The sequence below is a fragment of the Cricetulus griseus genome, chromosome 4, assembly GCF_003668045.3.
Source record: "Cricetulus griseus strain 17A/GY chromosome 4, alternate assembly CriGri-PICRH-1.0, whole genome shotgun sequence".
Classification (NCBI taxonomy): Eukaryota; Metazoa; Chordata; class Mammalia; order Rodentia; family Cricetidae; genus Cricetulus; species Cricetulus griseus.
In genome coordinates, this window is record NC_048597.1 from 52,866,189 (window position 1) to 52,988,084 (window position 121,896).

General features: G+C 39.0%; 2 protein-coding genes across 7 annotated transcripts in view; one reads left to right on the forward strand and one right to left on the reverse strand.

Moving 5' to 3' along the window:
* Stxbp5l (syntaxin binding protein 5 like) overlaps positions 1 to 21,639 on the forward strand; it is a 215,683-nt gene extending 194,044 nt beyond the window's left edge. For 2 of the 4 annotated variants that reach the window (XM_027412712.2, XM_027412713.2), the window contains 7 exons: positions 1,253 to 1,423; positions 3,598 to 3,837; positions 8,248 to 8,608; positions 12,032 to 12,197; positions 18,094 to 18,205; positions 19,919 to 20,139; positions 20,674 to 21,639. In XM_027412712.2, coding sequence (XP_027268513.1) covers positions 1,253 to 1,423; positions 3,598 to 3,837; positions 8,248 to 8,608; positions 12,032 to 12,197; positions 18,094 to 18,205; positions 19,919 to 20,139; positions 20,674 to 20,715 — 1,313 coding nt within the window. In that variant the 3' untranslated portion in view covers positions 20,716 to 21,639. The remainder of the gene's footprint in view (positions 1 to 1,252; positions 1,424 to 3,597; positions 3,838 to 8,247; positions 8,609 to 12,031; positions 12,198 to 18,093; positions 18,206 to 19,918; positions 20,140 to 20,673) is intronic. The other 2 variants (XM_035444255.1, XM_035444256.1) reach the window with 1 other exon arrangement.
* A 14,795-nt stretch (positions 21,640 to 36,434) lies between these two features.
* Polq (DNA polymerase theta) lies at positions 36,435 to 120,728 on the reverse strand. Of its 3 annotated transcripts, XM_027412714.1 has the most exons (30): positions 120,437 to 120,728; positions 118,809 to 118,988; positions 116,572 to 116,702; positions 115,033 to 115,189; positions 112,754 to 112,862; positions 109,772 to 109,991; positions 108,550 to 108,697; positions 105,210 to 105,356; positions 103,581 to 103,793; positions 93,367 to 93,500; positions 91,903 to 92,107; positions 91,584 to 91,726; positions 84,329 to 84,522; positions 83,244 to 83,368; positions 80,390 to 80,633; positions 68,819 to 71,880; positions 66,768 to 66,911; positions 65,580 to 65,776; positions 59,633 to 59,873; positions 57,058 to 57,251; positions 54,276 to 54,413; positions 52,978 to 53,152; positions 50,286 to 50,412; positions 49,616 to 49,737; positions 46,974 to 47,158; positions 44,815 to 44,926; positions 43,008 to 43,132; positions 40,593 to 40,746; positions 37,750 to 37,865; positions 36,435 to 37,359 (listed from the first exon to the last, which is right to left on the reverse strand). In XM_027412714.1, exons 1-30 carry the CDS (start codon positions 120,594 to 120,596, stop codon positions 37,246 to 37,248), a joined length of 7,716 nt encoding a protein of 2,571 aa, XP_027268515.1. In that variant the 5' UTR covers positions 120,597 to 120,728; the 3' UTR covers positions 36,435 to 37,245. The 3 variants fall into 3 exon arrangements, with proteins under 3 accessions (XP_027268515.1, XP_027268516.1, XP_027268517.1); XM_027412715.2 differs by lacking the exons at positions 116,572 to 116,702; positions 118,809 to 118,988; positions 120,437 to 120,728 and adding an exon at positions 115,666 to 115,760; XM_027412716.2 differs by lacking the exons at positions 36,435 to 37,359; positions 37,750 to 37,865; positions 40,593 to 40,746; positions 43,008 to 43,132; positions 44,815 to 44,926 and having other exon boundaries at positions 46,990 to 47,126.
* Positions 120,729 to 121,896: the final 1,168 nt, after the last annotated feature.

Consider the following 121,896-nt stretch of genomic DNA (forward strand, 5'->3'; position numbering starts at 1 on the left):
GAGAAAATCAGTTTAGACTCTTGCCTGATAGGAAATTTCATTTATTATGTTCTTCATTTTTCTGATTTATAATGTCAAAATAATAACAGATTATCTTACAGGATTATTTGAAAATTAAATGATATAATACACACACACACACACACACACACACACACACACACACACACAATGCCCACCATTTAAATATTGACAAATGTTAACTCTCATTTTAAAAATTAGTAGGAAGAATTCTACTAAAATGGTAAGAAATAATTCCTGTCCTTCAGTAGCTGCAAAGTAATCCAGAAAAATATACAGGCTTTAAATCCTGTGCAATACAGAAAGGCTATAATGGATTGTCAGTTCCACATATTCAACACTGCCAGTAGGCATTTCCATGTAGCTCTACCTCAAGGATGACCAGAGAAGAATGCTCCATAGTGCATTATTTATATTGCATAACTATGAATGATATTTCAAATGCAATTTATTAATTTTAAACAAAATATCTGTTTCCATGCTAAGTAAGTTTCCTACCATTGAGGTATACTCCTAGCCCCAAGTTTTTAAAGTGGTACCCAAACTTTCACAGACATTACATGAACATTTTATATGTAAGTAATTTTATACTTTGAAACAAGAGTGACAAAAATTTTATACACTGTCTATTGCAGCCCTCTGTGTAGGACATATATTCCAAACAAATTACAGAAACTGCAAGAAAATAGGTAATAATATTCTAAATATGCAGAAGAAACCAATGTGAAGACTTCAGTAGGACAGAACTAATTAGTTTCAGAACTGTAATGTACATAAAGGCATCTTGGCTTCAAATCAGTGTCCTTAAGTACCATTCTCAAGCACATAGTATGAGGCCATCATTTTACATCCTAAACTCCAAGTAAAGGAAGTACTTCCAAAACTTACATAAATTAGATCTGTTCAAATAATGTGACAAAAAGTACAATGTTAAAACTCATCTCATATTGCCATTCAACAATATATTAAATGCATAGCAGGTATATACAGCACATTTAAAGCAATGATAATTAAACAAATTATGAAAGTGTGTCCTATACATAATAAATATTTTGATTTTCTTATAATCTGAAATTGTAACTAAATCTTAAAATAGCAAGAAACTAGTCATATGCAAATGGGTTGGAAGATGAGGAATTCTTGTTCCTCCATTTTTTAACCTATGCCTTGGGATTTCCTCATCTGAAGACTTAATTATGATATTTATTCTGCCTTCTTCCTCTTGGTACAGACCATGTAAATGGACACTGCACAAGTCCAACTTCTCAGAGTTGCAGTTCTGGAAAACGTCTTTCCAGTGCTGATGTTTCAAAAGTAAATCGCTGGGGTCCTGGAAGACCACCATTTAGAAAGGCACAGTCAGCTGCTTGCATGGAGATTTCTTTACCAGTTACAACTGAAGGTAGGCTAAACATGTCAATTTTTGTGAGTACAGTTCAAAACTTGGTTTATCATGGTAACAGGTGCTGGGAGACAAGAAATGGAAGTTACATTTAAAAGATGATAAAAACTACATGACATTGAAAAAACTGAGATCCTGTTTGACTGTGGCCATAACTCCAATTCTATTGCCCACTCCACCTCCTTCCTTATCTCTAAAAAAAGAAAAAAATATTACACTGTAGGTAGACTATACAAAAGGAGATAATCTGTAACTGCAAACTTAATTTCCTCTACTGTCAAATGAATATAACCGAGTTTAAAAAGACACGTTTTTAAATTTTAACATTTAGAATCTTAGCTGGGTCTGGTGGCACAGGCCTGTAATCCCAGCTGCAGGGGAGACTGAGGCAGGAGGATTGCAAGACCTGCCTGGGTTACAGAGGGAGCTCAAGGCCAGTCTGTACCATTTACCAAGACCCTGACTTCAAAGAATGAAGTACAAAAGGTCTGGGGATGTAATTCAGAGGCTGACTCTTACCCAGTCTGCATGAGGTCCAGATATATCCCCAGTGCCACAAAATAAATCAATGATAAATAAATAATAATAAAGTTTATAATCTACTTAAAATTTTAAAGGAAAGATTGTTTCCTTATTTATAAAATAAGTATAAGGATGGGAAGTAAAATTCAAGAGGAGAGTCAAAACTGTTTAGCAAAGGAAAGAAAACAGTACCTTGTCATTTTGCTTTTACTTTTGGTAATAAAGATTTTAGGAGAAGATTGGGGGAAAATAATAGAAAGATTAGGCTATAGTAACCCTGTACAATCCTTTATATTCTCAAACAACAATCTATTATTGTTCTTCAAATAATTTTTAATGAATTCAGTGTTCAGTTTTTATTTAATATTATGTCATACTAAATCTGGTCCAGTTTACATGGAAATAACTGCATTACATTTCTAGCAGGTTTTTGTGAGTATCGGTGTTGCATGGTAATAATCATGAGTGAAATTTTGAAGACACAGATTAGCTACAAATGCTGCAATAGGAGCATCGGATAAGGATTACAAAAGAAAGAATAATCATTGGAATGAATGCTGCAGATTTTTGAGTTGTAGATATTTCTGCCTCTAGCTTGTGTTAGAAAACAATTTAGCTACAATTCTGTCTTTAAATTTGTAAAGTATGAAGATGATAATCTAACTTCTGTCACCTCTAAATTTTTTAAGCCATGTTTTATAAATTTGGTAAGATATAAGGGGAAATTAGGAATATTGCATTCTGTTCCTTCTAAATATATTTTGAAGAACGTATATTCCATCTGGTCCTATGAAAATTATCAGGACACACACAGATCTATCTAGAGGAAAAGGTGAGTGAAGAGAGTAGGAAGAGCTAACAAGAGCCTGTACTTGAGCAATTAAAGCCATTGTCACAGTATTACTGTTTGACAGATTTATGTTTATTGAAGGGTGCACATGTGCAGGTGTGGATAAAGCAAGAGCACCCAAAACCATGCTGATCTTGTTTCTTTCATAAGAAGGCTGAAGTCTTCCCAGGAAAGCCAGTGTTAATGGGATGGCAGTCTTTTGGGTCCTTGGCAAAATTAGACCTGGATTGCAAGAGGCAGCTCAAAACAAGTTTACATAAATCACATTCACATTTTTGGACTTAAGTTAAAACTTCAATTTTTATAGCTTCAATTGCATAGGGTATACAATATGTTTGTCACAGAACGTTTATGATCCAGATTGGTCCTTTCATGTGGGTCCTTTCATGTTGGTAAGTGTGATTTGCCAAAGAATCATCAGTATGGTTTCTATGATCAAAAGATGGGAAGGAAAAACAATTAAAATAGAAACAGAAAATATAATCTTGACTATTTAAATTTAAGGATTGTTTTCTTTCTCTGATTAGAATTTGAACTATCTTTCAGGAAATATAGAAAAGAAAAAATGTGTACTAGAACTCAGGAGACTGGGGTTTTGGTTTTAACTCTGCCCAAGTTTATTATAGCACATAGACCAGACTGTCCTCCTTCAGGATTAGCTGGTACCCTTGGTAAGATGCCATCCATGCCAGTAAACAAAGAATAAAACTTTTCTTTTTCTCATAATTATGGTTCTTAAGTATTAAATTCTATTGTTTTGTAGATTCATTAACACTTGATTTTGCTTTTTAAATGCTCATAGAAGCCAGAGAGAATTCCTATAACCGCTCCAGGAGCTCTAGCATCTCCAGTATTGACAAAGACTCCAAAGAAGCAGTTACAGCTTTATACTTCATGGAATCCTTCGCACGAAAGAATGACTCTACTGTTTCCCCTTGTCTGTTTGTTGGAACTAGTCTGGGAATGGTATTACTCATCTCCCTGAACCTACCATCATCAGATGAACAAAGGTTTACAGAGCCAGTGATGGTATTGCCAAGTGGTAAGAGTTTTTAATTCACTCATTCCCTTTTTGCTATGTACTCAACTTTAGATGTTAAGAATTGATAATGTTCATTGATTTCAGGCAAAGGTGAACAGTCTAAGACTCATATGTAATATTGACTATTGAGAATTTCATAACTCAAATATTCTCCCAACACTTACTGCACTGTCATGTACCAGTTCTCAGGGTGAGAGTACAGTTGAGTTGTTTCTATGATGGGAATCCAGAAAGGCCAGTCTGAGCTGTGCCTTTGGAAATAAGGGCCTCTAACGTGCTGAGATAAATGTTACTGCACAAGTTCAATTTATTTTTAATAACTTGAAGCATTTTCCAAAGTTCTATGCCAGGCCAGAAACTATGATGCTAGGTTCATGTTTGTTTTATAATTAACCATTGAGAGAAAATAAAGAGTAACTGGAAGCCAAATTTATAGCAGTAAAAAGAGAAAAGGGAGTAGAATTTCATAAGAAAAAGATGACAAAAAATTCCAAGTAAGAATGGAAGCTCTACTTTTCCTCCTCACAGCTCATTGATTGGCTCTGCGATTGTTGTCCTGGTTCTCATCTCTTTGCCATATCCATTCTCCATTCTACACCCACTGACCCTCATTCAATTCATGAAAACCCGCTGTGTTATTATCTGTACTACAGTACTGCACAGCACATCTCTTCAACTTACCTTCCATAATTTAAATGTTGTATTAGTTTGTTAGCAATTCCTCATTATCCCTTCTCCCATTCTTGGATACCATCAGTTTATTCTTAGCTCATATGAGTTTAACTGTTTTAAATGCCTCATATTAGTAAAATCATGCAACATTTGATCTTTTGTGATTGGCCTATTTCACTAAATGTAATACTCACAAGGTTCATCAATGTATTTGAGTATTAGAGAGCTGCTTTCTTTTCAGATTGAACAATATTGAAATTGCATCTATATATCACGATTTTATCCATTCATCTGCTGGAGACATAGGTTGTTTCCACATCATCACTATTGTAAATAGCACTGCACATGGTGCAACTCCAGAGCTGTGTTTCTTGGTTATATATTAGTTCCATTTTTAATTTTTTTGGTAAATCTCCACACCCTTTTCATGTCTGTTTACTGCTCTAATTGGCAGTGGAACCTGGGAGAATGAAGCCTAAAAATGAGGCAGACAAAAGTCTCATGCAATAGCCAACTTTATTCAGAGCATCAGACACTTTATACCCTGAGAGTTAAGAAAGGTCACCTGAGTAAAGTTCTCATGAGTCCAAGCTGTATATTATCACAAGAACAAATTGCATGTGGCAAATCATGTTTCTCCATAGAGGCACATAAACAAATAACAATGGTCACTTGTAATGAGTCACCTGAAGTACACTCACTCCTATCTATTATACTCAGGAGTGGCAAAAAAAAAAAAAAAAACTCCAAGAACAATTCCATGTTTTGAAGAAACTGAGGTCACAAGATTCTTGTCTTGTTTTCCCACAAGCACTCATAATTCTCCTCGCGTGACTCCATTCTTGAACAGTGTTCTGACACATGTCATTGCACTGTTTTGCATGTGTGGATATACCAACAGTGTAATGCTTTAGTTTCTCCACATCACGCCTTCATTGTTATCTTCTGATGATTTTAGAATGGTTATCCTAACAGATATGAAGTTGTACCTTATCATGGTTGTGTTATCCTGGCATTCCAACAGACCTAAAGGAAATGAATACCACACTGGAAATATACAGTGCACCAAAGCTTGAGTCAGTAGAAAGTTTGAACAGACCCAGAACTGGTAAGGATGTTGAATCAGTAACGAAAAGGGATATTAAAAATAAAATCCCATTTTCCTTTAATAGGGAATATTTTCACGTAGATAATCTTGCCAGTCCTAGCAGCATATTCTTACCAGTAATATGGAAGTTTGAAGTGCATTTGGCCATTGGAGAGTTGGAAAGCACATACATACTGTGTCTCTTCCATACTGTCACTTTTGTTTCTATCAGAATCATTTGTAGGTATCGCTGTGATAAGGATCAAAGGATCCCACCCCAGACGCTCTGGTTCAGGAGGTCTAAGGTAGTCTGAAGATTTGCACTTTAAGCAAGTGCCCATGTGATGCTAATCTATCAAATTGACTATCGTGTGTCCCAATTTTGTATTAATACATTGCAGTTTCCTTATTAATAATTAACAAAATGAAGACCAGAGAGAATAAACAACATGCTTCAAGCAAAGTAGAGAGAGGATTCGATCTGAAGCTGTTTCTTGATTCCCTACTCACCGCACTTTGCAATTGATCACATTATGTTTGTTCTTCAAACACATTGTGTTTGTTCTGATCTTATTAAGCTGAATTCCTGCTTCATTAGAAACTACCAGCTGGGGCTGACCTCCCAGTCCTGAGTCAGTAAGCTGACTTGTTAAATCGTATCTTAAAAGTCCATGGAAACTTAGGACTCTGCACTAAGGAAATTAATCAGACATGCAAAGACTAGGCAACCTAGCATAAAACTATGTTAATTAAATTGAATGGAATCACAGATCATTTATTATGAATTTTTAGTTAAATTAGAAACAATCTTATTCTACATATCAATCCCAGTTCCTTCTTCCTCCCATCCTCCTATGCCCCCCACCATCCCCCCATTCCATCCCTCAACCACACCCCAGGGAGGGTGAAGCCTTTCTTATGGGATCATCAAAGTCTGTCAAGTCATTTGGGGCAGGGCCTTTCTCCACCCACCCCTCCCCCAGTGTATCTAGGAAGAGAAAGTATCCTTCAGAACCTGAAACTTTAAAACCATCTTAAAAAAAAACCGTAGGGGAAACACTTCAAGATTTAATCACAAGAGATGATTCTCCAAGTAGGACCCAAATGATCAATAACAGTGGAGAAAATTGATGAGTTGAATTACATCAGATTCAAAGGATTCTTCACAGCAAACAAGGGAAGAGACAGAGTAAAGAATGGGAGAAAAATGTCGCTAGTTGTTCAACAAGGAATTAACCAAAATACATAAAGAACTAAAAAGAGAATATCAAAAGTAAATAATCCAGTCAGTAAGTGGATAAACAAATGGAACACTTTGCTCCTTCGATGTTATTTGCATATGTTAATTATACATAGTAACATATAATTACATATAGATAGCTATCTGCCATGGGCATTCAACCATGGGAAATATAGGTGAATAACCCTTTTACTGAATTAAGATACACAAACTTGCCTAAGAGTTGAAGGCAAAATTTTTAAATTATTTTATTAGAGGCCAAAAGTGACAAAGTTTTGAGTTTCACAAAACGGACTCTATCCCTAGTTATTTTTTAAAAGAACTTGTTTGTTGTACCATTAAAATTTACATTACACCAGGCATGGTGGTGCACACATTTAATCCCAGAACCCAGAGGCAGATCTCTGAATTCGAGGCCAGCCTGGTCTACAGAGCAAGTTCCAGGACAGCCAGAGCTACACAGAGAAACCCTGTCTTGAAAAATCAAAATAATAAATGAAATTGCCATCCCTTTTTGACCTTTTAGCTAAGATCAAAGATCAAAGCAAAAATTGGCAGCATGGAGTAGCTCTAAATGTTGAGATCACATAATATGTGTTAGGGGTTTAATTTCAGAAAAATCAAAGGGCATTTTCTAGTCAATAAGCATCAAAGAAGAAAGTAGAATCAGGTAGTATGTGTTTCGTTTTTATTTGAATAGTTGAACTCAACTTGAAAAACATGAAAGTTATACACAAATTAAAAATTTGCCTATTAAACTTTTATGGGTTTTATTGGAACTATATAGGATAATGAAAAAAATCCTGTGTTTGTGTTTTCAGAGGTGACCACTCTGCACTGAGCAACCAATAAGGGGCTCATCCCCTGGGAAGGTGAATTCTTCTCCCAGAAGTCATTAGCTGCCTGTGGGAAAGATGGAAGGGTTCACTGGAAGGGCTGGAGGAAGGAAAGGGAGGGAAAGTGAAACAATTCTATTTCAATTCAAAACATATCAAACAAAAATTAAAAACATATTAAATAAAAAGGTAATAAAAAAATTTAAATTTATAAAAAAAAAACAATTCTTGGGATTTGAATCAGGAAACCCGAGTTCTAATCAGGCTTAATATTAACTGTGCCTGAGGCTATAGTCCAAGGTGTATGGCCCATCCCTAATGTTACCATCCTTCTAGATCTGTTTCTCAGTAACAGTGAACAAGTTGGGCAAACTGATATTTTAGTTTCCTTTTAGACCTAAAATTTCATTAAGTCAACTTATTACAGCAGATTAACATACTGATTATAGTTGTACGGTTAGAATATTATAATATCCCTGTAAATTATCATGATGTGAAGCATTTAGTGCCCATCAGTAATAGTATATACTGCTTTAGAAAGGGCCTCACATGTGAGTGACGTGATTGTCTTTTAGGTACATTCCTCTCATTGAAAGGAGCTGTGCTAACATTTTCCTGCATGGACAGAACTGGCAGTTTAATGCAGCCTCCATATGAAGTATGGAGGGATCCAAACAACACAGATGAAAATGAAAAAACGTGGAAAAGGAAATTAGTTATGAACTACTCCACTTCATCCCAAGAAACAGGCGACCATCAGTATACAATAATCTGCTCAGAAAAGCAAGCCAAAATCTTCTCACTGCCGTCTCAGACCTGCCTTTACGTTCACAACATCACAGAGACCTCTTTCATTCTGCAAGCAGAGGTGGTGGTCATGTGTAACAGTGCCTGCTTGGCCTGCTTTTGTGCAAATGGGCATATCATGATAATGAGGTACTTGACATATTTATTGTTAACTGGTAGTCATAACATAGCAAGGTATAATGATGAAAAGTATATGCATACTGTTGAAGAGAAGCAACCTGATATGATGTTTCATTATGTTTGTGAATGTTCTGTTGTTCAACAACATAAAAAGAGGTTTGTGGCTTGGGTATAGAGAGGGCTGGTTCTGGTTTTGGTTTTGTTTTCTAAAAATACCATATATATATATATATATATATATAATATATATATATATATATATATATATATATCTGACAACAAAGAGTCCAAGGAAAGAATCATTTCCCAATAATTCATACATTAATTTAACAAGCAATTACTAGGAATACATTAGACACTGGATTCAGAAGCTATTTAGAAATAAAAATATCTGTTGCTTTCACTATCACATAAGAACTTTACACACAGAATTTCACTTTATTCTCACAGCTTTGTAAGGACATTGACAAGTATTATTTTCCAGTACCAGAAATTAAAGGAAAATAATTTGTCTGAAGGCATAAAGCATGGGAAAAAGTAAAGTCAGCACTCAATAGGGCACTAAAAGCCACATGAAAATAAGAGTTAATTCTACTCCATGAAATCATCTAAAGCTTGTGAGACATATAATATTACCTAATGAGTTTATGGATTCAACAATGCTATGGTAGTAGTCATCAGATGAATAAGCTACAAGAAAATGAAATCTGTTCAATATATTATAGAAGCGACTGTCATTCTTGCTAATGTCTCACCTTGTCCTAAAATCATTTAAACAATAAAATATTACACTAGATATGAAAAGGAGACAAAATTGGTAACATAAGATAATACACAAATAATTAGAAAACAGAGAAAATGAAAATGCCATTAGAGGAAATGTAAATTGAATTTTCCCCAAAGTTTAAAAGCACTGAATTACTAAATGTATACTAGAAAAAAAGTAAGTTGGAGAGGTAGTTGGCATAAATGTCTGAGGACCTTGAGTGACAGCTAAATATAAGATTTGTAAGAAGTGGGATTTTTAAAGCAAGTAGTTAGTCTTCTCTGGATAAGCACTAGGAAATACTCATGAGGAGACAGACTTTGAGATGGGCTCTTGAGCTGAAATGAAAGCTATCTACAAGGCAAGGAGGGAGCAGGACTGCAGGAAGAGGGTAACTTGCTGCATGCAAAGCTGATTTGTTATACAAGGTAAGGAAGATCACTAAGTCTCAGGATTGGGGGATTTGTATTATAATAATGCTATTAGCAGGTAAGAAAGTGAGAGGAAATTGAAAAGACTGAGAATAAGAAGATGGATTTTAGAAGTTTGACATTTGAGGTGTTCCCAAGTCATCCAGCAGAAGCTTACTGGCAATTTAAGGTCTGGTCTCTTGGGAAATACAGGTTTGAGCATCATCTAGGAAAACTGGTAACAGCCAAAAAGTCAACAAAAGGTCCTATTAAAAAATGAAACGTAGACTATGTCTAGGATAGGAGCTTGGGGCCAATCTCTGTATTTATGTACTGGAGAAAAGAAAATCCAAAGAAGGAGGTTGTGAAGGCATCAGAGAGACAAGAAAAGGACCAGAACAGCACATCCTTCTGCAATAGAAAGGAGAGTATCACAACTAAAGAGGTAGTCAAGAGTAGCAAATTTATCAGAAAGGTCGAAGAATTAGGTTACCAGGACCAAAACTGTAAACTAGTTATGTAGGAGCATGCTTAGAATCCTGGCAGTGAAGCCAGGAGGTTCCAAAATTCAAGGTAATCCTCTGCTACATAGTAAGTTGGAGGCCAGCCTGGGCTGTGTGAAACCCTTTAAGAAAGCAAGTGTTAGGAGCAATGGGAAGGTAAGGGCTAGCCCTCAGGAGGGCAAGAAAAGAGAGAGTAGTGCAGATACAAGGTTGGCAAATGATGCCAAAATCAGTCTCTGTCTGATTTCATAAAGCCTGCAAGCCAAGATTTAAATGGTTGAAAAAGTCAGAAAATACTGTTGGTGGGAATTATATGAATTCCAGTGTTTGAAAAGAAAGCATCTGGTAGCACAGCCACATCCATCATGCCTATGTTGACAATGGCTGTTTTTTCACTACACAGCAGAACTGAACAGTTGCGAAGGAGCTGCTAAACCTTTTCTGTCTGATCCCTTACCCCACTTTAGGTTATTCTTTCAGAAAATGTTGTGGTAACTAGAAGAAAAGTAGGAAGTCACTCAAGAGTAAGACCAGACTTTCATGGTATCTTGTTTCTTTGTTTCTAACTGGGAAGACATGAAGAGATCTATAACCAGTGAGGGAGAAATTGGGGAAAAGGCAATCATCATGGCTTGCTTATTCTCATATAGTTCTCATTTTTCCTCAAACTATTTTCAGAGATTTCCAGTGAAGATCACTCCATCTTGTTTGTAAATGATTTAACCCCTAGACATACTTCAGTTACAGGGAGCTCCTACTTATGTGTGTGTGTGTGTGTGTGTGTCCTTCCCTCCTCTAAGTTTGTTACTCAAAATTTATATTAAGCCATTGTTATATCTTCCATATTTCAGACAATTTTTATTACTAAGTCTTTTAAATCCAGTGTGTAATTTGCACTTTCAGCATATCTCAATTCTGACTACCCAAAAAGCATCCATTTACCTGCTCAATAGTCATACGACTAGTTGGTGGCTAAAATAGCAGGCAGCATGATGCTTGAACATCAATAAATACTTACTGAAATAATATAGATTTCAGTCCCAATATTATATAGTAAAATTTTGGGTCTCTGAATGTAGTTAAAAAGCATTTTTAAAAGTAAAATGGTAACTTTTTGGATGCTATCTGTAAAACCACTATACACAAAGAATTAGAGAGTTGCCATTTAAGGATTAAACCAAAGAAGTTCTCTCTGCCCTTGATGTTCAAGGAGTGATGAAAAAACTGTTTTCCAATAGTGGCTTATAAATTGGCTCTTACTACAGTATCCAAAAGGACATTCCTAGGACTATCTCATCAAAATTATAGCTGCAGGGTTACGTTAGGAAGGCACTACAAGATGTAGTCTTTCTTGAGTATAAACACTAATCTGTTACTTATTACATACTCATTCCCTTAAGATTTGGCCATGTTTATTTATTAGTCATGTTCAATATAGATGCCCCAAGAAACAGGAAGACTTCATTTCCTGTGAAGAGGGACTAAGGGACTGAGGAGTTGTGCTTAGAGAGACCATGGGCCTCTACATTAATCCTCTAAGGACACTTGCAAAGCATTTATATGGGCTAAGATAGAACTATGCTCATGTTTGTGTGTGTACATGTGATTATATATGAATGTCTATTTGTTACTAATCTTTAAAGATACTATAAAGCAAAAATGTAAAATAATGACTTAAAGGTTTTTTATTAAAGAAAATGTTTATATCAATGTAAATATGAAATGTAGATTTACTATTTTTTTTCCTATTCAGTTTACCTAGTCTCCGCCCAATGTTGGATGTAAATTATTTGCCACTGACAGACATGAGGATAGCACGGACATTTTGTTTTACTAATGAAGGACAGGCATTATACCTCGTCTCTCCTACTGAAATCCAGCGGTTAACATATAGCCAAGAAATGTGTGATAATATTCAGGTATGTAAAGTTCCTTCATAAAAATAAATAGATGTCAGAGATTGGTGGGAGAAACCAAGAGCAGAGGAGAGAGAGGAAAATGTAGCCAAGATGTAAAATAAATAAATGTATTTATTTTTAAAAATAGAAAAGACAATTAAAATATTTAATAAAAAAATAAATAGATGTAATTGTTAAGTGAGGTTAAGAATGAGAGAGACATGTATAAGCTAAAGTACCATAGAGTCAGACAATAAATACACCTTTCCTCGAAGATGTTTTAAATATATATTCTTCAATGGAATCCTGTCAACTTCTAGTATGGTTCTAGGTATACACAGAAGTAATAATAGGATCATAATCATTATAAGTGATCTTTATGATCATTTATAGTAGTAGGTGAACTAATTGTATTTTTTTTTTATTTTTCGAGAAAGGGTTTCTCTGTATTATTTTGGAGCCTGTCCTAGAACTCCCTCTGTAGACCAGGCTGGCCTTGAATTCAGAGATCTTCCTGCCTCTGCCTCCCAAGTGCTGGGATTAAAGGTGTGCACTACCAACGCAAAGCTACTGAAATGTATTTTATTCTAGGGAGTCTTGTTTTAATCATAGTAGTATAGGATCCTTAAACATACAGATGGTTTTCATAATGACAGGTTTATGCAAGTTTGTCATATGCTTTGATCATATTCATTCTTAGATCATTTCTCTTTCCCCCCTCTTACCCTTCCTATTATTCTAGTTCACCGGAGTCTAGGTTTTACATACATGGTGTGTATGTAATTTTATGTATTTGTATAAAATCTAAGACCCACAAATGAAAGAAAACATGTAATATTTGTTGTTCTGAATCTGATTTATTTACTTAACATAATAATCTCCAGTTGATACCATTTTCCTAAAAACAGAATTTCATTCTTTTTTAACTTTTTATGGCTTATTTATTGCTATTTCATGTGTAGGGATATTTTGCCTGCAGGTATATCTGAGCATCATGTGTGTGCCTGGTGCCCAAGGAGGCCAGAAAACAGTATCAGTCATGTGAATCAATTGTTATACACAGCTCTGAGGTGCTAGGAATCAAACCCAGGTCCTCTAAAAGGGAACCCAGCATTCTTAACTACTTATCCATTTCTCCATTTCCCCATTTATGACTGAATAAAATTCAACTGTGTAAACATACCACGTTTTCTTTATCCATTCTTTTAGTGGACACCTGTGTTTATTCTATAAATTGCCTGTTGCAAATAGTGCTACAAAAATGATAAAGATGTGCTGGTATCACTGTGGTATGTTAACTTAAAGTCCTTTGGGTCTATACTCAGGAGAGTGTAGCTGGATTATAGTATAGCTAGGTCATATGTCCTATTTTTTGTTTTGTTGAGGAATCTCCATGAGCATACTGATTTCCATATTAGACAGATTAATTTATATTCTTATATGTAGCAGTATACAAGATCCCCTTTCTCATCATCCTTGCCAGAATTGGCTATTTATTTTCCTAATGGTTGTCATTCTGACTAGGGTAACATGGCATCCTGATATAATTTTAATTTTCATTCCCTAATCGCTAACCATATTGAATATTTTTCCATATGAATATTGAGCATTTATCTCTATCATTTGATTGTTGTGTTTATTTAAATCATTAGCCCATTTCTCAACTGAATTGTTTGTCTTTCTGGAATTTTAGTTTGTTTGGGTTTTAGTTATCTATATATTCTCCATGTTAATCTTGAGTCTGCTATTAATTAGCAAATCTGTTTCCCATTCTGTAGTCTACCTACTCATTTGTTTTCTTTGTTGTTAAATACGCCAACTTAATGAATCTCATTTGCAAGTTCTTGATTTTACTTCTTAATTATTTGCATTCTTTTCAGAAAGTCCTTACAAATGCCTATAATTTGAAATGTTTTCTCCTAACAATTTCAAAGTTTCAGGTTTCACCTTAAGATTTGATAAGTTTTCATTGATTTTAGTCAGTGTGAGAGATAATGGACCTAGTTCCATTTTTCTATAAGAGGCCATCCAATGTTCCCAGCACCATTTGTTGAAGAAATTCTCTTCTCCAAGATGCTTTTGTCCTCTTTGTAAAAAGTCCTACCAGTGCAGATGAGTGGATTATTTCTGGCCCTCTGTTCTGTTCTGTTGATCCACATGTCTGTCCTTATGCTAGTGGAATTCTGGCTGTGTTCCTAGGACTCTATAGTATAACTGAACTCAGGGCTAGTGATACCTCCGGCATGGTTCCTTTCGCTCAGAATTGCTTTGGCTGTTTGGGTCTTTTGTGCTTCCTATGGATTTTGCATTTTTCCTTGTTCTATAGAGTGTCCTTAATGAAGAATGCACTAAGTCTATAGGCTGATGTTTTATGGGACTATTTCTGTAATATTCTGCTAATCCATGAGCATGTACAGTCTCTGTCATCTAGTGTCTTCTTCAATGTCTCTTTTCAATGATTTAAATGTTTCATTATAGAGATCTTTCATTTCCTTAGTTGGATTTATTCCAAGACTTTTTTAAACTATGTGAAAATGGTTGTTTTCTTTTTTCTTAGCATTTTTATTATTAACATTTAGGAAAGCTATTAATTTTTGTATCTTTATTTTGTATCTTGCTACTTGGCTGTAAAGGTTTGTTATTTCTAAAAGTGTTCTGGTAAAGCATTTAGATTTAGGTCTCCTGTAGCTAGGGCCATAGTATTGAAAATGGGAATGACTTTTCTTCCTTTCCTAGTCTATTCAACTTTTTTTTTATTCTCTTGTGGTTCTTACCAATACTCCAAGAACTAAATTGAGAAAGAGTAAAGAATTCAGAATCTCTTTCCTGATTTTAGAGTTTTTCCTCTATTTACCATTATGTCTATAGGTAGAATAAATGGAGTTTAAAGATGATTAAATCTATAGAAATTATAATTAATATGTCAAGAGAAGAGACTGAGGAAAGAAAAAATGAAATGATATTCAGGGATATTTATATGAGTTTCAAATAAAAAAAATAGTATGGAGAACTAAATGGAATAGGTGGAAAAGTAGAATAATTATACAATGTAAGGAATATACAAATTGAATAAAGCCATTAAAAATATGCCAGAATGAAGATTTTTAGCAATGAGACAATGTAAAATAAAAATGACATTACAGTATTAGTCAGTCTTCTTTATGGGGATAGATGTTCTTTTCCTCCTCTCCTTGATCTGTCTTAAGGATCTAACTCTACTGATGGGAGAGCACATGCATGCCTGTCTAGCTCAAATCTGTTAAAGCAGATTTGTCAACATGCAGTGGCTCAGTGGAGTTCAAGCACGTTCCCTGCTGGGTTGAATGTCTACCCTGGTGACATCAGGAGTCAGTCTTCCTTTAGGAGGATTCCACAGTATGGAGTCTAGTAAGATGTGTTCAGTGAAATCCCAGACAAAGAGTTCAAAAGAATAGCTTTTAAGAATTTTTAATTAAATCAGAAGACAAAATAAGTTCCTGATGAGTTCAAACAAAATAAAAATAAATGGCACCCCTAGACTTTGACATGGGATACCCCCTCAGAGTAATTTCCAGCTACTGTCTTCTTAGTGTGCAGGGTGCTCATATTCATCCTGTGTGGATTTCAATGTCAGAGACTCTGATGTGGCCACACCCATTTACAGTCCTGGCTGTGTATTCTCATCTTATTAGGGAAGTGTTGCCTTTCTGCCAGGGTTCACAGTCTTAGCCTGAGTATCTCCAATGAATTTCAGTTCATGGCAGATGATTTGTGGTTCTCCAGTCTTGTCTTAATCAGTGGTTAGTATTTGGAGATAGGTTGTGCAGGATTTTCTACTGTTCTCAACAGAGTGGTTGAGCACATAGTCTGCTGCCTCCTGTCCCCAGAGTAGTGACATGGGACAGTGGCATTAGGGGATTTCACATTTCTGCTCCATGCAGTATATGGTTGAGTTGTCTAAAGTTTTCCTTTTGTCTGACCCTCCCCCCTTTTAAAAATTTTCCTTTTCTCCTTTATTTAAGGACTCTGAGGAGCTAAGGTCAGGATTGTATACCAAACAAAAATCACACAGAAAGGTTGTCTTCATGATGTACTGTAACGTATCACAGTGTTACTTCCTCATCTATTAATTTCATCTTAGTTGCTCTAACACCCTTCTGTTTTCCCCATTTCTTATTAAAATTAGAAACAAAATTGTTTTGCATGTCAATACCAGTTCCCTCTCCCTCCCCTCCTCCCCTGCTCCCCACTAACACCCTACCTATCCCATAACATTTCTGCTCCCCAGGGAGAGTGATGTCTTCCATGGGGGGTATGGAGTCTGCCATAGCCTTTGGGATAGGGCCTAGACCTTTCCCCATGTTTCTAGGCTGAGGAAGTATCCCTCTATGTGAAATGGGCTCCCAAAGTCCATTCCTGTGCTAGGGGTAAGTACTGATCTACTCCAAGAGGCCCAGTAGATTTCTGAGGCCTCACTGACACCCACATTCATGGGGTCTGGATCAGTTCCATACTGGTTTCCCAGTGGTCAGTCTGGGGGCCAAGAGCTCCTCCTTGTTCAGATCAGCTGTTTCTGTGGGTTTCACCAGCCTGGTCTGGACCCCTTTGCTCATCACTCCTCCTTCTCTGCAACTGGATTCCAGTTCAGTTCAGTGATTAGCTGTGGGTATCTGCTTCTATTTCTATCAGCTGCTGGATAAAGGCTCTAGGATGGAATATAAGTTACTCATCAATCTCATTGTCAGGGGAGGGCATATAAGGTAGCCTCTCCACTGTTGCTTAGATGGTTAGTTGGTGTCATCCTTGTAGATCTCTGGAAATTTCCCTAGTGCCTGATTTCGCTTTAAATCTATGCTGGCTCCCTCTTTGATGTTCTCTCTTATTCTACTCTCCTCTATTTTTCTCCCTACACAACCTTCCTGCTCCCTTATGTCTTCCTCACCCCTCCTCTTCTCCCCTTCTCATTCTCTTAGCTTCTTCTCCCCCCCCCCATGCTCCCAATTTTCTCAGGAGATCTTGTCCCTTTCCCCTTCTCCAAAGGACCATGTATGTCTCTCTTAGAGTAGTCCTCCTTGTTGCCTAGCTTCTCTAGTGGTGTGGATTGTAGGCTGGTAATAGTCCTTTACTCTATCTCTAAAATCCGCATATGAGTGAGTTTACCATGTTTGTCTTTATGTGACTGGGTTACCTTGCTCAGAATGGTTTCTTCTAGTTCCATCCATTTACCTGCAAATTTCAAGATTCCATTGTTTTGTTTGTTTGTTTGTTTTTTTCTGATGATTAGTACTCCATTGTGTAAATGTACCACATTTTCTCCATCCATTCTTCAGTTGAGGGGCATCTAGGTTGCTTCCATGTTCTGGCTATTAAAAATAATGCTGTTATGAACATCGTAGAATAGATGTTCTTGTTGTATGAATGTGCTTCTTTTGGGTATATACCTAAGAGTGGAATTGCTGGATCTTGTGGTAGACTGATTCCCATTTTCCTGAGGAATTGCCATACCAATTTCCAAAGTGGCTGTACATGTTGGCACTCCCACCAGCAATGGAGGAGTGTTCCCCTTTCTCCACATCCTCTCCAGCATAAGTTATCATTGGTGTTTTTGATTTTAGCCATTCTGACAGGAGTAAGATGGTATCTTAGAATTGTTTTGGTTTGCATTTCCCTGATGGCTAAAGATGTTGAGCACTTTCTTATGTGTCTTTCAGCCATTTTTAGATCCTCTACTGAGAATTCTCTATTTAGTTCTGTACCCCACTTTTTAATTGGATTATTTGGTGTTTTGGAAACTAGCTTCTGTAAGGCAAAGGACACAGTCAGCAAGACAAAATGGCAGCCCACAGAATGGGAAAAGATATTCACCAACCCCATATCCAACAGAGGGCTGATCTCCAAAATTTACAAAGAACTAATACTCTTTTCTTAATTGGTACAGGACATGTTAGGCGATTTGTTTACTCCCATAGAAACACCAGAAGCTCAAAATAGAGGCTTTCTCAAGGGACTATTTGGTGGAAGTGGACAGACATTTGACAGAGAAGAGCTCTGTGAGTAAATTTCTTATTATAAAAATCCATCACAAAATAGAAGACCTGTTTGTGTATGTGTGTGTGTGTGATGTTTAATGTTCTATATCTCAAATTCTAGACAAAAGTGCTTTCGTTTCTATATTAAAGTTTATATATTATTTTTCTTGTATTTTGAAAATTATTATATTTATTAAACATAAATAAAAGTATTCATTATATTAGGAAATAATTAACCACAAGTTATATATGTTGATTTCAATATGCATATATATTATATATACAATATAATGTACAATTATATATGTATTTCAATATATATATTTCAAATAAAAAATGAGCAAGCTAATAAGCATTCCAGTTGTAGATAGGTCCTAACTCCATGGACTGTTGATAGTATTTGGCTTTTTAACTCTGAAAAAGCATTTTAGTCTGCTTTCTTATAACCACTGCTAAAAATGGATGCTTTATTCATAAAGCAAGTGTATTGGAGCCATAGGAAAAAAACTAGTTTGAAAATCTACCAGTGAGGCTCTGATGAGCAGTAATCAAAAAGAAATAGGAAATACTAAAAAACATTTTCAGAGGACACATAAAAATAAAATTTTCAGACAATGCTCCCAACCATGTGGTCTTGCATATCAAAATTCCCTTTCTCTTGAATCTGTAACTGTGCAAAAAGACATATGTACCACCCTATAGTTTATTATTATTTTAGCCAAAAAAGAGAATAATGTGTTACATGTGGCAATATAGAACTTCACAAATAGCATGCTAAATTAGAGAGACCAGACCAAAAAGGAGCCACATATTATATGATTCCCACTCATATAAATTGTCCAGAATAGGCAAACTCATGGTTACTAAAAGTTAGTGGGTGCCTGAGGCTGGGGTAAAGAGATAATAGGGAGTGGTTGTGAATGAGTTTGGGGTTTCATTTGGCATAATGAAAATATTATAAAATCAGGTAGTAGTTGAGTTATACAACTTTATGAGACATTAAAAACCAGTGACTTAATTACATGCTTTACTAATGGTATGTCAATTAGATATCAATCAGGATCTTATTTTCCAAAGCTTAGGTTCTTTCCCAATGTGACATTACCAAAAATATTCACTAAATTTCTGACTTAGTGTTAGGCCAAGTAAGAGACCCCATCTCAGAAAACATGATGCGGCCAGCAAGATGGCTCAGCCAGTGGAGGTACTTGTCACCAAACCTAATAATTTGAGTTCATGGCATGAACTAAGACCACTTCCATAACACACACACACACACACACACACACTAAGACCACTTCCATAACACACACACACACACACACACACACACACACACACACACACGTGCATGCCATAATCATTCAATCATTTTTTTTAAGAAAAAAATGAAGGTGGACAACACCTGAGGAACAGCACCTGAGATTAACCTCCACATACAGGGTCATACATGTGCATATACACAGACACTTGAACACATACACACATTGGAAGTTCAGTCTCATATACATACCACATATACACAAAGACACATGATAATCATATCTCCCAGTTTCACCCTTAGGCATTTTTCTTAAGTGCTCATATCTTTAACACATGCACATATATGTGACAAAACACATATTATGACAGTAGTAGAAATTTATCAAAGGGTTTTGTTTTGTTTTTTTGTCTTGGAGGACATCTTGACTATGAATTACTGACACTTTACATTTCTTTGGCTTAAATTCTCAGTTGGAGAAGCTACAGCAGGAAAAGCATCCCGAAGCCTTGCACAGCACATTCCTGGACCAGGAAGTATAGAAGGGATGAAAGGCGCTGCTGGAGGGGTGATGGGAGAGCTTACCCGAGCCCGAATTGCACTTGATGAGAGAGGGCAACGGCTGGGCGAGCTGGAAGAGAAGACTGCAGGGATGATGACCAGTGCAGAAGCATTTTCCAAACATGCACATGAGGTAAAGTGCCCAAGTAAATACAGGCGTCTTCATAATGTAGCTACTGGAAACACTTGAGTCCTGTATAATGAAGCCTAGGCAGAGGCACCATGTGACCTGAATCCCTGGAGTACTATAGTCTCCCTACTCAGGGAGATTAAGAAAATAAGCTGCATTAAGTTGAGACTCCTTTAACTTGGGGTATAATGTATTGATTCATTCTGATTCAGTAGGTCTGTAGTTTGTATCACCTGCTTGAAAGGTGCACAGGGAGATTTTATGAATCCTCCCCCCAAAAAAAAATCAGTAAAGGCTAGAATTCACATCTTTCATTTTGTCTGTCGTTAACATTTCCCATCAGCTAAGTTTGGACAGCTTAAGTATTTGTTTTTAAGCTTGTCTCACGTGCACTTTGTTCCACAAAGTAAGAGGCCATACAGTTTTATTACATTTTGATACTTAACCAAATATCCATGATTAACTCACTATTGATTTTCTGAATAGCACTTTTAAGATTTTTGTAGCATCTTTTGATTGCTATTTTTCTCTTTCCAGTTAATGCTGAAATACAAGGATAAGAAATGGTACCAGTTCTAACCATCTAAAGAAGCTGTGACTGCTTTGAGAAACCATTATTCAGGGAAACCAAATTTATTCCCAGCATCACTATTCAACTGCTAGAAACCAGTTTCTTCTACAAAATGTTTCATTAGAGCCCATCTGAAGTTATCCTAAGGAGGCGTACCCAAGGCAAAGCCGCTGTACACCATGCAAGCTGGAACCCCGGTTACAATCCCAAGATAATGGCTGAATTTGTCTTTTCCCCATGTGGAATGGACGTTATCATCTTGGCATATAATTTGCTAAGAATTTGTGTTTGGAAACTATTGGGGAGTCCTTTTGATTTGAAATTTCCTGTACAAAAAAAAAAGCATTAATGCACTTAATGAAAAAAATCTTTGCATGATAAATTAATATCTTAAGAGGAAAAGAAACAAAAGCATGTTATAACAGAAGAAAAAAGGATTTATGGTAAACTACTTTTATGAATTGGGCCACACCCAACAGTTTAAAAATCTGCATTAGAAGATAACAGTGCATTTCAAGTGTATCTGCCATACCCAACCAAAAAGGAATCAAAACAAACCCAGAATTTTTTTTTTTCATCTGAAACTTCCCTTAGTATACTAGGACATTACCTACCAAATTCTTCCTAGCAAAAATCTGATTAACATTTTTCTCTCTTCATAGGGTTTCACATCATTTACAGCTCTCACTCATAATCAAGTTCTGCCAGGATAGTGAAGTATTCACAACTCTTCTTTCTATTTCTGTCACCCTCAGGATGAACCTGTGGTTTTAGTCCTCAGCCGAACAGGGCTGAGTCACCTCCCAGCATTCCTTCAGCTTGGTTTGTAGTCTACAGAGGAGTTGGCGATAGGTTTGCAGGCACTAGATGACAGGAACAATGCAGTTAGTTTTGAGAACTGATTTCACAAGGAGTGGAATTTCACATACCCCCATTTCAGTTTCCAAATCAATATATTTTTAAAGCATCATTTGTATCCTTATCTGAAAGTTACACAGTATATTACTGTTCAAACCCAGTAGGGTCTACAACCCCAAGATGCTTTATGCAGCCTGACAGTCACAGACCAAACTGGTCGTTCTTGTCGATGTGATTCAGGAAAACCTCAGTTAATGTTCTGGGAAAGAGTTACTACATTCTGATTCATAAGGGCTTCATTAGAAAATACTTTGGGGTTCAACACTTACTAATGGGAACCTTTATGAAATCCAGTGGTGGTTTAGCTATGTTGGCCACAGTTATCATGAATAACACAAATCCATAGATAATTTAACAATACAAACTCGATAATTTTGTCACTAGATTGACTAATATAAGTCACAGGAATGTGGCAGTAAATACCAAACACCTTCTTAAAAACTCTCCGAGGTAAAGACCAGCTGTAGCATGATAAAATGATCTGCCATAACCCAATGGAGAGGCACTACAAGGAAGCATAGATGACAACTCCTACTCATGCTATTGAACATGCTTGGAAGTCAGAATCATAGGACTCACCTGACAGTGTGTCATTCCTATTTTTAAAATCTTAAATTATGTGATTGATTGATTGATTTACTGAATTTTGGTGATTTGAGATCTTGCTGGGTTTACATTTGGGTTTAAAACATCACCATTTCCTTGAATCCAGCTTCATAGGCAAAATTATTATTTTTCATTGGTTTCATATTTTTTATTTGAAATGGTGCTTCCTTTAAATTATTCTCAGTAACTTTGAAATGAGAGCAGAAGTGATTAAAAGAGCCAGAAAATACACACTAGAGTAGCATTTCTCAGAATCCTAGAATTTTGGTTTCTTAATAATATCTCTCTGTAAATCCACTTCCTGCTATAGTGTTAACATAAGATTAGTTGGCTTGGAAATACAGATAATCCACATATTTATATGGTAAAAATATTAATGGAATTTAAGGCCAGGACCTGGAAAACATTGGCAGCCAAATTGCAACACACAATTTATACTATATGTTTTAAGGGCCCAAGTCTCTGATTTTTTTGATACTTCAACATTTCTACATTTTAAAATGGCCTAAAAGAATGAGATAGTTCCTTTGTTTTGAAGTAGCAAAATTCATCCCAAAGTAGCATTGAATTCAATGACTATCTCTGAAACTCCCAGGAATATTTACTTGTTTTAGAGATATAGCTCAGGGTAGAGTGCTTGCCCACCATGTTCAAAACTCTGGGTTCAATCCTCAAGAACATACATACACAAACAAATTTACTTGTTCTATACCAAGAGCTCTCAATAGCAGCATCATTAGCACAGTTTTTTTTAGAGTATTGCGGTATGCTAATAGTACCCTTGGCTTCTGCCTTCTAGATGCCATTAGGAACCTCCTAGTAATGACAGTGAAAAAAAAAAAAAGACAAAATTGCTTCCAGTTGAGAGCTACTATTTTACATCATTTAAAGAGAAAGACTGTGAAATACATAATGTATGTTTTTACAGAAAACAGCATATAATAAGAGCACATTGTCTTAGCAAGAGAAGTCCCACCCAAAATTATATGTGTGATTCAGATACAATAGAGCTCAATTTTGAAGAATCAGTGAGATAACAGTTGCAGACTATTTCAAAGCACACAGAGAATATATCAAAAGGAGACAGCCACATTTTACAATAGACATGCTCAAAATTCTGGCTTCAGCAAATATATATATGTATAAATAGACATCATTTGGAGTAGGTGCTTCTGTGATGCTTGAAAAGAACAAGTTCTCATAAATGTTTAAAGCTTAAATGTGCTTACAAAATTGTTGCCAAGCCCTTTCTTAAGGGTAACTCATCCCACGAATCAATGGTTGGCAGAATCCAAATTAATGAGGTTCTACTGTATCAAAATTATTTTTATAATTCAAAGAGATAGCAATAACAATAATTTAACCATGGATGTGATTTTCCTCTTTGAGCATTTCTATTGTGTTGCATTAACCTTGCACGCACGCACACACACACACACACACACACACACACACACACACTCAGCACCACTACCACCACCGCCATTTTGCCATCATTGCTATCTTAGGGAAAAGAGTAGTGTTATACATGTAACCTTTTGCATTTTCTCATCTCTCTTCTGTCTTGGACCATAAGCAAAACCACTTCCAGAAACTTTAATAGTGCTGCAGAAGGTGGCCGAGTCTCAGTTACCATCAAATCACATTGTATCTCTGAGGTGGCATCAGAAGATAAGGCTTGCACCATCTGCACAAGGTGACTTTACCTCCTGGTTTTTTCCTCAACAGAGAAGCCCTTAGAGTTCCAGCAGAAAACAGACCTTCCATCCTGTTCATCAACCATATAAAGAAGATGTGTGTGTTTCCCTGGTTCTAACAGTAATGTAAGCAATGGTCTCACCACGAAACTGTCCATTTGTCCTGGAGTTTGGGTAGAGGGTGATTGACTTGTCACTTATTCAATCCACTGAAAGTACTATGTGTCGGACTTGCTTCTACACTTCACCATGGGGGCCATTGTGTGTTGTGTGATTTCAGCTTCAGTGACAAAACTGAGATGTTTCCCAGCAATTCCGTCATAGGAACATTTCTAAATCTTTTGGAATTGATTCTCAATAAAATCTAGGTCTCTGACTCTCAAAAATTTAAAGAGACTTTAAACTATAAGTTCCCTTTTATATGATCCACCAATACCATTTTAAAGGTATCATTTACCCATTGTCTGTGATAGTTTGAAAAAATAGAATAAGATGAGGTCCAAGATTGATTAAAGATTAAGCTGTTCTTTGAAATACTTAGCTATCAGACATTTGGACAGATGGAATGAAGCTAGCCTGGAAAGGGAAACTATTAGGATATTCTTTGTGTTTCAAACTTTCTTGGGTGAGAGTGCAAACCCTGTTCTCTGACCACTCTGGTTCATTGAGTGCAGTGACAAAAGCCAGCATGTCAGGTCAAGTCTTGCTGTCTGTGTTAGGAAAAACACCAGCTTCACTGCTTCTTCACCTGTCTCTCAGCCTCATCTTAGGTGGTAGCATTGTGTATGCACACACTGCTCAGAGTGCCTGAGATAATTGTCACCAACTTAGGTTGAGCATTGGCTCTCATATGCAAGATTGTAGAAAGCATCGTTGCTAAAAAGTTTAGTATTCTTATCTACAGACCACATAGCCCTGGATGTAAGAAATAGGGGAGGTCACATCTAGACACAGGGGAGAAGGTGAGCATGGTGGGGGAGTGGGGGTGTGGGAAGGGATATGAGAGTCTGAGGGAAGTGAGGTTTTGATGCAACCAGAGCACAGGGTAATGCCTGTGTTTGCATCTTTTTTTGGCTTGTATCTTTTTAAGTACAGCCTTGGCAGTACATAACAATCATTTGAGATTTTTAAATTCCCAATGATTTCAAGATGTCTTAACATCAGTATTTTTGAAAGCCCTAAAAGTGGGTCCGTGTCCAGCCAAAGTCGCTAAGCACTGCTTTATGACCAACTAAAAGATTCTTGTCTTCCTGGGCTGATATTTTAGCCCCTTCTAAGGGATCAGGAAAGGCAGACTGTAAGAGATTCAGCCTTGTCTTGCTTGGCATTTATTCTGTGCCTCTCACAGAACAAAAGTGAGTGCACATTTCTAATGAGGCAGCTTGACTAATTCTTTGAAACTCTATAATTTTATTCTGTGTGACTTGATCTTTAGTTATTTTAAGTCAAAGTGTAAGTTTTGACTGTCTTTTACATAAGGTACCAGAAATATCACCATAGTTCAGCAGTATATAAAGCTAAGTGGTAAAATTATTCTCAATATCTGGACAATGGAAATTCTCAAAATAATCACATACTAAATCAGCTCCAAGTTTATTACACACCCTTCCTCTGGAGCAGACACGGTGAGTGGCCCCTGCTCTGCTGTGGGTATCCTACTGGATCTGATTTCAGCAAACAGGGAGAATTGTTTGGTTATTGTCTCAATGGTTCCCAGGGTCACTTGAATTTGTTCTCTGATTTATTGGGTATGTGGGTAAAGGGAAAATCACCATTTGAACACCAGGGTCCTGAAAAAGTGCTCACACGTCCAGAAAGGAAGAATCCAGCCAATGGAAGGCAATATTCAGACTTCTGTCCCCTCATGCCACTTCCCCTCCTGTCTTGGCCCACCATTCTCAACTGCAAAGCCAGAAGATACACTAGGTGGTGGTTGTGGGTAGCTGTACACAGGATTAAAGTCTCTAATAACCTATAATTTTTAGTACTTAATTATGTGATGTTTTATTCTAGGAAATAAGAGACAGACAACGCCATTGATGTATCTTTCTTTCATCTTCAGAATTTTTGCATCTTTTCAAAAAAATGACAAATTACTATTTTTCTGTTGCATTCAGCAATTGTGACTATACCTAAAAATCTTGTAGTCTGTAGAGATATCAATAAAATTGTATATGTTTGTACATAGATGCTCTCTTATGTCATGATGTCATGTACTATTGATTTTTGCCAAGATTAAAATATAGAGGTAAAGACCTCATTTGCAAACTGTGAACTATGGTTTTACCAAGAATGAATGTTTTCAAAAGACATAGAAGGGATGGGAGAACATATTTATTTGAGCAAAAAAGAAAACAAAATCCATGTTCCCCAAAATGAATAGATTCTATTACAATGAATTGATTGAAAGTGTTAGAAATACCCATTCACATTTTCTATCAAATTGGGGACATGTGTAGCATTTTAGTGAAAAATTTAAAGACAGCTTGCAAGGCTATTGATTGAATTGTACTTGTGGTGGAATGAAAGTGAAAGAAAATTAACAGTACCCATAAGACACTGCTGCAGCTCAGCGGCCTAGAAACTCACAGGCCTTGACTTCTTTACATCTTTTACAACTCAAGCAGAAAAATGAATTTGTTGTGAGTTTATTCTACCATCTAGTGGTCATGGTCAGCATTTCTCAACCCCCAGATGAAATAGTCTGAATTGTTTACCTTTCATCAGCATGGTTAATTCAATTCCCTTTCTAGCACTTTCTTTAGATTTATACTGGAGGCCTAAGCCAGTTCACCTTATGCTTCCAAGTTCTAATTATCTTAGGAAAATTCATCCCCACCACAAGTTTTCTCCTACATTTGGATTTATATAAAATTGAAACAATAACAACTAGTCCTAGGATGAAAATAATTTTGAGTAAAAGAACAAATATATAGAGATCCTTTAAAATATAAATGCTAATCTCTATTTCAGATTTTTCTTAGGAAGATCAGTTTATCTCATCTTTAATTACAACTCAAACCCACAAACCTGCATTCAACTCTCTTCTACTTCCTCCCTCCTTCGTCGCTTATTCCTTCAGTCACTCTATTCCCACCTCCCTCCCTTTTTCAACCTGTTTGCTTCCTCAAGTCTCTCCTGCCGTTTGTTCTAGATAAATGACAACCACACCCCTGGAACAGGTTCACAGCAGAGCCTCATATACAGGCTGACCTCGCTGGATCAGGTGAGAGGAAAAGTCCACAGAAAACAGTGGGGGAGAGCTGGGGGCAGGTGAGACTTAGGTGGCCAGTGACCATGGGATTTGAGGTATTCTTTGGAGTGGGCAGAAGGCAACCCATTTGGCTCAGGAGAGTGGCTCAATTCAAGGAATTGAGCATTTAAATAAATTCACTGAGGATATGGGAGCCAAGCTTCTCACTTATGGAAATCATAGAAGGATATACAATTAAAAGAGAAAACTAGAAAAGCTATAAATTTTGGTGCATCTTTGTACAGGTAACTGAAGTTCATAACTTTTACAGTTCATAATAGGTAAAGGAGAGGGTTTTAAATGTTTTGCCACAGAGAATATTAGTTGAGGGGATGAACATGATAAATAGCCTGGTTCTATCTTTCTATGATGCATTTATATATAAAACTATCAAATTATTCCCTATCAATATATAATTATTATTTCTCAATTAAAAATAATAAAACTTCTTAAAGAAGGAAAGGTAGGATAAGCATGGCAATGTCAATTTGAATTGGAGTTATCAGTGTGAACTTTATGTTTGTGCATATATATAATTGTATCTATATAAATAGTTATATACATAGATACACTTAAATATGCATCATATATATATATATTGAAAGGTATGTGCATGTTGTATATAAATATTTCCTGATTCTGAACACTGGAAAGACAATAAAGATGCACACATAGCAAGTAACACAGCTAGCATTGGATTTGGATTTCCAAATATTCTTCCCTGCTAAATGTGCTGGAGCATCTTGAAGAGAATGGCTTATTTCAATTCTGGAATACACTCTATCAGAAAATAAAGTATTCAAAGAAAGATGGCTCCATGTCAAAAAGCACTCAGAAACAGCTTGAGGATATACACAGGCCAAGCGGGGATAATTTAACCATGAAACATAATAATTGAATAAAATAGGAACCCATGAATTCATACTGATATAAATAAATATGGAGGACAGAATATTATTCCTTGCAATAGAATGCCAGCCATTAAATGTAAATGGAACTTAAAATTGCTGTTAGATAACTATTATTCTAATATGTTGGACAATAAATGTCAGTCAATGCTCAAACTAATGGGGTCAAGTAGGATGTCAGTACAGGATGATTTACATCACCTCCAACTGTCTTCAAAAAATTGTCCAACATTAAAAATAATTTACACTCAAAAACATGGCAGATAAAATATTTGTTATTGAGGGACCAAGGTCCTGCCACCAGTAAGGGGACAAATCAATGTATTGCCTTTGAAAAGAACATAGCATTCCTGCCAAATGCACAATCTGAGTTTTGTCCTATGGAAATGTTAAACAAAGCTAAACCAAGTGACATTCTATAAATGGTTTCCCCATAAGAACTTTTCTTTTATGTAATGAAAGACAAGGAAAAGCGGATGCTCTGGATCTAGGAAGCCAAAAACCATGACCACTGCATGCAATACATGATCTTAGACTGAGACATTTGGCCATAAATGTCATGACATAAATGGAGCAATTATCAAAACTTGAGTGTGGTTCCCACTTGACTACAATTCTTTGTACCATTCTTGAAACTTTTATTTAGACTTGAGCTTATTTCAAAATAAAATTATAAAAGTAAAAGTGTTTTCAATTTTGTTGTATTATTTGTACTTCAGTATTATTATCTTGCATATTTCAGGGCAAATAGATACCTGCTTGTGGCTGGAAGAGAGATCTTTATGAGTTGTTTGGGAATCCAGTCATTTAAATATTTTCAATGTTTCTTTTTTCTTTTACTTTCCATTGTGCCTCTGCCTCTCCATTGCTGGGAGTAAAGCCACTACCATGTTGCTGGTTTCTTAATGACTGCAGGTCTGAGGAGGAGATGTAGTTTAGTTTGTTCTAAATTGCCATTTCTCTAATGTCTAGTGAGGGTGAACATTTTCATATGATTATTGGCTATGTGTATGTACTTTTTGGGGAACTTCCTATTCACTTCAGTAGAACATTTGATGGTGGAGCTGATTGACTTCTGGTTTAACTATTTGAGTTCTTTCAATACTCCAGACATTAAGCCTCTGTCGGGTGATGCTGTGCACAATATCTCTGAATTGAAGGTTTGCCTCCCCAAGGAGCTCGAAAGGCTTATAACACTCAGGATGTAAATACAATTTCCCAGCTTCAGGAAGCTTCTGAGGCTGTCCGATTCAAGAGACTCCTCCCGGTGCCCCAGGGTTGTAGGAGCTGTAACTGTTGCTGAGGAGGAGCAAATTGTTTGGGTAACTCCAGGACTTCAATCTCCATGATGATCACTGTCCTGGTCTTGTCATGATACCGCTCCCTTTGAGTCATTCATGCTATGGTAAGTGATCCCCCTGCTGATCACTAAGCTGGACATGAGTACAGTCATTCCTCTTGGTGTGCCATCAGTACTCTATCTGGGGTAAACAGATATTTGTTCCCCAGAAAGTCACACAGTGGGTGTTGCGGTGGTTTGAATGAAAATCTCTCCTATAATCTCAGGCATTTGGTTCCCAGCTAGTGGCACTGTTTGGGGGCAGTTTAGAGGTGTGTCTAGGTGGAGGAAATATGTCTGTGGGGATGTGGGGACTTAGGTTTCAAAATGTCATTCCATTCCCAGGTTTTGCTCTATGTGTCCTGCATAGATGTGAGCTCTTAACTGTTCTGCCACATGCTGCTGTCTCACAGCCATGGCGGACTCTGTGGTCCTCTGGAAGCGTTAAGTGGAAATAAATCCTTTCTTCTATAAGTTACCTGGTTATGGTATTTTATCATGACAATAGAAAAGTGACTAAGAGGGTGTGTGATGGTTTGAATAAGAATGGCCCAAATAGCCTCATATATATGAGACCTTAGTCACCAGGGAGTGGAACTATTTGGAAGAATTAAGAGGTGGGGCCTTGTTAGAGGAGGTATGTCACAGGGGTGGCCTTTGAGGTTTCCAAGGCCTGTGCCAGGCCCAGTCTCTCTCCCTTTGTCTGTCTGTCTGTCTGTCTGTCTGTCTGTCTGTCTGTCTGCTTGTAGATCAGGATATAGTTCTCAGCTACTACTCTGGAGCCAAGCATATGGGCCGCCATGCTCCCATCCATAATGATAATGGACTAAACCTTTGAAACTGTGAGTCAGCCATGGTCATGGTGTCTACTCACAGTCATAGAACAGTGACTAAGACAATGTGGATAAGTGGAAAAGACTTTTCTCCCCATCAATAGACTGTGTTTTTGCTGTTTCCACTGCTGTGAAGAAGCTTTTGTATCTTGTGATGTCCTACTTTTACTTATAGATGTTGAATCGACTCCTCTTCATAAAAGCCTTGCCTGCACCTCTATCTTGAAATATTTCTGCTTACTTTTCCCTTTAATACTTTCAGCATTTCAGATCTTATGTTAAGGTCTTTCATCTATTTAAAATTGCCTCTTTTTTTCATTTATGTGTATGAATTCTCTCTCTCTCTCTGTCTCTCTGTCTCTCTGTCTCTCTCTCTCTCTCTCTCTCTCTCTCTCTCTCTCTCTCTCTCTCTCTCTCTCTCTCTCTCTGTGTGTGTGTGTGTGTGTATGTGTCCACACTCCTATGGATAGTTGAGAGCCACCGTGTGGGTACTGGGAACCTAACCTGTGTTCTCTGTAAGAAATTCAAGTGCTGTTAATGATTGAACCATCTCCAGCTCCAAGAAATGAGTTTTATAAAGGATGACAGTTTGGGGTTTAATTTCAGTCTTCTGCATGTGGGCATCCCTTTTTCCCAGCACTGTTTGTTGAAGGGTCTGTTTTTGGTTTAGAAAGATAAAAAGTAAAAATCTTTTTAGAAAGATAAAATAGTGGTGAGCATAACTGCCTTCCAAGTAGTTGACCTGGGTTTGATTCCTGACTAGTGCACCAGATGAAAAGTTTCTGTACCCCAGTATTGGGTTTCTCAGATGATGCAATAAATGAGATTAGGCAAAATTAATAGTCTAACAGGGTTTTTATTGTTGTTGTTGTTTTTGTTTTTTCAAGACAGGGTTTCTCTGTGGCTTTGGAGGATGTTCTGGAATTAGCTCTTGTAGACTAGGCTGGTCTCAAACTCACAGAGATCTGACTGCCTCTGCCTCCCGAGTGCTGGGATTAAAGGCGTGAACCACCACCACCCAGCAACAGTTTTATTCTGAGCAAAACATTTCTGGATGGTCCCAGGAAAGAAAACTCATGAGGATAAACCACTAGGGGAAGTCTGGGATCAGGCCTTAAATACCCTCTGGGAATGGAACCGCTGCTTGGCAGGCTTTCTTTGGGTGGGGTCTGGAGAGGGCAGCTTCAGGGGGGATCCCCAACACTTTCTAATCCCACAATTCATGTGTTCTTTTCTTGACGTCCCATAGATCTCAAATGTACCTTTGTAAGATATCCTGATCAGTGAATATTGCAATTCTTCTATCTTTTCTTCAAGTTCTAATATTCTGTCCTGGTCTTAATCCAATCTGTTGCTGAGAGTTTCAGTGGAGCTTCTTTGACTTATTGAAATATTCATTTCCAGTATTTCAGGGTTCTTATGTTTCTTCAGGTGTTTTACTTCATTGAAGTCTTCTTTCAAATCCTGAATTGACTTCCTTACTTCATTCAGAAAGGACATTAGACATCTGTTCCTAGAAATCAACTGAATGAAAGCACCACTGCTAATGTGACTCAAGAGGTGGTGCCCATCCCAAGCTGGCAGTGGCACTTGACAGTGTGGTTCATGTGTCGCTGGCCTTACAGGCATGAAAGATGCAGGCATGGAGTGTTCATGGATTTTCCTCCATGATTTAAGAGAGCCACCAAGGCCAGGCGGCATGTGACAGGGTGGTCCCTGCATGAAGGCTCTCCGAGGACAGGAGGCTATTGAGGCCTTTACATGAAGGTCTTGAAAGTGAAGTCTGAGTTACAAGAGACCCCAAGATGTTGTACATGCCAAAGCTGAGAGGTATCTCCCAAGGAGAATTGCACAGAGAGAGTGCAGTCAGCCCAAGAGAGAGCTATGTGTTCTAGGCATCAAAGCTGGAAGGGTGGAGCTCTCCAAGCCCTTTAACAGAGGACGTAGAGCTACAAGTTTGTTTGAACTGCTGGATTTCAGTCTTGCTTTGTTCCAGTACTTCCTCACTGTGCCCCCATTCCTCCCTTAGGGGATGGTAATATATATTCTGTACCACCATGTGTTGCCAGTATGTAATCAATTTTTTTTTTTTTTTTTGGTAAGGGGTTACAATTAAGAGACTGCCTTGAGTCTCAGAGGAGACCTTGGACCTTTAAACAATACTGAAACAGACTTTTAAAGCTGAACTACATGCATTTTGCATTATGGTATTGCCATGAGTCTGTTGGGGCCAGGAAGTAGAATGTAGTGGCTTGAATGTAACATGTCCCTCATAGTCTCAGGAATTTGGATGGGTGGCACTGTTTGCGGAGATTTAGGTAGCGTGGCATTTCCTGAAGAAAATACATCACTGAGGGCAGGCAGACTTTGGATCTGAGATGCCCTGTCTATTTCCAGGTTACTCTTGTCTCACCATGCTCTCAGCTTCCTCTTCCTGCCATCAGGCCTGCTGAATGCTGCCATGCCACCATGCCACCATGCCACCACTCTGCTACCATGGACTCATCCTGTGGATTCATAAGTCAAAAGCAAATGCTCTCAGCAACACAATGAGTTTAGACAGGGTGAATGTAGTTTACTGCTTTCATCCAAACATTGCTTAGTGCTGCAAAGTTTGTGTACCTGTCTCATGTTGTCTGCTCATGAATGAGCCTGCCTGCCTGCCTGCCTTCCTGCCCACCTGCCTTTTGTATTTTGAGCTAATTTCTCAACTTTGTGGGAAGTTTATTTATTTAATTTGCATTATTTATTGTTTGAGAATTTCATACATGCACATACTATGTTCTGCTCAAATCTGCCTCCCCCCCCCCATCTCCTCCTGTATTCCCACCATCGTTTTCCTCTCTCAACTTCCTGAGGCTTTTGTTATTGTTTTTGTTTGAGCCAAGGTTTGTTATCCCAGGCCAGCCAGAACACCCTGGTCCTCCTGCTCCTGCCTCCCTCTGCTAATATTGTTATTTTATATATGTTCTGCATGTGTGTCTGTGTACTGCCTGCGTGCCTGGTGTCTGCAAAGGGCCAGACCCTGGATTCCGCTGGAACTGAAGTTACAGTTGTGAATATGCTCATTTTTAAAATGCACTGAGTCGGCCTGCATGTGCATAACCTTCTGCTGGAGTATAGGAGCCTCCCCAGGGCTGTACCCTGCGGAAAACCGTGAGTCATTCTTTTAAACTCGTTTGTATTATAATTTAGTCATTTTACTAGTAGTAAGCTTTGAGATATTTTTCTATCTTTTGGTACCATAGACAAGACAGCATTGAACATTTACATGTGTATGTGCTGTACAAGTGTAGGGGATGAGCAGAGTGTGGCTTTGGAATCGGGACCTACCTGCTTCAGCCTTCTAATAGCTATTCCCTGCTGGATTTCCTGTTCTCTTGTCCTGCTTAGGAACACTCTTGCTTTCATCTTGACCTACACTCAAACTGTCATCTTTTTACTTTATGACAATATGAGAAATGAAAATGACATTTTAAGTATAATTGTACAATTGTAAGTAACTTATTTATGTGTAATTAGACCTTTAACTCCTAATCCATAACTTTTTGTCAGTTTTGACTATTTGGGGGGCATAGTTGTGTCAGTGAGGAGAGGGGGCTGGGCCTCTCTACTTCCCCCAATATTTGACTTTGAATACTAGGGCCGATGACACCATCTGGACTGTCAGAGGATGTGAACACTTTTATCACATGCACAAATGAGGCTTTGTAGGGAACTGACAAGGTGAGAAAACAGGCAGAGACCGGCTGAAGAGTTCGTTGTGTGTCTGCATTAGCAGAAGGGGCTTAATTGGTTTGAACTTTGTCAAGGATCCAAGGAAGGCTGTCTCTAGGCTTTCTTGTTGAGTCACCCTGATGTGGATTAAACTAGAGTAAGGATGAGAACTTGTGCTAAATATCAAAGAATGCAATTCATTAGTACAAGTCACTTGTCTGTTATTGAGTTTTTCATTAGTTTATTCTTGCAAAATAATTTTTGTTTTAGGTGTGTATAACACATTATCTGTATACAATGGGATTCACTAGTCCCCATACATGTGGATACTGTGCATTGGTTTATCTCTCCCCCGTTATAACCTTGCTCCCCCACCCTCCTGATCACTTTCCTAATCGCTAGCATTCACTATTCCACTGTGCGGCCAACTCTTTGTTTTCAAATTTCTACACATGAGGAAAAAAAAAAAATTCCCACACTTGTCTTTCTGTTACTGGCTTTCCTTTGTCCTTAACACAATGCCCTCCAGTTCTATCTACTTTGCAAGGGACAGGACTTCATTTTTTACAGCTCAATAAGACTCTGTGGTGTATGTATCTGTATCATTCTGTTGATGCTACCTGACTCCATTTTAGCTATAGTTAAGCTTGCCATAAAGATGGGTAAACGGAAAGCTGGTTTCATACCCTTAGGATGTGTGCCCAAAGATAGCGGGTACATAGCAGTTCCAGTTTCAGCTTTCCAACAAAGCTACACAAATTTACACTATTACTGAATGTGTGTGTTTCTTTTCATCTGTATCCTTATTTGTTGTTTGTGGTTTGCTTTTTATAACAGCCTTTGTAGTTGTTATGAGCTGGGGACTCATTGTGATTTTAATTTTCATTTCTTGATGGCTAATAACATTAAATAAGTCTTTTACATACTTACAGACCATACACATTTCTTTATTGAAGTGTCTGTTTTTAGCTCATTTGCCCATTTTTAAATCAACATACTTGGTTTATTTTTTCAGTTTATTATATATGTTAGACATTAAATATCTCACAGATGAAGAGCTAGTGAATGTCACTTCCTCTGTTTGCTTAGTTGTGTGGTAGTTTTCCACTTTGATGCAATAGTACTTGTCAATTTTTAGTTTTGTCTCCCATGTTTGGGATCCTATTTAGAAAGTCATTGCCTCTACCAATATCTTGCAGTTTCTGATTTCATCATATAGTTTCAGAGCTTCAGGTCTTACCATCTTGAATCTGTTTGGGGTTGATTTTTATACTAAGTGATAGATGTCAAGTTCTAATATTCCATATTTAGATATCTTGCTTCCCAAGTAGAGAGTAATAATGAGGCTGTCTTTCCCCACGTTTGTGTTTTTGGTACCTTTGTCAAAATTTGTGTCGTAGGTATGTGGATTTGTCTTTTAGCTTTCTATTCTATTCCCTCAGCCTGTGTTTCTGCTTTTGTCAGTAACATACTATTTTGGTTATTTTGGTTAATGTGGCTCTGTAGTATGTCATAAAATCAAGGATCATGATACTTCTAACTTTGGATTTTTCATTGATTCATTTGTTCTTTGACAATTTCACACACACTAGCATTCCTCTTTGCTTCCTTGGCTTCTGTAGTTACTCCAGGTTATAGACTTACATCTGAAAATTTGAATTAGGAGCCACAGATAAATGAGAACATGTGCTTTTGTCTTTCCAGATCTAGATTCTCTCACTTAATGTCATCTTTTCTGGTACCATCCTTGACTGCAAATGTCATTTCTTTTTTTTTTTTTTTTTTATTTACAGCTGCACAGTATTCCACACTATGTATGTACTACATTTGCACTTAGGTTGTTTCCATTTGAGAGTTCCCTTTTCCCCAGATCCTCTCCAATATCTACTGTCAGTTGTCTTGTTGATCCTTGCCATTCTGATTAGGGTAAGATAAATCAAAAACTTGTTTCAATTTGCATTTCCCTAATTGCTAGTGATAAGTATTTTTGAGATATTTCTTAGGCATTTTTATGTCTTCTTTTGAGAACTTTATTCTGATCACCAGCCAATTTTTTTAAATGGGTTGTTTGGTTTTTTAGTTTTCTTCATATATTCTGGGTATCAGTCCTCTGTCAGATGTGTAGATGGCAAAGATTCTCTCTCATTCTATAGGCTTCTTCTTCGCCCAGTTGATTATTTGTGTGTGGCAGTTCATGCCTATAATCCTACCGTTTAAGAGCAGAGGAGTCGGGATAGAGTTTGAGGCATCTTCTGCCCCCTTGCCCTTCCACATCCATTTCTCCAACTGTATCTGATGCAGCAGCTATCTCTTTCCATCAAGATTAACACACACATAAGATCATTTGATAACTAAGAGTACAATAAACGTTTCTTAAATGAGAAAACTAATAAAGGAGAAAGGTTTCTGATACTCTTAGACCAAATAGACTGTTTTAAAAAAATCAAATATTGACATAAGGTTCTCATAAATTTATTTCAATAGCAAAAATTATCAGTTGGGAGTAAAAAAAAAAAATCAGTGTTTTGAGCCTATTCTCTCCATATCACAAACACAGACAGGGGCACTAGGGGGCTGGCAAGGAGTATTTTCTTGGCCTGACAGTGTTAGGTTCAACTACAATTAATGTGTGACCTGACAGGACACTTATGGGGAGCAACTCATTTTAAGACTATTTCCAATATGTTCACTGTAGGAACTGTGAAGAAAAAAAGAGCAAGTGACAATAGTTTATGAAAATTCGTTTCTGGACTCCTTTCATATATCCTACTATCTTAGAGAATTAGGATTTATTTGATTTAAAATTCTACTTCAGACATCTTTATTGAATGAAAAAGACCATTCACTCTGCATAACTCTAATGTACGGAAATTGAACACTGCCTGTGGCTCTTGGGGGATTACATCATGAGTGCCAAAGTCCTTGGTAGGAATAAAAATGCCCCCGAGGCAGCAGTTCCAGTCCTTCCATTACACAGATGAGGATCCAAAGTGCTAAGTGCATTTCTCAAGCATACTCTGAGTCGGTTTAGAGGTAAAATAAATTAGGAAAGGCAAATTCATAGATACTCTGAGGACGAGAATAGCTAGTAAGTCTCTCCTCAAAATCTTGTGACACTACAGGAACTAGACCTTGGTTTACATAGAGACTGGCTACAGAATTGCTGATTTAAGTGCATCCTGACTTGAGAACTGGTGTTCATGAAGCAGGTACAAGGGCAGTCTCATGCTTTCTAAGTAACGTCTGGGGACCTGGTTACCTGCACCATCACACATCAAAGTCCTCCAGCTGTCCCCAGCTGGCACCCATTCTCACTTTCACTTTTAGCTTCACAGAAAGTTTTACAGCACATTCCATTTCCTTCTTGACAATCTGAGCTACCTACAAATAAAGGAAAGAGATTAACAAACTCCGCCCAATTCAACGATGTTTTCCCAGTTCACCCACTGAGAAAGGGATAAACCAGCCTGGAGCTCTGCATCCAGTGGTGTTTAAGTGAATAATGAGCCAGGCATGCAGACTGCCCTGCACTGATGAGCCCTCAGAACTTGCAAGTGCTCAGACTCTTCCCTAATGTTCCCCAGACAAAATCTCCTCACCTTCAGTATACCGAGCATACTTAGCTTTGCTTTTCTCCCTGTGGGCACTCAACATTTATGCAGCCAGTCTGTGCTAGAAAGGCCCAAATACATGGGGCATGGCAAAGGACCAGTCCTTCTGACCCCCAGCGTCTCTGCTGCCTACAGAATGGACCATGCACTGCAAAAATACCTGAACAACATCCTCTTCTGCCACTTCATATAAAAGCTCATCATGAAGTTGAAGGATAAAGAAGCCTCCTCTCATTGGACAAAACATCCCTTTCAGTTTTTTCTTTGGCAACAATCCTGCCCAACGAAAAAAGAAAACTATTTTGTTATTTTGCTCTTAAGAATTTTGAGAAACTTGAAATTTTAACTAATTTTAACACAGGTCTAGGAGCTGTCAGGAGAACTGATAGCTGGTGGTAACATCAGGCAAACTCAAATCCAATAACTTCTCTGCAGAAAGAAGGAATAAGCAGGATAAACGGAGCTCACTCCAAGTCTTCTCTAGCCTGTTTCTTATAAGTATCCATCATTTTCTCTTTCTGTGGCATTCCTTCACCCTATGAGTAGTAATACCAGGTGACATGGGTGGGGCCTGAGCGCTATTCCAGGGAACAGTCCATTCTTACCAGGCTGTGTTTCATAAAGGGCTTCCCTGGTGCCTTGCTGTAGTTAGAAATGTCTTGTGGCAGAATTTGTATTTCCTTGACGGACTGTACTCTCTGGACAATTCCAAACCTAGGTCCCCATGTGAACTTAGCACATTTGTGAGTACCATGAATTATACGTTAGAGTCTCTTTGTTTAATAGCCTGCGGCAATGATTTGTATTTTTCAGTCAGTTTGCAAAAGTTCAATGACTAGTAAAATGGTGACAACCACTGCCCTAGGCTTAACTACCTTTTCCTAACTAGCTGGGCTAATGGCAGACTGTATCCCTCATGGTAACCGCCGCCTCTACCTGTGTGCTCCCTTCACAGCAATCCTTCCTACTTATCCTTCAAGCCCAACAACAGGCTTCACCTTCTTCCAACATCTGCTACTTCTGTCATAAAGTCCTTTATCTGCTATTGGTTGTCTGCAGCCTGACTTGCTCAGAGATGGCTAGGGAATGAAGACAGCTAAGCCTATGGCAAGCTGCTTCCACCCAGGGCTGCAAAGCTGTGTGCTAGCCTGGCTGAAATTTATCACAGGATATCTACATCAGTGGTTCTCAACCTGTGGGGCATGACCCCTCTGGGGTCAAAGGATCCTTTCATAGGGTTGTATATCAGATATCCTTCAGATCAGATACATTACAATTTATACAGTAGCAAAATTTAAATTACAGTTATGAGGTAACAATGAAAACAATCGCATGGTTGGGGTTCACAACAACATGAAGAACTGTATTAAAGGGTGGCAGTGTTAGGAAGGTTAAGAACGACTGCTCTAGATGCTCTAGTTTTTCTCCTTTCTGATCATAAATTTGTTCTTGCCATTTCCTGACTCCTGGCTTCTGACCAAGAATGCAGTGAGTTTCTTATTCCGTGTTCTCTGCTTCCTTGGGATCACTTTCCCGTGATCTCATGATTCATGGCTCCTGTCACTCAGCATGACACCATCCTCTGACTTCCACCAAACCTCAAAGGTGCTGTGTGCTGTGTGAGTTCTGCTCTGCCAAGGAGCCCCATACTGTTTGTTCAGGGATTGCAGCTTCCTTAGAGGATTTTACATTTAACCCATAGGTTGATAAGCATCTACTTCTAAATCTCTGCACTAGTTGCTGTAACCTATACAAATCTCTTTTGGAAGCAGCAATTTCCATCCTGAACTGCTGCTATTTATTTTTTCTGGTCAGGGCCAGCAGCTTACCCTTACCCTTTATGCCCTAAACCTCAAGTTCTCCAAGGAAGTTTGAAAACAAGGCTGTGGTCATGGATTGGCATCTCACTAGCACTGATACATGGTATTTAAAGTATGGATATGTAACAGACGAGGAAAAAACAGAACTCTGCATAGTTATCAGAGAAACAAATAACTTATCCAGGAAATAATGAACAAAACCTGAAAGTATTTTGAAAAAAAGAACGCAGGACAGTATTAACAACAGACTATATGTAGTAAGGTCACCTCAGAGAGCACTGGAGTCATAAATAGGAATGTCAAGGTCCTAACTGTGCTCTTGGGCCACAGAGGACTCCCCTAGGTACATGGTCAGAATGACTTCCTAACAGCACTCCAGGTGCTCTTGCTGGGTTTGCCTTTTTGATCACCTCTCATAAATAAACAGCAAGGCGACCTACCAACCAACTGTCCTGGGCTAGGGCTCAAATCCCCACATCCTGGGAAACACACGAGCATCCAAAAACTTGGAGCTTATCATCGCAAACTTCACAGAGGGCTGTCCAGAGACACAGGACATGTGCTACAAAGGCAGGAATCCATCTTTTTATGAGTCAGGCATTAAAGAGACTTGTAGAAATGCAAAATAAAGTAGCCCAGGACTAATTTTTTTTCTATTCCAAACAGATGTACTTTCGTAAAAACATGTTACTTATGTTAAAATATGTTGTTTATTATTTTTAAGATTTATTTTTGGGTATATGTGTGAATACAGGTACCCAAGGAGGTCAAAGGTGTTGGTTCCCTGGAGCTGGAATTACACACCATTGTGACCCTCCCAATGTGGGTGCTGGGAACCGAACTCAAATCCTCCCAAAGCACAGTAACACTCTTAACCTTTGAACCATCTCTTCAGCTCCCTCTTTTTTTGAAAGGTTTACTTTTAATTATATTATGGTCTTAAAAATGTTAAAGCAAGCTTGAAAATTATCTAATTTCTAGTGTGGTAACCATAGTGTATATAATCTATATTAACAATTCCTTGGTATCATTAATAATTTCCAAGAGTATAAAGGTATCTGGCACCAAAATGTTTGAGGATTCTTAGAAATAAAATATAAAATATGTCCTCCCCACACCCACTTTTTGGGTGCAATCATTTTCAGCATGTTAGATCTAACAAGTGCCTTGTTGACAGACAAACCTGTTTGGCCATGCTGGAGCATGCTTTCCCGATGACCATGGGATTTGAAGGCTGAATGGAAGGTCTCTAATTGCTTCTGAATGTTAACTGTGGCTGTTTTTACTATATCAGCAGCTGATCCTTGGACTGTTGTGTTGATGGCCTGACGTTCAGCCTACAAAAACAATTACAAGTGCTAATGATGTTTCAACATGGTCTCACATTTGGCCTCAGTACCCCTTGAGATCAGTGGTCATGTCTACAGCCAGAAGTCTAGACTGAGATGTGACCCAGGACATTAACAGGTAGGCAACATCCTATAAATAACAATTTTCAGCCCTCTCTTCTGGGCCATCTACATGAGACTAGACTAAGCATCATGTTGGATTTCTTTGGTTTAAAAATCATCAGTGATCAGTTAGGATCCTGTAACTGTACTGCACTTAGAATGCTTCCAATAGCTCACACTTAGTTTATTCTAGAACAGCTAGAACACTGAGGGTATGTTTACAAACTTTAAAGATTCATTCCTAAAAATAGTCTTACTTCTAAACAGACATAAGAATATTCTTTGTAATGCAGGTTGGACATTTCCCATACCAATGGCTCCCTGGTCCCACACAATGTTTGGCCAGCAGGTCTAAAGCCCTCTTATAGGAACCAGAGATTTGCATGGGTTGCTGAAGCTAATCATCAGTTGCCAGAGAAACTATTGATCCTGTATCCCTCAAGTATTAAATTCAAACTTCCTTGAAATAATTGCTGCCAGTCAACTGTAGGATAGGAGGGGGAAGAAGCCTGCCTTACTAACCAGGGACAACCTGCTCATAAATACTAGTTCTGGTGCCCCAAATGGTTTGTGAAATGGCAACAGTCTCTTTTATGAGACACAGTCAATGTAATTGGAGAGTTCCTCTGAAGATGCTATACCTATCTTCTAAAGTATGTTTAACATCTGATAACAACCGGCTAACCTGGAGAACATTAGCAAACTCTGTAACATGAGAAAGTAGGGACTGAACGGCAGTGGAGTCTGTGCTGAGCCTGGTGGTGCAGGTGTGTAGTCCCAACTATTTAGGAGACTGAGGCATCCCAACCTCAGTTTCTGTGTTACAGAATGAGTTCAAGGCCAGCCTACATAACTTAGACTCTCTCAAAAAATTGGGGAAGAAAGGTATCTAGGCTGTTTCCAATTTCTGGCCATTACAAATAGTGCTGCTATGAACATAGTTGAACATATGCCCTGGTTATATGAATGTGCTTCTTTTGGGTATATGCCTAAGAGTGGAATTGCTGGATCTTGTGGTAGACTGATTCCCATTTTCTTGAGGAGTTGCCATACCGACTTCCAAAGGGGCTGTACAAGTTGGCACTCCCACCAGCAGTGGAGAAGTGTTCCCCTTTCTCCCACATCCTCTCGTGCATGAACTGTCATTGGTGTTTTTGATTTTGGCCATTCAGACAGGAGTAAGATGGTATCTCAGAGTTGTTTTGATTTGCATTTCCCTGATGGCTAAGGATGCTGAACACTTTAAGTGCCTTTCAGCCATTTTAGATTCCTCTATTGAGAATTCTCTATTTAGTTCTGAACCTCACTTTTTAATTGGGTTGTTTGGTATTTTGGAGATCAGCCCTCTGTCAGATGTGGGGTTGGTGAATATATTTTCCTAGTCTGTGGACTGCTGTTTTGTCTTGCTGACTGTGTCCTTTGTCTTACAGAAGCTTCTCAGTTTCAGGAGGTCCCATTGATCAATTGTTGATATCTCAGTGTCTGTGCTACTGGTGTAATGTTCAGGAAGCGGTCTCCTGTACCAATTAATTCAAGGGTATTTCCCACTTTGTCTTTTAGTAGGTTCAGTATTTATCCCTAGCATAGGTATGGACTTTGGGAGCCAAATCCACATAAAGGAATACTCCCTGAGCCAAGACACACAGGGGTGGGCCTAAGCCCTATCCCAAAGGATATGACAGACTCTGATGACACCCTATGGAAGACCTCACCATTCAGGGGGAGCAGAAAGGATATGTGATAGGTGGGGTGCTAGGGGAGGATGGGAGGGAGAGGGAACTGGAATTGTCATGTAAAACAATCCTGTTTCTAATTCAAATTAAAAAAAAGCAGAAAAGAAAAAATTGGGGAAGGAAGGAGGACAAATAGGAATGAAGATGGGACTATAATTCAGCATTAGAACGCCTGCCTGGTATGATTGATGCCCAAAAATTCAATCCCAGCACTGATGGGGGCGGGGGTATTTATTTACAACTTGTGGCTAAAGCTAATAATTAGCGTGCCAAGTATTAAGTGACCAGATGAGATGTTTTTACATTAACTTCCTCAAAGCAGTGTCATCACTCCAAAAGTTTATAAAACCAATGGCCATCTTTGTTGAAAAGTAAATGTCAAGACTTTTACTTTACAGAGAAATTTCAACATACATGAGCTTTATGATAAGGATTGTTGTCTTTGATTCCAGGCAAATATCTGCGCCTTCCCAAAATGGTCTGAACAAATCCATCTCTTCTACATTTTTTCACTGTGTCCCTCAGGAAATGATTAATCCCTACAAAGAAAATACAGAAACAATTACAACCAAAGTCTCCCCTTTGTGTCACCGTCATTTCAACAAAATCCCACCATGCTCTCTAGTTTTCCATCGCTCTTGTCCTGACTACTCATAGCAGCCCTTGCTCTCATCTGTCACATAGTGTCATCACTAGATCATCTGAGTCCTATCTACATTCTAACCCTGAAGGGCCTTACATGCAGCTGTCCTATCCACATGATCCTTAAAGTGGGTTTCCAGTCTCTTTCCTCTCTCCTTCCTTTTGTCTTACTCCTGCTTCTTAAATTTCAACTTCAAGTTTGGGGGTTCATGGTCACCTAGAACATGCACAGCCCCAAATCCGCACACAAACATATAGTTTGAAGGAAGCAGGTGGCATCTGAAGCACCTCCCTGTCACCTCAGAAGACATTCTGAGTATAATGCAGCAATGTCACCACTTTTACTTATTTTGAACAAAGTCTTCTAAGTATTAAAATACAATTTTTACTCAAATTTGAGGGGGAAAAATAAAAATCCAGAAACATGGGGGTGATTTAAAAGAGGTGCCTACAGTAAGTATCTCAATTCAACAATAGGTCCTATGAGCATCAACTGCCTGCTGTGAGCCAGGTCAGTGACCAGATCTACAGAGGATGACTTTGCTCTCCCTTGTCGGCTCATCAGAGGATCAATACTACTTCCAGACGCTTTCCCTCTCCCCCTTGCCTCCACATCAAGGACAGGGACCGATCCATACACTAGAGCTGACACTTCACTTGGAAGATCTGAGAAGGTGAGAAATAAACACATTCTGCTTCCTAATGGCTGCTCTGCTCGCTGCCAAGTTTGTTGAAAGGAGCATAAGCTCTGTGAGAACATGAAGTAGGCCTCTCATTCAGTGCTATTGCTACAAGGCTCACGATTGTTTCAAACATGAGTTAGTTATCTACAAAGCATAGTCTTTAGGGCCAGGATTCCTAGAGTCTGTATCTGAAACATGAGGCGAAAACAGCCAAGGTTAGAGTTGTCCCTGAAGGACTCTTCATCCCAGAGCCTTTCATTCCTGCCTCTGCCTTTCTCTTTATATGGCTTTCTGAGTAGTATGACTCTAGTCTTGCAGAGAGAAAAAACAAAGCAATAAAGCTCTCATCAGCACAGGCTTTGTCAGGGACCACTGCCTGGCCTCTTTTCTTTCTTTCTTCCCTCATATATTACATCCCAACTGCAGGTTCCCCTCCCTCGCCTCCCATCTTCTGTATCTTGGCTGAAGTACAGAATGTGACCACATCCATTTGATTAAGTTCACAGAAGTATGTATATGAAAACAATGACTTTAAATGTATATAAATTATACTTTAATAATCTTTTAAAAGAAGGGATAATGTAAGGTCCCCGAACTGCTCTATAATTGTCCCTCAAAGTTTCTAACACAGTTAATAAATGATTTACTTTCAATCTAAGCTATCTAAACCCAAATTAAAGTCAATGTCCATATTTTGAGGATAGCACAGCATACAGCACAACAGCAAGTGTGCCTGATATTATATCTAACTCTGCCTTTATTTAAACAAGCTCATCTTAATGAATGACAATAAGCTGCATGCTACCTGCCCTCAATAATTCCTGACATAAATTTCTGTAATATTAAAGTAATTAATATGGTGAGCAGCTACAAGATCCTTAGTTTAGACTTCTTACCTGTATATCTGGACTTGAAAGAGTCAATATAGCAAGCAGCATCGTTTTCTTTAATGCCCATCTGCTCTCCTAAGGATTTAGCTCCCATCCCATATATGATTCCATAGCAAATCTGAAAGGGAAGCACCACACTCAGTAAGCTGAAGGTCACAACTACACAAAGTCTAAGTATACAGTGTTCACTAGGACAGAATACCCTGGTAAACTTTTACTTCACAGTGAACAACAGACATGATTAGATCAGCTGTGGTGGGTTGAGCCCGCAAAAGCCAGTACTCGGCAAACATCTGTCCTGCCTCTGAGCATTACTGTGTGTGTGAAGTTACGAGCCAATTTGAATGGAGAAAGGGTGCAGTCAAAATAGGAAGATTGCTTTCTCTTTGTTCTTTGTCCACCACCCATTGGAGCAGGTTTCAATCCTGAGAGTATCTCAGTAGTGTCTGCTAAGGAAGTGCCTAGAAGAAAGTATTGCAAATAATATTTTTCTTGCCCATGGGTAAGAGCAGTTTGAGAATAGGAGAAATGTCACTGGAAAGACATATCTACAACTCACAGTTGCCTAATGTCTCACATTCCACAACACAAAGTTCATCTGGGTTAAGTATAAACCTTCTAAGTTTTGGAAGTGGTGGAGGGAAATAAGCTACCTAGGTTAATAGAAAGTCCTACCTGAAGTCATGCATGATCTTGCCATAGCCACCTGACTGCTTTGTAGCCAAATGTTCTCATCCAAAAAACGGAGCAGTGTTTGAATCATGACTTGTGGGTGTTTAGGAAACTGACACAATGATGCATTAAATGCTTACCAGAACTTTAAAAGCTTTTAATGTGACACACTAAAGTGTCTTTTCCTAAGTACTTTGTGAGGTGGGATCTCACGATGCAGTTCTGGCTAGTATGACTTGCTATGCAGATCAGACTGACCTTGAACTCTGAGGACACCCACACTGACAGCAACATCCATGCTGCCACCACACCTGGTCAAGAGCTTTTTTACTTTAAACTTCCATTTAGTCTTCCTTTTGACCTTTAACACTATTTTTGTGTGATTCCTGGAGTACACTGCTTGTCTGCTCCAACTTGTATTACTTAGTCGAAGTTTGAGATCTCAGCAAGACTTGGGGAGTTGATCATCCAGTGCATGTCGAGGCAGAACTAGCATTGTTCTAGCGTGTTCACTGTTGAATGAGGTAAGCACTGCTGGATAGAGCAGCCATCACCCTGGACAATTGTGGATTGGGAAGTCTGATATTCTGACATTCCATACTTCTCCCGACTCTACCACTTAAAACTGAGTGAAAGCAAATCTCTAACTTTCTGTCTGTTCCCTGCTCCAAACATAAAATTGGGAATAGAAATACGCCTATCTCAAGAGCTGGTTATGGGGCCTAATTACAGGAACATTTTAACTATTTTAGTAAGGCTCGATCCTTGCTTATGTAGATTCAAGAGAGGAGGAGCGGAGCTAGCTTTTAAACAGTGGGGAACAGGTGTTGGTTCTAAACTTCATTGGTGAGAGGAAGCGTTTCATGCCAGCTAAGTCCAGAAAGTACGTGAACCTTGAACAGGTCACTGCAAATGGCATCTGATTTCCCACAGGGTGTGGTTAGAAAGTTTTAGTGTCAATCTAGCCAGGAAATGTGAATGGGCCCTTTGACTCCTCTGTGACTGACAGTGGCCTGCAAACAGCTGCTGAACAGCTCAAGGGTCCATTAAACTACCTTTAATATAATGCACTTTGGCTAGATGCTGTAAGGAAACAGAAATATGAGAATATGGAACTTTCTGTCAAGGCATTTACTGATTAGAAATTTAAAATACATATATATTCTTCCTCATGCATAATGACTACCTCTACCATCCCTGCCACTTGCAGGTAAATACCTACTAAGTACCAGACCCCACAACTAGCCATATTATAGACTTAAATACACAGGGCTTTCTAGACAAGTGGCCCACAGACCTTAGTTTCTCTGGTTTGTTCTGCTTTGTCTAGGAGGCAAAACCTACAATGAATACCACAAGACAGCCTAGACTCTAATGAATGTGACTTGAAAGTCCAGACAGAAATCATTGCCCAAATGGAATGACTGGGTAACTTAAAATGTTGTGAGCATCTAATTCTTTTCATTCTGATGCACTAGGTCCACTAAGTTCACCTGCTTTGCTTGTTGCCTCAGATCCTCCCCAACAGAGTCAGGCTCGATCATCTTCCATTCAGCAGCAATGCTCCGGAAAACATCAGCTCCAGTGTTTAAGACTTGAATGAGGCGACAGTCACGTGACAGGTGAGCCAGGATCCTCAGTTCAAGCTGAGAATAATCAGCAGCCAAAATTACACCCCCTGAAAAGCACATCTACTTTAAAAAGCTAGTACAGCTCCATAGACCACAATTCAGCAAGATGACAGAAATGCAGTTTTATAAGTTTAAAGCCCTACTTCAAGTAAGATACAGTTCGTGTCTGTGCATTATCATGTTAAATTTTCATTTGTAGTCAATATATATCAGACAGTGATATCTGTCTCTTGACAGTGAGGTGCCTTCCTCAGTCTTCCCACAGCACCTAGCACACAGCTGACATTTCTGTCATGCTTCTCCCACTCAGTAGCCATAAGAGACTCAAATTTCTCTTTGTTCTACAAAAAAATCAAATATACAATAGGTTTACCAAAAACATTTCATAGAATATACCCTTAAGAAATGGCTGTTGACTAAATAATTAATGGACAAATTGGTGTTCAGTAAGTGTATGGTAGTGTGATTTGTTCAATAAAGATATTCAATAAAAAAATCAAGTTACTAAGGGAATAAGACAAGTTGCTTATGGATTACAAATAACTTGATTAGACACGGAAGACAAAAACAAAACTATGATCCAAGTACAAAAGATATTTTAACTGTTAGCACAAAGGGCAAGTTGCCATATTATAAAAAGTGTAGCTATAAATCAATAATATACTTTATAAGAAAATAAAGACAGAAGAACCTCAAATATAACAAGAATACTGAATTTCACTCGTAATGAGAGGAATGGAAATTAAACCTATAGCAATAAATGAAATTTCCTCTCTTAAAATGGCAGCATCCAGAAGTTTGGACAACACACTTCCTATTCCTAGGAAGCAAAGGGCAGTCTTCTGCCCACAAGGCAGCAATTAGACACGATTAAGCTGTTTTTAGTCTGTGACTCAGCAAATAAACTCATAGATTATGGTGCAAACTGAACACACACAGGTTAAACTGGTTTATGGTTCCACTTCTTATTTTGTTTTAAGACAAGGACTCACTGTGTAACTATGATTAGCCTAGAACTCACAGACTTTTCTACCACTGTTGGGACTAAAGGTATAAACTACCACATCCATCTACTCCCATTTCTTTACTGATAAGCACAAGTCTTTAATGTTAACTGAAAGCCTAAACACAGAATGACAATTCCTAGATAAAAGTCAAAAGATTACATAGCCAAAGGTATGTATATTTGCAAAAGAAATACTAGCAAATACATAATAGTTAACTTCTGAAAGTTATTTCACAAACTAAGAGCAGGCAAATGAACTGTTATTGAAAAGGAAGGTAATGAAGTGAGCAACTGTGAAGTTTCTGAATGATAGCACTTCCAGAAAACCCTGCAGGGTGGGGTGTTACCTCCGAGCTGAGGAAACTGATACCAGTTCTGGCTGCCTGATAGGCCCAGCTCTAGTAAGACGTTAGGAAGAAGGCATGCGTGCATAAAATGAGCACCAGGACACGCACAGGACTCCTTTACAGCTAGTGTGGTTTACAAATACATTATCCTTCTAAACAGGACCCACTGTGTCCATGGAGATGCAAGTAATTTTTTAAAAGGTTCCCCCCCAACTGAATTCCATTACCAGAAGTTTAAAAAAAAAAATTGTTTGAAACAATTTCAGCACATAGGTCTACCTTTTTAAGTGTAAATTTTATGAACTCTAAACAAATATCAAGCACTCAGACTTCTGCTTGGCTTCCTCCTGTGTGCCCACCACACTCCTGCTTTTAACAAAGGCCTTCTGTGCTCTGCGGGATTAGGTGAGAACTTGGAAATTTACTATGTGGCCCCTAGGAAACTCCAAATTCTGAACATGCTCCATACAAAATTCCTATTGTGCAGTACGGCTTTTAAACCCAACATGCTCTTTCCTCACACCTAAAGGAGACAGTCAGACCTGCAGAACTCTCATTGCTTCCTGGGGTTAGACTGAACTTCTCATGATGATATTGATACTTAACAAATTACCTCGTCAGACAGTGAGTTCATCATGAGTGAGGTTCTGACAGAACTTAAACAATCTCCCTTACCAGATTATCCACTGGCAAAAGACAAAGGGGAAATGGGCACAGCAATCATGGGACAATGAAGGAGTTACGTTACAACCTCAGGTGTATGACTTAAGGCTGCAGCTGTCCTGGCAGTCACTCAGCAACAGGGAGCAAGCAGACATGAATAGAAAGCAAGAAACACAGGGGCAAACAAGTCATAAACAGGGACCCAAAACTCTGCTCTTCCAAGTCAATGGAGGAAAGTGAATTCTCTAACGGCAGAACCCCATAGGAAAGTAAAGGCAAGGAGGGCGAACAAAATGAACTACATTTTGCACAGGTTTCCAAACAGTATCAGTACACAGCAGCTATCGAGATACACCACAGTGGTACTGGGTAGGATAGAATCCAGCACAGGAAAGATGGAGGGCATAATACACACCGCTGAATCCTACTAATTCAGGACTTCCCAGTGCCTTTAAAACAACCATACAGCCACAAGGAGTTCTCCTTACCTGGGAAAGGCACAAAAGCATGGCGCATGCTCACTGAAAATGGCACCCCTCTATCTGAGGCTTTCTCTTCCATCAGTGTCCCATTCCCAGGGTGCAAGCCATAAAACTTCTTATTTTGTCCTCTGCAGTACAAATGAAATCATCAGCTAGAACATGACAAATCTCAGATACATAAAAGGTCTGATTTCCAATAAAAAAAGAATTTCCATTTAAGAAACCTAAAATGACCTAACCTGAAATCCACTTTAAAGTTTAAGATATTAGACCTCTCTTAGCAAATGTTCAGTAAAACATGAAGGTACTTCTGTAAACATCTTCCTTATAAACTACTTCTGAGACAACCCAGCCCCAACCTCCATTTAATTCTACAAATCTCTAACTAGACCGAAGGTAAACTATCTAGCTGTTCCCTCTAGTCAAGTTCAAATAGGGGTAGGGGTGCTGCTGGCCTGGCTAGCCTCTCCTCTTCCATATCTGACCTAAAGCACACAGTGCTGGTAGCTTGAAGCAGGTCTACCACCTTTTACCACCGACCAGCTTCATCACAGGATCTGAAATGGATACTGTCTAGAATATAAACTTTAATTCACCACATTATTTTATATGATAGAGCCTTTTTTGAGTCATCACATTCACAAAAGGATATTATCAATATAGAAATAAAGTCTACCTGGTCATTGGAAGCAGGCGTTTGCCTGGAGCTTGAGAAGGTGGGCTTTCCCTTACTACTGTGGGCATTTTAATCTCAAAATCTCTTGGCACATTCTGGATATTAGGTTCTATAAAGGTTATCCGTCCTAAAATCAAGAAGAAGAAAAAAAGAAAAATAAACTTCACAATCAACCAACTGACAGTTTTTGTACCTCGGAATGATCTTTCTTAAATACAGTTGGGGCTGGCAGGATGGTTCAGTGGGTAAGAGCACTTGCTTCCTAGCCTGACAACCTGAGGTAAACTCCAGAACCCACATAGTAGGAGACAAGTGACTCCCCCACAGATGTGACATGAAGCACATGTATGCATCATGCACACACACAACATACTCTAAAGAAATGCAATAAAAAGGTTTTTAAAAGCCTGCTTGATAATGCTAAACTGGGTTTTCATTTAGATTTTTCAACATATTCATATGATTAGCAGTGATAAAATGTAGCAATCAGCTACAATAGGATGTTCATTGTTAAGCTAGTTCTCTAGAAACAGTGCAGTGACAGGAAGCAGCCTGAGAAACTGTGATCATAGAAGGAAGACCACGGCAACATGACAATAAGTAGCAAACCCTCTGGGGACATGGCTGCCTGGTAGCTGGGATGGGGGCACAAGAGAGAACACCTGGAACAGAGCAGCTGGACACTGACAAGGACAACTGGACCCAAGAACGTGCTCTACCGCAGTGAGAGACAGCCACGGGACCACTATTTCAGCCCTCATCTCAAAACCATTACTCAAGAGAGTCAACAAATCAGACACATCTTCAGTGTTCTAGTGGATAGAAACTATTTTCAAGATAGTTTCTATAAAGCACTGTTTTTCTCATAAAGCCTTTATTCCATATTGTTTTACATTTTTAAAACCTATTTGAAGCATATGAACTTTTGTTTTCCGTCAAAATACCACTTTGGGGAACTGTTCTTGCCCACTCTTGCTTTATGACACTTTCTTCATGGCAACTGGCCCTCTAGCAGTCGCTACATATAATTTCACCTTTTAAATGGCCTGGACATTATTTTCCTAAATAAACTCTGATGTGAAACCACAAACATATTTATATCAATTTATTACAAGATGTTAGGGGAAACAGACTCATGGAGCAGGGAGCTGGGGACTGACCACATGCCTGACCCCCATCTTCACAACCCAAGAGAGTGCACGGCCTCTATCTCCTTCCTTTAAAGAGGTCAGCAGTATCCACAGACAAGAAGCCACGCCTTAATGCTGGTACCCCAAAGCTATTGGCATAATGAATTCCCACCACAAAATTCAAATTTAAGATCCTTATTATTTAGTTTACAGCACAAAATAAGTATTTTCTTCACAGTAGCTTTAACATAATTTTCATTAAATGGCTCAGTCCATGTTACCAAGGAACATACAGCAGGAGGTAGTCTTCCCTCCTCAGTGCACTGTGTTCCCACACACACCACTTAGCACTCAGCCCTGGTCTATTAGTTGAGTCAGTGAGTTAATATTGCTCAACAAAAAAGGTTAAAAAATAAATTACAAAACATGAGTATACATTAATGAAAATAAATCCTAATCAAACAGTTTTGTCATGCTCAGCTAAACTTCTGTTTCTGTGTTATTGAATATTACAACCATTATAGAGTCATTAACTACTTTTTCTAAAGTCAATAAAACAAAAAGAACTGGTAAGTACCAAATAAATATGTAACACTCTGAAACTCTTAAATTGGTTTTGTTTTGGCACCATGTGGTCATATGAATGATAAATGTGCCCTATAGTCTCAAATATTTGATTACTTTGTCCCTAGTTGGTGGCGCTGTTTGGGCAGGTTATGGAACTTTTAGAGGTGCAGCCTTGCTGAAGAAAGGACATCACTAGAGCAGGCTTTGAGCGTTTACAGTCTCACCCCACTTCCTGTTGTTCTGTTTTTCCTATGTGCAGATGAAATAGAATCTGTTTTCTGTTCCTGCTGCCATGCCATGCCTTCCCTGTTGTGGTAGACTCAATTCCCCGGAACCTGAAGGCAAACTAAGCCTTTTCATCCTTAAGTGGGTCGTGGTATTTTATCACAGCCAGGAAAAGTAATACACAACACATATTTCATTTAATTTCTAATATTACCAGATATTCCAAGGTGAAACTTAAATAACAATAAGGCAAGAAATGAGTAAGAAGAACCAAGACATGAGCTTATCAGAAACAAAGGAAGCGAGAGTTGTTAGAAAAAGAACTACAACCAACCACAAGACAGCAGCTTGCAGCTTCCCCTGAACATGTTTGGCAAGTAACTGCCTAGAAAATAAGCACCTTTTCTTTACTGTATGATACTCATCTCTGTCCCAAGAAGTCCATGTGACATCCAGAATACTCTACAAGTTTCTTTTCTATTTGTGCAAAATGAGACAGTTAGCATACCATGTCCCTGGGTCTGTAGAGACTGGGTTAGAAAAGAAAGGGTTAGGATGAGGTAGCTAAGAACACTGTATTTGAGTCAAATACCAGATCCTGCGCCAACTGCAAAGAAAGCACTCTTCCTAGAGTCCAGGTGGTGTCTAACTGTGGGTGGAGGTAGTGTGGGCTTTTTTAGTGTATTGGAACCTCTCAAGGGATGGACATGAGTTCCTGAGCCATCACAAATATTGCATATGAAGGTCTTTTCATACCTCGCATCTCTCACCTGTGGCCGTGTGTGACTGTGATACAGGGTAGAGCCTTTCCATTCTGAGAAAAGGGTTCAGGCGCTTTTCCCGCTGCAGAGGGAAGACCACTTTGGTAATAGCATTACTGATTCTTCTCCATTCCAGTATCAGGCCTGGTAAAGGATGTAAGGCCTTTAATTTATTTAAAACATCCTGGGAAGAAATACAACAAGGTGAAGGCTGGAATCTTGCCAAATTCAATGGCAAATCAGAATGTCTCTTGCATTAATAAAGACATCGCAAAATTTAGTCTGATAAGCTGTACTTCCACAACTCTGAATCATTATCTAGGTGTTTTTAGAAGTCACCATAATGATAAACCCCTAAGTACAGTTTACAAGACAAAACTATGGAAATGATGGACGCTACCAATTTATAGCTACCTTTAAAAGACAAAAATCAATGGAATATCAGTTTCACAGAGTATCCACCTCCCCATACCCAAGGATTACGTCATCTCTTTTCTTTATACTTTCCCTCCCCCATCTGTCAGTGATTAGAGGCATCTTAATAGTCTTTCTTCAAACCCTGATACAGGGTTTCCATATCAAGAAAATCAGGAGGCATTTATTTAAAAGTAGGAGTTTCTATGCAATGACCCTTAAAAAAAAAGAGAAACTAAGGCATCAAAAGGACCAGCCAGACTAACAGAGTTGTTCTAGGAAACAGCTGTGGACACTTTCCAGGGCAGATGGATTGCTCTTAATGATGTCAGGATCAAAATTCCACAGAAGGAATTGGACAGCTCTCCATAACCTATGTGGCTACATTTTTCTAGCCCTGTTTTCCCAAAGGAAAGTTAGTAAGTAAGCCAAGCAGGTCTTTCCCTATCTTCAATTAATGCAGTGTCCACAGATAAGCACTAGCAAAATTCCTTTGAAAATGACAGATTAAAAGTCTTAAAACAATCCCATTGAAAATGTATTGCTTTTTCTTGAAACTGAAAATAATTTTTTTTTTTGCTATAACACCTTTTGTGTTCATATAGAATACAAAATCAAATTCTAGTAAACACCCAAGCATACTGGATAATAATGAACAATGTCAGCGGGTATGAGTTCACAGACATCCACACTGTTTCTTAAGGACAGAGCTACTAACTCAGATTATAGTCCCGGTTCCCATGCTGCAATTCCCACAGACTATCACTTGCTTGCTTGAATCTGGATAAGTTCATGTGGTGCCCTATGGTGGCTCTTAATATCATCAGCACTTTTTCATGACATCAAAAAGCTAAAAGTAGTTCAGATTCTGCCCTGTGAGTACCCACAAGCACCTTGCTAGTGCTGAACTGTCTTCCCAGCCTTAGTTTGTGGCCATTCTCATTGCCTCTTCTGGTAGAACCCAAAGTTTTTTTGCTGCCTTGCATTTTCATCTCTCCATTCGGTGGTAGCTTCAGCTCCAAAAATAAAACCTGCAAAATTAATATTTACTCAGTCAAAAATCAAATGGTAAGTACTGTCACTCAGAAACTACTTTTTAGCAGTTATTTGAGAATATAAGCTCTACAATTTAACATGGAGGTTGGAAGGATGTTTCTTTGGGCAATCAATTTTAGAAACAACAGCAATGACCATGCCTCTCAGGCACGCTGTCTGTCCCTGAGTTGGAAGCTATCAGAAGACCTTTACAAGAGCACAGGCAAGCATGCGTCATGCTAAGCACTGACAGCTAAGCTACTGATGCTGAGGCTTGGGTTGCTCTGATGACTGTGAGCCCCCTAAAGGCCTCTTGAAGGACAACTCACATGGCTACTGCATTTAACCACCACAGTGATAGTCAGGAAAGCCACATAATACTGAGCACAGAAGTCCTAGACACAAAAGCTAGGAAAAGGTGGTTAATCCAATGTGGCAACAATGAATGCTAATGAGTGGCATACACAGGCAAGGGTCCCATGTAACCAAACCCCCACTAACTCAAATTAGAGGGGCTTAAAATTAGGCAATTCAGAACCTTATTTACTATGTTTACCAATTTGCTTATATAACTTGAACAGCTTTTAATGAATCTTGAACTTTTTTCCCAGTAATAATTCCCCAAATGGAAACAACTTACATAAGTACAAGAATTTTTTTCTCACAAGTTGGCTGAGGAGCAGAGAGAATGATACCCCTGTGCTCAGTAATGACAAAAACTAACATATGTTCCAGTTTTCAATAGTAGCGGTAGCTAGCATCCTGGAAATGACAGGCATTGAGGCTTACAATATAGGTCAGTAGCTACTTATCCTCAAACTTTGTGTTATACAAATACGAATATATGCATGCATATGGATTATGATTGCCACATCTAGCAAGTAAAATTACAGAATAACTGGTTAAATTCTAGCTGCATGGAACATAGTTATACTAAAAAAAAAAATTAGTATAGGTATATGAAAGACAGGATAGGAGAAAAAAATCAGAAGAGTGAGCAGGAAATATGGCACGTGGTAATACCAGTAAATGGTGGTAATACCATTCACCATCTCCTAGAAGAGATGAACAATCAGATAAGACCACACAAAGATCTATTTATCTCATTACCTATTTAATTCTTTATTGTAAATTTCTCCCTTGGGTGAAACTTTCAGAATTAACTGTGAAAATTTCATATACAAAATTACCTACCTCATTTTAAAACCAAGACCTAGGCAGTAGCCAACAGCATCAAAAGTCTGCTCTCAATTAAAGTTCGGTCTAGAGAGTGGTTGGTAAATATCCAAGCAAGAAACCACACAGGCAGGGATCCCATGTGACCCTGCTTTGCAAAGCTCCCTGAGTCACAAATCTATGTTTGCTTCATTCCATGTGTTGAAACCTACACATTCTGTTTTTGGTAAGGGTCCTCTGTAATTCTGTACACAGTCTACTGTGTATACAGTTGAAGGCTTCTGGGGTACAGAATTCAGAAACACATGCGCATGCACGCGCGCGCGCGCGCACACACACACACACACACACACACACACACACACACGCGCGCACACACACACACACACACACACACGCACGACACACACACACACACACACACACACACACACACACACACACACGCACGCACGCACACACACACACACACACACACACACACACACCTCTCCATAAAGAAAGCCTTGAAAGCACTGCTGAACCCAATACAGATAAACAAAGTTCTCATGTTCTTTAAAATACAAAACTCTCTAGACTAATGAACAATTTTTAAATTAGGATTTATAACATTTATTGATCATTTGCCATCCATGTGATGGTCACTAAGTATATATTTTACATTTACCATTGCCACAACCTTATGAGGCATTTTTAATGACACTCCCACTTCACTGATGAAGAAATGAAGCCATAGGAGTTGATATATTAACTACTCAATGCAAGGTCGCGCAGCTGGCTAACAAACGGCGGAGGCAGAATTCAAAGCCAGAAGGCAGGCTCTGCAGCCTGTAATCTTGACTAAACGTTACATTACTGAATTGCATATAAAAGCAGAACAACTGGTGTATGAACACGAAACCCCACTCTTCTCACCCCACCTCCGGTCCCCCGTTCCCCAGCTAATTCCAACTACCCTTTACAGGGAAAGATATGGTGAGAGGAGAAAACAGAAAGACTACCAACCTGCAAAAATAAAATAGGAGTAACTTTGTCAATATTTCATTAAAGTACAAAAACCTTAAATTATGGTTAAAAAAGAAAGGTCACAAAATCTTTTTTATTTACATCTCAGAATAATATCCAATTTCCCTTTCTGGAGAAAGATGTTGGAACAAAGAAGTGGGTGAGGGCTTATGAAAGAACTAGCATCATGAAGCCATAGCTACACTGTCATGAACTGCCACCACCAACTACAGAGCAATGGCTACTCAGAGAGCGCCTCCTCCGATTCAGGCAAATTTGGAGCAACATTCAAGCCTCCTTTACAACCTTATCTCAGAATACAGATACAACTCCGTATCCCCAATGCATTCTACTTATTTTACCAAGTGTTGGTATTTAGAAGTGTACAGAAAGATAGGCTGTGACACGGTCATTTTAACTCCACAAGTTCCTCCCAGTTCCCTGGTTCCAAGACACTACCTGTGCGATGTCATCTGCACTGGTAAAGGAAAAGCTGTGACCAGCTAGCTGATAGGCCTGAGTCTCAATGGCGTCCAGCTTGGCTTGCATGATATGCTTCTGACTTTCACATTCTGCAGTACTAAAGCCAATTCCATTCAGTTCTAGCAAGGCCAGGCAGTACTGGGAGGGCATCTCCACTTTACAGAAAATATCTGAAAGGAAAAAATGGAAATGCAATGGTAAATCATCACCTAAGTAACTGGTTCATCAGCATCCCTGAAACCACCCACAACTGTTCAGACAACCCACAGCAGTCACACAAGCTGTCATTCAAACTCAGAACAGGTTGACAAACCAATGGCAAGTGACAAAGGATAGAGTAGAAAAGCTTGCAATCCTGTGAGTAGTCTGGACTGCAAGAGACATTTCTTGTAAGACGTAGAAAACAGTCTCCATTCAAACCATTGAGAAAGGATATAACTGATGCATAAGAGAACAAGACTATTTTATCCCAGATACCTTATGACATGGTCCCTTGTCAATATTTATTCATACACTAACATAAAGCAGCTCTCTATGGGAAAAGGCCAGCTGTCAGAATAGACCCACCCAAGAGGCAGGAGGATAAGAAGAGAATCTGGAGGTCACTAAACTAAATAAGTGTATCTTGAAACAATGGTTTCTTTTGTTTTTTCAGATTTTATTTTTATTTATTTTTAATTATATGTATGTGTTTGTGTGTGGGTGTCTGCAGGTATGTGCTGATGATTGGAAAATGCCCTGAGACCAGAAGAAAGTGTTGGCTCTAGAGCTGGAGTTACAGGTTCTTGACTTGGGTGCTGGGAATTGAACTCAGGTCCTCTGCATGAACAGCAAGCACTCTTAACATCAGAACCATCTCTCTAGTCCCAAAACAATCATTTATAAACAAACTTTAATAGCTTCCCACATTGCCTCCAAAAGCTTCCCTTTTCTCAGGGAACTTTAATTCCATAGGCCCTATGACTGGGAAAGCCTTAACGTTGTAGAAAACACATCTGACACTCCCTATCACCTGTCTTTTAAACTATGTAGGAATAAGGCACTTTTAGGGTACATTTAAATGATCAAAGTTAAAAATAATGAATCTAGAGTCTTATTGTACTTTTTTGTTTTCTCACAGATAATAAGTGGTCTTTAAGGCTACAATAGTCCTCTCTAGGAAGATGACTGTAAGCTCTTGAGTACCTGCGAGGAAGGCACTCCACCACTGGGCTGTGCCTCAGTCCTTGGGTTTTTTTTTTTTTTTTTTGGTTTTCGAGACTGGAGAGATGGCTCAGCCATTAAAGGCTAGGCTCACAACCTTGGGTTTTTTTAAACAATTTTTTCTTGAATATTTGGGAATTTCACATCATGTACACCAGTCCTACTCATTTCCATATGTTTTCATATCCACCTTCCACCCTTTGTAACCTCCCCCCCAAAAAAAGAAAAGAAAAAACAAAAATTAGAAAAGAAAAAAAATCAACCAACCAACCAACCAACCAAAATGCTCCCTCTCTCTGACCCTTGTGGGCAGTGACCTGCTCCTCTATCAACCCAGCCTTTGTGCATGTGCCACTGCACTCCTCCTTCCCACATCTCTATCTCATATTCATTCATCTTAGTGGCACTGGAAGCTGCAGTACTTCATACAATATACCCTTTTGCACAAACGGCTTTACTGGCAAATGTTCATTGTAATGAGTCATTAGTCTAGTTCAAGGCCTCTGACTTCTACTGCACCATGGACTCTCAGATATCCTGTTGTTGCCTTGAGTTGTAGAGATCCTGTGGCTATAGATCCCCAAGATCCATCCCTTCATGCACTCTAGCAGCTCATAGGTGGGGGAAATGTTAGAGTGGGCCAACTCAAAGCCCTGGATCTGGGTGGTAGCTGAGTTGCTCAGCTCATCAGCTCTCCCATACCCACACCACCAGGGTCAGTTTTCCCGCTGGTCAGGAGAGGGCCAAGGCCAGCTTTCCCACATCTACTTCAACCCCACCACTTGCAACACCTTGCAGTGGCCAGCGAGGACCAGAACCAGCTCAGCAAGGTCCTCGGACATCAACATGGCTTCAGGCTGCAGTACAGATCACAGACAGCTGCACAGCCTTTGGTGGTAACACAGGCTGCTGACACCAACACAGGCCCTGGCTGCAGTAGGATCATAGACCTAGACAACAACTGAATATAATGCCACTAATTCTAATCACTATAAGGCCAGAGGCCAGCAGATTATGGTGGAATGAGCACCAGATGCATGCTTTGCAAGTAAACTCTTGGAAGACATTTGATAGCATTTGATATGACCATAGCTGCTCTAGTGACCAACATCAGACTGAGGACTTGTGACAGGTACCACGCAGTCAATCAAAAGTATTTACTATCTGGCTTTCTACAAGGGCAAACAAAACAAACAAAAAAACCCTAGTTTTGTTGACTTCCTCAGTAGGTAACCCAAAGGATTTGCATAAAATGTGTAATTTATCCACCTGTGATCCAAGAATGGCTAATGGATATGTATATATTATCCCAGCCTATAACATAAAATGCCATGAACTCTGCTTTTACCGTGAAGGTTTTCCTTCTGCAACAAAGAGTTGAGTTGATTCATGGAGTTGAAGATGAGAATGGATTCCACAGATGCTCTGTACCGCCCAGAATGCTCAGTGTCCACATTTAGCCCCAGGCTCTGAATCCCTTGGCCTGTCTCTATTCCTTCTAGCAGAGGAAGCTCCTCGGGGAGGAAACTGGTCACTATGCTATGGAGAGTTGGTTCCTTAGAGTCTGGATCGAGAAGCCAGCATGCCACCTGAATGAGACAGCAATTAGACAGTTTGCTTGGGTTTTTTCAAAGCCATTTTTTTTTTTTTTGCATTTTTACATTAAAAGGGGAAGACAGTAAATTCATTATAATTTAATGCATTTTCACTTAACACCATTTAGTGGTCTTTGCATCCCTGTGGTGATCTGGCTGGTTCTGAAGCAGCCTTGAGAGCCAAGGACCTCTCTGTTAAACAAAGGCCTGTGTCTAGGAATGAAGATGAAGGCTTCTCTATTCTGACTGATTCAAACTAAGCTATATAATAAAGGTGTGCCTCCATGGTTTTAGGTTTACATAGCTCTTCTTGTTTGTTTGTTTGCTTGCTTGCTTTTTGAAACAGGGTTTCTCTGTGTAGCCCTGGCTGTCCTGGAACTCACTCTGTAGACCAGGTTGGTTTCACAGAAGCCTGCCTGCCCCTGTCTGAGTGCCAGGATTAAAAATGTGCATCACCACTGCTTGGCCTACTCAGCTCGTTCAACATCAGAAGCCATGCATACATGGTTTACCATTAAAAGTTAGTTTCCAGGGGTTGGGAGAGAGTTGCGCTGGTAAAGTGCTTGCTGTGCAGGCATGAGGACCAGAGTTCCATCTCCAGAATGCACATGAAAAGCTGAGAGTGGTGGTATTACTTTCGATCTCAGCACCAGGGAAGAATAGACAGGTAGATACCTGGGGCCTGATGGCCAACCAGCCTACCTATATGGCAAGCCATAGGTCCTGGAGAGAGCCACTATCTCACAAAACAAAGTGGAAAGTTCCTAAGGAATGACACTAGAGGTTAACCTCTGACCTTCATATGCACATGTATCACACACACAGTTATCATCCAGAGTACCAGAAAACCTTTCCTCCAAAGTGGAGGTCTCTCACCAGAACAACTGGTCATTTGATTGTTATTTTTAGTTTCTACATGAGACTAGGAAGCCTGTAGTTTCTAATTCTAGATCTAACAGTTCATGAACTGGATTTATAATAAGCAAATCTAAGCTTCCGAGTCCTTTCAAAAATTATGATGACTCAGTTATTTCTTCTGTATGTTAAAAATGAAGTTTTTAGCAAGAAATGGTGTCTGACAGCAGCAGTCCTAGCACCCGGGAGGCTGAGGCAGGAAGAATGCCTATCCTGGACTATATGGTGAGTTAGCCTGGGCTACAGAGTGAAATCCTGTCTCTAAAATTAAAAAAGACAGAAAAAAGTTTTATAGGGGAATACTAAATGAGAGAATTTGACATGAAATTACTATTTATTTTTAAATGACATTATATAAATAGTTTATCATCTTATATCAAATACTATGGGTAACAAAATAATTAATGGAATATTCCAAGTAGTATAAGAATTAATGAAAATGTGCTATATAAATCTAGAATGCTACAGTAGCTGTAATGACAGACTCGTATCACCCATATTCTTGTTTGCATTCCAGAACATCAAAATTAAATGATAACTGTTAATCTACTAAACATCAGTTTATCATCTTTGTAATCCTCTCCACCCAAAACACAAAACAAAACAAAACCCTAGAGAAACTATAACACTTGGTGGAGATAATCTATTGGCAGAGTGCTTATAAAATGCTGAATTCAATTCCTACCACTCTATTAAAAAAAGAAAAGTCCCCTGTCCATTCCTAGTGTGGATCCCACAGACCATCCCCCCCTGGCCTTCCCTTTCCCCAGTCTCCAACACCAGCAAGTACTCCCCATGAACATAACAGTCAAGCAGGTCACTAAAACTAGGCAACACTCAGCCAACAACTCTCTGAAATTCCAGAGAGGAAAGAAAACCAAGAACAATACACACACCCAACAAAGACAAACCCAAAAATCAGCACCTAGACTTATAATCACCACAAACCCAGATGCCTAGATGACAGCTTAAGAACACAGTAACAACCAGCGCCCAGTTATGGTACCACAGCAAGTCCTAAATATTCCGACATAGCTAAATCACAAGAAAAAGACTTTAAAACCAACTATATGAAGATGATACAGGTCCAAAAAGAAGAAATGAGTAAATCCTTAAAGAAATCCAGGAAAACACAAACAAAATTTTGAAGAAAATGAATAAATCCTTCAAATAAAGCAAGTAAGACACAAACAAACAATTGGAGGGAAGGAATAAATCCCTTGAAGAAAGCCAAGAAAAACAAACAGTTCAACACCTGAAAATGGAAATAGAAACAGTAAAGAAAACACAAACTCAGGGAATTCTGGAAATGGAAATTTAGGAATGCGAACAGGAACTACAGAGGCAAGTTTACCAACAGAGTAAAAGGAATAGAAGGCAGAATCTCGGGAGTTGAAGACACAATGGAAGAAATAGATTCACAGATCAAAGAAGATGTCATGTCAAGTCAAAAAATTCCTGACACGAACATGCAGGAAATTTGGGACACTATGAAAAAAAAAAAACCAAGAATAATAGGAATAGAGGAAGAAAAAAACCCAGCTCAAAGGCTCAGAAAATATTTTCAACAAAGTCACAGAAGAAATTTTCTTAACCTAAAGAAGGACATACCTATTAAAGATAGAAGATGCTTACAGAACACCAAAAAGACTGGATCAGAATAAAAGTTTCCCTTGGCATATAATAATCAAAACACTAAGCATACAGAACACAGAAAGGATATTAAAATCTGCAGGGGGAAAAGACCAAGTAATATGTAAAGGCAGACCTATTAGAATTACAACTGACTTCTTAGTGGAGACTCTAGAAGCCAAAAGAGCTTGGACATATGTCCTGCAGAATCTAAAAGACCATAGATGCCAGCACAGATCACTATACCCAACAAAACTTTCAATCACCATAGATAGAGAAAATAAGATATTCCATGATAAAGTCAAATTTAAACAATATTTGTCTACAAACCCAGCCCTACAGAAGGTACTAGAAGGAAAAGTCCAACCTAAGGAGGTTAACTATACCCATGAAAATACAGGAAATAAATAACCTCACACCAGCAAAATTAAAAGGAGGGAAGCACAGACAACACCACCTTCACCAATAACAACAAAGTAAAACGAATTGACAATCAATTGTCATTGATATTCTCAACATCAGTGCTCTTAATCCCCTAATAAAAAGACACCGACAGAATGGATGCAAAAACAAGATCCATCCTTCTTCTGCAGACAAGAAACACACCTTAACATCAAGGATAGACATCACCTCAGGATAAAGGGTTAGAAAAGATATTCCAAGCAAAAGGACCTAAGAAGCAAGCTGATATAGCCATTTTAATATCTAACAAAATAGTCTTCAAATGAAAATTAGTCAGAAGAAATGGGGAAGGATACTCATACCAAGATGACATTTCAATTCTTAATATCTATGCTTCAAAACACAAGGGCACCCACTTTTGTAAAAGAAACACTACTATAACTTAAATCAAATATTGACCCTCATACACTGATAGTGGGAGACTCCAAAACCCCACTCCCACCAGCAAACAGGTCATTCAGACAAAAACTAAACAGAGACATATTGGATCTAATATAGCTACAGAACATTTCACCCTAACACAAAAGAGTATATCTGCTTCACAGCACCTCTCAGAGAACCTTCTCTAAAATTGACCACATACTTGGACACAATGAAAGTCTGTCTCAACACATACAAGAAAATTGAAATAACTCCCTGCATCCTATCAGACAACCACAGATTAAAGCTAGATTTCAACAACAACAGAAAGCTTACTAACTCATGGAAACAGCACAACTCACAAATTTTCAAAAATACATACAAATTATAATATATATATACATATATACATATATATGTTTTAATGCAAAAAAATCCAAAGGACTGGGAATTTGCTGAGTGAATGGATGCAAGCTTTTTTGTCATTTTAGGTTCCAGTGTGTTCTATTCACCATTCTACTGAAGTTGTGTAGGACATAATGGCATAAAATATCTGTTTTTAATGAATGACAAGGCAGGGTAGGAACCTACACTTTTCTCCCCCTAATAATGAGACTTGGAATAAAATTCTACTTCTTTGTAAAACAAACAAAAACAAAAATGGATCATGAAAGAAATTAAGGACTTTCTAGAACTGAGTGAAAACTTATACACAACATCCAAACTTAAAGGACACAATGAAAGTGGTGCTAAGAGGAAAGTTCATAGCACCAAGTGCCTACATAAAGAAGTTGGGGAAATCTCATACTAGCAACTTAACACCTGAAAGCTCTAGAACAAAAAGAAGCAAACACACCCAAGAGGAGAAGATAGCAAGAAATAAACTGAGGGCTGAAATCAGTAAAATAGAAACAAAGAGAATAATACAAAGTATCAATGAACCAAAGATCTGCTTCTTTGAGAAAAATCAACAAGACAGATAAACCCTTATCCAAACTAACTAAAAAGATGGAAAGAGATGGATAATTTTCTTCATAGGTACCATTTACCAAAATTAAGTCAAGATCAGATAATTTAAATAGACCCGTAACACCTAGTGAAATAGAAGCAGTCATTAAAAGTCTGCCAACCAAAAAAAATCCAGGGTCAGTTTTAGTGTAGAATTCTACCAGACTTTCAAAGAAAAATTAACGCCAATATTCTTCAAATTATTCCACAAAATAGAAACAGAAAGAACATTGTCAAATTTATTTTATGAAGCCTCAGTTACCCTGATACCCAAACCATATAAAGACTCAACAAAGAAAGAAAATTTCCCTTGTGAACATATATGCAAAAATGCTCAATAAAATACTTGCAAACTTAATAGAAAGAACACATAAAAAAAGATCATCCATGAACAAGTAGCCTTCATCCCAAAGATATAGGGATGGTTCAACATACAAAAGTCAGTAAATGTAACCACCATATAAATAAACTGCAAGAAAAACAAACAAGCAAACAAACACACGATCATTTCATCAGATGCCAAAAAAGCCTTTGACAAAATCTAGCACTCCTTCATGATAAAAGTTCTGGAGAGATTAGGCATGTATCTAAATATGATAAAGGCAATTTATAGCAAGCTTATTGCCAATATCAAATTAAATGGAGAGAAATTCAAAGCTAAAATTCTAAAAGAAAAATGTCCTATTATATTTGACATTTTGCTAATAACTGTTAAAATAGTATAATTTTCAACACCGCTCTGCATAGTTCATGCATCTGTTAGCAACACATGGGAAGAAATGGTATATCTTTAAGTAATCTTGGTAAGGCACTGATTTAAGTATCAAATGTACACTATAGTAATGTAAGATATGCCTCCTTGATGGCTCAGCATCATAAAGGAACATCACACTTTGCTATTGGCGCAAAACTGTTCTCAGGGACTAGTGATGTTATTGGCCTCTAAAGCCCTAAGAGCACTCCCTTTTGCATCTTATAACCATGCACATCTCCTATATTCTCCAATACCTTCACAATATTTGAAAACTCTTGCTATCATACTCTTAAACCTAAAAGTTCATATTTCCCTTTTAATTTATGGTGGTATAAAAATTCATAACTTATAAGCCAAACTAAAGCTCGTCTTTTTAATCTCTGAGGAAGAATACGACCTTTAATGTTTAGAACTTGTCATTATTTCTGCATTCACCCACAGAGGTATTTGGTACACATGTATTCTGGGTGAATGAGAAATTAAGTTAAACTGCTGAGGCTAAGGATATGGAGAGTTAACCCTAAGCATTAACGATGCTGCAGTCTATAAATTTACATGTAAGACAGAACCTTAGGATCTTCATAACTTGGTTCCAGGGAGACACCACAGGACAGGAGGAGGATTTTATAGCTCTGGATGAAGTCATAGGTGACAACAGTCTGCTCTTTGTCAGATTTCTTTTGCAAGCAGGATTGAAGGTGCTCCATCCTCTCTTCCACAGTCAATGTTGTATCCAGAGGAGGTGGGGCCAAACTGGGGCTAATTTCTTGGAAGAGAACAGTCTTAATGTAGAAATTAAACTCATTCAGTTGAAGCAGTAGTCTTAGTGGAAAGACTGAGAAGAGTCAGAAATCCAAGGATCTGATTTCAAACAACTGTTTGGTCAGGTCATAGCAACTATGTGATGAAGTACTTCATAACCTAAACATGATGGCTTGAACTATATTTATAGTGTTTTATTTCATTATGTGTGTAAAAATTCTAGGTACCAAGATTTCTAATAATAAAATTATATTTTCAGAACAGAGTTCAAGAAATTAAGTTTAAATTGAGACATGAATTGTTGTATCTAAAATAAAAGGTGTTCAAATAGCTACTCGGCCAAAACACTGCTCTCAGAGAGTAGAAAGATCTCACTGAGGAGCTGACACTGTGTGCCATCCTTCCTGATTGCTCCTGTCCCAACAGCTGAGGAACAGATTATGAAATCAGATCCCAAGGTATTTTTGGTTGCAACCTTCCCTTCCAAAGGCTCCCCTAACAGTCTCAGAATTCAGCAACCACCTTGCTCTAGCTCAGCACTGCTCTGGATGAACTCCAGAAAGACCAAGAAGAAACTGCTATGGTCCACAGACAGTTGGCTGTAGAGACAGATAAGAAGTATTGGCATTCCCTGACAAGCAGAAACCCAAGATGTCTGAGGAATGCTGAATTTAGGTTTTTGTTTACCCAGAGTCTAGCCTGACTGTCATTTAGAGCATTGGCAGTGACACTGCCATTTCTAGGGCCTACTTTGGACCCAAGAGAGGGATAAAGGGAGGGAAAGAGAAATCCATTCTAATTAATATATATAGTTTTTCATACATTAGCTATTCTCTTAATAAATATTTTTAATCCTAAAAATAAAGTCTATATAATATCTGAAAATTATCCTCAATTAATTTTTTAAAAACCTCAAAAAAAAACCAAAAAACAAAATAACTCCCTTAATAGATGTCACAGAGCATATGTGACTTAGCCAAGTGCCAATGACTTACCGGAATGCTTTTGTTCCTTCTGCAGTGACAAATAATAGGCATCCCTTCCACCCCAGCACACTGCTAGTCCAACTACTATGACACCATCAGAGCCATGGACAGGAAAGCCATCATCTTCAGCAGAGGTCTTCTGAGGGGAGCTCACTAAAGGAATTCAAAGTAAAACTGTCAAAAAATCTCCAACATTCAGGCATCAAGCAAACTATTAAAACTATGATAACCAAAACTATTACTTCACCCATCATGGCGGCATATACTTTATAATCTCAGCACTTGGGAAGAGGAGGCAAAATGATTATAAACTCAAGGCCAGCCTGGGATATGGATATATATATATATATATATATATATATATATAGAGAGAGAGAGAGAGAGAGAGAGAGAGAGAGAGAGAGCCAGGCCAGACTCCATTCCAAAACATGCAAACCAACAAACTACCTGCTTGTCCTAGCTAGGTTTCCAGTGCTGTGACAAACACCATGACTCAAAGAAGGAGAGGGTTGGTTTCAGCTTACTGCTTATGGTCAAGGGAAGTCAGGGCAGGAACTCAAGAAAGGAACCAGAAAAAAGATCATGGAGAAACAATATTAACTGGCTTATTCCTCATGGTTTGCTCTGCCTGCTTCTTATATCACTCAGAAAGAACCACCTGCCCAGAGGTGGACCAGCTCAATGGGCTCTGCCCTCCCATATCAATCATTAACCAGGAAATGCCCTACAGATTTGTCTAGAGGCACTCTGATACAGGTATTTTTTTCAGTTGAGGCTCTGTTTCCCAGATAACTCTAGCTTATGTCAAGATGACAAAAACTGGCCAGCACAATACTTGGTGGTCAAAAAAATATGTAATTGTAAAAGATGAATTATTTGGGTAATCATTTTCAGGTGTGTGTAAGCTTTTTACATTTCACATCAATTAAGACAACTGTGACCATGAAAACAGAGCACCACAGCTTGCCTAAAATAGATCTACAATGACTAATGAGGAACCAGTAGGTGAAAAAAGCTGTTTTTCAAGTTTCTATAACAAATATAGATCATATGCACACACACACACACACACACACACACACACACACACACACACACACACACACACCTTTATAGCAAATTTACCAATTCTTAATCAAAGGGACCAAGAGTTTTATTGTGAACAATTAGGCATAACTTTTATATTTACAGTCAAGATATTTTTCTAAATTAACATCTACTTAATTTTACAAAGGTCAAAAACTAACTGATTTAATTTACAGTTACAATCTCAATACCTGGAAGATACTGGTACAGAAGAAGACAATACATATATATAAGTTTAAATGAACTTATGCCCCCATAAGAAACTAAAGATAGAACATGGGCTCAATTTTATGCTTGATGGGGTGGGAATAGGAAATGCTACAAAGTAAGAGCATATAAAATCTACTATTCACACACATGCTCCAAGGACTGAAGGTCAGACAAATACTAGCACCTTAATGACAAACACATAAATACAGAGCTTTATGAAATCTAATCAAACCTCTGATTTCCACAACAGACTGACAAGCTGACTAAGGTTACTTCCCAGTCACAGAACAAGATGATCAAGGCATCATCTGACCAAAAGTCCAACTCTGGAACCCTAGAAAGGCTCTGTAAGGACTCAGAACCAGCACTGCAGTATAGATTCATCAAGAGGGATAAAACTTGAGATAATTCCTGGAAATTCCAGCTACAGTACCCATCTGCTATGTACTTTTATAATGAAGTAGGAGTTATTTGTGAGTACCAATGACTAATAAAAAACATTTGTAAATTAAGGCACCTTAAAGTGTGATAATATCCAAAACATAGATTATTTTAATAAATTTTACATATGCTACACAAACCTCTTATAATGGAGGGCAATTATTAGGGGCTAGCTGAGCTAATCCAAATAAACAAAAGCTACACAATATTCATTTAGATTATTAAGTGGATACAATTATTCAACTTGAATAAATTATATATAACATCTAAAATTTAAAAGTTAGCTCTCATCACCAATGCAGAAAAATTTTAAAATTCCTTACCTTGCTTCAACCTTCCCCCTATGGTAGCGGTTTTGGAAGATGTCGGACTTCTAATCTTTTCACAAGCCAGAGAGATGGAAAAGCGCTTTTGGCATCGCCACTCCTTCACAAACGTCTCAAACAGCGTGTGGTCACTCGCTACATCAATTATGGCCAAGCTTTCGGAGCTGCATGAGGCTGGAGTTAGCTGCAGTTCATCCTGAGAGAACTGCAGAGAAAAACTTGTGTCTCCAACTGAACGGTCATCTTTGAAGCTGTCTCTACGCTCTTGACTATCTGAAGGCGAGCCAAATAAACAACTTTCACCTGGCAGAAAAACACTGTCAGCTTTCAGATGGTTTACAGATGTTCCGAGAATTTCTGGAAATGACAGCTTAGAAGTAGAAGCAAGAATGGGTGTGGGAGGAATGAGGCCATTGTCATCAGCTGTGTCACTTTCTTTACGAGCTGAGGGATATAAGGCCTCACCACGCCTGGTGTCGTTCCCTATCCCCTCAATCTTGTTTTGAACTCCATTATTGGGGAAAAGTGAAGTTCTCTGAATTTGAACGGCCTCCAAATTTGGATTCATTTCCTGTCTCTCATTTAACTCTGTACCGTTTCTTTCAAAGCAAGACAAGTTTGTCTGTGTTAATTTAGGCCTTTCGTTTTCTAGAGGACTAGACCCTTTGTCTAAAATCCTTTGCAGTTCTGGACTTAAGTCAAATGATGCTCCTGACCAAGTGATTGAATTATCTTGATTTGTCTCAGTGAGTTTGGACATTTGGGCCCTTTCGCTTTTATCTCCTCTGGCCACTTTTCCTTGGGGACACTCATTATCCAGCATTGCAGAATCACTGAGTTCTAAAGTCTTAAGGGTTACTGAGTTACAATTCTGTTGGACATGTAATGCAGCCACACTGTCCAAGGCTTCAATCATCTGAGCAGAATCCACCTCTGAAAATATAACAGATTCCCCACTGGAACAAGTCTCCGGCTGCTGAATACCCTGATGGTCATTCACATTTGCCTTCATGACTGGGTCTTCTCGTGGGCACAGAGAGCTGCTGAGATGGTTTGGTGTCATTACAGAAAGGAGGGGCTGCTTTGCCTGTACATCAGGTGACTGTCCTTTTACTAAGTCATCTTCACCAAAACTGTCAAATAGTATACTGTCACTCATATTCAAACTGGTTTCAGGCAGATTTTCTTCCTCCAAACCAGTAGGAGTTCCCGCTAGAGGAGCTAGAGATAGGACTGGTTTAACCATTTCTTGTGTTTCAAAACCTTGAAGAAAACTGTTTAGCTGGGAGTCAGTAACAGACTGCTCATTCACTCTAAAGCAAGGGCCATTTTCCCCCTGTGGTGTTGGAGAGTGAAAGATGATGCTTTCTGCAGTTAGTCTACCGATGCTCTTTTCAGGGTTCTGTTTTGTGGTCTCTACACTCTTACTGTCCAAATGGTCTGTGTTGGCTGCTCTTTGGAAGTGCTGTTCACCTCGAGTACTGTGACACTTGTTCTGAAATGAGCTCCCTGAGTTCCGAGTGTCAGAGCCCTTCGCTGTTACCGCCTTTGTTCTTTGCTTGGCATGTTCAGTTGCCAACTGTTCAATTATTTTCTCTGACTGAGTATCCAGATAGAAGCTATCTCCAAAGTCACAGGGGGCTAAGTTAGAAACATGATTATGTTCAGTTTTATTTGTGGCATAAGCATCTGTTTTTTCTTGTATTCCAGAAGAATTTAGAAGATGCTCATGCTGGCCATCTGCTTGACTGAATTCTGCAGCTGACTGCAGTAATCCACGAGGTGCCTCACTTCTGCCCGTATTATTTCCCAATACCTGACAGTGATTTGACTCATCGTCTTTGCTATGAAGCTTTATGCTTTCAGAGTTGATAGTTGAAACATCATTTGAGTCTCTGGCCATGTAACTAACTGCTTCACAGGACACTTGTCTCTCTATTAATGCTTTCCGCTTAGTGCAAGTGTTTGTCTGTTTGTCACACTGATTTTCCAGGCACTGGCTAATTGGATGGGTGTCATGGTGTTTCACAGAAACATTCTGACTTTCTGCACCATTCTCTATGAGTACCTCATTTATCTTTCCTGTCTCAGTATCAGCCAATTCTCTTCCATTGCTAGCAACGCCAGGGGACTGACCAGTCACATTTTTACTCTGAGATTCTGCAAAGGAATGTTCCACAGCACCAGTACTTTCTGTTTTTTTCCTTAGGCAAGGCTGTTGCATTTGTAAAGAGAATGAGGTTTTGTTGTATTTTTCATTGGCACAAAAAGATGCATTTTTTATAAGTAGCCCTGAACTTCTAAATTCTATATTCTGCTTGTCTAAGGAAAGTGGCTCTTCACATAGAGTAGATCTAGACACAGTGTGTTCCTGGAAATCATCTCTGTGATGATTAGCCCTAGAATCACGCACTGGGCTACTGCCCCAAGATTTTTTTCGATGCTTTCTGTCTCTCCAAGATGGGAAACTGGTGTTTGTCTGCTCTGAATTAGCAGTCAAAGCAGCTTTCCTTGTTTTCTCCATTGAGAAAGTTTGAAGAACTTCCTTAGTGCTTGGTTCTCCTCCATTCAGAGACATCCGAAGCTTTTCTTTGTTTATACCCAAAGAAGTCCGTTTTCTTGCTCTGCAAACAGAATGTGGCTGGTGCTGGTGTTTGTTCCCCTGTAACAAACAGAGGGAGTCTGTATGCTCGCTGTGTTCACCTAAGCCTTGTGCTGTATCTGGTGACGGTTTATCATTAGAAACACTTGCTCTCATACTGTTTCTATTCTTTGATGTCAACCTTTTATGAGAATTCTTAGTTTGAGATTGAAGTGTGCGTTCATTTACTTCTGACTCACTACTGGTCAGTGAAGATGTGCTAGAACTCAAGGATGAATTTGGATCCCACTGCACTCCCATTTCAAGTAAGTCCTGCTGCAGAATCGTTTTGGCTTCTTCCACTATTAAGGTTGCTGCTTCCCTTGCAGATAAACCTTTTCTGCCCGACACCCAAATGGTTTGCATATTGCGACGTTCTTCGGCTGCTTCCTCTTCTTCATCTACTGCCTTTCGAGTACTATTCAAGGACATGAGAAAGGGGGGAAATTAATACACTGATTCACACTCATACCACAAACCCATTCTATCTGAGCTGATTCAGGGAACTGAAATGACAGCACAGCAAGAGAGAGACACACACACAGAGAGAAAGAGAGAGAGACAGGGGGGCAGAGAAAGAGAGAGAGAGGGGCTCTCACGGTACTTACATTCTAGCTGGGAGAACTAGAAAATAAATGTGTAAAATATTTTCTGTCAACGAGTGTGAGGGTTGTACAAAATGAAGTATTGTTAAGGGCAGGTGGTATGACAATTTTAAAATAGCATAAGCCGGGCATTGATTGTGCACGCCTTTAATCCTAGCACTCGGGAGGCAGAGGCAGGTGGATCTCTGTGAGTTTGAGACCAGCCTGGTCTACAAGAGCTAGTTCCAGTACAGCCTCAAAAGCCACAGAGAAACCCTGTCTCAAAAAAAAAAAAAAAAAAAAAAAAAAAAAAAAAAAAAAAAAGGCACAATACAGGAAATCCCTACTATGACAGATTCCTTAAGCAAAAGTCTTAAAAACTGAGGGTCAAGGCTGGAGAGATGGCTCAGCAGCACTGGCTGCTCTTCCAGAGGACTGAGACTCAACTGCCAACACCCACATGGCAGCTCAATCTGTAGCTCCAGTTCCAGGGGATCCAACACACTTTTCTGATCTCTCTGGGCCCTGCATGAATGTACACAGACATACATGTGAGCAAAATACCCATACACACTAACTACATAAATATATCTATCTTTTTTTAAAAAGTGACAGTCAGAATTTTTTTTCACTGGAAATAACTCTCACAACGTAAACTCTGAACAAAGAATCTGACAGGACTAGAATGTGAATGAAGAAAGAAAACCCTATAAGGAGATGAGGCTTAGAAGGAAGAAATGGCAGAGTGGGCTTTCACACATTTCTCAGAGGGCAGGATCTAACCAGTACCATGGAAGAACCTGGAGGTCACTGGGTGACTGAATTCAGAAGGAAAATGTCTAGAAATGAGAATGTGAACCAGAAAAATAAACCCAAGTTCTTCATATAAATTGCCTCATATCTGGCTCTAAGTCAGTGGTTCTCAAACTGTGAGAACTGTAAACTGTAAATATCAGATATTTACATTATAATTCATAACAGTAGCAAAATTACAGGTATGAAGTAGCAACAAAATAATTTTGTAGATGGGGATCACCACATGATAAGCTATATTAAAGGGTCACAGCATTAGGAAGGTTGAGAACCACTGCCTAAGTTATGCCAACAAGGGCATATTCCAAATAACTTGTTACAAGTCTGAGCCACTGGTGCTGGCAAGATGGCAAAGGTGTTGCAACCAGACCTGATACCTGACTTCATTCCCTAGGATCCAAAAGGTGGAAGGAAAGAACCAACTTTCCAAAAGCTGTCCTCTGACTTCAATACATAAATAAATCTAATTTTAAAATCTAATTTTAACAACTAGCAGAGAATTTAGCTACTGCTCACCACAGGGAGACAAAACTGGAGAGTGAGCTCTTCTAGAAGACAATGGTCTAGAGCCCAAAAGGTCCAACAGTTAATTATGTAATGGAATGCTAGGAAGAGGACAGGAAGTGGCAATGAGGACTGAGACTCTTGCTTCCAAGCACATGAAGTAACAGGGTACAAAGCAGCCTCCTGGGTAAAACAAATGCAAGCCAACAACAGGTTTAGGAACTATCACAGTTTGCATTTTGCTGTCTCTTGCATCATTCATGCCAGGGAGGCAAACTGTGGCAAGAAATCTTATGGAATGGTCCTATGGCCTGCATCAAGCAGGATCTAAATGAGTCAAATGGGTGGAAGGCCCAGCCAAGCCTCTGGATGACTAAGGTCCATTCAAAAACTTAGCAAAAACTCAGGAGAAACCCCAGACCAGAATCACCACCAAAGAGACTCCTAAGTCCATTCTTGCAGATACAGTGATATCAATATATATTTAAAGTTATTCTGAAACCATTTCTCAAAGTAATTCATTACAGAAAATAGATAACCTAGCTAACAAAGCTATTAAATTTCAAAGACATTGAAAAAAAAAATCCCAAGTCCTCCTACAAAAAGATCCAATGACTCGCAGGATAATAGACTCTGGCTACCATCAAACTTCCCATGACAACACACAATGCAAAGCAAGAAAGAATAAGTTAAAAACAAGAAAGGAGATACCATAAGAGAGGGAGACATTTTTGGTTTACAGAGAAATCAGCACTAGGGTAAGGTCTGGAGATCTACAAAGATGACACCAACTAACAATCTAAGCAACAGAGGAGAGGCTACCTTAAATGCTCTCCCCTGATAATGATATTGATGACTGTCTTATATGCCTTCATCCAGCAGCTGGTGGAAGTAGAAGCAGAGATCCACAGCTAAACACTGAACTGAACTGAAATCCAGTTGCAGAGGAGGAGTGATAAGCAAAGGTGTCCAGGCCAGGCTGGTGAAACCCACAGAAACAGCTGACCTGAACAACGGGGAGCTCTTGCTCCCCAGACTGATAGCTGGGATACCAGCATGGGACTGATCCAGACCCCAGGAATGTGGATTTCAGTGAGGAGACCTCGGAAATCTACGGGACCTCCTGTAGTAGTTCAGTTCTTATCCCTAGCATAGGTGTGGACCCCACATAGAGGAATACTCCCTGAGCCAAGACACACGGGGGTGGGCCTAGGCCCTATCCCAAAGGATATGATAGACTCTGATGACCCCCTATGGAAGGCCTCACCCTCCCTGGGGAGCAGAAAGGATATAAGATAGGTAGGGTTTTAGTTGGGGGGGGGAGTGGTAGGGGAGGAAGGGAGAGAGAGGGAACTAGCATTGACATGTAAAACAATCTTGTTTCTAATTCAAATTAAAAAAAAAAAAAACTTCAATTAAAGTTAACATAGACCCTAGTTGTAGTGTCATGTCCTAGAATTCAGGAGGCTGAGGCAGAGGATCTCAAGTTCAAGGACAGCCTGGGCAACATAACAAGGTTTTGTCTGTAGGGCCAAGCAGGCTGAAGGTTTTATATTAGCAACACTGCTTCAAACACTTGAGATAGAGAAGGATAGTTTCAAGTATATAGTAACTTTTTTTGTAAGCATTCCTCAAAGTATCTCAGTAGAGAGGAGCTCATCCAGTTAAGACATGCCTCAGCAATGAGATTGAAAGTCAGATTTTCAACACATACAGATGCAGGCTACACCACCTTTCTACCCTCACCCTCTAGAGGCAAGGGCAAAGGTGAAAACAATGTGCAGGGCTGTATGCTGGGACACAGGAGATGGGAAAAAGAGAAGAAAGGAAATTCCATAACTACTATTCAGACAGTGGGTACAAGGTACAGGACACCAAAATCTTCAAGAACCAGACCAAACAGAATACAAACACAATTTACCACAACTTTCTAAATTTAAAATTGCAACAACAAAGCAGAGATGACCTGGAGAGAAAGAAACACGGCAAATGTCATCAATACTTATCAAATATATGAGCAAACTCACCATTCATAGCTATAAAATATGAACAGTACTGAATCATTGATCCAAAGAAAAAGATTTTCAATATGGTTCAGATGCAAAACTCAACTACTACAAAGAGTAGTACAAAACATTACCAATACAAAGGGATGCAAAAGCTAAAGAGGAAGAAATTCCCCAATCAGGCTGAAGCAAGAAGGTAACAAGGAGAACTAATCCAGGACCAGGTAAAATATGAGTCAAAAAGAGTTAAAGTGTACAATTAATGCTCAAACTACAATCACACACACATAAAGCAGTTATGAATGGTTGTGAGGCAAAACTACAAAGAATAAACTGAGCCAGTAAGAATAGCAGACTAAAGAACCATGTCTGTCCATTTAAAGTGGGGTAAGAAAGAACTTAATGAACACACGAATATATTTCAGCCATTAGACCTTGTAATCACAAACATACCTGGTCTATACTGATCATAAGGCTAACAGGCCTTGCTGGTCTGTTAGTTCTAGACCATACACTTTTTACATGTCTACATAATGAAATCTCCAGAACTCATCAGAATAGGAGTTTGGAGCCTCTAGACAGGCAGATATGTAAAAGTTAAAGGAAGGTTAGCAGGAGGGGCCTGAGATAGGAGGATTGCTATGGCTGTTGGTGAGAAACAGTAATACATGTTCAGTGAGAGACCCTGTAAGGGAAGAAGACACAGGATGATGGAAAAGAACCCCTGGATCCTCCTCTAGCCTCTGAACACACACAGACACAGGCACCTGTGCACACCCACAGACACATACATATACCATACACATGTTCATAAAAAACTGAATTTTTGGTTGTCAAATGAAAAAAGGTAACAAAGTGATACATTGTGAGGACACATTTGAAACATACATATCAAGTAGAAGGCTCAAAACTGAAATCAATTTGAAAAAAATTATTTTTAAAAAAGAAAAAAAAAAGAACCATATGAAGCTAAGGGTAAGACCTACTCAGATAAGTCACACATATCTAAAATTGACCCTGAAGCACACAAAAGATATTCAGGATGACTCCCATTTACACAACTGCAAGGTAAAACCATGAGGAGCTACAATGACAAACAATGCATTGCTTCTATTGCTGAGGCTGTGAGAAAACTGGCCTTCCACCAGCAGACTGATGGAGAAAATGTAACCCAGGTTGACCCTCCTGAGGGCAGTTCTGAGCACCTAACAAAGCTTATGCACTTACCTTTTGAAATGTCATGAATGTCTAGGAACCCACCCCACTAAATTATTCCCAACAAACTCATGCAGACAGGAGACTGTGGGCAATGATAATGAACTAGAGGCAATCTGAATGCCAGTGGATTTTCTGACTTTTAATGTATTAAGCATTAAAAGGAAAGGGAAATCAGGCACAAATGCACTGTTTCTATGCCCAAACTATTATTTTTACAAGCCAATAGCTAGTGCCTACCAATTTTCACCAATTGGTCCACTATCTTTTTTCTTTTTTCTTTCTTTCTTTCTTTTTTTGTTTGTTTTTTTTGTTTGTTTGTTTTTTTGTTTTTCGAGACAGGATTTCTCTGTGTAGAGACAGGGTTTCTCTGTGTAGAGACAGGGTTTCTCTGTGTAGCTTTGGAACTTATCCTGGCACTCGCTCTGGAGACCAGGCTGGCCTCAAACTCACAGAGATCTACCTGCCTCTGCCGGGATTAAAGGCGTGCGCCACCAACATGTGTCTAGTTGCTTAACTCTGCAGTCTGCCTTAACTGGAAGTGCCTCCTTAGTCTGTTTTACATGACTGTAATATTTCTGAAAAGCTCTGGGCAATTATTTTGTAGAGTGCAATTTTTCCTTATGATTAAATCCATGTTAGGTATTTTGCTAAGAATAGCTTAGCATATTGTATAACATGGTGTTGGGTTCCTAAAAAAAAAAAAAATCATTGTGAGGGTAGACTACAAGTATTCTCACCTCAAAAAAAAAAAAAAAAAACGTAAGCATGTTAGGTGATATTTATATATTTATGTTAATTATCTCAACTTAGCCTTTCCACGATGTAGACATATTTATTCTACATTTACATGATAAAAAAAACATATTTAATAATTTTGAAAAGACAAAAGTATTCCAGGAGAGTAGTTGCATCCTCAGTACACTGTGCAAAGCCTGATACTGATTAGCTTTGTTATTCATAGCAATAATTTTGATGAATTAAGGTTCTAGTCTCAGACATAATCATGGCAGTATCAACCTATCAACCTTACCACAAAAGAGAAGGAAGCTTCAAGATGTACTTACAAACAATGAGCAAGAACTTTCAATTGATTGTTTTCATGTATACTGCCTTCAGGTGACTCCCTGAAGACTCACAGGTCATCTGCGGTGTGTCATCACCATGCCTGTCTACACCTGATCTTCTTCACCTCAGAAACCACTAGTACATGTCTTTGGCATAGATATTTATCTCCAAAGAATCTGTGAAAATGGGAGGCTTAGCCAGGCATTGGTGGCGCATGCTTTTAATCCCAGCACTCAGGAGGCAGAGGCAGGCGTATCTCTATGAGTTCAAGGCCAGCCTGGTCTCCAGAGTGAGTGCCAAGATAGGCTCCAAAGCTTCACAGAGAAACCCTGTCTCGAAAAACCAAAAAAAAAAAAAAAAAAAAAAAAAGAAAGAAAGAAAGAAAGAAAGAAAGAAAGAAAGAAAGAAAGAAAATGGGAGGCTTATTCTAGGTAAAGCAGTCAGCCAGAGGCACATCTCAAAGAGATGAGACACTAATTCTAAGACAGACCTAATTCTCAGACAGAGCTGAAGATATTCAATGTACAACATCTACTTCAGAATTCGTCCCAGCTACAGAATCCGAACAGGCAGGTGTGCTTGTGCATGCTGGAAACCCTAGCACTAGGGAGGCCAAGGTGGGACAATCACAATGTCTAGAACAGCTGTTATTATATAGTAAGGCCTATCAAAAAATGTATTTTGTTAGTAATTAACTGAAGAACTGGAGAGGACTACTAAAGGTGATAGCAATGAGAAATATCAGCTAGTCAGCTCACTAAGCATAGTGGCAATGTACAGTAGAATGAAAGTCACTCTTCTAAGTGCCACAGTTACACAATAACTCATATCACAAGAACAACCAAAGCCCTAGCTAATCTGACAATTAAAATGTATTGTCTTAAAATATAAAATGTATTCCTAAAGTCTTGAAAATATACCAATAAATTACTCAAAGTAAACACAACTCTGTGTGATGCCCTAATGCAATGAAAAGGGCTATAATTTTCCATTACATTCCATATGTATTCCTTACAAACATCATGCACTTCCAACACACATATTAAACCCTATGGTTTTAGGAAAAAGATAGTTCAGACAGACTACTAAATACTATATAGAGATTGACAACTGAACACTGATAAAAAAATTATAATATAAGAGACTACCACAGCTAAGACTCTACAGTATTTGCACCCATCACTAACTCAGAGGTATCCTTTTGGAGGACACTCACTCCCAAAAGAGCCATGCATTGAAACTAGAAACCTGGCTCGTCACATCATTATCTTAGTCACTGTTCTATTGCTGTAAAGAAATGCCATGACCACAGCAACTCTTTTTTTTTTTTTTTTTTTTTTTGGTTTTTCGAGACAGGGTTTCTCTGTGTAGCTTTGGAGCCTATCCTGGCACTCTGGAGACCAGACTGGCCTCGAACTCACAGAGATCCACCTGCCTCTGCCTCCCGAGTGCTGGGATTAAAGGCGTGCGCCACCAACGCCCTGCTACAGCAACTCTTACAAGGGAAAACATTAAACTGGAGTTTATTTACAGTTTAAGAAGTTTAGTCCATTATTATTATTGTGGGGAGCACGATGGCACACATGGAACTGGAGCCACAGCTAAGAGCTTTCCATCCTCATCTGTATGCAGAGAGAGAGAGAGAGAGAGAGAGAGAGAGAGAGAGAGAGAGAGAGAGAGAGAGACGGGCTTTTGAAACCTCAAAGCCCACTCACAATGATACTTCCTCTAACAAGGCCACACCTCCTACTCCTTCTCAAATAGTGCCACTCCATGATGACTAAACATTCAAATATATTAGCCTATGGGGGCCATTTTTATTCAAACCACTACAACCACGAGGAAGCCTTCTTAAACCACTGCTTTGGACATAGAAAGCTTTGTAATTTTTTAAGCTTTAGAAAGGATGAAGTAAAAAGCCATGCACCCTAAAACATCATAAAAATGTCCCTTGAGAGAAAGAACCACAATGTGGACACGGGTCAACATTCAACACCTAACAGCTATGAAACAAATACCACTCAAAACAATTTTCTGTCCCTTTAAATGTCATTCCACCTCAAACCTTAAAATTACTAAAGAGTAAATACTGAACACAAATAAAGCCAAGAGGTTTGTAAAAAGGCCACACCCCATCCCTTCCCATGCTTGTTAAAAGTGTCAGTCCAAAAGACAGGCCTAACACGAGTATAAGAGAAGAAACTGAACTGGAAATGAGATGGGCCTTCTGATTTAGAATACATTTTTAATATTTCTCAAAATAAAATTGTTGGTAATTCAAAGTAAAGAGCTGTAAGCCTGCCTGATTTTTTTGTTTTGAAATGTGTTCAAATAGAAAGTACTTGAGCTATTCCTTGATTATATGCTAGTCTAGACTGATGTGTTGTTAGCTTGTCCCCCTTCACACACATCAAGGATTCCTCCCCTCACAAAATGCATTGAGGGTCCAGCGTTCCGAGGAACATTTAAAGGAGCATGCCAAACACATGAGCCCTGGAGAGGTCGTGGGAATCAAATCTACCACAGTGGAGAGAGTACTGCTGAATTACTTAGACTCAGCTGACAGAGAGACTCACCACCACTTTACAAATGCCTTTCCAACCACACAGTGTATAGAGCAGAAAACAAAAAGTAACCCTCAAGAGAAAAGGTAGCCACATTTTCTGACACAGCAAGTATGCCCTAAGGTTGATGAGCTGCCATCTAATAACATTGAGACAGACACAGACTTCATTACCTTTTGAAAGGCACAGCATTCTTCAGAACCACCTCCACCTCCGCAACATTAGCTCTGGCAAGGTCTGCTACAGTGAGAAAGCCAGAGGCATACAGGAACCTGGCTCTCTGGGCGTTCAGTAAGGACACCCGGATGAGGTCACACAGTTCCCTCTGGATGCCAAAGGTAAGACGCTTCTGAAACTGGGAAAGTAGTAGTTCCATATTGTGCCAGCCAAGACGGTTGGAAAACACTGTAATCATTCCTAAAACAGTTGGAATATTTGTTGAATTAAATATTGCTTTTAACAGAGGTCCAGATCATGCTGGTGAAATACACAGAAACAGTTGACTGAACATCCGGGAACTCTTGCTCCCCAGTCTGATAGCTGGAATACCAGCATGGGACTGATCCAGACCCAAGGAACATGGGTTTCTGTGAGGAAACCTCAGAAATCTATGGGACCTCATAAATACTGGGAAGCCCAGTATTTATCCCTAGCATAGGTGTGGACTTTGGGAGCCCATTCCATATAGAGGAATACTCCCTGAGCCAAGACACACGGGGGTGGGCCTAGGCCCTACCCCAAAGGAAACGAAAGACTCTGTTGACACCCTATGGAAGGCCTCACCATCCAGGGGGAGCAGAAAAGATATGTGACAAATAAGGTTTTAGTTGGGGGGGGGCGGATAGGGGAGGACGGCTGGATGAAGGGAACTGGGATTGTCATGTAAAACAATCCTGTTTCTAATTCAAATAAAAAAAGTTGGAAATATAAATATTGCTTTTAGATTAATTCTCCATGCATGTATATATAAGCATATATGTACACGTGTATAGATAAATATATGTGTATATACGTGTGTGGTGTGTGTGTGTGTGTGTGTGTGTGTGTGTGTGTGTGTGTGTGCACGCATTTGGTTTGGCTTTGCTTTTTCTGCAAAACATATGCTTTAACAGGAACAAGGGACAAGTTAAAGGAGCAGACAAATATTAGAAGTCCTAGCTACACTCATAAAGAGCAAAGTAAGCACACTAGACATCATCTAATTTATTCTTTCATTTTTGTGTATGTATTTTACCTATGTGAGTGTCCATGTATGCACAATTAGAGTCAAGAGATGGATGTCAGGTATCTTCCTTTCTTACTCTCCACTTCATTTTGGGCTCACCAACTGACTAGACTAATTAGCTAGCAAGCCCCTAGGATCTCTGCTTTCCAGCACTGGATTATAGACATGCATCACTGTGCCCAGCTTTGTGTGAGGGTGTGCGGATCTGAACTCCAGACCTCAAGCTGGCATAACAAGCCCTCTCCCAAGGTCCATCTCATTTATTCCAAATTCTGAACCTAACATTTGGATACTAAGGCACAGCACATATACACAAAGAGACTAAAACACCCATTCTAGTCCAATCTTCTCACTACCTCTCAGTTTTTTCCTGTTTCTTTTCTTAATGAAAAGAGAACTCTAACAAACCAGGGGAAGGACTCTTTCCTGAACAAATGATTTAAAAATTCAAATGTTGAGAGAACTATTTTCTTCAAAGAAAGGCTGCACCCACTTGAAATAAAGACATCACAACAGCCAAGTAGCACCCATAGAAGTCACTGTTCCATAAGGAAACTGATCTCTGATGCCAGTCACTTGACTACTGAGTTCTTCCCTTCATTCTACCCTTTGCCCACATCTTCTACACAGCATCCCTCCTATGCACACATTCACAAGGCAGTTCTTACATATAAAGACACAAAGCCTTTAGTAGTCCTGGGTTTCCTTCCTAAAGGCTAACAAAGATTCTTTAATAAAATCAGACCCAGAATCTACCTGTTTGTGTAACTTAAGAGTGTTTCCTAAGGCATGATATTTAAAATAGTCAGATCTACAAATCTCTCTTCATCTGCAGCCTCTTTCTCAAAATCTCTTATTAATCAGTACTAAGAGGAAAGGGATTCCACTGAGAACTTTCTGTTTCTCCTTGTAAAGGAAGAGGAAGACAAGAGAAAAGATGTCCCATCAGCAAGTCACTAAGGAACAGAAGGGGAATAAGGGTGAGACCCGGCATGATAATGGCTCTCTATAGAATACTTGCTGTAATTTAAGAAAAGTGGCACACGAGAGAAAGATGCCATGTGACAGGGTTTAAATAGAGGTTTTTGTTTGTTTGTTTGTTTGTTTTGGGGAAAGGGATCATTAGAGGAAAGGGAAGCAGGGAGACCAGCCTCCAGAGACAGAAGTAGCAGGAGAGAAAAAAAGAGGGGGAAAGAGAGGAGAGAGAAACAGAGAGGGAGGGGAGAGAGGGAGAGAGAGAGAGAGAGAGAGAGAGAGAGAGAGAGAGAGAGAATGGAAGGAAGAAAGGAAGGAAGGAAGGAAGGAAGGAAGGAAGGAAGGAAGGAAGGAAGGAAGGAAGGAAGGAAGAAGGACGGGAGGTGGCAGGGCCCTTTGAAAGGGAACATAGTGGATTGCGCAGGTGGTGCTCTTAGTAGCTGCAGCTGAGGTTGTATCTTGTCAGAACCCCAAGGACAGGCCAGACAGATGCCTGAATACTAACAGTGCTACTGCACCCAGAGGCACCAGCATGACATCCAATGAAGGCATTGAGGACAGCAATTTCAGAGAGGCTTAAATAATGGAAGTTTTAAAAAAGTTACATTGATACATACTTTTAAATCTAGTACTGGGAAAGCAGAAGCGGGTGGATCACTGTATTTGAGGACAGTCTGTTCTACATTGAGAGTTTCAGGCCAGCCAGAGCTACAGTGAGACCCTGCTTTAAAAATAATAATAATAATAATAATAATAATAATAATAATATCTTAACAACCATAAACCAAAAAATTTTAGATAAATGTAACACATTTCATCTAACTGACCTGCATAAACAGCAGCTGACTGTTGCAAAGATTGAATCTGTCCACGATTACATCCATATTTCTGATTAATTTCCTTTAAGGGAATTTCACTGATTAAATCCAATAACACAAGACTTGTGAAAAACCTAAAAATAAATCAAGACTGTTGTAAGAGATCATGTATAGCTACTCTGAAAGTGTAACATATACTGCAAACCAACTACAGATCGAAAAGGTAGCAGAGGGCTCATCCCCATCTGGGAGGATGACAGATAGACAGAGGGCTGGGAAAGCCTCAGGTCACAGTAAGTTCTACACACCTTAAACACAGCTAAGAACTAACATAGTGTAACAAAAGGTTCCCACATTTCAATGTTGTCAACTGATTTCAAGAAATACTTGGTTTAAGAAATGGGATGACACAAAAATTTAAAAGATTTGATACATGGATATAAGATGAATAGAATTTCAGTCAAATGACAGTATCTAATTATAAAATCCAGATCTGATTTGAAACAAAAAGTTGGCACAAATAATCCAAGCACAGAGATTCTTATAAATTTGAACTTGACTGTGACATAAATCACATACTATAAGTAATTTTACTGTATTTTAAAGCATAACTTGTTATAGAGTTCCCGATGTGACATGGTAAAAGATTACTTCTAAAGGTGCTACAAAGTATAATTCCAAATAAAGTCACCATGAATGAAAATTCTGACTCAAGAAAGGGAAATGATTAAATATTCGACTTTAAAAACCCACAGGCAAGTCAGGCAGTGGTAGCATGTGCCATTAATCCCAGCACTTGTGAGGCAGAGGTAGGTGGGTCTCTGTGAGTATGAGGCCACCCTGTTCTACAAAGCCACACAGAGAAACACTGTCTCAAAAAGCCAAAAACAAAAAAACAAAAACAAAACAAAAAACCTAGCAGGCATCACTAAATTTCAAGTTGCAAGAAAAATTAAAATGTCAGTAAATCAAATAAACAGGAGAAATTTTAAAATTTACTATAGTCAGCCAAAATGTTTATATTGTTGACAATGAGAGTGACTCAATAAACTGGATATGGGCTGCAGGCTCCTTACCTTTTATAGTATGCTTACCTTTTATGGATGGCCATTTGTCGATGCTGTCTGTCAGTTCTAGCTACTACTTTTCCTTTCACACATCGAGCCAAGAACCCTTCCTCAACTCCAACCAGTTCTGCCACCCTTTTCATAGAAGTGGGCAATTTTTCCCATAAACAGAAAAATCGATACCAATCAATACCAGTCCAATCTTCAAACACAGGTGTAACCTAAAGAAAAGAAGCATCACTTTAGTTTGAGTAATTGCTTGACAGTGACCTGTGGGAGCTCAATGGTAAAACACTTGCCTGGAATATGTAAGGCCATGGTTTCAAGCCCTACCACTGGACAAAAACAAACATAAGTAACAAAATTATAAATGTAAACTTCACAGTAAAGGACTTAGGATACAGAAAACATCTGTGATAATAACTCATTTATAAGAAAACATTTATTCAAAAGACATTTGCTAACAGAACAAGCACAGACAGAGGAAGAGAAAGCCAGGCAGAGTGGCAGGGGAAGTAAGGAGACTGACTGTTAACCATACAAACTGGATTTCATGGAATACAAGTCTTTAATCGTAGACACTTTGAACCTAAGCTAAGTTTGACTCACTCTTTCGTGTAATTCCAAGAAAGGATCAGTAACATGGAAAGAAGAGTTAAGAGAGGGGAAAAGTCAATACTCACAGATGATAAATTTCTCAAAAGCTCCAGGATTCAACAAGAAAGCTATGAGACAAACAAGAAAGAGACAAGCGTCCTAAGCATGGGGGTGGAAGTGGAAGCAAAGAAACACCTTTAAGTGTCCACGAAAAGACCTCAAACTCAAAAACATTATACATATGTACAAAAGGATTAAAACATTCTTAAAGAAATAAAACAGTGCATGTCTGTAATCCTAGCATTTGTGTAGCTGAGGCACCAGGATACAAAAAGACATTTAAGAAGTAAAGAAGGAAGGAATGGAGGTTGGGGCAGAAGACAGAGGTAAAGAAGAAAAGAAAGTACTGTGGAACAATCTTTGTACACTATAAACATGTATTGCTCATTGGTAATAAAAAGCTGATTGGTCAGTGGCTAGGCAAGATTTTGGGGACAAAGAGAATACTGGGAAGAAGAAGGGTAGAGTCAGAGAAGTAGCCAGCTAGATGGAAAGCAAACAGGGCATGCAGGAGAGGTAACAGTCATAAGCCTTGGGGCAGCACATAGATTAATAGAAGTGGCTTCATCAAAGTTTAAGAGCTAGTTAGTAATAAGCCTGAGCTATTGGCCAAGCATTTATAATTAGTAATAAGTCCCTGAGTGGTTATTTGGGAAGTAGCTGGTGGAACAGAGCTGATCGCAGCCCTGATGAAAAATTCTGCCTACAAGAGAGAAAAGGGAGAGGGAAGAGAAAGGAAAAGAGAAATATGAAGGAAGGTCATGAGAAAGATAAAAGAATAAAATATGACACCATCTTAGCATGAAAAAGACATAAATGAAGAAAATGCTATTAAATAAGAGTCAAAGGCTAATTCAGGAATTAAAGCACAATAAAATTAGAGCTCAATTATAAATCCAAGATGGCTTAAGGAAAAAAAAAACCCACAAACATGAATACATACTCATAGAGATTATTCTATTTCAAAAAGAAGAGTGAAAAAATGAAAAAGTCTCAGAGAAATGTGGTAAAAATTAAAAGTATTAACAGTATTTAAAGAGAACCCAGGAGGAGAAAATAAAAGAAAAAATATCTGAAAAGATTATGGCTAAAAGCATCTGTGGTAGAATGAGAATGGCCCACATAGGCTACTATGTTTCAATATTCAGTACCCAGTTAGTGAAACTGTTTGGAAAATATTAGGTGTGGCCTTGTTGGAAGAGGGTATGTCACTGGGGACAGGATAGAAATTAAAGACTTAGAATTTCCAACGTGCATGCTTGCTTGAGCTCTCTCTCTCTCTCTCTCTCTCTCTCTCTCTCTCTTCTCTCGGTGTGGAATGTGTCTGTCTGTGTGTGTGTGTGTGTGTGTGTGTGTGTGTGCATCTGTCTGCCTGTCTGTCTTCCTCCAACTTGTAGATCAATCAAGATATGAACTCTCAACTGTTCCTGCTGCCATGCCTCTGCTCTACCACCAATGGGCTCTAATCCTTTTAAACAATAAGCCCCTAATTTAACAATTTCTTTGAAAGTTGCCTTGGTTGTAGTGTTTTAATCACATCAATAGCAAAGTCACTAAGACAAAGGTTGACACCAAAATTGGGGTATTGTTGTGACAGACCTGCCAAATGGTTTTGGAGGAATGAGGAAGACTTTGGGACTTTGGATTGGATTAGTTGAACACACCAAACAGTAAGAACTTGGAACAGTAGTGCTGAGAGCAATATGGACTATGGAGGCCCAGCTCAAGAGGCTTTAGAGTGGAACAATATTAGCAACTTAGCTACTGAACATTCCTGTGATATTTTGGGTAAGAATGTGACTGTTTTCTGCCCTTGTCCTAAGAATCTGCCTGAGGCTGAATTGCAAAGTAGTGTATTTATTTCCTTGACACTGGAGATTTCAAGACAACCTAATATTGACTCTATTCTGAAGCTATTAGTAATTACTCTTAAGGGGGTCTATAATGAAAAAGGGCAACCAGGGCAAAAAGAAATAGAGAATGCACAGTTTGAAGCAAAAAAGAACACCAAGGAATTTAATGGTAGAGCCAAGCCTTAAAGTAAAACAGATGAGAGTCAAGAAAAGCCTGTTCCAAAATGGAATAAAGGGAGTGGTACCCCCAAGGCAAGACCCTACCCAGCTAATCTTCCAACTTTTAAAAAGCAAGATTTGGGGAATTTTCTACACCTAAAAGTAACAACAAAGGAAAGCTCCTGAAAATGTGATTCAGGGTGCCTGGGTTCACCCCAGTGTCATTCATATGGTTCTGGCTTTAAAGTCATAATGAAGGATGGATGCATATGGGGTTGTTCTCTGTGGTTAAGGAAAGGTGCTGAGGCCTGGTGTGGCACAGAGTCACCGCATGGAGGTCCTAAAAGGTCATTGTATAAAGCAATGAAAGTGAAGCCAGGATTGTGCTGGAAACCCCAACACATTGAAGATGCCAAAGCCAAGGGACATCTGCCAAGGAGTACTGCAGACAGAGAATGAAACCAACCCAAGAGAGAGAGGTGTGTTACAGGCAGTGAAGCTGGAAGGGCAGAGCCGTCTAAGCCTCTCAAATCAGACAGACCTAGAGGATTTGAGGCTTGCCCTGATGCATTTCAGTCTTGCTTTGATCCATTATTTCCTCACTATATCCCCATTCCTCCCTTTTGAAATGGTAATGTATATCCTGTGCCATTGTATGTTTGAAGAATATAATTTGCTTTTTTTATTTTACAGAAGATTACAATAAGAGATTGTGTTGAGACTCAGAAGAGACTTTGGACTGTGTTGAGACTGTGAAAGACTATGGAGAGTTCTGAAGTTGAACTAAATGCATTTTGCCTTATGATTTGGCTACAAGCTTATGGAGACCAGGGAGTAAAATGTTGTGATTTGAATGAGAATGGGCCTGATGGGATCACATGTTTAAATATTGTATCCCCATTTGATGGAACTACTTGAGAAGAGTTAGAAGTTGTGGCCTTGTTGGAGGAAATGTGTCACTCAGTGGCAATATGAAGGCTATCCCTCTGAAACAAAGCCCCAAATTAAATCCTTTCTTTTATAAGTTGACTTGGTCATAGTATCTTATAATAGCATTAGAAATGTAGCTAAAACAGCATCCTAATTTTTTTATTTTAAAATTATTTTATTATTTATTTTGCTTTTGCTTTTGTTTTTAGAAAAGGCATCACTACATAGCTTTGACTGGCCTGGATCTCAGTATGTAGATCAGGCTAGACTAAAACTCATAGAGATGCCTTTGCATCCCAAGTGATGATACTTGCCACGCCATCCCTGACAAGTATCCCAAATTTGATGAAAACATTAGCCTACATATCCATAAAGATTCCGTGAACTGCAAGTAAGGAAAATTGTAGGGATCTACAGCAACATGCATCATAACAATAACATCACAAACGGAGTGAGAGAGAGAGGATTCTGAAAGCAAAGATAGTGTCATAGTTAGCATCAACTATCAACTTGAAACAGCCTAAAACTATCTTTAAAAAGTCCCAACTGAGTTTCTTCTTTATCGGTTTGGTCTATGGACATGTCTGTGGAGGATTACCTTCATTATTAATTAATTCAGGGGGCCCTCAGCCCACCATGGGCAGCACCATCCTTAGGCAGGAGGTCCTGAGCTGTATAAGAAAACTAGCAAAGCATGAGCCTGCCTCATTGCCTCAGCAAGCAGCATCCCTCCATGGTTTCTACTTCAAGTTCCTGCCTGGACTTACTCAATGATGGACTGAGAGCTAAGAGTGTGAGCCAAACTAACCCTTTCTTTCTCGAGTTGCTTTGGTCAGTGTTTTATCACAGTAACAAAAAGGAAAGAACAATCAGAAAAACAAGTCACCTTACACAATGAATGGAAACCCAATAATATTAAAAGTTAATTTCTCATCAGAAACATTAGAGACCATGACTCAATTGAAGCTCCAGGATGAAGCTAATAAACATGGAGGTCCCTAAGAGAGACATACATGGTCCCCTGGAGAAGGGGAGAGGTTCGAGATCTGCTGAGCAAATTGGGAGCACGGGAAGGGGGGGGAGCTAAGAGAATGAGAAGGGGAGAAGAAGAGGGATGCCGAGGACATGAGGGAGCAGAAAATATGAGTCAGTGGAAGAATACATGATAACAAGAATGAAGATAACATAATAGAGGGAGACATTTTTGGTTTACAGAGAATCAGGCACTAGGGAAATGTCTGGAGATCTACAAAGATGACACCAGCTAACTATATCAGCAACAGAGGAGAGGCTACCTTAAATGCCCTCCCCTGATAATGAGATTGATGACTGACTTATATGCCTTCATCCAGCAGCTGGTGGAAATAGAAGCAGATACCCATAACTAATCACCGAACTGAACTGGAACCCAGATGCAGAGAAAGACCAGTGAAGAGCACAGAGGTCCAGACCATGCTGGTGAAATACACAGAAACAGCTGACCTGAACATCCGGGAACTCTTGCTCCCCAGTCTGATAGCTGGAATACAGCATGGGACTGATCCAGACCCAAGGAACATGGGTTTCTGTGAGGAAACCTCAGAAATCTATGGGACCTCCTGTAGAAGCCCAGTATTTATCCCTAGCATAGGTGTGGACTTTGGGAGCCCATTCCATATAGAGGAATACTCCCTGAGCCAAGACACATGGGGGTGGGCCTAGGCCCTATCCCAAAGGAAACGAAAGACTCTGATGACACCCTATGGAAGGCCTCACCATCCAGGGGGAGCAGAAAAGATATGTGACAGATAAGGTTTTAGTTGGGGGGGGGGTAGGGGAGGACGGGTGGGAGAAGGGAACTGGGATTGTCATGTAAAACAATCCTGTTTCTAATTCAAATAAAAAAAGTTGGAAAAAATAATAAAAAAAAGAAACATTAGAGACCAGAATGTGATGAGACGGGCATAGTCAAAGTACTTGAAGGAAGAGTAAAAGATGCTGTCAACAAAGAATAAAAGAAAGGTATCTTTCAAAACCAGCAATAACAGAGACATTCCTAAACAAACATAAACAGATAATTCTTCTAGCAAATATATCTTTAATACTAACAAAAGTTCTTCAGGTTGGAAGAAAGTAGCCCTCGTAGGTACATGCTGGTGCACATCTGTAAGCCCAGCGGCCAAGAGACTAGGATGGAAGGATTGCAAGTTTGAGGTCAGATTGAGCCACATGGTGAGTCCCAGGCCAGCCTGGGAGGGAGACAAGGAAGAAGGGAGCGAAAGGGGAAAGGAGAAAACACAAATATCCTGATTACACTTAAAGAAACCAAAACTGATAGAGGTAACTTCATGAGTACATATTAAAAATATTGGGGCTAGAGAATATAGCTCTAAGGAAGAGTGTTTACCTAGAATTCACAAAGCCCTTGGCTCTATCCTCAGCACTGAAAAAATAATAATAGTAATTATAACTGCATATTTCCTCATTCTTCTCTTAACTTACTTAAAAAGCATTATATGACCTGCAAAAGCAGAGGATAGAATATGTAGAATAGTGATTACTAGAGAACAGGAAGGCAGTGGGGATGTCAAGTTGAACAGGGGTTTTCTTAGCTGACACTGTATGATTACTAAGTGTTGAAGCACTCACACTCATGGCTGATGTTTACTATGTGAGACATTGTTAAGGCCATGGCAGATGACTGATAAGACCTGCTTTAAGATGCTTTCCAGTCACATTAGGAGGCACAGAGCATTGGGCCTGTTATTATCCATGAATTGTTTGTAAAAGGGAAAAAATAACCTCTGCACACAGTGTATTTTACTGAAGGCATTTCCTGATAAGTCCTCATTCTAATGAAAATTTCAATGTTATTCTCTCCCTTCTTTACTCATCAAAGTGTACACATCTGCTTTTCAGTGACAAACTTATTTCTGGTTACATTCTTGCTGAAGAATATGATATTAAGTACTATCCTATTCATATCAAAATGGTATTATAACTGTAGAGGATGAGCTAATTTAAACAAACTCTCTATGATAGTTAATACTGTCAAATTCACAGGGTGTAGAATCCCTCTAAGGGATTATCTAGATTAGACTGACCAAGTTGGGAAGACCCACCTGAACTGTGGATGGACTGAATAAAAGGAGAAAGGGAGCTGAGCTCCAGCATTCATCTCTCTCTACTTCCTAACTATGATGTAATGGGCCCAGGTGCCTAGCCTCTCTTCCTTCCATTCCTCCCCTACCATGAGGAACTGCACCCTCAAACTGGAGACTAAATAAATGCCTACTTCCTTCAGTTCTTTTGTCAGGGTTCTTTGTTACAACAACAGAAAAGTAATGAAGGTACTTTTAAAATTCCTACTGCTGGGCTGGAGAGATGGCTCAGAGGTTAAGAGAACGGACTGCTCTTCCAGAGGACCTGAGTTCAATTCCCACATGATGGCTCACAACCATCTGTAATGAAACCAGATGACCTCTTCTGGAATGCAGGCACACATTCAGACAGAACACTAAATACATAATAAATCTTAAAAAAACAAAACAAAAATGAAGTAAAATTCCTACTGCAAGCATGGTATAGAACACATCTCAATATTTAGTAGCTAGAGGACTAAGCATTCCAAGGTAGCCTTGGCTACACAGTGAGACCCTGTCAACAGGAGATAGTTTTGTTTTTTCTTTTTAAATAGAACTTACCAGGTAGACGATATGAAGGTCATTCTCTAAAACAAATCCTTTCATTGCTCTTTGGAGGTCAGCAAAAATATCTAGGGTATCAGTTGGAGAGAGTGAGGAAGAAAGAGTAGCCGATCCAAGATGTGTCGGGTGATACACCTTTCCTGGAGTGGGGAGACACAGGAGCAAAGGTTGAAACAAAACAAAACACTGCCCTTCTCTACTACATGTTAACCCTCTCGGCTCTCATCAAAGCAATAAGCAGAACTTTATCTAACATGCAGAAATTTATGAGCAGAAGCTAAAGAGTGAGCATGTTTGCATGAGAGCTTGTGTTTACCTCCTGAGCCATCACTGGGCTCTGCCTCCTGGATGAACTCATTTTCTAACAGCCATGTCACACAGGCATCAATTGCTCCAAAATGAACATCATCTTGATTTCTCTGAATTCCCTGCTTCCCTTCTTTTACAGCAGCAGCCAAGAATGTGCAGGAGGCATAAGTCTGCATATCTTGTGATGTACTTGCCACTCCACCAACAATTATCTGAGAGAAAATGTTTGAAAAGTTCTGTAATTTTTATTAGCTGTGTAGAGTCTCTAGACATCAAGTAAATGAAGTGACTTTATTTTCTTGATATCGTCAGTCTTTGTGTAGAGACACTTTATTAAATATTTTGTCATCACACATTATAAACACAGGTAATACCTACTGACAACAGAACATTTTCCTTGAAAGTAAACATTTTCTTGTAGACAAAAAAGAATGCATCTGAACATCGGGAATTAGTCATCCATATATACTATATATAAAGGAGGTAGTGACAACTCTTAGCCATGAGTCTTATCAGTCTTTGCTCCTTCCTCTAAAACACATGGACATGTAGAAATTGCTACTCTTGAATACTTCCCATTCAGAAGGACGGGAAGGGCAGAAAAGTATGAAGCTAGTATTTAGTGTGCATTGCCTTAGCTGGCCTCAAGCCTATAAAGCTCCTGCCCTAGCCTCTGGTATGCTAGAATAATAAGCATGCACCACAGGTCCAGCCCTCTGTAAGCTTATTGTTTTATAACTTGATTAGATTTTAATGTCCACATATATTATCTGAATAGAAGAACTATAGTTCATTTTATCATCTTTTCTTTAAACTCAAAATGCAGTAAATATTATATAAAAAGTAAAAAGATGAGTCACAGTTACAGCTCAGTAACAGAGTGCACACACAGCATGCACAAAGCTGAGTTCTAAACCTCTATTCCCCACATAAGAATAGAAATAGACTGATATGGTAGTAGCTATGTTAAACTCCAAAAATAACTACATATTCATATATATATAATATATAGGCATATGTACCCACCAGCTTATACATGTGTGTACATATATGCATATGTATGTGTGCATGTATCAGAATTTATCAAATTATTTAGCAGAGCCTGAAGAACTGTATATATCTGTATTATGTTTAAATATATGAGAAAAACAGACTCACTTGGTAAGGCTATAAATATAACAATCTTGTTTTGGTTTGTTGGTTTGTTTGTTTGTTTTTTGGGGGGTGGTTCTTTGAGACAGAGTTTCTCTGTGTAGCCCTGGCTATACTGGAACTCATGTAGACCAGGCTGGCCTCAAACTCAGAGATCCACCTGCCTCTGCCTCTTAAGTGCTGGGATTAAAGGCTTGTGCCCCCATCGACCAGCAACAATCTGCTTTAAAAAAAAAAAAAAAAAAAAAAAACCTCAGATTTTGGCATACTCAGTTTTCAATAGGTAAAAAAGAGTAACTGTGATTTTCTGAACTCCTACCTCCAGAATCGCTCGTATCATGTTAGCAGTGACTTCTTGTCTCTGCAGACAGCTATGCACAGGTTCCAGAGATCCTTGAAGCAGAGCAACGCCTTTCGATTTCTCAGAGGGCTTACAAACTAGGATACTTTCACCTACAATCAAAACCACACATCTTCTAAATCCCAACCCATTCCCATAGGTTGCTACTAAAAACAAGTTCTGACTTACTAGAAGGAGACAGGAAGTGCTAAAGTGTTTTGGCACAGTCATAAGTCATGGCTCTGGTTTTGAACTCTGGACAGGCAATCAGAATGTCACCAGAAACCATACTGCTACTCGGCTTCTACATTATTTTTTAGCGGAAGCCTAGAGAAGCAGCAAGCATAAGAACTCTTGTCCTCTATAAATCGCTGCCCTCGGAAAACAGTTTTTCCCTTTTCCACACTTTTCTGCCCTTTGTTAAAAATAACTTAAGACCCCACATTCAACAGCTTTGGCAGGCCTCACTCCTTTTCTATGAAGCCCCCATGCACAAAACAATTAAAATGTTAACGCAGAATAGAGATTATATGCCTTTCCCTATTAACTTGTTCTCTCTGTCTGCCCCCCCTCTCTCTCTCTCTCACACACACACACACACACACACACACACACACACACACACACACACACACATCCCAACCACAGTTTCTCCTCCTCCCATTCCCTCCCTACAACCTCCCCTTTGGTCCCTACCACCACCCCACCCTCATTCCCCCACCCCTCCAGCCGGCCCCAATCCACTCCTCCACTGTTTCTATTCAGAAAGGGGCAAGCAGGCCTCCCATGGATATCAACCAAACAGGGCATATCAAGCTGCAGTAAAACTAAGCATCCCCACTCCTTATATTAAGGCTATATTCCAGTATGAGGAATAGGGTCCCAAAAACCAGCCAAAGCATTAGAGATAGCCCGTGCTCCCACTGTTAGTAGGCTCACAAGAAGATCAAGTTACACAACTGTAACATGTGTGCAGAGTGCCTGGGTCAGTCCCATGAAGACTACCTGACTGTTGGTTCAGTCCCTATAAGCCCCTGTGAACCCTGTTTAGTTGATTCCATTGGTTTTCTTGTGGTGCCCTTGACCCCTTTGACTCCTACAACCCTACCTCCCTCTCTTCCATTCAATTCCTGGAGCTCAACCTAATGTTTGACTGTGGGTCTTCCACAGTTGCTGGATGAAGCCTCACTTTAGTCTGTCTTTTAACACCTTATTTATGAGGCCCCAGCTATGGAACATAAAGAACTAGAAAAGGGGCTTTACCTCTTCCCCTACTGGCTGACACATCATTAAATAACTAAGTAGTTATTAGAGAAATTTTGAATACTATAAAGTAAAATGCAAATGCAGATTTTAGATATATATAAAGACAAAATTCAAAAGCCACTAAAAATCATATCATAACATTTATTATCCAAATGCTTTAAATCACAAAAATCAAATGGACATAAATGACTGAAAAATACTTATAAATTAAAATATATCCACATATTCAACTTAAGCAAATACTTAATATAGCCACATATTCAACTTAAGCAAATATCATGGTAACAATTTAGATTTTAAAAACTAGTAAGAAACCATATTTTTTTAAAAAAAAATCTGGAGCCAATAATTGGAGAAAAGAAACACAAGTTTTTTTTTAAAAAAGAAGCATACTTGTGCAATTTTCTCCTGTTATAAAAAAATTAAAATGGCATTATGGTGGAGGATCTAAATATTCTGAACAGAGAACAGACTCTCTGAAAATCATTGCCAAAATAAAACCACAGAGAGAATAAAATAAAGGAGTCCAAACTAGATAACCTCTATTTATCTTGTGCTCTGAGGTAAAAGCCCTGCCAAGCCTGACAACCTCAGTTTGAGCCCTAAGACCCATATGGTAGGAGATAATCAACTCCACAAGCTGCCATCTGACCTCCACAGCAAGAGCCCATACACATAATAAACAAATAACCAAAACAAGATTATAAAAGAGTCATAAACCCGCTGAACATGGATGTCAATGAGGAGGCCTCTGCACTTTAGGGGGCTCCTGGTAGTGGATTAGTATTTTTCCCTGGTGTAAGAAGGGCCTTTGAGAGCCCATCCCATGTGAAGGGATGCACTCTTGGCCTGGACACATGGGGGAGGGCCTAGGCCTGGCCTAGGATGATGTGGTGGACTTTGGGGAGCCCCCATTGGGAGCTGTCTGGGAAGTGGAGGGTGGAATGGGGTGGGGGGTAGGTCGGGGGTGAGGGAGGAGAGGTGGGAGTAAGGGGAAGGAGAGGGAGAAGGGACTGATATGCGAAACAAGCTTGTTCTGAATTTGAACTAATAAAATAAATAAATAAATAAATATTAAAAGAATAAATAAAAGGGTCATAAGAATAAAAGCAAACAAACACTTCCCAACAAGACCACCCCAGCAAGACATGGCATTCATGTGTTTCCAAAAATAGATAGAGATAGATAGATAGATAGATAGATAGATAGATAGATAGATAGATAGATAGATAGATAGACAAACAGAAGCAAAACAAACCAGGCAGTGATGGTGGAGGTGGCAGCAGCAGTGGCACACTCCTTTCATCCCAGCACTCAAGAGTCAGAGGCAGGCAGATCTCTAAGTTCCAGGGCACCCTAGTCTATGGAGTTAGTTGAACCCCTGTCTTGAAAAACAGAGGGAGGGAAAGAGGGAGGGAAAGAGGGAAAGAGGGAGGGAGGGAGGGAGGGAGGGAGGAGGGAGGGAGGGAGGGAGGAAGGAAGGAAGGAAGGAAGGGGCAAAACAATCCATCAGCAAGATGGTGCAGTAGTAGTCCCCAGACTTCATTATCTCCCCTCCACCCTTACCTATGCCACCCTGACAAGTATACCTTTGTAAGACCTTCAGAGCTCTGTAAAAGCCTCACAGAGTTTGGGAATGTACCTGAAAATCATCATAAACAGCAGCTAATGGAAACCAAGATAATAATAACAATAACAACAACAACTGCATATTTCCTCATTCTCCTCTTGACTTACTTAAAAAGCATTATATGACCTGCAGAAGCAGAGGCTAGAATACATAGAAGAGTGGTTACCAGACAACAGAAAGGCAGTGGGGATGTCAAGTTGAACAGGGGTTTTCTTATCTGAAGTTGTATGACTAGTAAGTGTTGAAGCCAAAAGTTGAATTCAACAGTCTGGATCAAGAGCTCACACTCATGGCCACTGTTTAATATATGAGATATTGCTAAGGCCACGGCAGATGACTGATAAGACCTGTTTTTTAAGATGACTCTAGGCCATGTCAAGTTGATAGCTAATGCTATCTAGAATACTATCTTTGCTTTCAGAGTCTTCTCACTCCATTTGTGGCATTATTGTTATGATGCATGTTGCTGTAGATCCCTACATTTTTCCTTACTTGCAATTCATGAAATGTTTTTGGATACGTAGGTTAATAGTTTTCATCAAATTTGGGATACTTGCCAGGGATGATGTGGTACACACCTTCAATCTCATCACTTGGGATGCAAAGGCATCTCTATGAGTTTGAGTCTAGCCTGATCTACACATTGAGATCCAGGCTAGTCAAGGCTATGTATGTAGTGAGACCTTTCCTCAACAAACACACAAATAAATAATGAAAAAGTTTAAATTTTAAAAAATGGAATGCTGTCTTCATTATTATGCTTGTATTGCTATGATATGGCACTATGACCTTTCTTTGCCATAAGTAAGTACAGTGACAGAAGAATCTCCAGGCTCAGGTTTCTCTAAAAGGAAAATATAAGTGGAGACAGACATGTCATTTCCATACTAGTCTGAGACACTTTCCAAGAAACCCACTCCAGTCTCAAGGCAGGGAGAAAAGGAGGATAATAGCAGCTAGTTACCCGGGGACACATTGAAACAAAACAAGGGGGCAGAGGCCACAGTGACCAGCATGGGACCTAGTGGAAGCTCTATGAAACTTGTCTTAGTTACAATTCTATTTCTATAAAACACCATGACCAAAAACAAGTTGGAGATCAAAGGGTTATTTGGTTTACACTTCTACAGCATAGTCTGTCATTGAAGAAGAACAGGAACTCAAGTAGGGCACGAACATGGAGGCAGGAGCTGATGCAGAGGGCATGAGGGGTGCTTGCTCCTCGGGGCCTGCTCAGAAAGCTTTCTTACAGAATCCAGGACCACCAGCCCAAGGAAGGCATCACCACTACGGGCTGGGCCCTCCCTAGTCAATCACTAATTAAGAAAATGCCTTATAACTGGATCTTAATTCTCTCAATTGCCGTTCCCTCCTTTCAGATAACTCTAACTTGTGCCAAGTTGACATAAAACTAGCCAGCACAGATCCCAATGAAGATCTCAAAAGATAATTAGGAAATACACCCTGGGTTGTATTTTAAAGGTAATTGCAGTGACCAACCAGTAACTCTATCTGACTGCAGAATTCAACCAGACCTGGTCTTACAGTAGAGACCAAGCAGTAGCCCCACTCAAAATTAAACTAGAATCAGCAACCTAATTAGCCACACGAAACAAAAGTAGACCTAGTCTGCCCAGTCATTACCAGCTGTGCCACTCAGATTCGCTACTAGACTAGCAATTCAGGCCTATTACTGCCAAGCAATAGCCATAAAATCCAGAACTGGCTGTCTCTATACATGCATGATACAATAACACAAGATTGCAGAGAATTAGGAAATCATAAGACTTAAAAATATACCAACAAAATTCCAATGATGCACCCTAAAGAAAGAGGGAACAAGGAAAGAGTAGATAAAGGTTACTCATAATCCTCTCAAAGCTGTTTTATGAAATATAAGAACATTAAAATTAAATATATTTGGAAAGTGAAACATAAAGAGAGAAGTTTAACAAAGAAATAGAAACAACAAAAAGAAATAGAAATTGCAAAGATGAAAGCACAGTGACTGAACTACAAAATGCAATACAATAATGAGTCTCAACAGCAACTCAGGCAGATGGAGCACCAGTGCACTCCAGACTGATTGAACCTAAAAGATTTATGGTCAAAAGACTCAGTTTTGCATATTATAAGCTAAAGTATAAAGTGATGAGGAATAGAAAGCTGTTTAAAGAAATAATGGCTGAAAATGTAACCAAATCTAGAGAAAGATTGTGACAGAAGGGATAGGAATCACACATGTCTCTATTCTAATACAACATGAAGAGCTCACCAGGACAAACATTTCTAATTTGTTTGATTTCTACATTCTCTCCCCACATTTTAGTTAATTTGGATAAGGGTTTGTCAATCTTACTGATTTTTAAAAGAACCAACTCTCTATTTCATTGATGCTTTCTATTGTTTTTGTTTGTTTCTCTTCTGTTTGTTTCAGCCTTGAATTTATTTCTTACTGTCTACAAATTTTGGGTGTGATCTTTTTGTTCTAGAGTTTTCAGTTGTACTGTTAAGTTACTAGTATGAAATCTCTCAAGTTTTTTGTTTGTTTTTTTATGTAAGCACTTACCATGCCTCTTAGAACCTCCTTCATGTGTTCTGTAAGTCTGGGTACATTGTGTATTCATTTTCATTCAATTCTAGAATGTTTTAGAGCCTTTCTTAATTTCTGTATTGACTAATTTTCCTTTCAGTACTGAGTTGTTCAGTTTCCATGAGTTTGCAAGCTTTCTGTTGTTTTGTTATTGATATCTAGCATTAATCTGTTGTGGTCAGATAGAATGCATGGTGTTATTTCAATTTTCTTGGATCTGTTGAGTGTTGCTTTGTGTCCAAGTATGTGGTCAGTTTTGAAGAAAGTTCCATGAGGTGCTGAGAAGATACTCTTTTGTGTTTTGGTGAAATGTCCTATGGATACATATCTGTTAGGTTTATTTGCTTTATAACATCAGATACTCCAGTATTTCTGTTTAGTTTTGTCTGGATGACATGTCTATTAGTCAAAGTGAGGTACTGAAGTCTCCCACTATCAAAGCTAGGTCAATATGCGATTTAAGCTGTAGAAGTGTTTTTACAAACATGGGTGCCCTTGTGTTTGGTGCACAGATGTTATGAACTGCAATGTCCTCTTGGTGGATTTTTCCTTTAATGAGTATGTAGTGTCCTTCCCTATCTGTTCTGATTATTTTTATTTGAAGTTTACTTTGTCAGATATTAAATAACTACACCAACTTGATTGTTGTTAGATTTATTCCATCCTTTTACCCTGAGGTGATATCTATCCTTGATATCAGGGATAGATAGTCTTCGATGCAGCAAAAGGATAGATCCCATTTCCCATCCATTCTGTTAATCTGTGTCTTTTTATTGGAAAATTAAGACCACTGATATTGAAAAATATCACTAAGTTGTGCTTATTGATTCCTGTTTTGTTGTTGTGGGGTATGTGTGTCTGTCTGTCTATGTCTATGTGTCTGTGTGTTTCCTATCTTTCAATTTGCTGGTCTGAGATTGTTTATTCCCAGGATGTGGTTAACTGCTTTTGTGGAGTTTTAGCACCTTCTGTAGGTCTGGATTTGTAGTAGATATTGTGTTTGGTTTTATCACAGAATGTCTTATTTTCTCCATCTATTGTTATTGAAAGTTTTGTGTATATAGTAGTCTGGGCTGACATCTGTGGTCTCTTAAGAGTCTTTAGCACATCTATCCAGGCCCTTCTGGCTTTTAGAGTCTCTGTTGAGAAGTCAAGTGTTATTCTAGTAGGTCGGCCTTTATGTTACTTGTTCTTTTCCCTTGAAGCTTTTCACATTCTTTGTTCTGTATGTTTAGTGTTTTGATTATGTGCCAGGGAAATTTCTCTTCTGGTCCAGTCTATTTAGTGTTTGGTATGCTTCTTATACCTTGATAAACATCTTCTTTAGGTTAAGAAAATTTTCTTTAATGATTTTGCTGAAAATACTTTCTCTGCCTTTGACCTGGGTTTCTTCTCCTTCCTCTATTCCTATCCTTCTTAGATTTAGCCTTTTCATAGTGTCCCAGATTTCCTGGGTGCTTAGAGTTAACATTTTCTTTGATTAAGCCATCCATTTCTTCCATCATGTCTTCAGTGCCTGAGATTCTCTCTTCCATCTCTTAGATTCTGTTAGTGAGGCTTAGTTCTGAGGTTCCTGTTTGAGTTCTTAGATTTTTCCAGATTTCCCTCAGATTTAGCTTTCTTTATTGATTCTACTTTCTTTTCATTTGTTTTTTGGTTAGTTTGTTTTTTATTTTGTTTTGTTTTTCGAGACAGGGTTTTTCCGTGTAGCCCTGGTTGTCCTGGAACTTACTTTGTACAACGGGCTGGCCTCGCAGAGCATGCCTCTGCCTCCCAACTGTTGGGAATAAAGATGTGAACCATCATGCCCTGCTTATTGACTCTATTTTCATTTTCAGGTTTTGAACAGTTTTCTTCATTTCCTTGCACTGTTCGTGTTTTCATAGAATTTACTATTAAATTTTTTTCATTTATTTTACATACCGACTAGTTTCCCCTTCCTCCTTTTGTTCCCTCCCCTCCCCTTATCTAACCCCATCCCATCCACTTCTCCTCAGTCTCTGTTCAGAAAGGGGCAGGCCTCCCATGGAAGGCAACAAAGCATGGCACATCAAGTTGAGGCAGGACCAAGCTCCTCCCCCTGCATCAAGGTTGGGCAATGTGGCCCAGCATGGGGAATGGGTTACCGAAAAACAGTGCAAGCGCCAGGGACAGGTCCTGGCCCTACGGCTAGGAGCCCCACAAACAGATCAAGCTACATGCAGAGAGCCTAGGTCAGTGCCATACAGACTCCCTAGCTGTGGGTCCATAGTCCATGAGCTCCCATGAGCCTAGGTCAGCTGTCTCTGTGGGCTCCCCTGTTAAGAGCTTGACACATCTCCCACCCCATCCCCACTCCACTCATACAATCCTTCCTGTTTGTCTAGAACAGCTCACCTCAGCTGAGAAAGCCCCATTTCTGCCTCCCCAAACCCCATCCTCCAGAGAAACCACCAAAAGTCAAGTTCTACCCACTGTGTGGAGGAGGCATCATTGCCTTGCACCTATAGCTCACCCAACTCCTCCGCCTCCAAAACCCGCCCTCTTAGAGAAACTGTCAAAAACCCGTTCTGCAGATGCTGCAGCCCAAAATCTTACCATAGCACAACCTACCTCAGGGCATGTTATCACCCTGCACCCCTACAGGGTATTTAAATCACCCCTCTTTAGAATGGCCATGTGATTTCTCTTCTGTTCCCTTTCCTGAGAGTAACCTGGGAGGGCATTGCTCAGATTAAACCTAGTCCTTTACTTTTTTTTTTTTTTTTTTTTTTTTTTTTTTTGAGAGTATTTCTCTGTATTGCTTTGGAACTGGCTCTGTAGACCAGGCTGCCTGCCGTGTAACTCACAGAGATCCGCCTGCCTCTGCCTCCCTAGTACTGGGATTAAAGGATTGCGCCACCAACACCTGGCCTAGTCCTTTACTTTTTAATTTGGATCGATTTGGCTTACTGTGTGGTGGAGAAACCTACTACCAGGGATACAAAGATACCTATCACTTCCCTCCTCTCAACAGGACTCCCAGAGCTCCGCCTAGTGTTTGGCTGTGGATCACTGCATCTGACTCCATCAATTACTAGATGAAAGCGCTCTTATGACAACCAGGATAGTCACCAATCTGATTACAGGCAAGGCTAGTTCAGGCACTCTCTCCATTATTGGTAGGAGTCTTACCTGGGGTAATCCTTGTGGATTCCTGGGAGTTACCCTGGCACCTGGTTTCTCCCTAAGCCCAAAATGCCCCCCACTTCAAGATACCTCTTTCATTATTCTCCCCATCCATCCTGCTCCCAGTCATAGATTTTTTTAAAGGGATTTGTTCATTTCCTCTTTAAGGACCTCTATCATATTTATAAAGGCTATTTTAAGGTCTTTTTCTTGTGCTTCAGCTATGTTGCAATACTCAGGGCCTGCTGTGGTAGGATTGCTGGGCTCTAAGGGAGCCATCGTTCTGGCTGCTATCGACTGTTTTCAAACTGGTTGTCTAGGCATCTGCTTCCCTAGTTGGTGTGCTTATTATCAGCTTTATCTAGCCTTTTATATTTTATGTACGCTTTATAATGGAAAAAAATCTAAAGCATACACTAGAGAAAATCATCAAACCACAAAGACAGAAACAAAGGAAGGAAGTGTATATAAGAAAATAAATTACAAATGTTGATGGGAGGTCCTGACTGTTGGAACATGGTCCAAGAATAGTCATGTGATGGGAATTCTGAGAGCTTGTGAGAAAACTATAAGTAAACAAAACAAGAGTCATGTAATTTCTGTTCCTCCATAGCATAGGTTGCTCTTGGAATGTGCTTTTGGGCCCTTCCCAGGTATAGTGGATAGAAGTTACTTTACTTCAGATTATTCATTACAACTGGCTATTGTTATTTGCTTATATGCCTCTATGGAAAAATGTCTTTTACCATGTGCGGCGTGTCCTTATGATTGCACACTTTACTTGGATGAGGATGACTCTTCCTAATCCTCAAGTAGAAATTGGTTGAGGCTCTAAATAAAGCTGGCTATTGCATGAGACTTTAGTCTGCCTCATTTTTAGACTCCATTTCCCAGGTCCCACTACTTTAAGAATGGTAAACACTAACTAACATTTAGCAATTAGTCTTACACTGAATAGTAAGATCTGAAGCAATTTTTGCTTCTTTTTTTGATATTTAATTCAAAAACTACTTCATTGCTTAAGTCCAAACTTTTATTTGGATTGCTGATAATAACATCATTACTTGCTGGTGCACACCTATCACTCACATGTTCACATATATCCCATCACATACACATATACATAAAACATAAAATATTTGAAGTAAGTAAATAAGATGGAGAAAGAAAAGAGAAAATATCCAGTGTGGACCTAAATATGCCCAGGCATGGGCAGGGGCACCCACACCCACATACACCATACCTATTGAAAAAAGAGAAAAAATGAGTAGATGTGGAAATTAAAATCATCTTCTAGCTAATAAAATCGTAAATCTTGTTATTTATATAGCACTGGATCATTTCACTATACACAACACAAAAGAAAAATCTTAATAAGAAAACCAATAGTTAACAAATGAAAATCATATTCACTATAAATATTAAGTAACCCAAGAGGATGGCATTCATGAAGTGCACAATAAAGAAATAAAATCATGATAGGAAATAGCCAGGTACTAGTCAACTTCCAAGTAGATTATCTGTCAGCAATACCATGACAACTATATCAAAACTCACCCATTGTGTCTACTCCTTTCCTGCCAGCACGGCCAACCATCTGCTTATAAGTGAGGATATCTAAAGTCTGGCCACCGAAAACTGGAGTGCGAATAATCACCCGGCGAGCAGGAAGATTCACTCCAGAAGAAAGAGTAGATGTTGCTGCCAAGACCCGAATAAGACCTTGACGGAAGGCTCCTTCTATGATATCTCTCTCCTCAAAAGTAAGACCTAAATAAAATGCAGGTCCCAAAACATTATCACAGAACCAATATAGTTGACTATGTATTAGCAGATTTGAGAGTCAGCTACAAGCCTTCAAAGATCTTTTATATAATAGTTAAGATTATAAACAAAACCATCACAGTCTACCTATTTAAGAGTACAATCTGCCATCTTTAGACATGTTTAGACAGGTCAGCAAAACTGCCTATATGTTAGGCAGACTTGATGGTTTCTGCTGAAACTATTTATCCTGGTTTTATTAAAAGAAACAGCAGTAGATCAAGTGAGTGGGACTGCATTCCAATAACATTTTAGTTGTAAGAATGGACAAACAAACAGCAGGTTAAATTTAACAGCATATTATTCTGATTTGTGTGTATTTACAATACACATTTTTTAAACTTATTTTAAATTTTATCTTGGTTATTTATCATTAAAATCATATGTATGTATTATATATGATTAAAAAGTTGAATAAAACTGAAAGGATTAAATTTCCAGCCTTAGAAAATATTTTTTCCTCCATACCAGCATTTATTATGCACATATTAACCCGCAATTATATATAGAGATTACAGACTTTCACTCATCATCACATTTCATCGTTATAATAATCTCTGAGAAAAAATAAAAAAATAAAAAAAATAACCTCTGAGATACTTGTTGAAGACAACTTATGATGGCAATCTTAACACATATGATCACAGATCCAGAACTTTGCTCAAGGACTGTCATACACTGGCAATTCTGACAAACCAGCCACTGGATTTTTTACTACAAGTCCTCTCCAATTCAACGACAATTTCTAAAACAAATTTGACTTTGCTATATCTGTGAGCCTATGCCAATTCTTGACAAAAGAGGAAACAGATTAGCATCAAATTTGAGTAGAAAGTATCACTCTAACATAAATTTTATGGAAACAACCTATAGACAGGTTAAGACTATTAGAATGCACTTTCCCAGTGATACGGAAAAATAAATCCATTATCTAGCATAGCTATACAATTCAGATATGTAAGCTTAAAATGTCTGTTTTATTCTGATTTGGCTAATCCACTGTTTCTTAAAATGAAATACACAAATATCAAGTGTGATTAACAAGAAATAAATTCACATAAATACAAAAATGAAATCATGAAAGTCTCATGAGGTTTTTTAAATTTTTTATATTTATTTTATTATTTTATGTTTGCCTGTGAACCCATATGAATATATGTGCATTGCAGCGTGTACAGGAGCCCACAGAGACCAGAAGAGGGCATATCAGATCCCCTGGAACTGTAGTTATAGGCAGTTCACCACATGAGTCCTGGGAATCAAACCCAGATCCTTTGCAAGAGCAACAAGTGCTCGTAATCAGAGTCGTATCTCCAGCCTGTGATGAGTGCATCTTAATACAAGATTACAAACAAGGAATACCTGCATGATGAAATGCTACTCCCCATGGCACAGTGTTCTTCAATACGGAGTCTAGTCCTGAAGGCGAACGTTTTAGCTGATCCATCACTTCCAGAAGGCTCTTTTGGTCTAGATTCACTGGTGGAAATTCAGATGGTTTTACTAATCCTGCCAAACACACACAAATAAATAAATAAGTAAATAAATTACCAACTGTGCAAGTCTCTTTGCTTTATTGGTTGTTAACTTCCAAGTCATGATAGAAATAAATATCAGGTTCAGAAACTGCCTCATACTATCATCATCCATGGACATTTTGAAGCCACTGACCCAGGACACTATGATGTAACCAAAATGGGACATGACTTGGACCTCAGGGATTTGTAAATCTTCATAGGTAGTCCTAATAATGTATCCCAAAATTAAGAAGCTCAGCTTTAAGGAGACAAGATGTTCAAAGGAGGGGATCAAAGGAGCCAGCTGGAAAAAGGACAGATTATCCCTTGTTATGGCTTGAAAATAAAATGCTCCCTGCAGGCTCGTGTTTTAATACCTGGTCCCTAGACAATGGCAATTTTAGGAGATGATGGAGCTTTTAGCAGGTGAGGCCTGGCTGACAATAGTGGGCCACTGAAGGTACATCGTTAAGAGTAAAGCCCACCTGTGGCTCCAGCCCTTACTATCTGCTTCCTGTCTGCTGCCATTATGTAAGGAGCTGACCTACTTGCTTCTGCTTCCATGATCTCTCCCACCACATCTTCCCACCATGATGGACTTGGACCCTCTGAAACCATGAACCAGAATAAACCTTTCCTTTCTTAAGTTCCTTGCGTCAAAGTGACAATAACGTAACTAACACACAAGCGAAGTCTAAACATCAAAATCATTGTTGTAGATGTGCCCCACCAACCTGCACATCAGCTCTGCCTAGGACCCTACCTCTCTCTGGAAACTGTTCTGGCTCCTCTGTCACTAAGCTAATAGTCTCTCGTATGTAACCAAGATGGGATGTGACTTTCAGAATTACATCTTTAAGAAAAAATTCTAGCTTCTTAAAGAATTGCCCAGACTTTTAGATTCCTAAACTTACAAAGCTTCATTTAAAACCTATTTTAATGCATATCTTATATTTTGTGTGTTTTTAATTTTTAAGTAAACTTTTCTTAAACTTCTGAGGGTACTCACAGGATTTCCTATGTTTTATTTTGCTAAAGACAATGAAAGTATATTAAGCTATTGCCCATCAGTATATTTATTTCAAGAAGTGTTGTGTGTCTGTGTGTGTTTGTATGCATGTGTTCATGTGTGTGAAGGTGAACATGTGTGCACATGCATGTAGAGATAAGAAAACAACCTCAAGTGCTGTTCCTCAGGAGTCTTCCACCTGTTTTTTGAGGCAAGGTTCCTCACTAGGCTAGAGCTTTCAAAGTAAGCTAGGCTGGATGGCCAACAGAGCCTGTCACCACCACCCCTGTGTGGGGATTACAAACATACCACTAAGCCTTAGCTCACTTTTTTTTTTTTTTTTTAATGTGGTTCTAGAGATCAAACTCACGTCTTTGTGTTTACAAGGCAAGCACTTTACAACTGAGTGACCTCCTCAGCACAAAAGAAATCATTTTAAGGTTAAAAAATCAGTAAGATAATTCAAATTTTAAACTTCAGTTTATAAAAAAATATGCTATTCTGTTTTTATGGAGAAAATAAACAGACCTGGCTCCAATCCAAACACTGCATTTAGGAACTACTACTACAAATCAAAATAACAAAATTCAAAAGAAAATGATGAAGACTCTGATGCTTAAGGAGTAAGTTGTCATGGGACAGTGTAAGCATATACTTTAGCATGGTATGGACAGCACCACAAGATAGCCTGGAGGGGAAACTACACTGAAAACACAATATTGGACCAGACAGCGGTCAGTAGAAACTTCAGCAAAGCTTACTTGTTACAAGGCTGAAATACCTACTACCTATCCTCATGATGCCACTCACTAGCAAAAAGATGTAACAAGATATCCTAATATCCTATGATTGGATCTGGTCTGCAGTTCTAGAACTTCACTGCAAAGACAATGGTCTCAGACTTTAGAAAATCTCAGTGATGATAGCTCATTATATGGAAACATAATTTATTTCAAAGTAACTCACTTTTAAGACACAAGTGGGGGTGACAGGGAGAGAAGGAGTGGGCACGGATCGACTGAGTACTAAACATACTAACTAAATTTCATAAAAACTGACACTTTAAACATAGACACTTTAGTATTCTAGATACAATCAAGTATTTTAGAAAGAATAAGTAAGATAAAGAGAGGACAGAAAAAAGAAACAATATTCAGAGTTGACATAATATCATCTAAAAGGTCCAGAATTCAACAACAAATGTATATATATTCACACATATGTCGTGAAAGAAAGTAAGGCCTCAACACAGGAGCAAAGGCAAGCAACAGAAACACCTTTGACAGAGCTCAGATGGCAGAATGAGCCAAGATCCCACATGATCACATGCTAGGAGAAATAGTGAAGCCACAAGGTTCATCCTATAATCAGTAAAAACACATAGTAATAGTTATTGCAGTATACAGTATTTAAAAGGAAGAAATGTATTAATGCAATACCTTGAATGGACCTCAAAAACATCATGCTGTATGAAAAAAAAACTATTTACAAAAGATGCACATAATCTGCTACATCACTTACATGAAATTTAAAAAAAAAAAAAAAAAGCATAGCAATCTAAAGTGAGAGAAAGCATGTCAGCAGTTGCCTGCAGCTAACAATAGAGGGAGGAGATTAACAGCAAAAGAGCACATTTCAGAGTGGTAGAAACAGTCTATAGATGATTATAATAGCGGTCAATAAGCAGTTATACACATTAAAAATTATCAAATTATAACTTCAAATGAAGCATTATATTATGCACAAAATATGCAACATGAAAGCTGATATGATCTACATGTATATGTATGTATGGTTCTTTTTAGAGTCATATCTCTGGACATTAAAGAAAGATGTAGTCACTTTCTCCAGAAAAAAAAAAATGTATGTATGTGTAATTTTGCATACAATTTAGGGGCTCCAGAGTTTGAATCTCTCAAAGCCCATAGATCCAAAATGAAGAACTTATATACATATACATAGTACTCTAAAAATCAGAAGACAATTAGCCAGAGTATATGTACACATTAACTATGAAGAAGACAAAAAGGATTAGAACAACACAAGCAGCCTTGTCAAGAATATATGGTTGACACACAGTGGCAGTGACAGAACAGACACACACTTTACTACTATCATAACTAGTACTACTGTCAAATACATAAGCATGGAGGCTTTGTTTCCACCTGTCACTTACTCTCAGGTTGATGGTGCAGATTATAAAACTCTCGGGCAATGATATCTGCTACCTTTTCACACCATTTTTTTGATGGACAAAAGAGTAATACTGAATGGTTATCACAAACGGTCTCATAACATAAACTAACAATGTGATCTTCATCTCCCTAAAAAAGAAAGAGAAATAGCTACATCAGTCATACCTTTAAAACAATTTCACATTGGGTCAAAATTTTACATTGTGATCCATAAAAAGGTTTTTGTTTTCTTTACTCAAAGGAATCATAAAAATCATTTACAATAAAAATAAACATCACTAATGATGATGGATGAAAAGAAAAATTTCTATGCATTCAATTCATGTTTATTAAGCTCTAACCTCAGGTATTGGAAATACAGTGGTGAATAAAACCAAGTCCTAACTGGCAAGGGGTTTACTTACAGTCTCGATGAGGAACACAATAAAGAACTAAACCACCACATGATGTGCTAAAGAAGTATTTGCAATGGTTTAGTCTCCTAGATTTGAAAAGACATAAAGGAGGTTCTCTGAGAAAACAAGTGAGCTCAGATGTAAAGGAGGAAACGCATTATCTCAGTGGAAAGTATATTTTTCAAGCACAGCAATGAGTTTGTGTGAAAAACCTATGGAAGTCCCTCCATGCTGGAAGAATGTCAATGTGTGCAGGGGTATTAGGGAGTACCTTTCATTTATCAAGTACTTTACAAGTGCTACACATGCAAACAATCCTATTGAATTCTTACCAAAACCAAGTATTATACTCTACCTTACAAAGATAGAAGGCTCAGAGAGGTTTAATGACTGAACCTCAGCCATTTTGTGTACCTCTCATCAATGTCAGAAGAAGGTCTGACTCTTGAAACAATAATCTTCTCATTTAGCATACTTACTATATAGAAGATCTATATTGAACAAATGTACTGACATTGTTCCACATGAGCATTTAAGGTAAATTAAACCACAGGAAAATCTCACTGACTAGAAAAAAATCCATTTGTATTATATATTAGGAAATGATGTCATTTAAATTAAAAGCATACTACATTCTCTTTCTCACTATTCTCATCAACTGTTTAATGTTTAACTTAGTAGCTTAATATTAATTCCAACAGATGCATAATATATATTCAGTTACTATGCAACCTCTAATTATACGATTAAAAAACTTGGTAGAAAACTCAAAGGCACTGACAGTGGAGACGTAAAAGCAATGATTCACCTTCACTTGAAGCACAGGCTGAAGTTCTCTCACGAGCTTCATTGAAGAGTCATATATGGAATTTCCTATTTTTATTGATTCCAAAAGTGGTACAGGGCGAAAGTCAGTATGGTAAAGTTCAGCATCCAACCAGGAAGCTACAAGCTGCAAATTAGGAAGAGTAGCACTCATGCCAACAATCTGCACAGCATTACACAAAGCACGGGCTGAATCTGCCTGGCTGGAAAAAATTATGAAAATTACCTTAGGAAATATGCAGAAAGTAACACATAGTATAGTACTGCTAACAATATTCTTGGTCATGGCCTTTGGTATACAAATGCAAACGCGCCTTTAGAGTGCAGATCTGAGGATAAAATTACTAGATCATAGATATACAAATGTAATCACTATATAAAGCTGTTTTCCAGAGAGACTGTACCAAAGTATCATTTCCACAATCTGTGTGTTCTACTGTTTCACAGTCTTGTCATCATCTGACAACTGTATTGTCAATCATTTTAATAATAAACAGTATGGAGAGACTATAGCAATACTTATTTGGAGAAGTAATTTCTCTGATTATTAATGATGCTTTGTGCCATTTCATATGTCAGACCATTTGGAATCTCTCTTGCAAATGCCTTTTTAAGCATCTCACTAATACATTGGGTTGTTTTTCTTAGTCAGTTGTAACATTTTTTACATGTTTGACACAGAAATTAGTGTAAAATGTATTATTTAATTTCCAAACATGTAGACATTTTCTAGTTATGTTTTCCTTGTACTTGGTAGGCTAAATATATAGCACAGTATACAGAAAACCAAGCCATCAAACAATAAAGATATTTAATACTATAAGAAAAAAACAGGCTTTTCAAAAGGTCAAAATAATCACAATATATGATAGCTGAATTAACAATGGCATATTACTGTAACACTGAATAATGATCTCCCTATTTGGGGGAGTGAGAAGATAATGAGTGAATAAGAAAAAACTGAAGAGGATGGGAGGAAACTGGGTATGGGTGAGTTGAAATATAAAAACAAAAGAAATCTTAATTTTCCACAGCAAGAAATCAGTATACAAAAATTGTACAAGTATCAGTTCAAAATGGATCAAACACCGTAATTTGAAACCTAAAACAAATTTTAATCCCAGCACTCAGGAGGCAGAGGCATGTGAATCTCTGTGAGTTCAAGACCAACCTGGTATATATAGCAAGTTCTAGGCAAGCCAAGGCTACATAGCAAGACCCTGTCTCAACCAAAACAAGATGTTTTCCTACCCAAATATCTTGAAAGACATCTCTATGTTTTCTTGGCTGGCCTGGACTTGAAATGTAAACCAGGCAGGCCTCAACTTAGAGATACTGTCTCTGCCAAGTCCTGGAACTAAAGTGTGTGTCTGGTATGGGCTTTTTGAATAGCATACCAACAACAGCACAGAAACTGACCCCAAGAATCACAGATGGGCTACATGACAATGAAGTTTCTGTCCAGCAAAGAAAACAATCAGAGAACACAGCTCACAGGATGGAAGCAAATCTTTACCATCTACACTGCAGACAAGGTGCTAATATCCAGAATTCACAAAGAAATAAATTCCAGAAATTAAGACACCAAGGAAATAAAACTACCAATCAACATCAACAAAGAGTAAATGAGTAGACAATTTTCAAAAAATTAATAAATGGCCAATACTATTTTTAAGTTATTCAATTTCCCTAACCATCAAAGAAATACAAATTAAAACTACTTTGAGCTGAGGCAGGTAGGTCTCTGTGAGTTCGAGGCCAGCCTGGTCTATAGAGCAAGTGCCAGGATAGGTTCCAAAGCTACACAGAGAAAACCCTGTCTTGAAATTTAAAAAAAAAAAAAAAAAAAAAAAAAAAAAAAAAAAAAAAAAAAAAAACCTACTTTGAGAGAGCACATCACCTCACTCAGAATAGCTACCATCAACAAATCTGACAACAACAGGAGACCCAACAAATGTTAGAGAGGATTCACTATTAATGTGGAAATCAATTGAAAGATTTCTCAAAAAGTTAAAAATCGAACTACCTTATGATCCCTCTATTTCACTCCTGGGCATATACCCAGAAAACTCCATAACCTTACCATAGGGATTTGCATTCCCATGTTTATTGATGCTTTATTCACAATAACAAAGAATGGAATAAACCTATTTGTTCATCAACAGATGACTGTGTAATAAAAGCCTGATGTACACATGCACACACAGACAAATACTATTCAGCTATAATGAAAAATGAAATCATAAAATTTGTAGAAAACTATACAGTCTTTGAATGTGTAATCTTAACAAAGTCACACAATCTCATGAAGAAAAAGAAACTATATTCTTCCTCATAAACAAAACAATATGTAATGTATATGAATGAAAACCAATGTAAACATAGGTACAGTATAATATGTAGAAAAGTGAATCAGAAAGGCTAAATAGGAGAAAATTAGGAAGTGCAGGTAATGGACACAAGTTACAAAAAAGAACATACAGCTAATTGCCTTTCTAGTTGTAATTTTATCATGAACTTGTCATTTTGGTCAAAATGAGTAGTCAGAAATGTTTAAATGTTTGGAAGTAGTCTAACATCAATTAAGTACTTCTTTAAGAGCAGCAGTTCTTAATCTTCCTAATGCTATGTCCCTTTAATACAGTTCCTCATGTTGTGGTAACCTCTAACCATAAAATTATTTTCGTTGCTACTTCATAACTGTAATTTTGCTACTGTTATGAATCTAATGTAACTATCTGTATTTTCTGATAGTATTAGTCAACATCTGTGAAAGGGTTGTTCAACCCCCAATGAATGGTTGTGAACCACTGTTTTGGAACAAAAGGAAACTACTCTCCATGAATTTGGTTAAATAAAAAGGGTACTACACTCCTGTAAATCTTACTCTTGCACTTTTATAGATTCTTTCTCAACATCTTCTCAAATACCAAATTCCAAGAAATCGGTCACTTCAAATACTTACCACAATGTTGATTTCCTAGTAACATAGCAAATCTTGGTCAGTAAAAGTTCCAGAAGATATCCTCGGTGAGAGTCTCCCAGCATGTGTAATTCATCTACAACCACCATTCCTAGAAGGGTTTTCCAGATTGATCTTTTACAAAACTGCACAGTTCTAGGAATTTTAAGCCTCAGAAGCCCACACCTAATGGCAAATAACTATCATAATAAGATCCTGCAAGTAAAGCAAAGTTCCAGAATAAAGGAAAGGCCAGGTTCTGTATAATGGTCAATTCTTTTCCAGGATGTTTAAGGATCTTAAGCAATCCTACTGCCATATATTCTAATTACAAAAAGTCAGGGATAGCAAGACCATCAAACCCAGTATCTTAGCCTTCTTTCTGTTGCTGTGATAAATGCCATGACAAAAAGCAATTTAGGATGGAAAGGGTTTATTTGGCTTATATTTCCTGATTATTGAAGGAGGCCAGGCAGGAACTAAAGGCAAGAACCAAGAAGCAGGAACTGAAGCAGAGACCACAGAGGAGTACTGCTTCCTGGCTTGTTCAGGTTGCTTTCTTATACCTGCTAAGGAATAGCACTGCCCACACTGAGCTGGAACCTTCCACATCAATTATCAGTCAAGAAAATGTCCTTACAGGCTTACTTTCATGCCAATATGATAGCAGCATTTCCTTAACTGAGAGTCTCTCTTCCCAAATATGTCTAGGTTTGAGTCAAGTTGATAAAACTAACCAGCATGCCCAGGGAAAATTATCTGTTACCACTCAGACACTTCTAAATGGGTAATTTTGTAGAAACAAATAGGTATTAAATACCCATGTCAGCCTTTAAGTGTTAGTGATTTTAACTATTAGGAAATATACCTTAATTATCTTTGAAAGTTACAGACTTAGGAAGTTAAGGTAGAAGAACTGCTGTGTATTCAAAGTCAGCCTGGGCTACAGAGTGAGACAAACCCCCTATCCAAAGAAAAGAAGTTATTTGAAAAAAAAAAAAAAAAAAGAATTGGGTCAAGAAGACAGAGATAGTTTTAATCGATTTTTAAAGATAGGACACCTAGTATCACCCTACTGCTGAATATATAATCATAATGCCTTGTCTAATGCCTAAAGAATTAAAGCAATCTAAGCACGTGTAATAATGCTCCAAACTCATTAAAAATTAATTATGAACCAATGTTTTTCACTTTTATAGTGTTCTACTTGTATATACTAGTTGCACAACATAATGGGTTTCAATAAATACTTCCATATATGCGTGAAATGTACTTGTGATGGCTATTCTTGGTTTTCAACTTGATTACATCTGAAACTAGAACCTGAAAATGGAGGATACACCTAGGAGGGATTTTTGCTTAATTCCAAGTAGGGAGATCCACTTCTAATCCTGATCTTTCAAATAGAAAGACATGCCTTTAATCTAGAATTTGAGGCAAGAAGACACACCTTTAATCTGGGCCACACACCTGCCAGAAACCTATAAAGGACAGGAAGAGGGGAGCTTCACTCTTGGCCTGCTTGCCCTCACCTTGCTGGCAAGTCCATTCCTTCACTGGCATTAGAGCCTCCCACTTCAGGATTCCAGCATCTACAAAAGACCAGCTGAGATAGCCAGCCTCATGGACTGAACAACTACTGGATTCCTGGATTTTCTGTTTATAGGCAGCCATCGTTGTATTAGCTGGACTTTAGCTTGTAAGTCATTCTAATAAATCCTCTTTCTATATATAGATTTATTCCGTAAGTTCTGTTACTCTAGAACCAAGAAACCCTGATGAATACATTAACATATATGTCCTCTTGTTAACCTGAAAGTAGCAATGAGGAATAACAGAGGCTCAAGTATAGCCTGTCTATAAAGGGTTCAAAAATGCAAACTAGGGGCCAGTGAGATAGCTCACTGAGTAAAGGTACTTACTTACTGCCAAACCTGATGACCTGAGCCAATACCCAGAACCCACATCCAAAAGAATCAGCTCTCACAAGTTGTCCTCTGACCTCCTTGTATGTGCCATGCCACATACACACTCACACTCATAAAATTTAATAAATAAATGTGAAAATAAATTTTAATGCAAGATAATAAATCAACAACAGAAAGACATAAGACATACACTTTTTTTAAATGTGAAGTTCCCAACATTACCTCTGCAAATTCTTGCCTCCAAAACTAGACGACAGAAAACAAACATATAGGCAATATAGGAATCACAGTTTCACTTCATTCCATCAAAAACATCAACAGGAAATACTTGTTTAATTTTTATAACTCTCTTACCTAACAAATCCATCTTATTTTCCTCAATGAGGCGATTGATCAGCCCATTGGCTCTCTCAATAGTGCAAACAGCAATGTCCAAGGAGGAAAAGCGTCCAGTAGGTGAGGAACTACCCATGTAGCCATCTACTTTTATTCCTACTTCCTGAAACAGACTCTAAATTAAGTAAAAAGAAATAATACAGATGAAAACTTAAGAATGTATTGGGTTATGGTTGGATTCTACCCCTGTACATAGACAAAAGTATTTAAAGATGGTTGCTTCTGGCCAAGACTCAATGGCTTTTATAGTCACATACTAAAAATATAATCATATACTAAAATATATTTAGAATTAGCAAAGCTCAGCACAGATATTTTTGTTAAAAAGAGTGAAATAAATGCTTCAATTATCTAAGTTCTAATAGCTATTACAGAAATTAAAACTAGAAAACATTGAAGTTCTACGTGTTTAGTTCAAAAGTAGAGAGTAGTTAATTTTCACAATGTTTTAAAGAACAAATTTATACTTAACAAGGAAAATATCCTTATCCTACTAAAGATGGGTTTCCATATGATGGAAGACAAGTTTCCAAAAGTTCAGTTCAGTGGGATTGATATTAACTCTTTTGTTTTAACTTTTAACTAACATACCTTTTCAATAAAAGGAATCCTTTCATCATTTTGTTACTTGGGGTCTAAGTTGAGAGGAGGTTACTGAGTAGGACCAGCTTTGTTGGCTATTTGCCTCTGAAATAACCGTTAAAAAGATTTGTAAAACCATAGAACTTTACAGATATTCACTTAATCAATTTCTTCTGAGAGTTTGAGTTCATTGAGTTATAGTACTAAGAGTGAGTAGCCTCAGTTTACAAAAAACCCACAAGGTCCTGCAGGTTGTGTGCCTGGCAACACAGGACTAAAATCCAGACTGCTGACCAGTCTGTACACTGATTTCTATTCTGAGGGCACACTACTCCACTAAAGAAATCACATGGAGTACTGCATTGGCGGGAACTGTGACTCATTTAACAAGACAGGGGTCTCACCACAGGCAGTCCCTGAGTTTTCTCAATGGTCCTCAGGTGGGGTGGACTAGGCTTCCTTAAACATGCTGATTTTTCCTTTGCAATCACATGCTATTCTTTACTTCCTATGAAAGTTTATCATTTTTATGTAGTATTCCCCAAGCTACCCTTTTAATTTGATGTCCCTTTCTATTTTATGCAATAATAACTTTTAAATCTCTCTCTTTGGGGTTGTTTTATTAATAACATCGAGCTATAATATCCCCTATAATATTACTTTTTGATAGGATTTCACTAAGTTGCCCAAGTAATCCCCCTCCCTCAGACTCTCAGGTAGATCTGATCCCACACCTGTGCCACCAGGCCCAGCTGTCCCACTAAACTATTAAGACTTTTAAATCATCTTTTAAAGACATATACATGTGATAAAAGAAACTTCACTTTCCATTTGATTTTACACCTCCTTCAAATGAGTAAAGCCAATGCTACCAATGACAAACCTTCCACTATTTCAAACAGCAAAAACCATTACCTGGAGGTAGTATTTCTTCTCTTTAGCCACAGACACAAAGGGCAGAATAAACAAAGCTTTCTTCCGCATTTCCAAAACACGCTTCAAAATAAGTAACTCTGCAACAAGAGTCTTCCCGGCACTTGTAGGAGCTAAAATGTGATTATTCCACACAATTATGACAAAAGGTAACATTTAGTACACTGCATTAATAAATGCTGTAAGCCAGACCCAGTATCACAGAGTCTAGGACTGATACATTATTAAAGACTCAAGTAGTGTTTGAAACCTTAACCCCCAAATGTCCTTGACTCTAACTAGGTTTCTAAATAGTCTCAGAGTAAACAGAGAGAGTTTTTAAGTCTTTGTATTAGAAATTAATGATGGATATTCTGTATGTTTAAGAACTGACTGAATAGGTGAAAGCCCCACTATGCACCTTTAAGATAATAAGAGAGACAGCAGTTTGGAGGAGCTATAAGGAATTTATACAAAAAGAAACTATGGGGAGAGAAAGGAATGCCATGAATCGGAAACATCATTTACACAGGGCCGGAGTAGAGCTGGGAATGTCCTGATGATAGCGATCTCATGAGCCTAGAGTATAAAATCCTTCAGGAGAGAGAAAATAAAGAGATCAAAACAAAAAGCAAAAAAAACACCAGTGGTTGGAACTGGGACTGGAGTGATGGCATAGCAATTAAGAGAGTGTACTGTTCTCAGAGAGGACATGAGTTCAATTCCAGCATCCATTATCAGACAGCTCACAGCTGCCTGTAACTCCTGCTCCAGAGGATCTGACATCCTTATCTGGTCTCTGTGGGTATTGCACTTACAGCCCACACCCACACATGGACACATATATACAGACATAATTTAAAATCTTCTAAATGTTTACTATTGATCACTTTGGCTACAGAAGCAGGGCAAAACCAGAGAAAAAGATAAATGAGTTACAAGAGTATCCCCAGATCTAGAAGGAAGACAGTAAGTTACACCAGATAATGGATCCAAGAACAGAAAGTCCACAGATCCAACATATATCTAAGGTAAAAATGTCTTTCTTGGCCAGGCATTGGTGGCGCACGCCTTTAATCCCAGCACTCAGGAGGCAGAGGCAGGCAGATCTCTGTGAGTTTGAGGCCAGCCTGGTCTCCAGAGCAAGTGCCAGGATAGGCTCCAAAGCTACACAGAGAAACCCTGTCTCGAAAAACCAAAAAAAAAAAAAAAAAAAAAAGTCTTTCTTGATGATTGTGAGTTGCTGACCAACACTGTGATTTAAAAAACTGAAATGACCAGCCCATGCCTCCACATCAATCAACTGACACTAACATGCACTTGGGAGTACTTTCTGTGTGCCCAACCATTCTAAGTCTATATACTTAGGAAGTCATTTAATCCTTGGCACTACCAAGTCAGTTAGCCTCCCCCTCCACCTTTCCCTCCAATTTGCAAATTCCTACAGCCAGTAAAAGACACAGTTCCCAAACCCAATCAGTCTAACTCCACAGTCTGAACTTATATGTACTTAGTTAATATTCTAGTTCTTTATTATAGCCTTAATAAAAAAAAAAATGTGAGCCAGGTGTTGGTGGTGCACACCCTTAATCCCAGCACTCAGAGGCAGAGACAGAGGCAGAGGCAGAGGCAGACAGATCTCTGTGAGTTCAAGGCCAGCCTGGTCTACAGAGCAAGTTCCAGGACTGGTTCACAATACAGAGAAATCCTATCTCCAAAAACCAACAACAACAAAAAAAAAAAACGTACTTTCAGAACTTCAGAGAAAACTGACACAAAAGAACTGAATCTTATATTTGATCCTTAAATCATTGCAGTAAAACAGGAGCAAAATGCTAGCTATCCAAAGATGCACTTGAAAACCCATATAAATCTTATGAAGTATACTACATATTTTTTGTACACACAATCCTGAACAAACAGCTCAATTATGAAAACATAAAGTTTACACCCTGAAAAGCAACTGAGATCAAATGAGGGGAGAGCAGGCTGGCATCCCCCATTACAAATTCACTGAGACATATGTCCATTAAGCAAGTGGAGTTTTAACCATATAAATTACCAGCGTCCTTGTTTCCCCTCTTCTACCACATAATGGAACTTTCATGACTTCAGTATGCAAATGATGACACTCCATGTAAGAATTTGGTTGTTCACCTACGTAAAAGATGCAACCACCCCAATAAAGAATCTCTCACACTGATAAGTTTAGTGAAAGGAGTTTGCATAAATTTGAATACCTGAATAAACTAGATTCTTTCCTTCCAGGACTTGTCCAAGCAAAAGACACTCTGCCTGCCATTCGAACATCTTTTTTACACCAAAACTATGGTATTTCTCCAGAACTGCTTTAGGAAGTCCCCAATTTGCCAATAGCAGTTGGTCTATCTGGTCATCAGGAACTCTTTTCTTGCATGTCCCTTTCAGAAAAACAAAAACAATTTAATCACCTCCAATATACAACTTTAATAGTTAGCACTGTACTGCTGGGATTCCCACATGTTGGAATCAAACTTTAGCACATCTAGACTTCAAGACACTTACAAGAAACTGATCCTGTACAGAAAGGTACCAGCAAATTTTTATTTACCTGACAGAATTTTGAAAACTCTTACCAGCCACAGACAAAAATGTGTGGTAGACACAATGAATAAGGAGTTTGGGATGATGGAGAGGTGGAAGACGTTCAGTGACTGATAAAAGAGCATTACAAAGCTACGAGGGAGGTTTCTGTTTACATTTTAGTATTGATATATCTGCCTAACAAAGGACAAAGAACTATGGGATACATTGGTGTGGGCCTGTAATCCCAGCATTTGGGAAGCAGCAGGATCAAGAGTTCAAGACCCCAGCCCGACCTAGAGTAAGCCCTTGTCTCAAAAAGCAAACAAGAATTGGGCTAACATACTGAGCAAACAATACAGATCCCTTTTAGCTTTGCTCTGGATTCCAAAAACCCTGCATCCTACCCTCCACCCGGAAATCTGGTATAATAACATTTGAAGTTGTCCAGGACGGTTGTTTATTATTATTATTATTATTATTATTATTATTATTATTATTATTATTATTTTAGAGACAGGGTTTCTCTGTGGCTTTGGAGGCTGTCCTGGAACTCGATCTTGTAGACCAGGCTGGTCTCGAACTCACAGAGATCCGCCTGCCTCTGCCTCCCAAGTGCTGGGATTAAAGGCGAGCGCCAGGACGTTATTCTAAGCAAACCCTCAACGTGGTTAACAGGATCCGGCCAACTAGGAAGCTGTTTCTGTGAAGTTGGAAAGATCCCCAAAAACAAAGTACACCTGTATCTACACAGGCAGGGGTCGGCTAAAACGCAATCAGCTGGGCATGCTGGCGGCTACAAGGGAGGCCGCCTCCTTGTGTTGGAGTCCCAGCCTCGGTGCTGAATGAAGTGCATGCCCCTGCGGCCCTAGGGGCCCATCTCTGCCCCGATGTTGGCGTATTTGCCCCTGCAGCCCTGGGGAGGGGGGCATCTCTGCCCCGGTGTTGGCGTATTTGCCCCTGCGACCCTCGATGGCCATCTCTGCCCCGTTGTTGGCGTATTTGCCCCTGCAGCCCGGGGAGGCGGGGGCATCTCTGCCCCGGTGTTGGCGTATTTGCCCCTGCAGCCCGGGGAGGCGGGGGCATCTCTGCCCCGGTGTTGGCGTATTTGCCCCTGCAGCCCAGGGAGAGGGGCATCTCTGCCCCGGTGTTGGCGTACTTGCCCCTGCAGCCCTGGGGAGGGGGGCATCTCTGCCCGGGTGTTGGCGAATTTGCCCCTGCAGCCCGGGGGTGGGTGGCATCCCTGCCCCGGTGTTGCGTATTTGCCCGGCTGCCCTCCGGCCGTGGCGGACCCCCGTACGAGTACCTGCACCCGCGGCTCTCGGGCCGCGTCCCAGCCGCGAAGGTGGACTCAGCACCGGCCTAGACGGCAGCTGAGGGCTGGCGCAGCTATCACCGTCTCCCGAGAACGAGTCGGAGCCGGACGCCGAGCGCCGCCGTTTCCCACTCCGGCGCGGAAGACTCATCGCAAACAAACTCCTCTCGGCTGTTCAGGACACGACACAGTCCCAGAGGCCTCCCATGCGGGAGAACCTCAGCCTGGTGACAGCTGCGGCCACCATCTTCCCGCCTCGGCCTTCAAATTCAGGCCTCCCAGCCCGCCCCGGAACCGCAGAGTGCTCGTGGCTAGAGTAGCCCGGCTACCATAGAGTCGTGAGGGAAGGAACAGTCCGCGCTGTTGTCTGGCTTCCGGCCTCCGCCGGCGGCTAGCGAAGGAAAAAGTGACAGAGCGCCCGGGACGTTCAGGGAGCGAATACCTGCGTTCATAGATTATCCTAAAAACATTCCTTCTGTTTTTACCCGCTTCTGATTTGAATAGAGAAGCTGTGCTGGCAATAAAATGAGCTGCCGGTACATAGATTAGGAAAGTATCTGTTCTTTTTACGGTTGTGTTTGCTTATTTGTTTCGTTTTGTGGTTTTTTTTTTTCAAAAATTATTCCAAATTGTAAAACAGAACTGTGGAGAAGTGGGTAAAACAGAAAAACTTAGGGTTTACGGTAGAGCGTAATTTGTGCTGCTTTCCTCTTGTGGAACAGAGGGTGAGGTGGGGGGCGTGGTGAGCAGATGCCAACCCAGGGTTAAACATTCCAGGCTGTAAAGTGACAGGCTCGGTGCAGAATTATTCTGGGCTATCTCAGCCCCTTGGATAGCCAATTGTTTGGTTACACAACTTTGCCACATCTTTGTGACTATTAAGTAAGTCATTTTGGAATGTACCAGATGACCCTTAGCTTCCCACCGACTGAAAAGCTAAGCTCAGCATCTGACCCCAACAGCAGAGGGTTTCTCTTGATTTGCTTTATCCATTCTTTCTACCTGATGTTTCCACCGATCTATCTAAAAATGTCTTAATTTATAACTCTTGCTCTGTAAATGTACTTTTAAATGTAAATGTACTTTTAAAAAATAATAAACCCATGAAACGGCTACACCAGAAACATATAGAGAACAATTTAAATCTGTGTTCCTGGGTGCCATGGTCACTCATATTTAGATCCAGAATAAACAATCTCTTACTCCCTTTTAGGTGAGAGCCGCACTTTAGTGTTGACAGTTGATAGGGAAGGGAGTATCTCTGCACTCAGGTGCCATTTCAAGCTTTCTATGCTTAGTGAGGATCGTAAAATCAGAACTGAGATTGAGCCGGGAGTTGGTGGTGCACGCCTTTAATCCCAGCACTCCAGAGGCAAAAGCAGGCGGATCTCTGTGAGTTCCAAGCCAGCCTGATCTACAGAGGGAGTTCCAGGACAGGCTCCAAAGCTACA

Coding starts and splice junctions, on each gene's coding strand:
- Polq (XM_027412714.1), bottom strand. CDS start 120,596: ATGAGTCTTCCGCGCCGGAGTGGGAAACGGCGGCGCTCGGCGTCCGGC. Junction 53,153..54,275: donor GACAGTTCAGCACTAGCAAG/GTGCTTGTGGGT, acceptor ATTTCTTCCCAG/GATGTTTTAAATAAATTAAA. Junction 47,159..49,615: donor TGCTTTTGTGCCTTTCCCAG/GTAAGGAGAACT, acceptor TGTGCTTTTCAG/GGGGTGTAATTTTGGCTGCT.